The sequence below is a fragment of the Sorex fumeus genome, unplaced genomic scaffold (genome assembly GCF_029834395.1).
Source record: "Sorex fumeus unplaced genomic scaffold, SorFum_2.1 ptg000007l, whole genome shotgun sequence".
Taxonomy (NCBI): Eukaryota; Metazoa; Chordata; class Mammalia; order Eulipotyphla; family Soricidae; genus Sorex; species Sorex fumeus.
In genome coordinates this window covers 56,812,526-56,953,296 of record NW_026606064.1, presented here as the reverse complement: position 1 = coordinate 56,953,296, position 140,771 = coordinate 56,812,526, and the positions used below count along the sequence as shown (strand labels likewise).

The window sequence follows — 140,771 nt, the reverse complement described above, 5'->3', positions numbered from 1 at the left end:
ACATGAGGAATGACTTAGCACCAGAACTGTGCAGGAGTAAGAGAGCAGCATGGAGCGACTTGAAGAGCATTGAAGAAGTTGTAAAGAGGATGAAGAACCTCCCACTCCGGGCACATCTTTCTGACTCCACTATTCTTCCTGCACTAACATACACTTCAGAGATCTGGGCCGTACGAAAATAGGTTGAGAATGCTATTTGGGTCTCCCAAAGAAGAATAAAAAAAACTATGCTTGGAATATCTAGTCAGAGAAGGAATCCGGAGTTCCAACTTCCATCAAGAATCAAGAATCAGGGATGCTATCTTGTTTGCCAAGGTGTAAAAAATCAGATGGACCGGACACGTAATGCAATTTATTTTTTATTTTTTTTATATTGGAGTACTGCTATTTATTCAGCCACTGATTTGGCTGATTGAATTTTGCATGAACTCCACCTTACCTCCCCCCCCATTTTTTTATAATTTTATTTATTGAATCATCGTGAGGGCAGTTACAAAGCTTTTGGGTTTAAGTCTTGGTCATACAGTGAAACACCCATGCCTTCACCAGTGTCCATTCTCCACCTCCCAAAACCCCAGTATACCCCCATCCCATACCCTTCCCCTACATGTGGGGCAGATGATTTCCAAATCACTCTCTCTATATTTTGATCACATTCAACATTTCAACATCACATCTACCATTACTATTTGGGATTTTACCCCAACACTCAGATCTGCCGAAAAAGCTACAGTAGACAATTTGTTTTTTATTGCTGGTCATGAAAAATATATGATGTTGCGTGGTTTCAGTAGTAGCTAGGCAATTTTGAAATTTCAAAATTTTAACAATTAAATCTGGAGAGATTTCCTGCCAAAACCTGCTAGGTTCCGAGATCTGTTCCTGAGCCTCTGGGATCATGGCCATTAAGCAGCTTGATCAGGAACCAGAGAAGCTGTTCGTGGGTGGCAACTCGCAGTCTCACTGGGATGGGGAGGAAAGGGCCGGCTCCACCCCCATCCTGTGAGGCCCCGCGTGTCTCGTCACTGTGGGCCCAAACCTCACTGTTCAATGGCCTCTGAAAGATAGCAGCCACCGAGCCACCCAGGGGGCGCCTTCCAGCAGGCGGAAGGACAACACCCTTTCCCCACTGGGGTGGCCCAGCAACAGTAAACTACTGTGTGGCCCACATGCATTTCTGCCAAAAGCCGCTGGGTTTCGAGATTTGTTTCTCAGTCTCTGGGATCATGGCCATTAAGCAGCTTGATCAGGAGCCAGAGAGGTCGTTCGTGGGCGGCTACTCAGGGGTCTCGTTGGGACGTGGAGGAAAGGGTCAGCTCCACCCCCATCCTGTGAGGCCCTACATGTCTCATCACTGCAGGCCCGAACCTGACTGTCCAGTGGCCTCTGGAGGATGACAGCCACTGGGCCACCAAATGGAACAAGCCAAGGCACAAAACCTATTCCCACCTGGAGTGGCCCAGTACCGGTAGCCTACTGCAGGGACTGGGCACATTTCTGCCAAATGCTGTTGGGTTTCGAGATTTGTTTCTGAGACTCTGTGATCATGGCTGTTAAGTAGCTTGATCAGGAGCCAGAGAGGCTGTTTGTGGGCCGTGACTCAGGGTCTCGTTGGGACGTGGTGGAAAGGTCCGGTTCCACCCCCATCCTGTGAGGCCCCGCGTGTCTCGTCACTGCGGGCCCAAACCAAACCTCACTGTCCAATTGCCTCTGGAAGATGGCGGCCACCGAGCCACCCAGGGGGAGCAGGCGGAGGGACAACACCCTTTCCCTTCTGGGGTGGCCCAGCAACAGTAACCTACTGCGTGGCCTACATGCATTTCTGCCAAAAGCCGCTGGGTTTTGAGATTTGTTTCTCAGTCTCTGGGATCATGGCCATTAAGCAGCTTGATCAGGAGCCAGAGAGGATGTTTGTGGGCAGCTACTCAGGGTCTCGTTGGGACGGGGAGGAAAGGGCCGGCTCCACCCCCATCCTGTGAGGCCCCACGTGTCTCATCACTGCGGGCCCAAACCTGACAGTCCAGTGGCCTCTGGAGGATGACGACAACCGGGCCGCCAGGGGGAGCAGGCCAAGGCACAAAACCTATTCCCACCTGGGGTAGCCCAGTACCAGTAGCCTACTGCAGGCACCAGACGTATTTCTGCCAAAAGCCGTTGGGTTTTGATATTTGTTTCTGAGTCTCTGGGATCACAGCCATTAAGCAGTTCAATCAGGAACCAGAGAGGCCATGTCTCCAATTATATAGCTGAGCCAGAGGTGGTTTGTGGGTATGTCTCCCACATACCTAACTTTTGGCCGTTTACTTTCTTGGAAAACTTTGCCCCAAGTTTTTGGGGTCTGGCCAAAGGCACAGCAGTAATTTTGGGGTATCTAGAAGTCTGAAGACGCCATGAGGCTGCTGATGCGCTCACCTCACAGGTACAGATTGACCTGCTGGGGGCACCATACCCCGCGTAATGCAATTTAGAGCTGACCGCAGGACTAGAGCTGTTACTGACTGGATTCCACAGGATGTCAAAAGGGTGCGTGGCTGCCCACCTACAGGATGGTCAGACTTCTTTGTCAAAACCCTGAACAAACGGTTTGCGGCTCTTCATGTTCTTGTAGCGAGCAGATGTCATTGGGCTACACTAGCACGCGACAGGGAAAATGGGACATTAATGGCGCCCACTCGAGCAAATAGATGAATAATAAATAGGATGACAAGTGATACAAGTAGAAGACACTATTGCCAGGCTCCGAGCTGCCACAGAATGTGGCTCATTGTTTTTCTTGCTGTTCTATAGCTGTTTTCTTGTTGCTTCTTCATCTTCTATTAATAGTTTGCTTGCCATTTTAAGGTGCATTAAGAGTTTCGTTGATATATTTTTAGCTTCTGCTCACTGCCTTGCCCTAATGCCAATGCCACATGTTTTTGTTAGAAAATCAGATACCTCCGGTACCAGTTTCTCTATCAGTCATTCACGCTCCATAGAAAACACTCTCAGACCTAGAGTCTTTAAATATCAACCATTTTATTCAGCTCACAATTCTGCAGGACAACAATTGGAGCTGAGTGGTCTTTCTAGTCTGGGCCGGACCCTAAGCTGGTCTTACTCGTTTGTCTGGGTCGTCACTGTGATGCCTGAAATGACTTGGTTATCTGGACTGTCTAAAGCTTTTGTTCATACAATCTTTCATCTTCCAACAGGCTAGTCAACACTTGCAGTGGAAATATAACCACAAGCAGGAGCACAAGAGAGCAAATGCCAAATACACAAACTTGCCCCTACTTCAATGACATGCTGTAACCATGAAGCAGAAGCAAATCACAAGGTCATAGGAATTGAATACAAAAAAGGGGGGGGGGAGTTATAGCAGTCTTGTCTAGGAAACTAGAAGAAATGTTTTTCTTTTCTATTTAGGCATTATCTTCCTGTGAAGATAATGAATCCTGTTTTTTAACTTTTGAAAGCCTGTGAATCCTGTTTTTCAACCTTTTTGCCTGCTGGTAATCCTGCACTATGCTGAGAAATAAAGTGATGATTTTTAAATTTAATTTAAAATTTTTTAAATTAATGGGGCTGGAGAAATAGCACAGGGGTAGGGCGTTTGCCTTACATGCAGCCGACCCGGGTTCGATTCCCAGCATCCCATATGGTCCCCCAAGCACGGCCAGGAGTGATTTCTGAGTGCATGAACCAGAAGTAACCCTTGTGTATCACTGGGTGTGACCCAATAAAGCAAAAATAAATAAATAAATAAATAAATAAAATTTATAAAAATTTTTAAATTAAAAAAAATTTTTTTTTACATTTGTTATCTGGCATACAGTAAAGAGGGACTTATCCTTTTTCTTCTTTTCTATTAAACTTTTTTGTGTATGTGACTATAGATTCATAGATTTTTAAAGTTCAATGAACTATCACTTTAACATTTTATGTCATCTTAAATGATCTCTTTTTGGATATCTTTCAAACTGAGGTTTATATCCTTTGCTTTTTACTTCCTTCATTCTGGGCTCTTTGTGAAACAGATATGGTCTGTTTCATGCTTACCTTGGACTTTCTCTGCCAGAACTAAAAAAACACCACAAAACACACACACACACACACACACACATTAACTCTGAGAGATAGATTTCTCCTTCACTTTCCTCTATTTGTTTAGGGAAGAATTTAGTTTTGAATTTAAAGCATACTTTTAATCAGTCAAGGAAAATATAGTTGATTCAATACATTGTTTTTGGTCAGACGAGATCGGGTGCATTTAGGGTGGTATGGCTGTAGACAATACATTGTTTTTGGAGGAATATTTAGTTATCAATTTGAAAACAAATCCCTGTTTTATAATTCACACAAATTCCAGAAGAGTTTGAAAAGTTAGTTTGAAAGTGTTTTAAAAAATTATAAGATCAGGCTGGAGTCATAGCACAGTGGGTAGGGTGTTTGCCTTGCACATGGCCGAGCCCGGTTCGATTCCCTGCATCCCATATGGTCCCCTAGGCACTGCCAGGGGTAATTCCTGAGTGTGGAGCCAGGAGTAACCCCTGTGCATTTCCTGGTGTGATCCAAAAAGCAATATATATATATATATATATATATATATATATATTAGATTTAAAATGCATTTTGTGGGGAGGGATAGACTGTTTTTTATTTATTTTTTAATTTATTTATTTATTTTGCTTTTTTGGTCACACCTGGCAATGCACAGTGGTTACTTCTAGCTCTATACTCAGAAATTAATCCTGGTGGTGATCAGGGGCCTATATGGGATGCTGGGAATCGAACCCTGGTCGGCCACATGCAAGGCAAACACCCTACCCGCTGTGCTATCACTCCAGCCCCTAGCTTTGTCTTTTTTTTTTTTTAATAAAGCCCAGAGATCATATAGGACAGTTTGACTGGCTTGAGGATAAATAAATAACCCTGCATAGTATTCTCATAAGTACAAGAAGAGATTTTTCTGGGCCACACACTGCTTTTGAGTTTCCAATTTTGAGAGACATTGGAAGTTCATCTAAGTAGAAGGTGCTTAATGGAAAATAACCCCAGATCAATAGTTGCTCTGTGGGGGCCATACAGAAATGTCAACCACCAGAGGCTGGAGTCCAAATAACTTTGAATGGCAGCAGAGGTAGATTCCCAGACCCACAGGAGGACAATGTCCCACAGAAACCAGTGACTGTACTGTGACATGTCTGGAACCACACAGCTCTTTCATCCCCTACTCTGGCCTCAGCAATAGGATGTTTCCTCACTGAACCTGCATCAGGAGGACATTTAGGGAGATTAGGAGCTACTTAGTGGACAAACCAGGAAGGACTGAGATGCAGAAAACATTGCCAAGATTCCTCTGCATGATTCTACCAGATCAGCCTCAGCTGGAAGTGACACAATGGAGCTGTGGAACGTGTCCAAATGTGTCCCTAGCTCCGCAGTCTGAGAAATATGTGGTGATTCCTTGGAAGACGAAACACAAAATTGCCACTGGAATCAGCAATTCCATGTCTGGGTAGGGACAAAGAAGAACTATAGGCAGAGACTCAGATCAACATCCGAACACCAGCACTCACGATGGCTTACTTGTGACAGCCAAAAGGTGGAGAAAGTGGGGGTGTGGTCCAGCAATTAAACACCTGCCTTGCATCTGTGAGGTCCTGGGTTAGTTCCCCAACACCATCTGCAAAAGAAGAAGAGAAGAAAACAGAAAAATACCAGCTTTCCTCAATGGATGAATATATAAGCAAAATATGGTCTATATCTACAATGAAATGTTATTTGGTGTGAAATGGAATGAAATTCTGAAAATATAAATAAAACTTGAAGATAGTATAGAGTGTGAAATAAGCCAGAAACAAAGTTTCTATAGTGTCTGGTTCATTTTCCTTTCTTTCTTTCTTTCTTTCTTTCTTTCTTTCTTTCTTTCTTTCTTTTAAATAATGTAAGAGTACTGCTATTTGTTCAGCCATTGATTTAGTTGATTGAATTGGGCATGAACTCCACAATTTTTTAAAAAAGTAATGTGGAATTTATGCCCAATTCAATGAACTCTTTAAAAAAAAATTGTGTCACCACGAGATAGAGTTACAAAGCTTTCATGTTTGAGATTCAGCCATACAATGATGGAACACCCATCCCTCCACCTGTGCACATTTTCCACCACCCACATCCCAGTCGCCATCCTGCCTCTATGGCAGACAATTTCCCCAATACTCTCTAATTTTGGGCATTATGTTTTGCTAGAAATTTCTCACCACCATTTTAGCCTGCCTGTCAGGGGCAGACGCTAGATGATTTATTTTCCATTGCTCATTTTGAATATCTTGAGAGCTCACATGGCCGAGATTATAAATGTAAGTTTCTAGATTGTAAATGGTTGGGTTCCAGAGGCATCTCTGTTTGACACTAATCCATTTTGGGATTCAATTGGGAGTCTCTGGGCCAGGGCTGTTGGTGCGCTAAGATGGCACCCAGAGGCAAATTGTGGGCATGACAGCCAGTCTGCAGGGTGGGCGGGGACCCGGGGAGGGGCAGCCTGGGTTCTCTGCTGCCAAGCAGACTGGAGACTCAGTCCTGGAACCTGTATATGGTGTGGGGAGGGAGAGAGTTGCTTGTGGAAGTTCTTGGTTGTCGGGATTTCATCTGGAGTAGGCGGGGAGACCTCATCTGTTTCATCTGGGGTGCCTTGGTGAAATTGGTCTAGTATGGGGTTCAGAGAGATCTCTGGCACTGTGGTATCTTCCAGGACTTGCTGCTGTGTCTCTGGGCCAGGGCTATTGGTGTGCTAAGATGTGGTGCGGGCATGACAGCCAGTCTGCTGGGTGGGTCGGGACCCAGGGAGAGACAGCCTGGGTCCTCTGCCACCATGTAGCCTGTAGATTCAGTCCTGGAACCCACATACCTGGGCGTTGCTGGTGGAAGCTCTTCGTCACCGGGATTCCATCTGGAGTAGACAGGGAGACTGCCCCTGCTCCATCTGGTGTGCCCTGGTGAAATTGGCTTGGTATGGGACCCGGAGAGGTCTCTGACACTGTGGTGTCTTCCAGGACTTGCTGCTGTGTCTCTGGGTCAGGCTGTTGGTGTGCTAAGATCCACTTTACAAAATTTTCAGCAGTTTATATCTTGGTGAGGTCTATCCTGGGACAGTGGAGTGAAGCTGGGGGTATGGTGGCAATTTTGGATTGTGGAAGCAAGTGACTTCTGGTGGCTCTGCTTGGGCAGGCACAGGTCAAACCACCCCCTCTAATTTACCCTGGTCTGTTCAGCCATGCACGGGTCCCAGCTTTTCTGCGGCTTTTGATCTTTTTTGAGATTTATTTAGGGGTTTCTGAAGCAAGACCAGTAGTAGAGCTTACAGGGTGGTGATGGAGTTAGTTCATGGGGGTGATTGCCAGTGCTTCCATGTGTATTGGGGAAGTAGCCCACCCCAACTCTGAGAAAGCCTGGAGATTTCAGTCACAGAACCTGCATACCAGAATTTTCAGCAGATTATATCTTGGTGAGGTCCGTCCTGAGACGGTGGAGTCAGTCTGGGGATATGGTGGCAATTTTGGATTGTGGAAGCAAGCGGCTGCTGGGGTCTCTGCTTGGGCGAGTCACCAGGTCAACCCACCCCCCCCTCGGATTTACCCCAGTCTGTTCAGCCATGTGCGGGTCTGAGATTAAATGTGACTTTTGATCTCTTTCGATATTTATCTATGGCTCTCTGAAATAAAGCCAATAAATAAGCTTGTATAGCTGAGGTGTGGAGGTGGTTGTGGGTCTGGCTCCCACATACCTAACTTTTGGCCGTTTAATTTCTTGGTAAACTTGGTAAACAGGGACCAAAATGGTGCTGACCATGTGCAAGATGAGCACCTTAACCCCTGGACTATCTTTCTGGGTCCTGTTCCTCTTTTAATGATGCTGTGGGCTGAATTTGAAGTCACAATTTGAAGCTCCCCTCCAACTCCCAATGTGGTCGTAAGTGAAGACAGAACTGCTGGAATGTAATTAAACGGCCATCAGGGTGGGGCACTAATCCAATAAAGATGATTATCCTTATAAAATAAGACACAGTGAGAAGGTGAATCTGTCTGTACCCCCGTCCCCAGATGGGGCGTTCTTGGTGAATCTGGACCTCCCCTGTACAATGCTCAGCCTTCAGTCTTCCCTGGCCTAGGAAACAAAATTTTTGAAGTCTGAATCAGGGTCTGAGAAATAGTACCGCAGGGAAGGCGTTTGCCTTGTACTCAGCTGTCACAAATTTGATCCTCAGCACCATGTATGTTCCCCTGAGCACTGCCAGAAGTGATCCCTGAGCACAGAGCCAGGAGTTGCCCCTAAGCATGCCCACAAACAAACAAACAAAAAGTTTGAATCAGATGGAAATGCTGGCTTCCTCTGCAAGCCCGTGTTCTCCCTTGAATATGTCTGATTGCTTGCCTCTATGTTTCTTTGCTTGTATACTTCTACTCTGGAGAAGCCTGTGATCTCTCTTGAACACACGCTTCTCCCTACTTCTCCCCTCACATCTTTCTAAATAGGTTTTAGTAAAAAGTCTCTTGCTTTACCAGAAAAAGAAAAAGAGAGAAAGAGGTTCTCACATGCTGGCATCCTTACCTCTGATTTCCAGGCTCCAGGCTGTGAGAAAGCAACTATCTGTCGAAAACCACCAAGCCTTTGGGGTTCAGTGATGCAGCCAGAGTGAATAAAGATGTGGAGGTAGCTGGAGGCATGGGATTTAGAAAACTGGAGAGTAGAGCTGTGATTCCCAGGTCTGGGGCATGAAGAAGCTCTTGTTGGCTTGGTGCAGTTTCATTTTAGGAGGATGAAAAAGTTCTGGAGATGGAGAGTGGTGATGGTGCAGAACAAAGTGTATTGTCCCTGGCACCGCGTGTTCCCCTGAACATGGCTGGGAATGGACTCCCCAAGGAGCTAGGAGGAACCCCCCCACCCACACCCCATCCGAAGCAACCCAAACGCAAAACAATCTAAATATGCTGGTGCCACTGATCTGTACACTTGGAAATGACCAAAATGGAGGCTAAAGAGCTAGTAGAGAAGGTGTCACTTTCCCTGCTTAGAGATGCTCCAGCACCCCCTCATGCTGGTCCGAGCACTGCCAGGGGTCGGTCCTGAGGACAGAGCCAGGGGTAGTCCCAGAGCACCACTAGGTGTGATCAGAAAACAAAACAAAGCAAAAAAAAAAAAAAAAAAGAACTAAAATGGTATATTTTAAGGTTTTATATTTATTTGGCTCAATCTTTACAGTAACTCAATAGAATGCCTCCCTCCCGCAAATAGGAAGCCACCAGGAGATAATGCAGCCTTCCTGAAGCTCTGGCTCCAAAAGGCTATCAGAGGCCATCCCTTCCCTATGACAAGGCCCCCCCCCCCCCCCCCCCCCCCCGCCAGCACACTGACATATCGGCTCTCAGTGACATCTCGCCACAACAGGCCTAGGGAACACTCCCAGCTCAGCAGCCACAATGGGAGAATACAGACACTCTCCAAACACGCTCTCTGGCAGTGCTTATCAGTGCCTTTAAATGTCTTTCTCTTCCCCCCTCAAGAAGGAAAGAAAAATTAAGAAGAAAATATGTTTGCAGCTGGAGCCTGAATTAGCAGTTTTGTCTCCAAAGACCGGAAAACACCTGGTCCCCACAGCCTTCCCTTTGAATTTGATGTGGCTTTCAAAAATAGACGAATTCTTAGCTGACTGGCAAGACTTAGTTCTGTTTGGTTGTCTCACATGATTTTATCTAAGCCGAAGCAATCGCGCAGCATTTTATTTATTTTTACTCCTCCCACAGGGAAAAGAATATACAAAATGACTGTCACATCTTTCCTACATAGGAGCACTGGTCTGGCCCACTTGGAAGCTTCTAATGAAGCCAAGCACGTGTACGAGAGACCAGAATGCATGAATGAGGGGGGACTTGGGTCTGGGAAGACTGATGGCCTTTGGCATATTCTCAGGAATCTTTAGAAATGGAGGGTCTTCAGCCCCACGCCAACCCCAAAAAACAGAACCTGTATTTTACCAAAATCTCTAGGAATGTACACTCAAGTTTAATAAGCACTGCTAATCCAGCACTGTGTCCCAAAAGAGGACTTACACTTCCTATGCAGAATTTCCTGGGAATGCTTTAAGATATATATAATCCTGAGAGGCCAAAGAGTTAGTCCAGTAGGTCAGGTGCTTGCCTTGCATGCAACCGCCCTGTTTCTAACCCTGGCACTGCAGAGGGTCTCCTAAGTCCTGCCAGGAGGGATCCCCCGAGCCAGGCATAAGTCCTGAGCACTGTCATGTGTGGCTCCAAAATCAAACAAAATGAAAAAGAAAATAAATGCAGATTCCAGTGCCTGTTCAAGACCTTGTAAGATTTTCATGTGACTTCAAATCACTTCATGTGACTCAGATTAACTAGACTGAGAATTATTTCTGTCATATGTAAAGAAAGAAAGGAAAATGAAAGAAAAGGAAAGAATAGAAAAGAAAAGCGTTGGAAAAGCTACCACTCGGGCCTGGAGGAATAGTATAGTAGGTAGGGCCTTGTAGGCAGTCGACTCAGGTTTGATCCCAAGCATCCCATGGTATCCCAAGCCCACCAGGCATGATTCCTGAGTGCAGAGCCAGGAGTAAGCCCTGAGCATCATTGGGTTTGGTCCCCCAAACACAAACAAACAAACGCCTACTACTGGAGACCAGGGAGCTGCAGCATCTGCTTTGCACACAGCTGGTTCTCCACACACTGTGGCAGGGGGGTGACCCTTAAACCAACAAAACAAAAATCAAAAACCAACATAAGGAGCTTCTCTGGGAGCTGGAGAGTTAGTGTAGCAAGTAGGGCCCTGGCTTGGCCATGACTGACCTAGGTTGATTCCCAGCATCCCAAAAGGTCTCAGAAACCCTCCAGGTGTGATCCCTGAGGCAGAGTCCAGAGAAAGCCCTGAGTGAGGCCAGATATGTCCCTAACAAACAAACCAGCTGCTCTGGTGATCATTACTCTCCCATACACTGCAGGCTTTTCCTGGGGACAGTGCTGGGATGGAGACGGAGAGAGGCGGAAGCAGAGCTCTGGAGGTGAGTGCCTCCAAAAAATTAGAACTCTGGCGGGGAGGACCAGGAAGTGAGCACCGTGTTCTCCAGCCCAGTTTGAATGGATTTTTAATGACATTCCAATCATTCCCGTTTCTCTCTCTCTCTCTCTCTCTCTCTCTCTCTCTCTCTCACACACACACACACACACACACACAGGTAGAGATGAGAGATAAGAAAGAGTGTTCAGGGGAAGGTAGCCTTTGCACAACAGTGTTCTGCCTCTCAGAGATATCAGTTTATCTCTGATCTCTCAGCCACCTAATGTGTCAAGGGTTCGAGGCATGGCTGTAACTGCTTTACTGCTTGTCCTTATGCAATAGCGCCAGAACTCCGGTGACTACTGCCCTGAGGGCTGCCTTTGGGTGAAGAGATGTACCTGTTAGGTGACCCGGTAGGTTGTCTCAGCCTCCAGCTGTCACCTGGAGCCTCTGGGGTCCCTGTCCATCACTGGGCCCTTCTCCCGCCTTAGGTTGGGTCTTCCCAGATCTTCCTGCCCCAGGCCCCTTGTGGAGAGAATTATCTTCCTGTGAGCATGCTGGGAGATAAAGACCACTGGCCTGCGGGTGTCCTTCTCCCCACTTTGGGAAGGACACAGATGAGCGAGGACACTTGCTTCATGAGTTTGAAGACGACCAATTGTGGCTGGTTTGGTGGAAGTACAGACAGAAGAACTGCTTCTCACCCCTTCCTCCCCTGCCCACTGGGAGGGCATAGATGGCATTTTGCTGAATGCTTGGTGGGCAGGAGCAGATGACAGAGGGCCGCCTGCTCTTTCAGTCTGCAAATGAGACTCCTGGCACCCAAAGAAGCACAAGGAACCCCAATGGACAGCTGAATGCTGCGATCAGGGGAAGCTTGTGAGCAGGTGTGACATAAAGTGCTTCCTTGAACACATCTTTCTGCACATCACTTAATCACTTCCCGCTAGTCGTCGATTTGCTCGAGCGGGCACCAGTAACGTCTCCATTTGTCCCTGTTGCGTGCTAGTGTAGCTCAATGGCATCTGTTCGCTCTGGGAACATGAAGAGCCTCAAACCGATCGTTCATGATCTTCACGAAGAAGTCTGACCATCTGGTAGGTGGGCGGCCATGCGGTCTTTTGACATCCCGTGGAATCCAGTCAGTAACAGCTCTAGTCCAGCGGTCATCTTTAAATCTCATTACGTGACCAGCCCATCTGATTTTTGACACCTTGGCAAACGAGACAGCATCCCTGATTCTTGATCGTCGACGGAGGTCGGAACTCCGGATTCTTTCTGCACATGAGAAGACAGAAAACAGTCTTTAACAAGCAGGGCCCTGGCCTTGTGTGCAATCGTAGGTTCCAGATATACAGCCAGATGGTGGTCAGCTCAAGAACCAAGAATGGGCTTAGTTTTTGAGCCCATGTCACTTGGACTTGGCTCTTCTAACTTCTTTGGTCATACAGGGAAAGCTAGTCTGTGGATTTCAGCCCCTACGTAAGTAGCACTGTCCTCCTGTTGTTCTTAGATTTGCTCAAGTGGGTACCAGTGATGGATCTCACAATGAAGAAATGGAGATTGTGAGACTTGTTACTGTTTTTGACATATTGAATATGCCACCAGGAGCTTGCCAGTCTCTGCCATGCGGGCGGGATACTCTCGGTGGCTTGCCGGGCTCTTTGACAGGGATAGAGGAATCGAACCCAGGTCGGCTGCGTGCAAGGCAAACACCCTACCCACTGTGCTCTCACTACCCACACAAGTAAAATGGCCGTAATACCCTCTGGATTGAATGATGCCATGAGCAAAGTTTGGTGTTTCTCAATGTTGAATGAGCTGGTGTGAGTTACCTAGAAATCTATGCAACTGCATTTTCTGGCTCAAAAGCTTCTTGGGAGTTGCTGAGACTCTTCATGTTTAAGATCCTCAGGTGCTAACAATGTCCTTGATTCACAGACCACACTTCTGAGAGCAAGAAAGAAATGTTGTCACCTAATCAGAGATTTAAAGTTCTTTTTTAACTTGTAACTTAAACGTTTGCAGTATTGAACCCATCTCCTGCCTGCAAAAGAATATTCTTCGCCACTTAACCACATCTCAACTTCAAATTTGGAAATTATATCGTGTACACACACACACACACACACACATGGGGACACTGGTGAAGGGAAGGTCACATTGGTGATGGAACTGGGGTTTGAATATTTTATGACTGAAATACAACTATGAACAACTTATAAATTGTGGAAATTAATTTCTTTTTAAAAAACATTGCATTCACATGCCAACATTTCTAGAAATGGTGCAAACCTGCTTCCCTCTCCCTGCTGGCTTTCATAACATAAGGGGTCACACGCTATGTCCCATTTTGCATCCTGCCATATTATTCCACATGCCCTTAAATTTCTCACATTTTTTTTTCCCCCTTTATTTTATTTTATTTTTTTTAAAGTTGTAGATTTACAATTTTTTGTGCTTTGGTTTCAATTATACAATGATCAGATACCCATCCCTCCACCAGTGCCCATTTTCCACCACCATGGATAATATCCCTCCCACCCCCATCCCCCCATCCCCCCGTCTCTGTGGCAGGGCAATCCCCTGTGTCCTCTCTCTCCTTTTGGGTGTTGTGGTCTGCAAAAGAGGCATTGAGTGGCAAACATGTTCAGTCCATAGTCTACTTTCGACATGCATCTCCCCTCCTGGGAGGATCCTCCAAACATCCTTTATTTGGTGCTCCCTTCTCTATCTGAATAGCCCTTTCCTCTAGGATACCCGGCTGGCCTCTAAGTTATGGAGTAATCCTCCTGGTGCTGATCTCAGCTATTCTTGGGTATTAATCTCATACTTTGTTACTTTATATCCCCCAGATGAATGCAATCTTTCTATGTCTATCCCTCTCTTTCTGACTCATTTCGCTTAGCATGATACTTTCCATATTGTACCACTTGTATGTAAATTTCATGACTTCATCTTTTCTAAGAGCTACATAGTACTCCATTGTGTAGATGTACCAAAGTTTCTTTAACCAGTCATCTGTTCTTGGGCATTCAGGTTTCTTCCAGTTTCTGGCTATTGTAAAGAGTGCTGCAATGAACAAACAAGTGCAGATGTCACTTCGACTATACATTTTTGCCTCTCTGGGATATATTCCCAGGAGTGGTATTGCTGGGTCAAACGGGAGCTCAATTTCTAATTTTTTGAGAATCGTCCATACTGTTTTCCAGAAGGGCTGAACCAGTGGACATTCCCACCAACAGTGAAGGAGTGTCCCTTTCTCGCCACATCCACGCCAGCATCGGTTGCTTTTGTTCTTTTGAATTTGGGCCAGTCTCTGAGGTGTGAGATGGTATCTCATTGTGGTTTTGATCTGCATCTCCCTGATGATTAATGATGTAGAGCATTTTCTCATGTGCTTTTTTGCCATTCGGATTTCTTCTTTGAGAAAGTTTCTGTTCATTTCATTGCCCCATTTTTGGATGGGGTTGGATGTTTTCTTCTTGTGGAGTTTAACCAGTATTTTGTATATCCTGGATATCAACCCCTTGTCAGATGTGTATTCGGTGAATATCCTTTCCCATTCTGTAGACTGTCTTTGTATTTTGGTCACTGTTTCTTTGGAGGTGCAGAAGCTTCTTAGTTTAAGATAGTCCCATTTATCTATCTCTGTTTTCACTTGCTCGGCCAGTGGCGTGGCATCTTTGAAGATACCATTAGCTTCAATGTCATGGAGGGTTTTGCCAACTTTATCTTCAATGTACCTTATGGTTTCTGGTCTGATGTTGAGGTCTTACTCCCAATACTCTTTAAGCTTTTCCACGAAATTGAAATATCAAAAACACTTCCAAACAGTTTCTACGAAGCAAATATCACACTGATACCAAAAGCAGACAGAGATACCACAAAGAAAGAGAATTACAGGCCGATATCCCTGATGAACACAGATGCAAAGATCCTCAACAAACTACTAGCAAATAGAATCCAACTACTCATCAAAAAGATCATACACCATGACCAAGTAGGATTCATCCCAGGGATGCAAGGATGGTTCAACATTTGGAAATCAATCAACATAATCCACCATATCAACAAAAGAAAAGATAAAAAGCATATGATCATATCAATAGATGCAGAGAAAGCATTTGATAAGATCCAGCACCACTTTATGATGAAAACCCTAGCCAAAATGGGTATAGAGGGGACCTTCCTCAACATAATTAAAGCCATCTACCACAAGCCTACAGCAAGCATCATCCTCAATGGGGAAAAACTGAGAGCCTTCCCTCTAAGATCAGGGACGAGACAGGGATGCCCACTCTCTCCACTGCTGTTCAATATAGTACTGGAAGTACTTGCAATAGCGATTAGGCAGGAAAAAGATATTAAGGGCATTCAGGTAGGAAAGGAAGAAATCAAGCTCTCACTATTCGCAGATGATATGATACTCTACTTAGAGAACCCAATAACTTCCACCAAAAAACTCTTAGAAACAATAGACTCGTATAGTAAAGTTGCAGGTTATAAAATCAATACCCAAAAGTCCATGGCTTTCCTATACGCAAACAGTGAGAGAGAAGAAAGCAACATGAAAAAAACAATCCCATTCACAATTGTGCCCCAGAAAATCAAGTACCTAGGAATCAGCTTAACTAAGGAAGTAAAGGACCTGTACAAAGAAAACTACAAAACGCTACTTCAGGAAATAAAAGAGGACATGAGGAAATGGAAAGATATCCCCTGCTCATGGGTCGGGAGACTTAACATTGTCAAAATGGCAATACTACCGAAAGCATTGTATAAATTCAATGCAATCCCTATAAGGATATCCATGACATTCTTCAAAGAAATGGAGCAAACACTCTTGAAATTTATATGGAACAATAAGCCCCCACGAATAGCTAAAGCAATTCTTGGGAAAAAGAAAATGGGAGGAATCAACCTCCCGAACTTCAAACTGTACTACAAAGCAGTAATAATTAAAACAGCATGGTACTGGAACAAAGGCAGAACTGCAGACCAATGGAACAGGGTTGAATACACTGACATCTCTCCTCAATCATATGCTCATCTAATCTTTGATAAAGGTGCAAGTAATGTGAAGTGGAGTAAGGAAAGCCTCTTTAATAAATTGTGTTGGCATCATTGGACGACTACATGCAAAAAAATGGCCTCAGAACTCTGCCTAACACCATGTACAAAAGTAAGATCAAAATTTCTCACATTTTTCATGGTTTTGGATTCACTCCTCAAAGTCTGCCACAAGGGGGCATCCGTGACTTCCTATATTAGTGCCAAAAACCGGCCTGAAGAGCAAATTCTAAGCAAGAGTTTGAGGGGTGGTAGGACCATTATCAGGCAGACTCAACCACTGATGGCCTCAAAGATCTTCCCACCATTTCGCCCTCTGGTCAAATTTTGATGACTCAGAGAACTGCTGATGTCGGACCGTGTCGTCATTGCCTGACCAAGAGATTTATGTGCCCAGAGATGCAGGGTACACAGGTTTTAATCGGGCCTAGGCACTTGTGCCTGTAAGGACAGAAGTTGTCCAAGGAAGAAAGAACAGCTTACGTACCACAGAGGCTGTGCTGAGGTTCAAACAAGATGCATTCCCCACATCAGGCCCAGGGTTCTACATCCCTTTCCTCTGGAGCCAATGAAGAGAAATGACACTTCATGTGACCTCAATTCCCAGCCTCCTTATCCTTCCTCACCCTCAGAGGAGCTTAGAGAGGGTTCCCCTCTGTCTCTGACAGTTTCTTGGTCAGTGGCCCTGCCAAACTTTACATTTGTGCTAGGCCTAGTGGTGTACCAATGAATACCCAAGAACAGCCAGCTCTCCGAAGAGCAACCAGTTAATTTTGGGTATTTGTTAATTTCCACGGACTGGAGCGATAGCACAGCGGGCATTTGCCTTGCACACAGCCGACTTGGCTGGCCCGGGTTCGATTCCTCCACCCCTCTTAGAGAGCCTGGCAAGCTACCAAGAGTGTCTCGCCCGCACGGCAAAGCCTGGCAAGCTCCCCGTGACATATTTGATATGCCAAACACAGTAACAAGAAGTCTCACAATGGAGACATTACTGGGCCTGCTCAAGCAAATCCATGAACAACGGGAGGACAGTGCAGTGCTACAGTGCTAATTTCCACAGACATCATCATGGTTAATTTCAAGCTATAGACATGGTGTCATTGAGTGTGAATCTGGGAAAAGATATTCAGAAGGCCAGTTGGTCTGTGACAGAAATACAGCAGATGTGATCTTGAGATGCTCATTATTCTAGTAAAATAATCAAGGAGAGCCATTTTGCCTCTGAACTTCTGGGTGTGTGGTGCTGTGGGTTGACCCCAAGGTTGACCTCTTCACTCAAGGTGTGGCCTGATATCACTGATCCACACCCTCAGAGTAAGTGATGAGTTGAGCATCAATTATCTTATTATCTTTGTTGTTTTAAAGCATGGTTAAAATAAAAGTAGCATAAACTTTTTACCATTTTAGCCTACTATAAATGTATATGCCAATAGTGTTAAGTATATTCACATTGTTGTGCAAGTTCCAAAACTTTTTTTTTTTTTTGGAGAGGGGGTGTTGGAGGGTCTTGGAGCACACCAGGCTATGCTCAGGGTTGCTTAGGCTCTGCACTCAGGATCATCACTCCACAAGGGACTTGAGAGTCCAAATGGGGGCCAGGGATTGAATCCAGGTCAGTCACATGCAAGGCAAGTGCCCTATCCATTGTATTATCTCTCTGGCCCCCAGAACTCTTTATCGTATACCACTCATTTCTGTATTCATTAAACAATTCCCCACCCCAACCCCGACCCTGGGAACCTTCATTCTACTTTCCTTTTCTATGATTTTGACTACTTGAAGTACTTTATCTGAGGGGTATTGCATATACTTTATCTTTATGTGAAGAGTTTATTTCATTCATCATAATGTCCTCATGCATGTGACAGAATTTCATTTTTTTAAGACTATGACTGTACCATCTCTTTTTTTTTAACTTGACATGTTGATGGAGTCTGATTGCCTTTAAAGACAGAAGCTAGTCTGTTTTCGTTTTTGATTCTTGGTTTTGGGGGCACACCTGGCTGTGCTCAGGGATCACTCCTGGTGGGACCTGGATGACCATATGTAGTGCCAGGGATTGATTGAACTGTTGTTATCCACATGCAAGGCAAAGACCTAAACCCCTGTACTATCTCTCTGCTCCACCCTCACTATTCTGAATAATGCTGATATGAGACTTTGCTTTCAGTTTTGCTTTTAACATATATGTCCCCAGCTATAGAATTGCAGGGTTATAAGGAAATTCTATTTTGAATTTTTGAGAAATTGCTGTAGTTTGCTCTAGTGGCTACACCATCAACAGCTGCAAAGGGCTCTAGTTTTCTGAGCTGTTGACAATCCTGTCAGTATGTGTTTCTTTCTCTGTGCATGGGTTTTATTTTATTTATTTATTTTATTGAATCATCATGAGATAGTTACAAAGTTCTCATATTTGAGTTTCAGTCATACAATGACCGAACACCCATCCCTCCACCAGTGTACATTTTTCCACCACCAATGTCCCCAGTATCCTCCCATCCCCATCCCAACCCTCCCCCTGCCTCTATGGCAGACGATTTCTCCTGTACTCTCTACTTTGGGGCATTATCATTTGCAATATAGATACTGAGAGGCTATCATGTTTGGTTCTTTACTTTCAGCATACATCTCCCATCCCAAACGATCCCTCCAACCATCATTGACTTAGTGATCCCTTCTCTATTCCAGCTGCCTTCTCTCCCAGCTCATGATGCAGGCTTCAAACTATGGAGCAATATTCCTGGCCCTTGTGTCTACTGTCCTTGGGTGTCAGTCTCATATTATATATTTTATATTACACAAATGAGTGCAGTCATTCTGTCTGTCCCTCTCTGACTCATTTCACTTAGCATGGTACTTTCCATGACCATCCACTTAGAAGCAAAGTTCATGACCTCATTTTTCCTTAAGTATTCCATTGTGCAGATGTACCAAAGTTTCTTTAACCAGTCATCTGTTCTCGGGCACTCGGGTTGTTTCCAGATTCTGCCTATTGTCAACAGTGCTGGTGTGTGTGTTTTAAATTGTAAAGGGTATGAGGTGGAACAGACCCTTCACTCCACTATTTTGCTGTGATCACAGTCTTTCAGAGGCAACTGGCCCTTCATTTCCCAGATCCTTGGGATCTCTAGAGAAGTAGAGATCAGCCCTGACCATCCCTGGGTGTGCATGAGAATGCCTCAGCTCTGCAGGACTTCCGGGCAGGCACCCCCTACCTGAGACCCTGTTGCTGTAGGGGAGGGTGCTGTTCCTCCCTGTGGCAGTGTCTGTCAGCAGGTCCATAGGCAGGTTAACCTAAGTGGGTTCTGTGAAAGGCTGGTGGTCAGCCTTGTGGTCACTACCACCGAGTCTTAACTCTCAGGATGTCTGGATCTGGTTAAGTGAAGGTCCCAGGAGGCAAGTGACCAGCCATAGAAGTGGCTCTTATGGTCGCCTCAGACCTCATGGATGCCAGCTGGATTTTCAGGCGCAACAGTGAGGGAAGATATTGGCAGAAGCGTCTAGTGAGTTTTCAAACCTCATGTGAAAAAGATCCCCTGCAGATAGAGATGGGACAAGGCTTTGGACACTTGCCTTGCACCTGGCAGATGCCAGCTCTATCTCCAGCACCACATAGGGGCCCGTACATCTTATCAGGAGTGATCCCTGAGCACGAAGCCAGGAGCAAGTCATGAGCACAGTCCAACGTGGTCCAAACAAACAAAAGACAGCAACAACAAAACCTCAAAAACCCCAAATTGGTGATGTACACACATGGCATCATCTTCCCTTGTCTGGTACTGCTCCAACCTGGAAGTCAAGGTCGGTGCCTCCTAAGTGGGCCCCTGGTGCAGGGATCTGAGGATGACCTTGTCCTTCATTGGCAGGACGTTTCCCTTCCAGCTAGTAACACTGGCTAGAACAGAGAAGGGCCTCCTATGTTTTCACACAATTAACTTTTGGCAACTGATCTTTTAACAGGCTAGTAGCCGGTTCATATCATTTCCTGGTGCTCATGTGTCAGTGGGAGCTGATTCCAGCTTATCGCTGGGTAGATTTCTTCTTTTCCCTTTTTCAGTTTGGGCCACAGTGAATTGAGTCACCGAGTCTTGATAATAAGAGCAGGAAATGCAGGGGCACCTGAGTGTCACATTATTTGGCAAACACAACCCTGGCACAGATAGTTAGCTATGAATTGCTTCCAAGTCCCCACCTGACTGTGTCTTTTTACCATGAAAGTTCTTCCTTGTAAGCAATGACCTGCGGATGAACTTGCTTGTTCTCACTAAATTCTCCTCAAAATAGGTACTATTATTTCCCTTGCTTTAGAAATAGAAATTTTTATCTTTGTGTGGGCTACACCTGGCTCAGGGTAAATTCCTATTTCTGTCCCCAGGGGTCTCTCCTGGAGGTGCTCAGGGGACCACATACATAGTGCGGGCGATTGAACTGGGGTTGACTTTGCAAGCAAGGCAAGTGCCATATTCTCTGACTTTCTCTCTGCCCCCCCCCCCCCATCCACACACACACCGCCCCGGGCTGCCTCTTTATTATTTCAGAAATACATTTTACTCGAGCAGGGGTATAGTGAATAGGTGTCTGGCTTGCATGTGGCCAAACTGGATTCGATCCTCAGCGTCCCATATGGTCCCCTGAGCACCGCCAGGAGTAATTCCTGAGTACAGAGCCACGAGTAACCCCTGAGCATTGCCAGGTGTGACCCAAAAAGAAAAAAATATAAACATTTTACTCACTCATTTAGGTTTTGGGCCACACCTAGCAGTACCCCGGGGCTATTCCTGGTACTGTGCTCAGAGCGACCACTGGCTGAGCTCATATTCCATGCCGGGATTGAACTAGGGTCAGCTACATGCAAGGCCTTAACACTCTGTGTGGTCTCCCCACCTGGAGACAATGGAGTTGAATCTCTAGTAGCATTCTTTGCTCAGTGATCTGTTTTTATATTAACATGATCACTCTAGATTTGTTTGGGATTTGAAATTTTGGGCTACATCCTGTATACTTGAGTTACTCAGCGCTTGGGGGTCCAGGCTCAGGAAGTGTGTGGGGACCACTGAACTCACGCCTCTTGCATGCAAATCATGCAACCAGTTGAACTCTTTCCAGACACTCTAGATTTTTTTTTTTAAATAGTGCTTTCTCCATCCTTTTATTTTTAACCTATCTAGAACCCATTCCTAGTTCACCTATTTTAACCTCCTAGCTTTAGACTTACAGGGGTTTCTTGTAGGCAGGGTATAGATGGGTTTTTTTCTTTTTTTTCCAATGACAATTTGTGCACTGTAATTGGGCTGTTGAGACCACCAGCTTTTTAATTACTACTTTTTAAAGATAATATTTTGGTTTACAAGAGCATGAATGTTTAAGGACACAAAGCTACCACAGCTGCCACCAAAGTGCTGTTATTCTCCAGAGTCTCAGTTCATTTCCTCCTCCCTCCACCCTGTCACCCCCTGGTCACCTCAGCTCTGTGGGCAGAGTCCCAGGATTTGTTTTTATTGGACATGGTCTATTTCCTTGTTTTGTTTCTTTATATAACACAACTGCATGAGATCATCTGGTATTTGAAACAACTAGCAGTTAATAGTGTGTGGGTTTAACTCTGCCGTCTTCATATTTCCTATTGACTCTAAGGTTTTATTTTTCTTGTTTTGGGATAAGAGAATATTGGTATAATTTTGCTTTATCTTCTTAACAGCTGTACTCGTTACTGAAATCATTATTTTAGGACCTGCAGTACATATCTTTGACTTATCGGAGCCTACCCTCAAGGGACATTATACCAGTTTTTTGTCTTGAGGCCACAACTGATTGTCAGGGATTACTCCTAACAGGGGTCAAAGGATCATGTGGTGCTGGGGATTGAAGCTGTGTCAGTCACTTGTAAGGCAAGAATCCTACCCACTGTACTACTGTACCCTCTTGTACCATTTTTATATTTTTGGGCCACATCCAGTGAAGCTCAGGGGTCACTCCTGGCTCTGCACTCAAGAATCATTCTTGGCAGGTTCAGGGGACCACACGGAGTGCCTGGGATCAAACTCAAGGTCAAACTCAAGGCTAGCGCCCTAACCACTATACTATTGCTTCGGCCCCATCTATTGTACCATTTTAAAGATAAATTAAAAAGCTTACAAAAGCATTCTTTCCTTTCTCAACACACTGGAGTGAATGCTATGCATACAGAAGGCCTAGGTTTGATGCCCAGCATCATACAGAACTCTGAGCACTGTGAGCACCTGAGCACAGGGATTTGCCCCAGAGCACCACTGGTGCAGCCTCCAAACAAAACAAGGTTCAAGTGCTAATTCCTTGAACCTGCATTACCATAGGAAAAGCACATCATTGAAGACTTATAAAAAAAAGATCAATCCTGGACTATTTATGTGGACCTAAGATACAATCATGTGTCTTTATATGAGAAAGGCAGAAGGAAATTTCAGACACTCAGAAAAGGTCATGTCCAGGCCAAGAGTTTGGAGTGATTTGTCTTATGTCATGCATAAAATGAGGCTCAAGAGGCAAGATTCTCCCCTCAAGTCAAGTCTCTTTAAAGCACAACCTTGATTTCTGCTTAGTAAAGCTAATTTGGGGCTTCTGACCTTCAAATAATTAAAATTCTGTTGTTCAAAGCCACCATTTATGGGAATTTATTATTGCACTCACAGAAAATGAGTACTTGTGGCCAGGAAGGTGTCTGTAAAGACAAACTACACTTCTACTCACACCTACAAACTCACCTTTTCTTATTTCATATACTACAGTAGCACAGTAGTTTCTAAGACTGGATTCTCTTTCAAAATGTACCTTTTACATTTGGCTTTCACCTGACTTGCTCAGCATGAGTTCCTGAGAAAATATTGGAATTATCTGGTTCTTTCAATAATGTAGTCCCATTGAAAGTTTCCAAAGCATGTTGTATTTTAAAAAAACAAACAAAAAAAAATCCTCTTCAGTTGGGCTGGAGTTGAATGTGGCCAACCACGATTCAATCCCCGGCAGTCTAGAGGCTCCTGAGCACTGCTGGAGCGGCCTGGGTAATCCCCAGCACCACAGGGTCCCAGAAGCACTGAATCTTGGGCACGTGAAGGGGTGGGGTAGGGTGTCCTGAGTACTTGGGAGACATATCCCCTAACACCCCCCCCCCCTAAATCTCCAGAGTTGACTTCATTGGGCATGTTAGTTTTAATATAAATGTTTAATTTTGCCTAACCTATCATTCAATGTATATTCAACTAGAGTAAGAGCTACATGAAGGAAAACACTTGAATGTGGCCCCAACTTCTACACCAAAGCATGGCATAGCTTAAATGTTTGAATTATTACTATTAAGGTTAAAAAAAAAAAGAACCTACCTATAGCTCAATATACAAATGTGTGAAATGCTATTATATTACACAATAAGATTATAGCATATTATAGCTAGGAAAATTGTTTAAATATTTTCATGTTTCTATTCGTAAAAATGCTTGGAGCTCAAAAATTTGAAAAATTTGTATCTAGTATAAAAAGTCATTTGGTTATGCTTCTAAGAAGGCAAAATGCATAGTAACTAGAGTAAGCGAATCAATGGTAGCAATTTCTTTAGAAACAACAGGAATAAAGCTTACTAAGAAAACTGATAAAATCAAAACTTGTTTCCAGGCTAATTTTCAGCAATGGGGGCAAAAAGAAACTGTTTTGAGTGGAGCAGATGAATTCAAATCCCGGTTTGTCATTCACTGCCTAACCGTAAGCAATCTACTATCTACCTGAAAGATTTTATTGTAAGGATTGAATGATAATTACTAGCCATAAGATGCAAATACTCAGTAAGTTATTAACTAAATGTCAAGGTTCTTTTGGTGGTTTCTCTTTCCCCAAGATCCTTGTGATTCAGCTGCTTTTTTTTTTTTCTTTTTGGGTCACACCTGGCGATGCTCAGGGGTTACTCCTGGCGCTGCGCTCAGGAATTACTCCTGGCAGTGCTCAAGGAACCACATGGGATGCTGGGAATCGAACCCGGGTTGACCGCGTGCAAGGCAAACGCCCTACCCACTGTGCTATCGCTCCAGCCCCGACAGCTACTTTTATGTTAAATATTTACAAGCATGGGAGCAGTGGCATCTGGAGAGACTGCAAGAAATCCAGAAGTTGACTCATTAGTAGCACTGCCCTCCCGTTGAGCGGGCACCAATAACGTCTCCACTGTGAGACTTGATGTTACGTTTTTTGGCATATCGAATACACCATGGAGAGCCTGCCAGTGCGGGCGGGATACGCTCGGTAGTAAATGTCCTTATTTGAAAATGTGAACACTTGATTTGAATTTTTGTTCTCTGCATCTTAGATTGGGCTGGAGCAATAGCACAGCGGGTGGGGCGTTTGCCTTGCATGTGTTCAATTCCTCCGTCCCTCTTGGAGCCTGGGAAGCTACTGAGAGCTACATGACTATGGACCACTGCCTACCAGTCACTTATCAACTCCAGTACAAGCTTCCATTTGAAATTCTGACTGGGAATGGGGAATGCTTGATGAGCACTTATGTTCATGTTTCTCAACCTACTTCTAGATTTGCTTGTGAGCGGCAGACATAATAGATGCTGCAAATTGAAGGCCTCATTTTGACTTTTTCTAGGTCTGCTGTGTGCATGCTACCCGATGTACTATCTCTTCAACTCAAATTTGTGGCTTTTGTCTAGAAAAATTTGCTGAGAGAGAGAGAGAGAGAGAGAGAGAGAGAGAGAGAGAGAGAGAGAGAGAGAGAGAGAGAGAGAGCGCCTGTAGGGGCAGGCAGTGGGGGGTGGGGGTGATGGGAGGGAACCTGGACACTGGTGCTGGGAAATGAACACTGACAGAGGGATGGGTGTTGGAACACTGTATGACTGAAATCCAATCATGAACAGTTCTGTAATGGTCTCTCACAGTGATTCAATAAAAGTTCTACAAAAATTTGCTCTCCACTGTTTTCTTTCCCTTTTTGAGGGGGGGGGAGGGGCTAGGGGGCAGGGCACCCACACCCAGCAGTGCTCGGGGTTTAAACAGGGATCATTTCTGGGGTTCAGGGGACCAGGGATGTGGTGGCAGGGATATAACTGGGTCAGCTGTGTGCAAGACAACACCTTACCCTCTTACGGCTCTCTGGCCCTAGAAATTTTGTTTTGAATACATTTCAACTAATAGCTTAAATGATCGGTCACCACTGAAACGAAAAGGAAGTAACTTTTATCATTTCTCCTTAAAGAAACTTAAAAGAGTCAACAAAAATAGCTATCCAATGGTTTTTGAAATTCTCCCCCAAAAAAGGAAAAAAAATTGCATGAAATACTAAATCCAATGTTATTTGTTACACCAAGACTTAATCTCATGCTTGGTGATTGATTTCACATGAAACTTCCTAGCTTTGTTTGGTTCAGTTGTGGTTTTTGGGCCACATCTGGCAGTGTTCATGGATTACTCCTGGGGGGCTGGGGGACAATGTAAAGTGCTTGGGGTCGAACCCAGGTCAGCTGTGTGCAAGGAAAGCATGCTACCCGATGTACTATCTCTTCAACCCCAAATTCATGATTTCTGTCTAGAAAAATGACTCAAAATTTTGCTCTCCAAATTCCTTTTATATACAAGCAACTACTTGACATCTGTATTTGGATGAAGAACAGATTCCTCAACAGCCTCAAATCCAACTTCCTCCTAAATCCCTCCTCTCACACTAATCAACTATTAATATTACTGTGAGGTCAGGCCACCAAACAACTTGGGAATTCTTAATTTCTCCTTTCTTATTACTGATCTAACATCTGGTGAGCAAAGTTGACTAGGCTGAACTTCAATCAAGCAGAGAGTTCAACTTCTCACTACCCTCCTGGTTACTGTTATCTTCCCTGAGTTACCAAGGTTTGCTTCCTATTGTTACTTTTGGGGTGGAGGTAGGAGCTCCTAGACAGTGCTCAAGGGACGGTGGGGTGCATGGCAGCAAAATCTGGCCCAAGTCAGCCAGTTGGTTCAATACCCTCCAATGTGGTACTGCTGCTCAGGCCGGGCAGTGCTGGGGGCCTCCGGGAAACCCTGAGTGGGGCATGGAGCTGCGGATCCACCTCAGATCTAGGCCCACGCCACGTCATTACTACGCCTCATTACTTGGGATGCTCTCCACTCCTCTTTGCCTCAGCCATAATGCAGTTCCGTAAGCAACCCCCCACTCCCCCCCCCCCCCCCACACCTCTGGATCTTCGAACTCACTCTACCTGGCACACTCTATTTCCAAGTAGGGTCAGACTAAAATGTAGCCACCCTGACAAGCCTACGAGAACCTACAACAAGCTGCACCTATGCAGGCAATGTTTCTTGTGTCTTCTCCCCCACTCCCCAAATACTTATCATTTCCCCCTCAATACCTACCACAATACAAATAAATTTGACTACTCTTTTTAATCACTCACTCACGAGGTGATTATAAACTCCGTGAGGACAGCTAATTTTTCCAAGGATGTAGTAATACAGTTTCGGAGTTATCCCTTTACCACATAACTGTCGGACAGAAGCACCTCTATCACCCCCATGTTCCCCCTGTACTGGAAGATTCTGATTAAAGTCACACAAAAGTTCTTGGGTTGAAAATAAAAGCAAAAGACCACTACACATTAGTTTGTCAACATGTAATGCCCTGGGTTTATTTTGTGAGAATTCTATCACAATTTTTCCAGGTGGGATTAAAAACCTTAAGGATAATGTATGCCATTGGACTGGGCATTCAGACTTCGGTACTGACAAAGCACTAGTAGTAGTCTGTTAAGTACCATTCTCTTCACAGAAGAGAAGTCAAATATTTCCAAAGGAAGGCACCCGATATTTGTGGTTCTGGCCTTGCAGCCTTCTGGAGAATCTTAAAAGGAAAAAAGCTGGCTGGCTGTTTTTAGAAACTGGAATGATGATACACGTACAGCAATTACTGCATTCTTCTCCCTTATATCCTTTTTGTAAGAACAAGTAAAGAATGAAGTCTTTTAAACAATTCGACAATAAAAAAGTACATTTTTTTTTGTGCTAAAAAAAGGGCAAGACAACATAAACTCCAGTTGTAAGGACTCCATTTGCATACTTGATTTAACACTTTTTGGTGTGGAAGGGAATGGGACTACCGGGCTGTTTGTAGAGCAGCAACATAACATTAGTGCTTTAAGTACCAGAAATGACCCACAGTTTTGTGGGCAAGTGGGGATGGGAAGATTCAAGAGACTTCATTTTTAGCTTGTTACTTGTCCTAATGATAGTAGACCAGGAAGATCCCCATTTAACAGTACATTCCCCATTTAAAAAAAACTGATGCCTTTTTTTTTTTTTGTAAAATTCTGTATGTATGTCACCATTTTTTTTTTTCACATGATACACAGAAAACTCAGGGACCCAGAGGGGAACCAAGTTATGTTATACCATTTACAAAATACCAAGGAGTCCACAGCTACCTAACACATTTACTACAGCACAGGAACCAATGAAGGTACAGTGTACAAAAAACTGTAAACACGGCACAATAAATAGATAAAACAGCAGGTTCCGCACCATGCACATGATGTGATGACACTTCATCTCTATACAATCTCACATCTCACACTCTTTGTTGCAATTTATTTCCCTCCCACCCCCCGCCCCCAAGTGCAAAGCATCACAAATGAACATTTCTGTATTCAAGTAACATATATACAAGGGTATTACAAATATGCAGTACTGTACAGATAATTGCTGTATTCTTAATTTACAGATGTTGATTTTTTTTCTATTAACAGTAAGAAAAGAAAAATTGAAGCATGAGAGATGAGCATTGCTGTCAAGTCCCCACAGCTGCCACAGAAACGCATGTGTTGCATTCCATCATCCCTTGCATTCAAAATGCTACTGATGCATAGCACCTAATCAAAGTCCCCAGGCTGCAGATCCACTCCCGAGGAAGCTACGTCACCTCCATCGCTACTGTATTGTCTGCTATGTTGTTTAGTGCTGGCTTTTCTGACTCATGATTTTCCCTGTGGGGGAGAAAAAAGTTTAATATATTACTCACATAAAATATACAAATTTAAAAAACATTTTTGGGTTATACCTAGCAATGCACAGGGGTTACTCCTGGCTCTGCACTCAGGAATTACTCTGGCGGTGCTTGGGGGACCATATGGGGATGCTGGGAATTGAATCCGGGTTGGCCGCATGCAAGGCAAATGCCCTACCCTCTGTGCTCCAGTCCCAAGTTTTGTTTTTTAATACTAGAAAAAAACAAAAAAAGGACTCTCTGGGGAGAAAACAGCAAGTAGAGGAACACAAACCTTTATGGCCACTCTGAATTCCATAGTCACTCTATTACCAACAAAATCGGAGCAGCACTGAAGCAGCCAGAGTCTTGAGGTCTGGTTTATAGTTTGCATTTCATAACAGTTTTTAAAAAGAAGCACAAGTGACTGAATTTCACTTAGCACTTCAATCCAGGGTTCTATCAACAAAAGTGAATAGGAGGGGCTCTGAACTAATAATCAGAAGACAAAGAGCTCTCGCTTTAAACCGGTGATAAGTACCAAACCAAGGGACTACACTAGAAATCTATAGGTGTGATTTTTGGGTGTTTTAAGTCCTTTTGAAGGGTGGTGGTGGGGAGGGGGAACTTACCTGGGATCATATGGTGCCAGGATTGAACCTGTGTGGGTCTTTTTACAGAAAGCATGGGCCTGGCCCATTGAATTATCTCTCTGGCCCCCCCAAAGAAAAAAACGTTTCAATTGTTCTGGCATCTACACTGCTGTGTTTGGAAACCACCTGGTAGCTCTGATCTTAGTTTCCATACCTCTATAAAAACTGAATAAAGGGATATAAAACGTTTCACATAGGGGCTGAAGAGATAGTACAGTGGGTAAGGTGCTTGCCTTGCACTTGGGCAGCCAGGTTAGATTCCCGGCATTACCTATAGTACGCAGAACACTATCAGGAGTAATTAATCAGTACAGAACCAGAAGGAACCCCTGATCATGGTGGGTGTGACCCCAAAACCAAAGCCAAAAAAAGTTCCATATATTGTTAGTGTTTTGGGTTTAATATAATTCCAGTTATGAAAATCACGCTCCATATATTTAAATATATATTATTGGTTTTGAGTCACACCCAGTGGTCCAAAGGGTCACTGTGCTCAGGGAATCACTCCCGGCGAGACTTGGGGGGACCATTTGGGGTATTGGGGATCAAACCCTGGTGCATGCAAAGAAAGCACCCTATTCAGTGTATTATCTCTCTCGACAAAAGTTACATTTAAGTTGAGGAATTTTCTAATCAGCCAGCAGCCATCAAAGGTGTTCCAAAGCCTGCTTTCTTCCTACCATTCTAACTAACTGCAACTACTTATCTTCCCAAACCTCGAGACAACTAGTTTACTTGATAGGATTTTCTTCTGTAAATCTATCTCCCTCTTCTCTGCAAAACCAAATAAAAGCCTGGATCAAATATGATTTCATTTTTTAGAAGATTACAGACTACAACGTATGTGAAGGATTTTTCTTATATTGAAATTACAGCTATAGTATATACAATTTTACAAAGCTATAAATCTTTGTGATCTCCTTTAGAATGATTTTCAATGAACCTTATACAATGAAACATAAATAAACTTTTCTTAATTTTATGTTTGTCCTCCAACTAATCTGAACTTTGTTTCCCCCTTAGTACTCTGTAAACAGGAGGATTTGAATTACTACTGATATTTAAAAAGAACAGAGCCTAAGCAAACATTCCAAACTATCTACTGATATCCAATAAGACAAGTTAGAATATAATGGATAGATTAGAAGTTGACCAGGCATATAAACCTTAGCATAACTAAAAGCAGATTTAGCATACTATCCACGGTTCTATCAATTCCGTCAACACAGGAGTTGTCAAAGAATTCAATATGAAATCAACAACTCAAGGCATCCAAAAGTGGAGGAAAAGTGACAGCCATTGTTAGCCTAAGAAAGTGATAACCAAATTATGTACCCAATATTCACCACAACATTTAGTCTAAATTTTCGATAGTGCTAAATTACATTCATCTGTTTACTGCTTAGTAGGAAATCAATCTTAATGTCCAAGAATTCAAGATAGATCTCATATCTCCAAACACTTTCGGCTTAAACATTTTACTAGTCATATACTACTAACCTTGGAACTGAATCTACTGAGGATGAAGATGGAACCTTGGAAACTTGACAGTTTGCTGCGGCAGCCAGCTTTAAGGCAGACGATGGAACAGCACTTAAAGTCCTAGGTATATGTCGTGCATTTATGGGGGTTATAGAGTTTACAGTGGCAACTGATGAAGGTACAGTTAATCGAATGTTGTTCCCAATCAGAACCTGAGTTGTTGCAGAATTGGCAGCAGTTACTTGATGACTCAGAGCACTGTGGGAAGTTGAAGTCTGCGTCATGTTAGAAGGTTGTAACAAAGTTGAACCTGCCGTTGATGGACTTGTATGTACAAGTGCTGTTGGTGTAGTACTACTGAGGTGTAAGCCCTTGTATACTCCTAGAGGAAGAGAAAGAAGCATTTAAATAATGTGTAAATTTTCAGTTTGTATTACAGATACAGTTACAAATATTACCAAATTTCTTTTTTCTTGGGGAGGAGTGGAGGGGGTGTCGCCACACCTGAGGGGACCATATGAGACCATATGGGTTGCCAGAGATCAAATTTGGGTCAGCTATGTGCTAGGCAAGTGCCGTACTTACTATATTATCACTCCACCTCCCCCCCCGCCCCCAAGAAATTTCTTTATCCTTACCTGAGGCCGGAAGGACACCATTCACCCCAATTCCAAGCACCACATCATCCTTCATCTTGAATCCCATCAGTTGTTCTGATGTCACCAAAGCAGAAGCAGCAAATTGAGCACTAGCAGAATCCAAAGTCTTGGAAACAAAACCCTAAAACGCAAATACAAAACAAATCTAATCAGTGTCACTGAGTCTTAGATTAATATTAAAGCTAAATAGCTTTAATATCAAAATCTTGAGAATACAAGTGGCAAAGCACTGAAATATCTCTTTTGATAATTACGAACTTGAGAAATTTATACCCAAGGATAATGAACCAAGGAGCCTCAGACCTCAGTTTGTGTGAAAATATTTTTTTCTTTTTGGTCATACCCGGCGATGCACAGGAGTTACTTCTGGCTCATGCACTCAGGAATTACTCCTGGCGGTGCTCGGGGGACCATATGGGATGCTGGGAATCGAACCCGGGTCAGCTGCGTGCAAGGCAAATGCCCTACCCACTGTGCTATAGCTCCAGACCCTTCATGTGAAAATATTTAATAAGCCAATTAACAAATCTTCTATAATGCTCTAACAGGAAACCTCCAATACAAAGTATTGGACAATAAATATGCTAGTAAACTATTTCAGTGATTTGCAAATATATATCTTATTTTTCCCTAACTCACAAATATATATGTATATACAAAACCAAAGGTACCTTCAGGACAGAAGATAAATATTCCATTTGGGATTAGCAAAATATCACATAATGTAGCCTAGAAATTAGGAGGCCCCCTTGAATTTTTTCCTTGAAGCTGCTTAGGCTCAAATTTCATTCTTCAAGCACAAAATAGGTTTAAATGGCAAACTTTTATCATGCTTTTGTTTTAAAAGCAAGTTCTGTTTAATGGTAAAAGAGGTCACTATACTTTAAATTTTAATAGTTTTTCAAACACTTTAAATTTAAAAATATTTTAATAGCAATTAAAACCCAAGAGCTAGCAGGGTTGTTATTTTAAAGAGACATATTTATAGCCTCTAGTCAGAACTGAAAATAGGGTCTCCATGCTATTTGGTTTTTAGTTTTTTACTTTTTAAAAAAGGGTGCAGAGTCAACAGCTTCCATACTCACCTGTAAAGTTCTTTCTAAACCCTGTATAGAATGGCTATGATGGAGATTCAGGCGAAAGCCACTTTTCTGCTGGTTAGATGCAAGGTTCTATGACAACAGTTGGTAATTAGAGATGAACTCTGGTGGGAAACAATGAGGGATAATCATAAGACAGACAAATCCCTCACCTGTGCAGTGTTGGTGGAGGAATTACTATTTGCTTGCTGTTGCTGAATTTGTGCAAGCTGCTGTTTCTGCATTAGTGCCAGTTGCTGTTGATGTTGCTGGTATTGTTCGGCTGTAAATGCTGAACATAAAATAAAGAGACACTTTACAAAAATGCACAGATATCACATGCATCTTATAACAAATTTCAGCATGAGAAATTGTACAAAGGTGTGTGATCCTGCTAAAGATCACCTCCAAATGAAAATTTCACATTTTTCAGAACCACATTTTCACAAGAGTGGTTTGAGTTTCAAGTAAGACAAAATTAAAGATCCTGAAGTAAAGAAACAAAAGAGAACGGCTCAGTTCCCAATTTTCAAACCACAATTTTTACAATTTTTGTAAAGCTGTGACAATTTGTGTTGAACCGTGTAAAAAGGTAAGACCAGCTTTTAAAATTCACATTATTTGGAATACAGCTTTGCACTGAGTTTGAGAAGAAATCTAACAGTACCCACTTGGTTTCTAATTTACTTATATTATTTTCACAATGCATTTGATGATCCCTAATAGTTCTGTACAAAAATAGGAGCTGTTTTACAATAGAGCTTCTAATTTTAGTCAATTCAAATACTTCCTCTGTATGAAATACAAGGTTGTTGATTTTTTACCTTTTATAATTTATAATTTTTATTTTTTTAAAAACCCATCCTTTAAAAGTTTAACAGGAAGAAAAGAGGTGCCAAATATTAAGGTTAATTAATTTTCCCCACCCAATTAACCCACCTGGAAAAAATCCAGTCAATAAGAACGGAGATGTTTATGCTGATTTACTGTACAGAATGATGTCTGAGGTAAGACACTGTGTTATGCTACTTATGTTTGTCTATGGAGAGCTCAGTTCTAAAAAAAACAAACAAAAAAATGTTCATTTATTACTCCCAAAGTGTGTGCAGTTTTAAAAAAGGAAAACTTTTTTCTTTTTTAGCCAATTAAAAAAAGGGGGCAAAAAGTACATACATTTATATTATCTGACTTTAAAGGCATCTTTAAGAAGCCAGTGATTTTTGGTAATAATTATTTCACAGGGTTATCATGCATCCCTGGGTGACAAGAAATCTGTAAATCATGCAAATTTCCTCAAACCGAATATTAAAAATTTTAATATTGAAAAAATACTGTCACCTAATTTCCAACTTGCTGTCTTTAACTGCATTCTTGATAATTTAGTTAGAATATCACTTCAGAATATAATTTCACTTATAATTCATTAAGAACTTTTATCTCCAAGGATACAGTATCTGCTTAGTACGGCTACTAAGGGATTAAGGGGAACTTCTATACAGTCTTGAAAGGATCAAAAAATCATGAAATCATATGTGAGAAAATCTCCTAAGTTATCAGTGTCTTTACTGGCTTCTTATACTTGAGTTAGGCTCTTGGGCTACAAGGGCTAAAAAATAAGGAATCTGTTGGAAAAATTCTGCTGTTGATTTTCTTATTTTGTGTTGCTATAAATCTGTTTAGTTGACACCTGGCTTTTAATAAATTCTCTTCCCCCTGCTATATTTATCATCCTCAGATTTGAATTTTAAAGGAAAGTCTTTTAGAAACAGGATAATCCCTAAGAATCAAAGCAAAAGTAACTGTCAACATAATCATTTCCATGTAAGTATCATTTCAGAACTTGAAGAAAACCTACAAAAATTAATGTTTAATGTTATATTCATCTTTGGTTATGAGAAAATCATTAAGCAGTTGTTTGAAACAGAAAAATTCTTAATTTAACAAGATATTTTGCTAAAATATGTTTTTTAAGATTTAACTTTCTAAATTTGAGTAACCTAAGTCAAATTTTCTGGTAGGAGCTCTTAGTAAAAATTTTAAGTAAGGATCATTTCTAGGTCAGGTCACTATACATCAATAAAAGCAATATTTTAACATACACTCAAGGTAACTCCACTTATCTAAATGAAAAAATTCTTTTGCATTATTTTTCAGCAGTTTGTGTTTTAATTAGAAATCTAGCAATGGGGCTGGAGCGATCGCACAGTAGGTAGGATATTTGCCTTGCATGCGGCTTACCAGGTTTGATTCCCAGCATCCCCAGGAGTAATTCCTGAGCTCAGAGTCAGGAGTAACCCCTGTGCATTACTAGGTGTGATTCAAAAAGCAAAAAAGCCAAAAAAAAAAAAAAACCCAAAAAAACCTAGCAACAAAGTTATATATTCTTGCCCTATTAAAATAAACATTTTATTCCTTGCTCTCTCAGGATCTTATAACTTTTGTTTTTAACTACTAACTTCTTTCTAATATAGATTTAGAAATAAAAATGCAATATAAAACTTTATATGACCAGTTTTCATTTGGAGGATTTTATTAGTCCACATCTTAAGACATCTCTTATATTCAAGAGCCTTGTTATAAAATTATCCCTGAATAATTTTGGCAAGCAACTTGAAATGCATAAACCACATGTAAATCAAAAGTCTAGGAGCCAAGAGAGCTGGGTTTCTCTTTTCATTTTTACCTGTTATATTCAGCTGAGTCTACCTTGAACAAGTTATTTAACCTTTTGAGATCATTATGCTCACATAAAATATGAATGTGATTAATTTAGGTCCTTTTCAGCTATGAGGTACTAAAATTTTATATAAAGTCCCAATACAAAAGGTTATATGATTGAGTAGGAAGCTCTGAATAAAGGTACGGTAGTAAAAAGGAGAAATAGTTTGATCTGGGTTTTATACTATATAGAACATGGAGAGAACCTCAGAAGCCATTATTATTTGAACCAGATATTAAATAGAAACAAAGAAAAATGACTGCAATTCTCTAAATCTCTGCCAAGGTAGAAAGTTTTTCATATTATATGTCTGCCTCCAAATAGCGTAGGGTGAGAAAGCTTGCAATCCAAAGAAAGATGAAAGGTTTTGTGACGAAATCTAGAATCCGAATAATTTCACAGAAAAAAAAAAAGCTTTTAGATCAGAAAGTATCCTTGGAAACTTCTTCCTATAACCTCATAACTCAGAAGTCACTTTCACCCGGGGTCATAAAGGTATGTAGCAGTAGGAAGTGTGGAAAATAATACAATTTTGCATATACTAACAATGTGAGCCATGTTTTTAAAGTATCTTGAGAGTCACTGTCACTGTCCTCCCGTTGTTCATCAATTTTGCTCGAGCGGGCCCAGGAACATTGTGAGACTTGTTACCATGTTTGGCATATCAAATACGTCACGGGGAGCTTGCCAGGCTTGCCGTGCAGGTGAGATACTCTCGGTAGCTTGCCGGGCTCTCTGAGAGGGGTGGAGGAATCGAACTCGGGTCGGCCATGTTGGCTGCTTGCAAGGCAAACGCCCTGCCCGCTGTGCTATTGCTCCAGCCAATCTTGAGAGTATTTGACAAAAAAGGGGGCTAAGCAAGGGAAAGAGTTATATGAGGGCATGCTCCTGGGAAAGGAGCACGGGCAGCACTTTAAATATATGAATGAGGCTGATGATATTGGAAAGCATTAAGTTCGATACGCTCCCAAAGGCAAAAAAGGACTAGGGAGATTAAAATGGAAGGGGGTAACATTTGGCTCAATACATGGGCATATCTTCTAGACAAGTCTCAAATGTTGAATGCCCTGATCTAGAAAGTTGCTGAATTTGCCCTCGCAGCAAGTACTAAGGCAGAGCTAGAAATTCCTATTCTGGTAGCAGCTGCTGTGGGGTAAGAATGTAAATTAGATAATTTAAGATTTCATAAATCTACTTTTACGTCTGAGCTTATAACAGCCATTTTGCTCCTAATAGCTCAAACCGGAAGTCCAAATATCCATGAACAGATGAATTTATACCTACTACGTGGTGTACCACTTGGCACAGAGCTAAGGAAACATGTGACTGTGAGGCTGGATCTAAAGCTAGCTAGATAAGGGAATCAAACACAGTTCATTCCATTTGAATCCACTTACATAAAAGTTCTAGAACCTGCAACACTTACATTGACAAAATGGTTACCTGGGGCTGGGACAGAATTAAACAGGCAGGGGTCTAAAGGGAGTATTTTGAATGATAGACGGTCCTTTTTTGGATTGTCATGGTGGCTGCACAGATTTGTACATACATGTTAGCACTAAGGTACTATGTGCTACAAGGGAAATGGTCCACAAATGGTCTGATATTATCTTCTATGGAATTTCAAACATCTATACAGTGGTGGTATTTTTTGGGGGGCGGGGGGCTGAAGGGTGATGGGGAGGGGGGGTCCTCATCCAGTGGTATGCAGGGCCTACTCCTGAATCTTATGCACTATCAGGTTCACTCCTGGCAGTGCTTGGGGAACCATATGGGATGCCTTGATTGAACCTGGGTAGCCCCCATTAAAGGCAAGCACCCTGCTCTCTGTGCGGTCTCTCTGGCCCCCAGTGGCGAGTTTCAGAACATGAAATACTCCTGTAGGTATTTATGTACGAGCCCACTCTTAACATAAGGAAACTATCCTTTGGCACTCCAGTATCTGGAATAGTCTATAGCTCAAGATGCTGTCAAGTCATATTTCTGTAATTGAAAATGATCAACTGAAAAGATAAAAGGTGTAGGTGTGGGGAGGGTGACAAGAACACAGAAAAAAACAATTAAAAAATTTCAGGTTAAGAAAATGGATTCTAAGATGACCAAAATGCTGATTGTTCATTTGTTACAAAATCAACTAACTCAAACAGCAATTTTAAAAGAAGGCTCTGAATTAGAAATTTCCTTAAATAGTACATAGGCAGAAAATTATTTTAATATGAGAGAAAAAAACACTAAAGAAATGTAACATAAAATTATTATTCCCAGATAGTTATTTAAAAGCACAATTCCCTAAACAGTAAGGTTGAATTAATCTGAGGTTTATAAGTACAAGCCATCTAGAAATCCAGTATGAGAACAGGTTTGCTGCCATTAATATGGTGGCACATATTTAAATACACATGTGTTGGTTAGCTTTGACTGACTTGAAGGTGAGACCATATGCAGTCCAATATTCTACTCAGTATGATTTTGGGAATGGAGGGCAATGCAGGGGCCTGAACCAAGGGCCCCATCCATGCCAAGCAGGGGATCTATAGCTGAGCTTTTTACTAGAACATTGTTTTAACAACGCAATTCACAATGGGTGTCACTTCAGACTGCTAAAAACCTATTTGAATTCTGAAACACATTTGGATAAGGCTTAAAATCTTGAAAATTTACAAAATCAGTATTTACAAAAAGAGAAGTATCCAGTGTTCAAATTCCTTTATAGTTCCAGTTACTTTATAGTAAACTTAAAATCTGAAGTTACAAATTGAATTGTACACTTAGGGATATCCAGAGACTAAGAACCTATCATCCTAGCTACAGATTATTACTTGCTTATAGGCATCAGATCTTTAGTACAGATACATGAGCATTAAAAAGACTTAAGATGATGAAATTTCACCAAGAATTAGAAATTCAAATCTTGAATGTGTAACTGTTTGCACCTTGTTTTCAGTTTTTTAAATTAGAGTTCTAATTATGGGGGGAAGTATTAATTCCGCCATCTGCTATCCCCAAACACATGTAAATGCAGTTACAAAAAATTAGAAAACTGTATTTAGAAAACAATCAAACCACGTAATACTTATAATTATTAAAAATACACAATGTGTCTTTGAAGGGAACTGGAGTAATGGTATAGTGGGTAAGGCTCTTGCCCAGCATACATTCAATGGGTTCAGTCCCTGATACCCCATAAGCCCAGCCAGCCAGGAGTGATCCCTGAGCACAGATGTAGAAGCCCTGAACACCACTGGTTGTGTCCCCAAAGCAAACAAAAACATTTATCCCCGAATGCTAAAAAAATGCTAATTCTAGTTCTCAACACAATATATAGCAAGTCTTTTTAAATTCTTCAACATTTTATTATTTTCATATAAAATCCAGAAAACAAAGCACTCCAGTCCCTACCTGTCTAACCAGCTTCCCCACTTGGCCACAAAACTATGTATAATGGCCAAGACTGGTAGGTAAACAGAAAACAAAACAAAACAAAAGTTCTGAGTAGAACACAGGGTAATGTATCAAACTGTATTCCCTTTTCTAAAAAATTGTGGGCTTCTGAGAACCATTTAGAATTTCCTACTTAAAAAAAAAATAGGGATTTCCAAAAGGGAATATAAGAGGGCATGTATAAATAGCAACTTTTAAGCAATAGTGATTAAATCAAAGCTCACATACTGATCTTAAGCTGTCACTCTCACTGTCCTCCCGTTGTTCATCGATTTGCTCAAGCGGGCCCAGTAACGTCTCCATTGGAGACGTTGTTGTTACTGTGTGTTTGGTATATCGAGTACATCACGGGTAGCTTGCCAGGCTCTGCCGTGCGGGCGAGATACTCTCGGTAGCTTGCCGGGCTCTTCGAGAGGGGTGGAGGAATCGAACTCGGGTCGGCCATGTTGGCTGTGTGCAAGGAAAACACCTTACCGCTGTGCTATCGTTTCTTGTTAAAAGTTTGAAAATCAGTATCATGGACTTTTTCTACTTGAAAAGTCAGTGAAAATTAAGCCTCAGAAACTTTTTAAAAACAAAATCACCTAACAAAACCTTTGTTAGCATGTGCTGCAGCAATGACTTCTCTTTCAGAAGCCCTAACAGCAGGTTTTAACTCTGGCATTAGCCTAGAGCAGTGTTCCTGTGGTAGAGAGCAGTTTGGTTTGCGTTTGGGGTTCCTGCTATATTGAAAACAAACAAAAAAACAAAATCCTGAAAACTATCTTTAAAATAAATATTATACCGATGAAGGTCAGATTCTTTTTGTTTAGTTTTGGTTTCGGGACCATATCAGGCAATACTCAGGAGTTACTCCTGGCTCTGCACTCAGGGATCACTCCTGGCCATGCTCAGGGAACACAGGGGGAGCTGGAGATTGAGCCCAGGTCATCTGTGTGCAAGGCAAACACCTTACTCACTGTACTATCCCTCCAGCCCTGAAAATAAGATACCTAACACATGGATTAAGGAGCAACCACAGATACTGATAATGTTAGAGGAACCGTATTAATTTCTCCCTCTCCTTCAGAAGATATTTTTTTTGAGCTGCATTTAGAATCTGAGATTTCTGAGTCACAAAGATTATAAAGCATTTTCCTAATCTGTAGGAATCTATTCTCTAAGTATACAGAAAGAGCGAGTAAAATTTAAAGGGAAATTAAAAGCAGAAAAAAAAACAGGTTGAACTCATTCTTTCAAAGATATGCCATATACAGGGGAAGAAAATAATTTTTAAAAGAAAATTACACATTTTACACAATTACTAAGCACTCTGTTTTCAGATAAACTTATTTCGGGGGGTGGGGGTGGAATGGCAATGCTTAGGACTTACTCCTGACTGCATGCTCAGTGATCACTCCTGGAGATGCTCAGGCATGGTGGGGATTGAGCTTGGGTACTTAAACCACTGTACTATTGCTCTGGTCCCATCTGTATGAACTTTTGATAATTTTTATGTTTACCTTTTAATGGTCATGGCAAACAAAGTTTTACTGCATCAATGCTAACTTCAGTAGTATAGTACAATCATTTACACAAACTGTGGCAGGGCTAGGAAATAACTCAAAAGGGCGGGAACATCATCCTGGCACCACCATATCACCCCAGAGTACTAGTGGGTGTAGGCCTTGTGACCCTCAGCAATGCTCTGCAGTCAAAGGTCCAGTAGCCGGCTGAGTATGGCTTACTGGTCCCCACCCCCTAAATCATGAAGAGTGTTTATCTACTCTATTTTTTAAAGGATAGCTTTGAAGATTAGGGATCAATATGAGGTCTGAGGGGCTGAGGAGACAGTACAGCAGCTAAGGCACTTCCCTAGCAAGCAGCTGACCCACAGTTTTATGCCCAGCACCACACGGTCAGTGCCCTGGGCACCCCCAGGGCTCACTTCTGAGCACAGAGTCAGGAATAGTCCCTAAGCACCAATGAGTGTGCCCCATCTAACCCCACCCCCACACCAACACAAAGGAATGACATAACATCAACTGACTATAGTTTCAAAGAAATCTGTTTAATCATAACAATAAAAAAAAATACCAGGAAAGACATTATAAATTCATATCTTTAAATTTTCTGTACTAGTTTAAATTATCCTTCATAGTAATAGATTCTTAGTTTTGATTTTAGAGAAAGATTATTGTATTTCACCACATAACTGTCACAGATTTTATGCCAAAAATTTTTGAAAGTGGAATGCATTCATTATGTGGGAAAAAAAAAATTTGTGCCAGTATTAAATGGGCTGCAATGAATATAAGGTTGCAATGATTATGTAATAAAATGCAGTATTCATATTTTAGATTCAAATTAATAGGATTATAGATAACCCATTAAGCTACAGAATAATTTAGACCACATTTCTGAAATGTGGTTACTTTTCTTATTAAAGATTTCTATTTCGTAAAAGCAAATTTCTTCTAGTTGTGAATTAAATTGGTTATGGAATGTTTTAAGAAGCAGAGGCACATTTTCATAATTATATTACATGGTTTAATTGTAATTTCACTAAGTAAGTAGGGAGATACAATGACTCTCTTTATAGAATGTTCAAAAACCTATATTTAAATTATCTCTACAAAAATCTTAGTAAAATAGTTTTCTGAAGGTTGAAGTGATAGTACAGTGGACAGGGCAGTTCCTTGACGAGTCAGCCTGGAGTGATGGCTGAGCACTGCTCAATGTGGCCAAAAAAAAAAAAAAAGGGTCTGTTTTCCCTTTCTTTTCAAGTTGGGGCCACATCCAGCAGTGTCTTTGCCCAAGTAGTGCTGGGGGCCACTGGGGTTACATCTGGTGCTGAGAGGGACCATGCAACGCTTGGAGATTCAACTCAAGGAATTCAAACTAGGGACATACTCTACCTCTTCAGCCATGCCTTGGGTCCCAGTAACGATTTTTTGGAGGGCCCTCTCCAGTGGTGCCCAGAGGACATGGGAGTTACTCCTGGTGATGCCCAAACAGGGCCTGAGGACGTGAGGCTGCTTGGGCCAACAGTGCTCAGGGTGGTGCGCGAGTTTGAATTCTACGCCAGGTACACATAAAGCATGCCCCTGACTACTAAGCTAGCCCCTCGTGCCTAGAGAGTGCCCAAGTGATTATGACAATCTATACACCTCAAATAGCAGATTTTAAAATGAAAATTCAGTTTGAGATTTTTAAAATCAAGCACACTACTATAGACACACTTATATGACACATAATACAGTCATAGAACAGACACTACCTGAGAATACTGCTAAAATTATTACTGTTTTAGGTTAAGTGTCATTCTCTGAAAAATTAGTTCCTTTCATAAAATACTCTGAATTACTCTCCACAAATTAGGCTTTGTACACTGTCGGTTCTGCTTTCAAGCAGTCGAAGTAACAGAGTAGAGACGCGTCCAAGCATAGAACAGTTAACAATTCATGGTCCATTTATGGTTCATGAAGTGCATTCAGAAAACAAATGTCATACATTAATTGCTTACAAAACACCTCTGCAAATGGGTATTATTATGATAAAGATGTTATACAAAAATACTACAGCAACAGGATTCAAATAAAATTCCAAATTTAAGTCTTCACAAAATGATTTGGAGAAAAGCCTTCTAGCCATAAACGCAACAGACCACATGTTCGGAGAACAGATGACCCTAGCATTTTTGGAGAAACGTGTATCGTAACAAACAAACATACCAAAGTGTGCTGAGCCACTGCTGCTTTTACTTTGTGTAGAGGTACTGCATGTCGGGGTCCCAGGTTGTGCTGTTCCTGTTCGAGTTATACTTCTATACACTTTCCTACAGGAGAGTTCATCATTGTCACTGTCATGTAGGGGTGGTGTCCGAGGCCTAAAATGCCGCCATCGACATGATTTGATATTGACTAGTATCTGACTGAGGTCTTTAGAGAAAGATTTGTCCGAGGTATTTGTTTCTGAGGTATTGGCAAACTGATTGACTGGAGAATGTTGTGGTAAGGAAAGCGTTTCCAAGTCCAGATGGCGAAACATACTGTCATAGTCTGAGTGAGCTCTGTCCAGTAAGACCCTATTAAAAATAAGGTAGAAAACCGATTTGTAAAATTAGCTATTTATACAGTACATAAAAAAAGTTTTTCTTCCTCTCCCCCAAATTCTAGCAGTTGAATACTGAATATCTAAGAGGTATAGTTTTATGGTATTTGGCTCTGAAAGTTAAAAATCTTAATTTCTGATAAGTCTTTTACTTTATAATGGTCCTACTGGAGAATAATATACCTTAAAGCAAGATCTATGATGCACTATTCATTTATCAATGCCAAGTCTTCTAACATCTCTATAGGTTGGTCTAACCTGACAACATATATTACTTTTCAACAAAAAAAATTTTTTTTTTCTTTCATTTCAAAGCACCAAAACACTCCACTCAACCCTGCTTACATCTTTCTAAGTTACATTTTTTTTTGGGGGGGGGGGGATGAGACAAAGGTGAAAAGAGGTCAAAGATGTATGATCCTTAGAATTCCTTTCTCTTTCTGTGTGTGTGTGTGTGTGTGTGTGTGTGTGTGTGAAGCAAGACAGTTTTTTTTTAACTGGGAAAAATTTACTTAGAAAGACAGAAGCGAGAAAGAGACGAATATATGTTCAAGAGAGAATATGGGTTTCTCCAGGATGGAAAAAGCAAGCAAGCAAATTGATGTAGTCAGAGGGGAACACAGGCTAGAGATGGCAAGCCCCTTATATTTTGAGATCTGCTACTAGTGTAGACCCTGTAATACTGTAAACATGGTCCTCCCATTGTTCATCAGTTTGCTTGAGCATGCACAACATCTCTGTTGTGAGACTTGTTGTTACTGTTTTTGGCATATCGAATAAGCCATGGGGAGGTTGGCAGGCTCTGCCGTGTGGGCGGGATACCCGCTGTGCTACTGCTCCAATATTACTTACTTAAATTTTATAGATAACTAACTTAAAATACTAACAATTTAATAAAAATATGGAATATATTAGCCAATATAACCAGTAAAATAGAATTTTCACAATTTATGTCTATGTGATGAGGAAAAGGCCCTAAATAATATTTCAATGCTTAGATAATTCTAATATTTAAGTGACAAGAAGCAACATTTGGACTCAAAAAAATGGAAAGAAATACATGCATAAGCCTTTACTTTATCAAAAATTAGGGCTTCCCCAAAAGCTTGGTATTGTAACTTATTTTAAATTTATGCTCACGTTATATATGGACATCTTTTTCTGTAATTCCTTCCCTAACCCCAAACAACTTCTCATATAAAGACATCTGAAGTATGTTAAGACTTCTATAAATTCCATACAAAGAAGGGCAATTAGGTCCTGAGAAATCAGAATGCAAAGGTCAGGTCATCCATGGACCATTCTGCCCTTTCAAACTGAGAGGTCAAACAAATCACTATTAGTTGTTAGGTGACACTTTTTAGTCTACTTAAACACTTTCTTCCAATACACTCCAGAACTCATGAAATCTCTATAGCTTAATTTATTTCTGCAATCATAATTTATAGTTTTCATATAAGCTGTCTTTTCTCAGAACTAAATCTCTGAGATTAGCTCTGAGGTTTTTAATCTTAGGAAGAAAGGAGGATCCATTAAGAACGCCAAAGTCATACACGAAAAGTAACGGTTCATAGAAGAACCAGGTTCACAAGGTGACAAAAGATATTTCAGTTTGTTTTTTTAAAAAGTAAACATCAAATGGAAACAAAGGAGTTATTCAGAAAGACGACTTTAAACTTCAGATTAGTTATCCAGTCTAAAACATTCCACGCCAAGCATACGGAAACACTTTACCTTCCACCACGCCCAACCCGTCTTCGTGCAAATCCAATACAGCTTTGGGGTACGGTGAGGGTAGTTAAGCAGTATCTGTATCGAACATCTCCTAATCCTCCATCTTTAGGACTAGTCCAAGGCCAATTGCCAGTTTGGTCTAAGTGAGGCTTAAAAAAAAAAAAAAAGATTATTTTGTTAGTTAAAAGTAACCAAGTAACCAAGCTGGGGCTGAAGGGATAGTACAGCGATAGCCTGCCTTGTACACAGAAGGCCCAAGTCCAATTCCCAGTAATACAGACCCCAGTCAGGTGTGGCTCAATCCACTCCCTGCCCCCTCCCCTCCACTCCCATCCCCTGGTCCCAGCCATGGGGAGTGGGGGGGGAAGGGAGCCTCGGCGGAAAAAGACAACCAGGCTGTTGTTCACAAAGAGAGCTCAGGGAACCAGAAATTCACAGGGCTAAATAAAGTATATGCACTGAGCCGCTGGGCCCAAGGACTGAACTTTCAAGGCAGCATCGCTGGGTGGGACCAAGTATCACCAACAGGTCCCCAGGACCAGTGGAGAGGGGGCACCCAGAAGTTCCAACAAAAAAAGCTAAGAGAAGACCTAAAACTTACAGCATAGTACTGACAGCCTGCTTTCCTACGAAAAGCGAAGGGACCATCGGGATCATTCTCTTCCTCAGCTTCCGAAGAGCCAGATAAAACCTTTAAGTAAAATAAGTGAGTTAGAACAAATAGCTTTCCCCCCACTCTTCCTCTAATTTCCTAAAACCCTTCCCACTCACCTGGGAGAGAGGCTCTTCGTCGGAGCTGGGAAAGTCATACTGATTCAGGTCTTTAGCGTTAAAGACGGGCAGTGCGGCAGGACTCGTCTGTTGAGGAGCAGCAGCAGCAGACGACGGTAAGACTTTGGGCTTCTTTTCATATTTACGTTTAGGTCGGATAAGATCAGCTTTATCTTGCTGCAACAAAACCATGAATTAATTAAACAAGAGAAACCATCTTTAGTAAACTTGGTGGAGTGGGGAGGCCTACTTCTATAAATGAAGGTATATGTATTCATGAAGCACTGTAGCACTGTCCTCCCGTTGTTCATCGATTTGCTTGAGCGGGCCCAGTAACGTCTCCATTTTGAGACTTGTTGTTACTGTGTTTGGCGTACTGAATACGTCACGGGTAGCTTGCCAGGCTTTGCCATGCAGGTGAGATACTCTCAGTAGCTTGCCGGGCTCTCCGAGAGGGGCAGAGGAATCAAACCCGGCTATGCTAGGCTGGCTGTGCGCAAGGCAAAGCCCTATCGCTGTGCTATCGCTCCAAGCCCATGTATTCATGAAAGATATATTAATTACATTTTATCATTTTATATTACTTATATCTTAGGCAATTTTCTGTGAAATCATAAATATGTTCATACAACCTACATATAGTCTAATTTATGTTTCAACCAAGACTGTAATTATTGTGTACTGCTAGCCCCCATATCTTTTGAAACTTTCGAGACTTCTGGGAGAGAATAAGATACAGGAAGTCTTTATGCTAAAGATTTAGCAAAGCATCATATGGGAAAGTCAAAATGTAACCAGTTTTACAGAAACAGAAAACAAATGACAGAAACTGTCAACATAGTGGAAAATAGAGTTATAATATCAAAGAGTTATGAAAACAACAAAATTAAAGGTTTACTAACAGAACTATGAAAGGCTTACTAACAGAACTATGAAACATTTCTGGGAGTAGTGAGTTTTGTGCAGTTTTAGAGGGTAAAATATAAAATCATTGGAATAAAGACAAAATAAAACAGAAAAAGTGAATTAATGGAATATAGCACAAAGGAGAAATATATACAAGTTATGGCAAAGGCTAGAGGACATACAGGCTTGATGTGTACGAATAGGCAAGAATCTGTTAGCTGTGAATAAACCCATTATGGCAAGTATCAAGATTATGTAAAATACCAGGGCCACATTAAATAAAAGTACACTGATCATACAAAAATGCAATGGACTGAGTATATGATTTACAAGCAGGAGGCCTGGGCTGATCCCTGGTACCACATGATACGTAAGCATTGCAGGGCATGACCGCAATCCCACCCCCAACCCTGCCCCATAACAAACACCACTCCTATATATTTTTGTGAAACTATATACAGTATATGGCATGATGCTTTTTTGGGAAACTTCATTAAAACAGTTCATTTACAAAGTATGAAGGCCTCTCGCCACAATTTCTAGTGACAGACTAGTGCCAAACCACACGTTGACTTTGGTAGTGCAATACTCTATTTTAGTTAGTATCGACTATCAGCTAGGACAAATAATGGTGTGCTAGTCTTCACTTTTATAATTCAAAAAATCATATTCAATGAAGTTTGAAAATGTCAATACTTAACTACAAGCAAATCTGTCAAAATAGTAATTCCTCTAATGACTTAATTTGGAGCAATTTAAATTCATGCATTGAATATGAAAATATGCCCAAATTTTGGATGTAGGGAAGCACTGCAGCACTGTCCTCCCCTTGTTCATCGATTTGCTCAAGCGGCCCAGTAATGTCTCCATTGTGAGACTTGTTACTGTATTTGGCATATCGAATATGTCACGGGCAGCTTGCCAGGCTTTACCATGAGGGCGAGATACTCTCGGTAGCTTGCTGGGCTCTCCGAGAGGGGTGGAGAAATCGAACTCAGGTTGGCCAAGTTGGCCTCGTGCAAGGCAAACACCCTACCACTGTGCTATCACTCCAGCCCTGGAGTAATTTAAAATAAAGCACTTTCAGAGGTGCTGACTTCCATTTCCGGAATATAGAGAAGAAAATACAAAACAGGAGAGGGGCTGCGAGATAGTCCAGATAGTCAGGCATTACCTGATATGTGTCTGCCGTAGCCATGCCCTGATTCAAATTCCTAGCACCACATAATCCCTAAGCACAGAGCCACGAATACCCCTAGATATTACTTCCAGGTGTGAGTCTAAGATCCAAACCCTAAACAACTAAAACCCTAAACCCTAAAAAACTAAGAAAAATAAAGATTTCACTGAAAATTTGTTTTTCTCTGTAAAATGCCACAACCATCATTTTAAAATGGTTTTTCTTTTTTTCAGTAACCCTAAAATACCATTATCAGCTACAATTAAAGAAGTTTTCATCACCTTATTAACTTTGAATTCCTTCACATCCATTGCTTCCTGATGTTTAAACTGGCTGCTGTTAGTAACAGGGATGATGGGGATGGCGTACGTAGGTTTCATCGGCTGTCTCTGTGCCATGACCTCAGATAGAACCTCTCCACTGTAGTCACCCAAATTATACCTGAAAACATCAACAAGGAGGTTTATGACTCAATAAGAGATAAATAGTCAAACTGAATATTATAGTACAAGTTTGTTTACTTGCTGAATGCTTATAAATAAAAAGACTGTAAAACCTTTTGTTTATCCCCTATAACTCTTGATTTGCAGTTTTACCTGGGCACTGTAAACATAATTATGGAGAGAAACACAGACTTGAATTTTGATCGTGTTTCTGGTGACAGACTTGGGAGAGATACTGAAACTCATGTCTGACATAGTGCTGAGGAAATTTCTGCTAATTTGAATTACCTAAGGTGTAAAAATGATTTTCTGAAACAAATCTCAATGAACTTAATAATTATCAGTTTTCTTGAGATAGGGACAAGAAATCAAGAGCATGAGGCTTTAAGTTTTGACTACTTTGAAGAATGGTTGAGTGTTAAGATTATAAGTCTACCCCCTCCCCCCCTTCGTGCAGTTCTATTAAAAATTGCAGTATGTGCTTAAGAAAATCAGTACCATCAAGGGAATAAAACGAAAGCTCTTTAAACTCGTAAGTATTCTCTCCCTCCTAGTCTTATATACAATTTAAATAAGGACAAAAGAAAAAAGATTTCAAGTACAGAAATACCTCAAATTTTAATTTTACTCATCCCAGCCACTTTAAAAAACTGAGGAAACAAATGTGAAATTATATGAAGTCCATCAAATTATGTATTTCATTTCTATTATTAAAATAATATTTCTGGAATTACATAATGGTATGTGAAAAAAATTAACATGATAACAAAATGCTAACAGTACATTTAGTTCTTAATGTTATTAAAACAACTTTACCTCTTTTCCATAATTTCCAGTGTTAAGTGCAATAGCTCTCTTTTACTCTTTTCTCTTCTTTTTATCATCTCTAGGATAGTAACAGCCCTGCTTAGATCTCGACGCAGCTTAAGCATTTTTTCGTAAGAAGCTTCATCATTTTTGCGATTCTGCAAATACAAAGTTGTTTAATGTCAAGAAGCATTTCTAACTAGTGACATTCTAATGTATAAAATATGCATTTGAAGGGCTAGATCAGAAATTAACGTGTTGATGCCAGCACTACAATTTGTGTTTCTCACCATCTGGTGGCTTCAAAGTGCTCTGCTTTGTCAGATGGTGCCAAACTAAAGTTTAATATGAAATTTTGGCAACAGTAACCATTTCTGTTGGTACAATCTGACTGATGTGGAATCCAAGTGTAAGCCACTGGTGGTACGTACCAGCACAAATGACACTAACAGGGCACATTCATCACCAGTAAGTCAGTTTTGTAGATGATATTTAAATATTAAAATATATCTAGAACAGCTCCAAAATGAATGTTAGGTTCCACCCATCACAAATAAATAGTTCCCTTTTATATTGTACAGGAAAGTCTAGCTATACAAATCAAACCAGCCACTCATAATACTATCTATATTTTTTTCTTACAAAAAATACTGAAAAACTCTCCAGATCTCACTTACTTTTCGAGTTTGCATCTTTTCAGTCCGCCTTCTAAAAGCCACATAAGGATCATTTGTGCTGGAGCCATCTCGCTTCTCTTGTTTTACTGATGGAATAAGAGATGGCCCTCGACAGTTTTTTCTCTTTTTAATCCAGTATTCATAAACTTCTCTAATTAACTCATCATCTTCTTTTAGCAGTAGTTTGGCTTCCTGCAGACTGACTGGCTAAATGTAAAATCATTATGTCATTTTTCACATAATACATAAGGGTCAAAGCACTTCTAATTTTAAGTGACAACAAATCAAAATTATGTGACTGAGCTAAAAGCCTTATGTACATTGTTTTACAGGTTAGGAAATTTATGCAGAGAAAAATTTAAACATATTACAGTGAGAGGCAAGTGGCTTTATTTTCTTCATAATCAAGCCACTCCCATTGCAGTTTATTTACATTTTATTCCTCATCAAGCAAAATGCTTTTTACGTAACAAAAGCTTACTTAGAAAGACTTGAGCGGGGGTAGAAGAAAAGGAATATAGTGTCCGAGAGAGAATATTTGAAAGAGTTTGAAAGAGCAAGCAAGAAGAACAGACAGGAGCAAAAGTCTGTTCACGTTTTCTTAAGTGACTAATGCCAATGTGAAATGCCAAAGTAGCAGTTTTGTCAAAGATTGTTATCTGCAGGTTGCAAAAGAATTAACTTTCCTTCTGAGTTAATTTTCAATTCGTTGTTATTAAGCCTGTTCATTTGACTTCATTCGTTTCTTAAGGGCTCTCCTTAACGCTGTGAGAGATGAGTACTATGTGGTTTTTAGAAGTTCTGTGCAGATCTACCATTTATTGAGGGGAAAAAAAAGGGGGAAAGTGGTACCCTGACATCTTGTTTTTATGTCCCAAGTACCAGGTTCAACACTTGATAGAGGATGTGTGCTAATTTTGTGTCCTCATTAAAGTCTTTCCTAAGAAAGACTTCTGGGATGCTAATACTGTTCTACTTAATCTGGTCAGAATTCATATGTGGAACTTAAAAGGAACGTGACAAGGTAGCAATAAAGGTTGAAAGGAAGAACACATGAAGAGAACTGACCCACAAACTGAGCTGGGCTGGGGGGAGAGCGGAGAGGGAGGGGCCTTGGGATCTTTGGGGCTGGGGTGCGGGTACACTGGTTATGGACATATTAGAATCCTAAGCATGACAAACCACTATTAACAGTATTGTAAACTACAGAATCTCAATCGAAGTTTTTAAAAGTAATTATCTGGTACTGATTGTGTGGGCATGATACTGAACTCATAAAAATCCTCCGAGCTACTAAATGTTGGTGTATCCAATAAAAAGCTCAAGAATTCATACTGTTTAAGATTATACAGGTTACTAATGGGCAGAAAGAGTTAAGAATTAATACTCACCTTTCAATCAACATATACTCTCTCTCTCTCTTTCTCTCTCTCTCTCTTCCCCTCCCTCCCTCCCCCCCTAGATCCCCCAAAATATATACATGGTGAAGCTGTACCTGCTGACCACTGCCTTTTTCTAGACGGTCAATCATCTCTTCAAACTGTAATGGGCAGATGTCCATTTTCTTTTTCAGTTTATTCACAAATACTTCATCTTCAGAATCCAAATCATAATCAGGCTGTTCAGCATCCAAACTAAAAGCTGACAGAAGAAACCATAAGCAATCATTTACTGTGTGAATACACTGATAAAATCTCTCACAGATGTTTAGATAAAAACAAGACTTAGATTTTCTTAAAGATCTGGGGAAGACTTTTTTGGGCTTTGTTTTCCAACTCACAGTCTAAGCTTATGGTTATTTTACCCATGCTTTTAAGTTTAAGATCACATATACTGTTATAAAGTGAAAAAAGACAGAAAATGTGACCCATTTCCCCCATAATCAAAAGCCAAGTGAGTCTATTAAAAATGAAGTACATAGTAGTTTTGTGGTTCAAAAATGCTAACAGGAAAATAGTATAGCAGGTAGAATACTGTCTGATACCTGGCACCTCTGATGGCCTGAGCACCACCAGCGGTGATCCCTGAGCACAAAGTCAGAAGTAAACACTGAGAACTGTTGAGCATGACACACCCCCAACCAACCAACCAACCAACCAACCAAAAAAAAAAAAAAAAAGCAATTTCACTTTTTTGACATAAAAAGATGAGGTCTTTAAATAAGATTGGTTCTAGACTAATTCCTGTTCTAGATTAACTTACTTAACCAAAAGCATAGGTAATACTTAAAGCTTAAATGTTGTAAGTCATTGTGCCCCCACAGCGGTAACTATCAGTTGGTGAAGACATTCCTTTAAAGGAGCTTCCTGTCCCCTTCTTCTCCAGCCCTCACTGACTAGTGATAAAACTGGGAGATAGACCTTAGTTGTCAACTGTCAAAGATTTGGAGAAAAAAAAAAGTAAACACCAATGTTTTATACTACATTATTAACTACATTATTAAAAGTCATTCAATTACCCACATTACACTAGGCTGACAATACAAGCAAAGTATTAAATAGCTTGATATCAAATTGTCTTCTTCATTTTCTCCTACTAAGCACCATCTTAAAATCATTAGAATGGCGTGTGGCCCTTTTTAAAGTGGTCCCCTCCTGCCTCATATATTTTACAGCTTATTAATATCAAATTTCATATAGAACATTGCTTTCCTGTCTTCATACTTTTTGCTTGCCCACCTAGCAAATTATTTAATCTTTTCAAAACTCAACTCCTATGGAATTCTTTCTTGACTGTTTCTATACACAGTGGTTTCTAATCACTCTTGGTGCTGTCTTTTGCACATACTTTCTAATTTACTTTCACCAATCTAATTTGTTCCACATTGTGAATATATGATCAAGCTCCTTGAAGGAAGTGTCATGTTTTATTTCTGTCTGCAGAGATAGCAACATGTTCCATCTTGTATGCAAACCCTGCTTGCTTTATTGAAGTGTTACAATACTGTCTATACTCAAGGTGGGGAAAACCTGGAAAAAATCCTGTTGAAATATATCTGACTGGAAAAAGGTCACTGATACACCTATTAGTCATATCTGCGACAAATTTAAGAGGCGACCATCTGGCTGCCAGAAATCTACCCCCCTGCTTCAAGTTTAACAAGTTTCAGGCCTAGAGGAATCCAAGAAATATTTATTCCATGTATTATTCCATTTTACCTATACCATACGCTTTTATAACATTCCTAAACAAATATTCATACCTTCACAAAAACGTCTGTATGCTGATATCTCTGCACTATGTTTCCTCCAATAGGCAACCAACCAATCAAAAACACACCAATGCCCGCACGGCAGAGCCTGACAAGCTACCCGTGATGCATTCGATATGACAAAACCCAGTAACAATGATGGGTCTCATTCCCCTGACCCTGAAAGAGCCTCCAATGTGGCAGTTGCTAAAATCTCAGGGCTAGGACGAATGGAGACATTACTGGTGCCTGCTCGAGGAAATTGATAAACATCGGTATGACAGTGATTTGATTTATTTGGTTTATTTAAGATCACAGAAATCGGTGCAGGTCAGAAAGATAGGCACCTTCTTGTGACCTGTGTTTGATCGCCAGCACCACATATGGTTGTCAAGAGTGATCCCTGAGCAGAGAGTGGGGAATGATCCCTGAGCACTGCTCGGTATGGCCAGGAAAGAGGAAAAGGAATAGGTTCATTTTCTGGCCTGTGTTCTGCATGCATTCAGAGTAGAAAAACATCTATTTGTTTTGGGCAACACTCAACATTGCTCTGGGTTTACTTCTGACTCGGAGCTCAGGGATCACTCCTGGTGGGAGTTGGGGGACCAGATGGTATACCTAGAATGAAACCCAAGTTGACTGCATGAAAGACAAGAGCCCTGCCCACTGTACTATCTCTCTGTACTATCTCACTGTACTAAACAACCCAAATGTTCAAGAATAGATGAGTAAGTAGAAATTAACCTAAAGAAAAATGGCTCACCTCTTCTAAACAAAATCTAGCCAGCAGCCCACAGTTTATAGTGGGAGCTATGCTGGAAATCATCAGGAGTAGTTCCTGAGCATCCCTGGGTACGTACCATCATCAAATAATTTGTAAATTCATGGGAGTGAATTATTACCCCCTGAGATCAGGAAAAAGCTAAAAATACTGTTTCACTCTAGTTAGTATAGTACTCTAGTCATTAGAGTAAGAAAGAAATGTACTTCTTTTCTCGTAGAGTATGAGATAATTTTATATAAGTAAAATATCAAAAGACTCAGGGGCCAGAGAGATAGCATAGCCCTAGGCTAGAAAACAGGGGAGCTGTTGCCAGATGCGAGGGATGGATTTGGCCTTTAACAAAACAGTGTTTGTGGTGACAGTATAACTGAATATCTCGACTGAGGTGATAATAAGTTTACACATATCCTTCTGTGTATTCAAAAGTGAAAAAAAATTCATGAAAATTAACACTCAGATGACTCTTTACTAATATTCCATTTGTCTTTCCAAAGAGAGCGTACCTCAAATTTATAACAAAATTTTCAACCCAATTAAGCTAGAAATAATTTTGTTGCCACATTTTTACTATCATATATTGAGTAAATTTTGATTATCAGTAAACAGACTATTTATAGAAAAGCAATTTTTTATCCTTCATAATAATGACAATGTAAGTGGACTGATGAAATTCTCATTAACCCTGCTTTAGTATAAAAAAAAATTTTTTTCCCAATGACTGTACTTTACAGCCATAGGCTACAATGTGGTTCCAGTGAGCCTCTGGAAGCGCCAGGTCTGTAATTTCCACGGACATGCTTTTCTAGAGAACTACTTTTAGATTCTAATAGCTATCAACCTTGTTTAAAATTATGGTTGAGTTTTTATGTAATTAAACATTTTAACGGGCAGAAATGCAAACAATATTTTCTTAAAAAGTTCACACTTCAAAGCAACCTTTAGAATCTGGCATAATAAAATCTTTCTTCACTCCTAAAGAAAAATCAATAGAGTAAATTGAAAGTTCAGAGTAAAGAATTTAAAATCAAATAAAACTCAAAGTAACAAATGCTGGGGCCAGGAAGATAGCTCCAAGGCTTGGCGAACATAACTTGAATAGAGGAGGCCCAGATTTGATCCCCAGTACTACATGGACCTATGAACACCATCAGGAGTGGCCCCAAACCAAACAACAGAAAACAAATGCTAGTACAGGCAGTATATTGACCTGTGGCTTTTATATTCAAGAAAGAGTAAAATATTTAGGATCAACAACAGGCAAAACTGGGTCAAATTTTAAAACAAAACATAATACAGGTTAAACGAGTTAGAAAGTACTCAATGATAAGAGACACAAAGTACTTTTTCTATGTTCTTACAAAGAACAAAACAGATCTGTATTGTCTTGAAAATCATTTAGACAGACCCTTGGAGATACACTATAAAACATTTTTGGCCAGTGTTTTTGGGGGGCTTCTCCCAGCTCTGTACTCAGTGTTTGCTCCAGGCAGTGCCCTGGAAGACAATGTGCCACCAGAGATTGAGCCTGGGACTCCTGTATGCAAAGCATGTATGCACTCAGCCTTTCACTAGGAGAAGCCTCTTAAAGTTCAAAACAACAAAAGCTGCAATAATTTTATCTTAGTAACCTTTCATCCACTCCTTGGGAACTTGGGTGAATGAAACATTCTCTTATATATTTAAGTTCTCAGATGCTAATCATCCAGTGTAATGCTATCATTCTAATGAAGATCTTTTCCAAAATGTACCACCATTACCAAATGCACTAAGTGACCACCACCAAAACTGCACTTTAAAAAATGGTCTTTCTCAAACATATCTGAGTTGCTGAACTCCAGTTCAATCTCTTGCATCTGCTTCTGCCAGTGAAGTTTTACTGAAACACAGCTATGCCCATTTGTTGCAGAACAGAGCTGAACAGTTATGACAAAAACTAAATGAATCACAAAGTAGTAAAATATTTACTACCTATTTTCAATAGTGTCACTATTTCTGATGGTAAGAAAATGACATCTACATTTGAGTCATACTCTTTATTCCATGTTTAGAGTGGCAAAAGATCATACACCGAGGTGGAAAGGTCATCTTTATTTTGCCAGGCAAAAATATAAAGCAATATTGGGGGGGGTAGGAAAGGGGAGCAGGGATTAGTAGGTGCACTGAAAACCCTGGGACAGTGCTGGGAATCACCAGGGCCATGCTGTGGTGCTACATACCTACCAGGGCTAAACCCAGCAATGCCTGGGTGGCATCTGATACTGGGGATTAAATTTATGAGCCTTAAAGCCCTATATCATATTCCTGGCTCTTCAAGCGTTGTATTATTTCTTAAATTTTTAAATATTTTTATTTGGTGGCCAACCCAGTGATGCTCAGGATTTACTCCTGGCTTCGCACTCAGGAATTACTCCAAGGTACTCTATGGGAAGCTGGGGATCAAAACCAGTCAGTTGCATGCAAGGTAAATGCCCTATCTGCTGTAACTACTGCTCTGGCTCCATAAGCACTAAGCTGAAAACAGGATATAACAACGTTCAAATCAATGCTGGTCAATGGAATGGGTATACTAAAGTAGCATGAAAAGTTAAAAATCTGTTGAGTTACATAAGAGAATAAAACACAGAAAATGTAATTATAAAAAGAATACTTACGCTGTATGTGAATGAGCTGCTTTGGCATCTTAAATTCCCCCGGATATATAGACTCATAGTAAGCAATGTTACTTTCTGCCTCTGGGACTGGTATAACCATATTATCCCTCTTCTCGCCATACACCTGCTGTGCTGAAATAGCCCGCTGAAGATGGTGTTCCTAAAAAGAGAGAAAAATAGGTTAAACTTATGTAGCACAAATAATAGTAATAGTCTTATGAAGAGACTTATTCAAAGGACGCGACCAACAATAATTAGAACGTTTTAGGTAGAAATGAGATTTGGTTGGGGCTGGAGTGACAGCACAGCAGGTAGGGCGCTTGCCTGGCATGTGGCCGATGTTCAATTGTACCGTCCCCAATTTCTCCGTCCCTCTCAGAGAGCCAGGCAAGCTACCACAGTATCCCTCCCGCACGGCAGAGCCTGGCAAGTCCCTGTGGCATATTCGCAATGCCAAAAACAGTAACAGGTCTCACAATGGAGATTTTACTGGTGCCCGCTGGAACAAATAGATGAACAGGAGGACAGTGCTACAGTGCTACTCTGCATATAACCTCAAAAAATAGTCCTGCACTGAAACTGAGTTAAAATTACACACAATTCCCCAGATTTGACTAAAATGTAAATTATGTGCTTTATAGATGATATTGAGCCACAACATCCTAACTTACTGTACAAAGCATATTTAGTTATTATTATATAGTATAATATAAAGTTATTATTTCTTAGCTCCTATTCATTTATAAATGACTCGCAGGCGAATCAAATAGTGTGATCTTTTCTAAGACTAGAAATTCTTTAATCCCTATTTTAGTTGACAAAATAAACAGCATCATATCTGGTTTTTCATTTCTTCTAAAGTTCCAGAACCCTTTTTGAATAGTGTCTTTGTATGCTTAGTTACTATTTATATTCACTCTTGTATGATGAACATACTATAGCTTTTCTCTAACATTTATATCATCTTTTGTAACTGTGAAATCAAATTTTTATTTTGGGGGAGTGTGGACCAGAGCCAGTGGTGTTCAGGGCACCATACGCAATGCCAGGGGTTTGCATGTACCCATAACCCCTGTACTATCTCTGGTCCAAAAAAAAAAAATAGGGTTGATTTAAAAAATAGTGCAGATTTTTAAAAAATAAAGTATTTCCTCAATTTTAACAAATGATTTTTTAAAACCAATTACAAAGCATCATCAAATCTCCTCATATCAAGAGTCAAGAAAACTTGATGCCAGCCCCCAACACTGCCAAGTGCGACTTCTGAACACGGAGTCAGGAGTAAACCCTGAGCACACCTTTGGGAATGCTCACACTCCAAACCTCACCCCCATAAAGCTAACAAGATTTTGCTTCAGGTAGAAACATAAAATGATGCCAAGTAACAAAGTCAATAAATAATTCTAGAATGTCTTGACTAAATACTTTTTTGGGGGAGACGAAGAGGGAGGTCATCATACAGTGATGCTCAGGGGTTACTCCTGGTTCTGCACCCAAGAATCACTCCTGGCAGTGCTCGGGGGACCATATGGGATGCCGGGGATCAAACCTGTGTTGATCACATACAAGGCAAATGCCCTCCCCACTGTATCACTGCTGTGGCCCCTTGACTAAATACTTCAGACGGACCAATTCTAAATTTTAACGGCATAGAAAGTCTGAGGTTCTATGAAAATAATACCAGTGAAAATTTAAAATAAATCCACTCACAGTATTGAGAACTGTACTCCTAAGCTACATCCACTAAAACATTAATTTTAAGTTATCAACAGATGGCTTGGTTCAAAGTTTTAAAAAGTGTGGAAAACATTGATTTCAAAACTTCAGTTTTTCTACATTAGCATTTGAGGATTTTTTAATATGTAAATTTTGGAGGTGGCTTATGTGCGTGACCCCAGCCGTATGTTCTGGAGGGTGGTCACACCCATAAGACACCTCCTGCCAATAATCTCCTCATCTGCCACCATCCAGAACTCAAGGCTGCTTCTCCCAGAAGGGAGCATAAAATGAGGCCCCCATAACCATGTGCCTGACTCCATGCCAGGCTGTTTTCACTTGGGGCGCCCCCAGAAGGCGGGTGGGTGAGAGCTCTCCCGGCCCCAAGGGACCCTGCCCTAGCAGCTGATCTCCACTACCCAAACGCTGCCACGCTCCAGGCTGCTTTCCACATGCTCGGGCCAAGCCTCACATATGAGTGAACATATTCTTGGACACATTATAAGACACTCCCTACCCATTTTCCATAATTACCACACCATATTTGATGGGTTTCAGACAGTAGGCAACAAATTATAGAGAGAAATAAATATATATGCCTCTTGGAGAGCCCAGGAAGCTACGGAGAGTATCCTGTTTGCACAGCAGAGCCTGGCACGCTACCCGTGGCGTACTGGATATGCCAAAAACAGCAACAATAACGTGTCTCTTTTCCCTGACCCTGGAAGAGCCTCCAATACAGCAGTGTTAGGAAAGACAAGTAAGGAGAGGCTGCTAAAATCTCAGGGCTGGGATGTTATTGGCGCCTGCTCGAGTAAATCAATGAGCAACAGGATGACAGTGATACAGTGACAGTGAAATTTAAATTATGGGGAGAACACTATCATTTTAAACCAGTAACTGCATTATCATAAAGAACTTTTGTTTAATACAGTTTGGGGAATGCTGGAATAAAACAAAAATCAGAGAAGCGAGAGCAAAACATTTGGGTTTAAACCTGCTCATTAATTTAGTCTCCATTTACTGAGTGCCAACTAAATCACTGGAACTTTACAACAGTGAATACTAGATACTAATAAAATTTTCCTAAAATAAATGCAAAGTGTGAACCATGCAATGAAATAAATAATATGCTATGGAAAATATAAATAGAAAAGGGATTTCAAAAACAAGTATCACTTTTGTCAGTGCAAAATTACGTGAAATTGAAGATCTGCCAAAATGAGAGTTGGTTAAAAGACTATTTCAAAGGCAATAGTTATGTTTGTAGAAAGCTTCAAATATAGTTCACAACACCTTATATGGGTAAAGTTCCTTTAAAAGATAGAATGCTTTATTTTTTAATTTTTTCTCTCTTTTTTTGGGCAACACCTGGTGGTGCTCAGGGGATACTCCTGGCTGTGCACTCAGGAACTCCTTCCGGCAGTACACGGGTGACCAGATGGGATATAGAACTGGGGTTGATCTCAATCAAGGCAAAGGCCCTCCCCACTGTCCTATCTCCCCAGGCCCCTATAACATATTAGAATGTCTTAAAGTAGGTTCAATTTAAATTTAATCACCAAACACCTAATTTCAATTCTTTGTTTTAAAAAAAAAAAACCTCTAAAAAATAAAAGCGATCTATAGGGAACAAAGTAAATGAGACAGAAAAAAAATTCTTTAGCACTGAATTTTACAAAAATGAAATTAGATTAACTACAATGGAAAAGGACAAGCTTTAGACACAAAGACTCAAGCATGAACCCAGACTTCGGTAGGTCTCAAACCCAGTTTTAGTCACTCTGCTACCTATTTTCACCACACCCATGTTTAGTTTCTGTTTTTGATAAACATTCTGTTTAGGGCTCTGTACTTTTGCTCACATGAATGTACATCAATGTTGACATTACCATTCGCAATGTCATACACCACTGTGGAAAATTCCCATTTGTTCTTCAGATTTCAAATGGCCTTTGCCCTAAGCAGAAAAGATTCTCTCATTTGTGGTCCTAGAGTGTAACATTCTATGCTTAGAAACTGTGCTCTAATATTTACTTGTTTACATACTTAACTTCAAAATGAGGATTCCTTCAGATTAAACACTATGTCTAATTAGTCTCTTTGTATACTTTCCTTTAATAGTGTGTTCTCTTGAAATCTATAGGAACTCTATATTAAGGAGAACTAAAGATTATCTTTGTAATATAGTTGGTACCTTTTTTCTAGAAAATCCAAGGATATATAAAGAAAATTATAAATATGATAAAATGCATGAAAAACCAGAAAGATACTTATTTCTTGTATGCATTCTAATATTACCTAACGAGCCAAAAAGATTACAGTATAGAGATTTCTTAATAAAGATTATATTTCTTATTGCTGTAATAGCCACTTTCAGATATCTTTGGTTACTGAATTAAATATGTTATTAAAATCAACAATAATGTATAAAATTCATCACAGGGAAGCAAACGACAACTCTTAAAACACTGATGTTTAAATTGCTTATTTATGTAGAGCTAGACCCCACTGCCACTTGAACAAAGGGCTGAAGTGAATTACTTGTCTCCTATTTTTGAAAGGCATTTTAAGAACCGTAATACTCATGCCTATTCAGAAGCACTACTCCAGCAAATACTCAAGATTTTCTACACCCAAACATACAACAGTTGCCCATCTCATTATAATAGTCTTCTAGTTTGTTTATCCCTGCTTCTATTTTAGTCTTTTAGTTTTTCACAGAAGAGTCAAAAGTAATGCTGTGAATATACAAGCCAGACCACGCATTTTAGTTTTTTCCCTGTCTCACCTCCATCTGCCCCCCCCCCGCCCTTTCTCCGTTCCTCCCAGAATAGCATGATCTGACATGTACGTGTATATTTAAATATATGTATGTATTTTTTTTTTTACTTTTTTACCCCAGGTCTAGAATTGTGCCCAACACAGCCACATAGATCTAATAAATATCCGCTGAATAAATAAGCCATAAACTTATAGCAGTTAAGATCTGCCCATAATTCTGATATAGAAGCTTCATTAAAAAATTAAATCTCATTATGACTAAGAAAAAAATTAAGACTACCAGATTCTGCTTATGTAATTAAAAAATCTCAAGGTGAATTGCTGAAATAGTACAAGAATGGAATACATGATTAAGAAAAACAACAAAACTTATCTTTCCACAAGGAAGTAAACGGCAAAAAATCCTAAGATTATTATCTCTCCCCACTCAAAGTATTTTATTTGTACAGTATAAAACAGAAAACAAAGGCCTTTGCTTAATAAACATTTAATTATTAATAAATATTAATTAAAATTTAAAAAATATTGAATCACCGTGAGATAGTTACAAGCTTTCATGTTTGGGTTACAATCACACAGTGATTAAATACCCATCCCTCCACCAGTGCACATTCTCCACCACCAATATCCCTGGTATAATCCCTTCCCTACCCTCCCCCTGCCTCCATGTCCAACAATATTCCCATACTCTGTCTCTACTTTTGGGCATTATGGTTTGCAACAGATATTGAGAAAATGTTTCTTTTTAGTGTAAAATATTTACCAATTTACAACCTATTCAGGATTTAAAGTAACATGGTCAAAGGCAGGACTAGGAAAAGTAAACTGACTTTTGATCCTTGCCTTCTCATGTCTCATTTGTAGACAGAGGTTGTCTATACTTTTTCCAACACGAGGAAGAAGGAACTAAAATACTCCTAAACTGTGTATCAAAATAGTCCATCTAAAAGTTTTCCTCAAAACTTTCCTCAAATTTAAAAATCAAATTAAAAAGGCTCAAAGAACTTTTGGTTATATCTTTTTGTAGGGCTGGGTGGGTAGGAGCTCCCAAGTAGTACTCAGGGGTCATGGGTCCTTCCCAGCAATACTTGACTAGAGAGGTAAGATGGGCCAGTGGTGGGTCCCAGCACTGTGACAGTGCTAGGGATTAAATCAGTGGTGGGGATTAAACCAGCAGTGCCCTCTGACTCCTGAGTTATCTCCCTGCTCCTGGTTATAATCCTTCTGTACTTCGAATGTACCCCTGAATTAGTTAAATACCTTTCAACTCATGGAGTCACATAAATTAGAAATGGTGTTTCTCATTTTCAAGGGTCAACCCCCAAAGCTAAGCAGCATCACATGAACTGGTCATCTGATTTAAAGCTGTCTGCAACAAAACAGGTTTATATGACCTCGTATAGAAACAATGCTATACAGAAACTATTAACTATTAATGCAGCCCTGGGACACAATCTTCTTTTTCAAATAACACCTATCATGGCTTTAGCTATCATTTTTACACTGATAACAAAATTTGAAATCTTAATTTCTTATCTAGACTTCTGAATTCTAGACACATAAAGACATATTTCTAGGTGCTCCATACAAATCTAAGCCAGTACTGACGCCCCCATCCAATAACTCTTCAAACTTTTCCACCTGTATTAACCTATTTCAATGAACTATATACACTATCACAAATCTAGTCACCTGATTTCTGCAGCTCTGAGCTTCACTTCCAAATCAGACACCAGGTCCTTTAAGTCTCATACACTGTATGTCTAGAAATTGTGTCCTTTCATCCCACTGCTACAGAACTGCAAAAGCAATAAGCACTCTTACCTCTAGCATCCCATTATTCTCTAATTTCCTCCAGTAACAAGTGGTAGTGTTTCATCACACTTAATCTTTGGCTCTTTTGCCTTTTAAAAATTAATTTTCTGGTGAGGAGAAAATCTCAGGAGGCCTAGGGGCCTCTGCTGATGATTCTGAGCCAAGTCAGTCTGACATGTCAGGGGTTCAATGTATGCATGGGTTGAAGGATGTGGTGTTGCTTGAGATTATCTGGGCTGCCCTGGAAGTACTTGGGCTCGTGAGGGTCGTAACCTATGATGATTCCAAGGCTAAAAACCTGGGCCTGCTGCCTGCAAGGCATGTGCTTTAATCCCTGTACTCTCTCTATTGTTGCAATATTGCATTCTTGATTAAACTCCGACTTTGAGGTCCGGAAAAAAAAGACCTTTCATAGTTTTGTTTTGGGGCAACACTTGGCAGTACCCAGGGCTTACTCTAGTCAGGCTTATGAAACCATCTGGAATGTAGGGATCAAATCCAGATTGACCACTTGCAAGGCAAGCACCCACTGTACTATCTCTCTGTGCCTGGATCCTTCATAATTTACATATAGCTCACCCTTGCAGTTCAATGCCTTAACTATTTTCTATCCTGAATTTCATATTTTTTCTAAATATACATGTGTGCCTATGTATAATCTGAAAGAACTTTTCAGTTCTATAGTATCATTAAAGTAACCCTTACATTATTCTCTGGTTTTAAATCCATCTAGACCTTTCTATTTTTATAATTCTACTATGATGTCTATCTTGAACCTCTATCACCAAGTCTTCAAAAGCTAAGTAACATCCTACCAGTGATATCATAGACTTATTAGAATTGTACATTTATGGGGGGGCTGGGCAAGTAGGGTGTTTGCCCTTCACATGGTCAACTTGGGTTCAAACCCTGGCATCCCATACGCTCCTCCAAAACTGAAAGGAGTGATTCCCAAGTGCAGAGCCAGAAGTAATCCCTGAATACCACTGGGCATGGCTCAAACACTTCCCTTCCCAAAAGGCACACTTAATGAAGATTTGGCATCTTTATTAACAGAAAACTGAACAAGTCTTAAATCCAAATCCCTGTGTGGGATTTCACATCCCTAAATAGGCTGCAACAACAATACACAAGCAGTAAGAGAAGAACACCAAAAGAAAAAAACATTTTATTTATTTATTTATTTATTTATTTTTTGGGGGGGGTCACACCGGCGATGCACTGGGGTTATTCCTGGCTCTTCACTCAGGAATTACTCCTGGCAGTACTCTGGGGACCATATGGGATGCTGGGAATTGAACCTGGGTCAGCCACATGCAAGGCAAAAGCCCTACCTGCTGTGCTATTGCTCCAGGCCCCAAGAAAAAAACATTTTAAAAAGAACTTATCATGCGGCCAACCTGGGTTCGATCCCCAGCATCCCATATGGTCCCCTGAGCACTGCCAGGAGTAATTTCTGAGTGCAAAGCCAGTATAACCCCTGAGCATTGCTGGGTATGACCCAAAAAGGAAGATAAATAATAATCTGGGTGTGACTCAGAAACAAAAATAAATATATATATAAAATAAATAAATAAGAACTTATCTTGGAATATCTATAAATTAACTTATGTATGACCTGTGAAATCCTTGTACACTTTGGGCTATAGGGGCCAGAGAGATAATAGAATGGGTAGGGCATCTGTGCTGTACACAGTCAACTCAGGTTCAATCCCCAGCACCTATCCCACTGATTCCCCCAGGAGTGTTCCCTGAACAGAGTCAGGAGTCAGTCCTAAGCACAGCCGATTGTGCTACCCCCTCCCCTCCAAAAGTTTTGGGTTATTCGCATGCTATTAATCCATTTTCACAGAATAGAAAAAATCTTAGCTATATATGTTGACATTTTTTACATACAGGCGTGAGATTCTTTGCATCTTATTTCTTCAAAAGTTCATGACAAAATACAAATATAGCAAAGAGATGGCAATCATCATCCCCCTTTCACAGGTCGGTAAACCTGCCAACGTACACACAGTAAACATATAAACCAAGCCAGCTGTGACATAGTGTGAGTTCTAACATCTTCACTACATTAACCATCAAAGGAATGCAGATATCCACACGCTGCTCATTGATGCAAGGAAAGAACTAGTAACTAGAATATGGAGGAACTTAACTGCCCAGATAACGAAAATTAACATTACCAAAAAAGGAAAATGGATGGTATGTGGTCCCTGATATGCTGACATGAGAAACAATATTTATTTGATATTCTAGCTGGGAATGCAAAACCTAAATTTAACTGAGAAAACACCAAATCCCAAGTTAGATCAATTTGGTTTTCTTTCAAAGGAAAGGGATTTTAATCTTTAACAGTCTACATGATAAAAGGGCTGAACTATATGGAGAGAATAAAGAGCCAATGGAGCAACACAGGTAACTTTCTCAAACCGTCTGGGGGTGGGGGGAATAGGTCTTCCAAGTCTGAGTGCATGGAACAAAATGTTAAAACAACACATACATGGCCATTCTATTTTTCTTGAAATTATTCCCAAATTATAGTTGTTTCTGAAACAGCCTAAAGTAAATGGGATTATAGAAATTTTAAGCAAACTCTTGAGGCAGAGAAAATTAAGCAGCCAATATACATTCTTTGTAGACAAGCACTGCTGGAAGTGAGCCCAGAGTACTGAGCCAGAAGTAACCCCTGAGCACCACTGAGCAGAGCCCCTAAATCAAAGTAAACCTAACCAAACCCACCACCACTACCAACACCCCCAAAATAAATACTCAGAGCTTGGCGTGGGAAGAGAGAATCTGAATTCAAAGTCAGGGACCACATATCAACCCCCGCCTGGCCTCTAGCACGGCTCCCTGCACCCCGTGTGGTCTTTAGCACTGGGTCTCTGATCAAGCCAAATACTACCAGGAGGGGGTCCCCTGAGCACTGCTTGGGAAGCGCCCCTTTCCCCCACTCACAAAAGATAAACACTGTAAGCAAAAGTAAGATTCAAGAAATACTTTAAAGACCGTTCGTTGCCCAAGTTTTTCTTGATTCTTATCTTCACAGTAAGTGTGAAAACCCACCTGATCAGGACATACTTAAAAATTTCTTAAGTTTATTTTTAAGAAGATAGTTGGGTTTTAATTTTATTATCTCCAAAATTAGAAGAAAAAAATCAACAGAACTGCCTTTCGTGGACTGTAATACAAATTAGGGGCTGCACAACCTGGGGGCAAATCTGGCTCACCACATTTTGGTGAACACTTTTATCAGAACACTGCCAAACTCATTTGTTGACAATGTCCAAGGCTGCTCCTGTCTTACAACAGTAGAGCTGAATAGTCTTACAGAGACTACAGATCTGAAAAAGATGGAAAGACTCACTACATGATTCTACAGAACGTTAGCAAATTCCTACTATTCGTTGTTTCGCTTTCGAGATATAACAAGAATAGTTGTAGTAAGATGACTGGCTGGCAGACACTGAGGCAGGCTCTACGATTCACATAGTGAAAATCATGAGAGAGAAGTGGAGCTTTTATTCTTAGAGGAAAAGGGATAAGCCATGATATCAGCAGTACTCAGGGGTCACTCCTGGAGGCACTGGGGGACCATATGCAGGGAATTATACCAGGGTCATCTGCACAAGCACCTTAATTCCTGTACTATTTCTCTGGAGTCAGGAAGTGAAACTTTAATGTGTATTATATATACATATGGGGGAGCACATCCAGCAATGTTAGGGGACCATGTGGTACAGAGGATTATTTGAACCAGCGATTATTTGGACATATGCAAGGCAAATATCATAACTTCTGTACTATCTCTCTAGCTTCTAAAGTAGAGCTATTTAAATTTAAAAAATTATCATTATCTTCAGACCCTAATTAAAACACTTAACCCTTCATTCTGAAGATGTATTATATCCATTGTATAGGGAAAGTGAAGCTCAGTAAGATTAAGTCACTTGCCCAAAGTGATGAAAGTGGGATCTGGATTGAGGTCTGACTCCAGAACCCCATAGTCTCTCTACTGTAGCTTAATTCCTCCTTCTTGTCTTCTTTTTCCTTCCCCATCTATGGCTGAGTCCAGGATGGTACTCAGGGGAGGACTCAGAATACTAAGAGAAAAGTAATCCCTGAGCACAGCCAGTGTGGTCCAAAAACCAAAATTTAAAAGTTATTTATTTAGGTACCATAAAAATAAGTCAGAGGACACTAACTTGCCATCTAGAGGGATATAGACAGATGTGATGAATAATGAATGCCAAAACAAAGTCTTTAGTTAGACTAAATTTTAGTCTATCAAAAATACAGATTTCAGCTATTATAATTTCCTGTCAATATAACAACCAAAAGTTAGCCGTTTCACTGCTTTTAATACTGTCTTATCCACCTAAGCACTGTTTCTTCACCTTTTTCTGAACAAGGCTCCCTTGCAACATTGTTTCCTTTCTGCCGATCCCCCTATTCTACAAGCTGGTCCCCTAGTTTTGTATAGAATTAAATGAAGCAATGCACACTTAATCCTTGGGCATTACTGTATGAGGCAAAAGCCCTAATTACCAGAAATGGCTATATTAGAGTTACAGATAAATCAATAATAATATTTTTAAATTATTAAATCATAATAAGACCAATTCCAAAATGAACTTGTGTTTCCTTAACAGATAATTCTTTCTGCTTCTACTCCTACAAAAGACATTTTAAAATCTCCAATTAATTACGGTAGACTATCACTATAAATAAAATAATCCTAATATTGGAAGACAATCAAACTTCAATGTAGAATTAAAAAACATTACATGATAAATTCTACCACCAAACCACAGTGACAATTGTTGGTCACCTTTCCACTTTTATGAGAATAAGATCTCTGTGTACTTAATGTATATAAAAGAAAATATGTGTATATCACATTTGTTAAGGAAGCTATGATCTCTCAGCTTTCTTTATAATTAATGGCAGCTAATTCATCTTAAAGTTTATTTATATCAAATCATTCAAAATGGACCTAAAATGACTTGGAACTCAGAGTAAAATGTAAAATTTGAGCAACTTAGCTATCTACAAACATTTCAGGTCTCAATCTTACATATTAAAATTGTTACCTCTTTAAATTACAGCATTTACAGCTTTAAAAGAAAAAAATCCCAGCAAGAAAAAAAACCAAAAACATTGTATGGTTATCTTTATCTCATAGCAGAAAGAGATGAAATAACTCAAGTAAATAAAGCTTTCAGGAGAGAAAAGTTTCCTATAAAAATGTTAAAAGTTTTTGTCACCTCAGGAGTTACATTAAATTTGGTAAAAGTTAAAGGCTGATTCGTCTATTCCTAAATAAGAGTAATCAATATACTTTCACCATCTTAATTCAAGTTAACTGTGGCAACACAATCATTAAAAAACAAAAACACACCCTATAAACAAACTAACTCTCCAGTAATAAATGTAATAGTGGATTCTGTTAAAAACACCTGTAATTAGGGCTGGAACAATAGCAGGTAGGGCAATTTGCCTTGCATTTGGCCAACCCGGATTTGATTCCCAGCATCCCATATGGTCCCCCACAGCACCGCCAGGAGTAATTCCTGAGTGCAGAGTCAGGAGTAACCCTTGTGCACTGCCGGGTGTAGCCCAAAAAGCAAAACACAAAGCAAAACAAAACAAAACACTTGTAATTAAGAAGAAATTTATAATTATTTCAAACCAGTAACATATGCCTTATCATAAGTACTTTAACTTATAACACGTGATATATATGATAGTTGTATGCTAAGAGTATAATATGACAAAACTTATTAGAATACAAAATTTGTTGCTTGAATCAGATTTTAGTGATTAGGCATTGGTTTATGTAATATAAAATTTCAAATACAGCTGCTTCTACTGCACCTACCACCAAATAAGTGATGAAATTTCAAAATGAACCTTCTATGCCTTCCTATTCCCCTGTATCCAAGAGTTATTTCACAACCTAAGGTACTTTTGTTATGACAAAAAGTATCTTTATGGTGTCCTGAAGTTATCTTTGTTTTGTTTGGGGTCACACCCGGTGATGCTCAGGAATCATTCCTGTCTCTGTGTTCAGGGATCACTCCTAGAAGTTCGCAGGAGATGCCTGTGATGGAACAAGGCCGCATGCAAGGCAAGAACCTTACCCAATACACTGTTTCACCACCCCCTCCAGAAGGTATCTTAAAAGTATTCACAACTAACCTTAAGAAGAACAGTAAGCACACAGTTAAAGTAAAAAAAATTTTAAAAAGCAAGGAGTTGTAAGATTTAATGTAACAGACCTTTTTTTCATTTTATCCTCCCCTATTACACAAATGAATAAATTCCAACAGTCTTAACTCCCGTTGATCACATAAGTTCTGGCTCCTTTCCAGGCACAAAGCCCTGTTGTTGGTGGAGCCAGATTACTAATTTTGGCCAATAAATTGTGAGTTAAAAGTGACTTTATTACTTATGGACCGGAGTATTTACTGCCAAAATATTTCCAAGTACTCCTTCCATCTGTTTGTTGACTGCTCCCCATCAGCTTGATTCCCCAGCAGATCAATGATACAATGCGACACAAGCAAAAAAGAAATGCTTGAGGTTTATTCTCAGATCATAATCTAGTCTGTCCCTACTAACAACTGCTGCTGGAGGCAGAAAATTATTACAATAAAAAGAATAAAACTATAAGCTATTAGTTTGGTAGCGGCACGAAAAGTTCTCAGAGACTGCTATAAATTTAACAATCAAGAATGCCTTTGAGGGGCCGAAGCAATAATATAGCTGGTAGGTTGCTTGCCTGAGTCCAATCCTGGACACCCCATATGGTCCTCCAAACCAAGTGCCATGTTAAAACACTATAATGGATTAGCAAAATTTCAAAGGCATTTTACAATATCACATACCAAAAAATTCAACATGCTTAAAAATCATGTATAGAAAAAGAACTCAGAACAAAGGGAAAAAAAAAAAGGATTCTCCCCCTCCCCCCCTTTTTGGCATACATGACAAGCATTTTACCTGCTATTCTATCTTTCCAGCCCCAAAGAATGTATTTTTATGAAGCTGATTCTATTTCCTGATATCAGGAAAGAGTGCTTTCATTTTAAAGCAAAAATTCACTGAGAAAAAATTTCAAACAGAATTCTCGGTGTTAACTGGGAATAAACAAAAACTTATAGACAAAAATAAACTTTAAGGTAATAATTATTAATACTTTTAGAGCAGAGAAGAAATTTTAGTGAAAGAACTTGAATGAAAATTGTAATTCCGATTTTACATTATACTTCTATTTACTTCAAAAGTGGAGGGAATATCTGAAACTGGCTGAGTTTTATTAACTTGAGTGGCAACAATTAAGTGACCAAAATACAAACATTTCATCTCATAGAAGGGACTTAAAAAAGTTGTCTTGGGGCCAGAGCACTAGTACAGCGGGTAAGACATTTGTCTTGCATGCGGGTGGCCTAGGTTTCATCCCCAGCACCCTAGTAACACAAGCACCGCTGGGTGTGATCCCAAAACAAAAGTTGTCTCAGGGGTCAGGAGATCCAATAGGGCCAAGGTGCCATGCTTTGTATGAGCAGAAGTTCCATGTGATTCTTGACACTGCAGGCTATCCCCTCCAAACTGCACTGCCAGATGCAACTCTAGAGGTCCCTGGCCCTGCAAGGACCAAGTGGCATCGAATCCTTGGGCCCCTTAAACACCTTTAAACACCCGGCCTGGTAGACCAAATATGACCGGTATGACCTCTGGACTTGCTGAGCACTACTGGGGAGGCCCCACCCTCCAAAAAAAGGGTCTGTTTATATTTACAATACAAATTACAAGTCCCTTGAAGGGACTATGCTTGCAGTTCCTATAATATTTAGTATTATACTTTTAAACCTTTTTTGGTAGTGGAAGGGTCCCTCAGGTCACAAGCAGCAGTACCCAGGGCTTACTCCTGGCTTGACACTCAGAGATCACTTCTGGCAATGCTCAGAGGACCACATCTGGTGCTGGGGATGAAACCTGGGTCAGGCACGTGTAAGGCAAGGGCCTATCAGCTGTACTATCTCTCAGGTCCCTGTGCTTTTAAACTTTTGGGGTCTTTCTTTGGGGGGGGAGGGGTTCTTTTTTTTTTTTTTAAGGCCACACCCGGCAAGCTACCGAGAGTATTCGATATGCCAGACACAGTAACAACAAAGTCTCCAATGGAGACGTTACTGGGCCCGCTCGAGCAAATCGACGATCAACGGGAGGGCCTTTACCTTTACCTTTAAGGCCACACCTGGAGGTGCCGAAGGCTTACTTCCAGCTTTGTGGTCAGGGATCATTCCTGGCAGGTAGAATGCTGCCGTACTATCCCACCAGCACTTAGGCATTACACTTTCATATTTGACAGACCAATGGTATAAACTACATACTTTTAGCACAGTGTTTCACAAAATATTCTTTGGAAAAGGCCATGGTTTTCTCTGAGTCGTATGTCCTACCCAGTATTACAAACACATATAAAAACAATACCTTAAGTCCTTTATTAGTGTCAATCTGCAAGTTCAAAGGCTGTTGTAACGGGTCTCTGATTACCATTTTTTGAATATCAATATCAAGTCTCTAACTTTTCTAGAACTATTTAACTCAAGAAAGTAAAACCAAGAAATGTTTACATCACTTTCTCCTTACAAATGTAATTAACCATACAGATAAATATATATTCATCTAATTTCTAAAAAATAATGTGATCTGATAGGACTTCGAAAGTCAACAAGGACTTCACAGAAGCCAAAACAAGGAGTTTGTTGAGTGAATATGAGGAAAGACATTTGTCACGGTAAGCTAAGACAAAGGGATGAAAAGATTAAGCACCAACAGTAGCAAAGACTTGTGGGAGCCAGAATCCCAAATCCCCTGAATTCCCTTCCTTGGGTAAAGCTATGTACCAGTGTTGATCTCTGTGGCCAGCTGCAAATGGCATAAGTGATGCCATGTCCTTTCCAAGATGACATTTATCTCAAAGACCAAAACTTTTTTCTTAGGAACCCTCTTACTCACTTGCATATGCTTCTTTAGGATCATTAACTCTGGGAAACCCAAATTAGGTTGTAAGAACTCAGAGTATGCGAAGAGGCCAATGGAAAGAGAAGCATCTTGCTAGCAATATCAGCAAGCCCAGAAGCAGACCTTACAGTCAAGGTGACTAACCCTAAGTAATGTCTCCATGCGCTGGAGTCAGAACTGCTTAGTGAAGTCACTCCCTGATTCCTTATACCCAGAAATAGTGAATTCAAGTTTGCTGCTTTAAGTGAGAGATTTTGAATAAGGAGTTACACAGCAATATAAACGTGTTAGCACCCAGTACACCCTACTGTGTAACAAGTCTAAGTACTGGAATGGGTTTGAAACTTAGGCCCAGGCCTCTGAAGACAGTAATTATCAAAGAAGCTGTGAATAAAATCCTCCCAGTATTTTACAGGCTGCAGGTGAGAGCAGAAAAGTTTAAGTTTAAATACTGTATGTCAGGTGGAAAGTAGAAAGTTTAGCCAATGAACTGTGCGATTTGGGCTAAGGAGATTTTTCAAGCAGAGCTGAAAGTGCTGCCTTGTTTTTCTGCTATATATGGTAAAAAAATGAGAACAAACAAATGAAATGAAGAACTGTCAAAGAGGAGCCAGTGTTTGACGGTTCTGAAAATTAGTACTTTCTTCAGATTGCAAATAACACTAAAACTTAGAACTGGCTCCTGGGCCAAGATCAAATCCAGGGTGTTGCCAAGAAAACACAGTTTAAAAACGAAAAGAGAGAGAACAAGTATAAACTTTTTAAGACAGTAGAAACAGATCAAAGATGGTGCTTCAGAGATGGTGCTTCAATTTTACAAACAGCTTGCTAATGAAAGAAATGCTTCAAAAATTCTCTCCAACAAGAAGATTGTTCTCTCTCAGCAGAACCCGAGTAGGTTCATCTCAAAGAAATTTGAGAATGTGGTTGTCGGTTAAGGCAATGGATCCCAATGAAATTCATAGAAGACTCGCAAAGCTTCTGGAGTAATTACACATTCAGAAATGCTGCCAGTTTCAGCTAAGAGACAATAAAAAATGAAAGGGAGTCGAAAATTTTAGAAAGAAGGGAAGAAAATGGAGAAAATACTAAACATGTGCTACTTTTTATGAAAAAGAAATGTCAACAGTTTTGGGTGGATTTTATTTAGGAAATGACACTCACGGAGCAACACTGCCATGAACGAGAGAAGCCCTTACATCTACCTTTCCTCACTTTCCATTTCCCTTAATAAAAACATCTTAAAGCAGATACCCTGAATCTGACCCAATACTGTATGCTGGAAATGGGTGAAGTGGAGATGAGAAGGACATTGAACAGATATCTCTTTACCTTCATAGGTTGAGAGGATTCTGCATTTCAGGGGCTGTACTTAATATCTGGGAAATATCAACTGCACCTGTGACAAATTTTGTTGAGATTCTGGATCTATACTATGCTAGAGACAGTATAGTCTATACACTCTGTGGGGTAGTCTGTGGGAAACTACAAAAGGAGATGAAACATGGGGGGTGGGAAGGGTTTACCTGAATAGGGGTAAGAATACGTCGGATGTGGAGAATGTGGTAGATAGTCCCCAGGGGTGACCATCACCTAGCATTCAGAACTTACACTTGTGTGGGTCCCCTACATTTCACCAGGGTTGGTTAATACAACCAACAGCATGACAGAAATGATGGCCCGCAACTTCTAATCATTTATGGCCAGGAAAGATCCATTTCTATTTCTAATTTGTAAGCTCTCTTCTTTGTGCTCTCTTATATGGGATCAAGGGAAGGAAGCCTACTGTTATTGTAAGGGCACTGAGCAATACAGATCATGAAAAAAAGGCCACAAGCTTGGTCAGCAGTGCTACTCTGGAGACTCAGTCAAGCCTACAGAACATCGCAGCCCTTCTTAATTGTGCTGTCTCCAAAGTGCGTGAGTTAGTATTATCTAGACAAGCTGTTCTGAGACTGTGAAATTACAAGTTATAATAGTCGTTTTAAGATACTGTTTAGGAGTAATTATGTAGTAAAACATAACTTAAGAGGATAGGGAAAAGATTGGAAATGGGGTTAGAGGTCAGATCATGCAAGGAAGGGTCCTATATGCCCTACTAAGAAGCTGATGCAGTGTATTCTAACAGAAAAGGAACAACTTAAGAACTTTAAATCAATGTTTTTTCTACCAGGGGCCTTATGGTCCTTTGTAGGACCCTAGTGTATTCCAAAGAGGACACAGGTGAAAATCAGGTCAATGAACAAACATGGTGGTAGGAAGGAGGACAACAGTAGGAAAATTGTTGAGAATCACCAAGATGTGAAAGAAGCAAACAAATCTACATTTTCAGAAGATTATCCAGAAGTACAGAGATGAGTTAAGAAATAGCTCAAATCAATCCAAACAGAAAAAACTTCCTAATCTTTTTTAACAGGAGCTCATATACACCAAATACACTGATTCAAGTGAAGCAGCTTTGTGAACTAAGATTCTCACACCAGATTATATTCCCCAGCACCACCAGGAGTGATCCCTGAGCACCAACTGGGTATGACATCAAAACAAAAACAAACAAAAGGGAACTAAGACTCACCAAAATGTATACAACCAATCAGAATATTAAAAAAGATTTTTCTTCTCACAAATTCTACAAAACAAGTTTTATACAAATTAATATTAGGCATCCCAGAGAAATAACCTATAGAAGAGTGTTTGAAGATGAAAAATAACCCACTTGAGTTGCGTTCCTTGTCTAAGGTCTTAATACCTCACATTCTATCATATGAATATGAATCAGCAACCACTATCAAAAACATTTGACTTATCTGTTTATTTATTTAAGTCTAAAACACATTCCTGTCATAGAAAGGCAAAAAGAAAAACTACAAGTTAAAATCATAGCTATCAATATACACTATCTTGTAATTTTTACAATCTATGTAAGACTGGATTTAACTAGAACTTTAACTGAAACCCAAGCCCAAAGAACTCAGAACTCAGTTCTTTTACAACGCTATCAGATCCAAAGTGCTTTCTTTCCACTTCATTATTTCACTTATATGTTTTTGAAATAAGCCAAGAACTAAATTGTACTACAAAAAGTAAATAAAGTAAAGGCCCTCCCGGTGATCATAGATTTGCTCGAGCGGGCCCAGTAACGTCTCCATTGGAGACTTTGTTGTTACTGTGTCTGGCATATGGAATACGTCATGGGAGCTATAATTTATGATAAGCATTTCAGTATGCAAATACTGGGTAAATCCTGGAAAAATAAATAACCATAGATGCCTCTAGATCTACAGAAAATCACTGTGCATAGAAGAGGTAAGAAACTAGACTTTCATGCAGCAATGTCTACTCTTGACTCAAATACCAAAAGTGCTGTTCAAGGAATCATTTCCAAAATGATAATATCTCTAATATCTCCTGCAAAAGTTCTAAACAAAATTAAGCACAATATCTCCTTATTTTATATACTAGGTGCAATTCCCCCAAATATAGTATGCATTAAATTACAAAAACATAAAGTGGAACTGGGCACTGGACTCGGCTAATTTATAAGTAGAAATTTTACCTACTGGGATGGTCTGTAGAATAATCAAAAGTTGTAAGCATTCTTTGGTTTCCAAGATAATAGTTTTAACGGTAGAACTTACATAATTTCTGCATGACCTCTTATTAGCACCTCCTAGTACAAATGCCATTAGCATCTTGGTGAAAATCAAAAAGCCCCCCCATAACTTTTTATAATGTCCTGAAAGTTAAGAAAATGGAACAACCCCTGTTGAGAAGCACTGTAGAGAAAGGAGAGTTCTCTAGCCGTCAATAACCCTCATGGTCCAGTTACTGGATCCTGAAGCAGTTTTTTATACAAATATGTTTTGGTAAAGAACTTTATACAACTGTACAGGACGTCTCTGAACAAGATCTGAGGGTCAAAAGTAGGTAAGGAATATTCTTGATGGGGGGAGGGGGGAAAGAGAGACAGACAGACAGAAGAAAAGTGCTTGCTGTAGAGGCTGGCAGGGGGAGGGGAGTGATGGGAGGGAATCTGGAGATACTGGTGTTGGGAAATGTACACTGGTGGAGGGATGAGTATTGGAATACTATATGACTGAAATCCAATCATGAACAGCTCTGTAATGGTCTATCTCACAGTGTAGCACTGTAGCACTGTCCTCCCGTTCATTGATTTGCTCGAGTGGGCATCAGTGACTCCATTGTAAGACATCGTTACTGTTTTGGCATATCGAGTACACCCTGGGGAGCTTGCCGGGCTCTCAGAGAGGGACGGAGGAATCAAACCTGGGTCAGCCTCATGCAAGGCAAATCACTACCCGCTGTGCTAGTGATTCAATAAAAAAGTTAAAAAGAGATTTAAAAAAAAAAAAAGACATGAGTCACCAAGCTACCTGTTTCTGACTAGTAGGACTACCCTTCCTTCAGGCTATCAAGCCATCTCTAGTGGAAATGATCCCATCCCAGTGAAGAATACCAAGGTTATCTTGAAATGTTCATTCATTTGCTGTTAGCTGAGTAAATCTCAGTTTTTCTATTATTGGGTTCAAGACTTTTAACAACATCACCTTAATTCTAAACACAAGTCATCTAATGACTTCAATTACTCCTAAACTAGCATAATTTTTTTTTTTTTTTTTTTTTTTTTTTTTTTTTTTTTTTTTGGTTTTTGGGTCACACCCGGCGATGCTCAGGGGTTACTCCTGGCTCATGCACTCAGGAATTGCTCCTGGCGGTGCTCGGGGGACCATATGGGGTGCTGGGAATCGAACCTGTGTCGGTCATGTTGGCTGCGTGCAAGGCAAACGCCCTACCCGCTATGCTATCGGTCCAGCCCCAGCATAATTTTTAATCCTCACTAATCCAAACTCTTCTAACTCCATTCCCTCAAGACCAGTAAAATTCTATTAGTTTTAACTTCTTGCAGTGTTTTCTCAGTTTTATTCTTTGGGGGGGGGGGGGGGATTTGGGTAGGATGGGGGCAGGTCTGGAGTGATAGCACAGTGGTAGGGCGTTTGCCTTGCGCGCAGTCAGCCCGGCTGAGCCGGGTTCGATTCCTTCACCCCTCTCGGAGAGCCTGGCAAGCTACCAAGAGTATTCAATATGCCAAACACAGTAACAAGAAGTCTCACAATGGAGACGTTACTGGGCCCGCTTGAGCAAATCGATGAACAATGGGAGGACAGACAGACAGGGGGCAGGTCTTGGGCCATACCCAGCAATGCTCAAGGGACAAAATGGGGTGCCAAGGCATCAAACCCAGGTTTATTGAGTGACATGCAAGTGGCTCTGGCCTCTCTCAACTTCTTGCCATTAACCAAGCTGACAGCATCTTCCAAAACAGTATTCCCTCTTTCCCACCTTCCACATTAAAGCTGCTCATTTTCCTATGTTCACGTACTTAAGAGATGGAGCAGTCAATCTTTCTGTTCCACTGCTAGTCCTATATGCCACACATCAGGAAATATACAATTTCCTCTTTATTTTTTCAAAAGTCAAAATTCATCGAAAGTTCCTACTGTTTACCAAAGCTGTTAGGTCCCTAGTCAAAGTAAAATGTTCAGTTTTCTTCTCAACTATTACACTTCTGGTATCTTAGTGATGATATCAACTATTACACTTCTGGTATCCTTGTGATAGTATCTACATAGAAGAGAACTTTAACTCCATGACTTCTCACCCACATATAGTTCTTTCTCTACTCCATTTCAGCCACCATTCCTGTAGTTAAAAAACGTTTGCTTTCACTGATAATTGTGCCACTTGTAAAATTATTAACCACCACCACCAACCTGACTTGACTTCACCAATTCCAATCACTCCCACTCCAAAACAATTTATTCCACACGGCCTTCAGTTAGGCTGAGTCCTACCACTTTCCCTTTACTCATCAACTCTTGATATCTTCTTTCCCACTTACACTTTAGATTCCATGTCTATCTGGATAATCTACTTCACAAACACTTTTAATCCCTTCATCCCTTTATGATTTGAACTTGCTGGACAAACCTCAACCCTAGAAAAACCCAACTGTACATCTAGCCTTGCGCACTCAAAATGAATGCTGACTGGTCTTACTGAATGAACCCTTGAGTTAGTACATCACCCCAAATACATTCATCTGCTAAAACAGCATTCTCACACATACCTTCGTCTCTCCTAAGGATCCCTTTCACCAGGGGTGATGATGACCTCACCTTACTTCATAAAGAAAATAGAATCTTAAAATCAACTGCCTCACAATCCTATTGCCAGTGCTACCAACTGACTGCACCTTTCCTGACTACCAGCCTTCCTTTCAAAAAGACAAAAAAGTACCTCTGCTTGAATTAGTGAGCAACCCTTCTCTGAACTGATCTAGAAAAGAGAGAGGAAGTAGTATTTAGAAGCAAAGCCCCTGAATAGAAGAGAGAATACAACTGAGTTTATTCGAGTACCACCGGTCCAGCTACTGTATTAGTTCTAGGAACTTATCTTTATTTCCAGTTGCTGTTTAAACATACCCACTATTTGTGCCTGTTATTTTCCTTATATTTTTATACCTTCTTTGAATGCCTTTTAAATTTTTATAGGATGCATAAATAGCTATCAACTGTAAGATCTTTCAATATCCCTTTAAACATTTGGGGATTTTGTTTTGGGTATAGTTACTTAAAATTGTACTGTGGACTATAAATTATGGGTCATAAATGTAATTCACTGCATTCTCTTAATATAAATTTTCTGCTGTTAGTGAGAGCTCAGAAGAGCATTTCAAGAACTGGACTCCATACTGTGAAAATAACACTTCTTCAAACTCTTATCTGAAATCCCGTGTCTCCATTTCAGGCTGGAGAGGGAGGACACAATATACCATTCTGAGAGTGTAAGCTCTCAGAGTTGTTCCTCCTACCCCTTCTGCTTGCTTCGGGGCCACACCTGGTGGGAAAGCGTATGTGCTGGAGCCCCTACAAGCAATGTATGTTGTCCAGTGAGCTGAGCTCTCTAGCCCATCCTCCCTCTTCTTTCCAGGGCAGCTTTCCTCCCTGTCTCAGATTCCTCAGACAAGTTCAGATTAGTTTTCAGACTCCAGGTCCTTGGTAAATCTGTCCTGAAACCACTTCAAGCAGCCCCAAATATGAATTGTCTCTTCAAGGAGGCCATTTGAGTCTCCATCTGGGTTGTCCTCTATAACATAGACAGGAAATTCTCTAAGGCAGTGACTGAGATAATCTAGGGCTCAGCTGCGATTCTTTTGTTAACATCTGCTGAAAATTTGTAGTTCACTTTAAAAAGAAATCATTTGTTGATACCCAGCCCCCACTAACACTAACTACTGCCTCCTTTATTCTTTTGCAAGAGAACTACTTAAAATACTGTATAAATGTTGATAATAACCCTTCTATCACAGTCTTTTATTTCAATGGGCTTTCCTTCCCTCCACTCTCCCCTAAGTAGGCCAAGAGCCACATCAAATCAAATTAGTCATTTTTATCTCTTGCTCAATGGACACAACCAAGAGCTGGAGGTACTTTTATCCTCACTTTTAAAACTGTATCAAATAGTATCTCCTTCACCTGAGTCCCAGGGCAGTTTAAAATACTAAATGCCAAATACTTTTTATTTTTAGCACCAATCCATAAATTCTGAAGTTTACACCTCTAGTGCAAATTGCTCCAATTCACTACATTCTCTTATACTCATTTAAAATTAGGTGAGTAAGAGAAACTTCCAACTTAATGAGTACATTCTTTCTATCTCTTCCCCATTTTCCCAGTCTCAGAGAATCGTCCTTTTATCTGTCAAGCTATACAGGTAAAACACATTTTTGTTGAGTATCAATAAAAAGCAAGACCATGCCAAATATTCATTAGTTGATAATAATGAAATTCATCTGTATAGCACTTTCTATGTACTGTTATAGTCACTCCTCAGAGCTACCTTCTTCTAAGACAATACATGAAAAATGTAACTCATTAGGTTTAGTGACTTCTGTAGATCACAAAATACCAAAGTACATTTTCTCAGGGGATATAAAACTGCCACATGATTATAAAATTATTAAAAAAAAAGGCATGATAATGATTAGAAGCCACATTAAGTTACTCTTAAGGGCTGGATTCACAGGGGGCAAGACACACGTTCAACCCCAGTTCAATCCTACACCACAAATGGTCTCCTAAAGCACCACCAGGCAGGGGGGGAAAAAAAAGAGAGAGAAAGAAAAAACACCACCAAAAATAGGACATTTAAAGCTCAGGTTATCTTTGCCCACAATTCATTCTAAGGTCATATTCTATTTCTTTACCTTGTGCTTGCTATATTCAGAAAACCTCAGCTGAAATGATTAGTTTTAATAATCTCCCGCAAAATTCAGCCAACTATGTTAGCGTATCCAGACCAGAACCAAACTTTAAAGATAACTTCCAAGATAAAGATAACTTCCACAAGAAATTATTGAGGTCTTAGAGTTTATACAAATGAATAAATTCCCATTGACCAAAGATACAATGCAAACAATGTACCATCAGTTTTTAACTACAATTTTTTTTTCATTTCTACTATCAGTGGAGCTGGTGATGAAATTTACATATTTAACAGTGCAGAGCACTGTAGTAATTAAGATGAAAAATACTGTCTCAATTTCTACTTCAATCAGGGCTTCAACTTAACACACTTGATCAAGATTTGCACAATCTATATACTCGGAGGACAACAGTTAATGGCTTTAAGTAATCGACTTAGAGCAGTTCAAAAGCCCTACCTGAGAGCTGAAGAGATAGTACACAAAGGTTATCACACTTGCCACGCATCCAGCAAGCCATGACACTCTCCACAGAGCATATGATCACTAAGAACTTACTCTATTTAGGTGTATCTGCTTCTTATTTTCATACTCTTCCTGCACTTAGAGGCTTACAATTCATTTTATATCCAAATTACAATGTAAAACTCATTTCTGCAGGTTAACTTCTTTTAACAATTAGTCAAACTAGTTATTATTGCTCCTTTTAAAATGTCACCCTTCGCTTTAAAATTACGTTTCAACCAACCACTGATAACTAGCACAACTTTGCAGAAAAATTTAAATTCAACTCTATGTACACAAATAGAACTTTTGCTTCGATGAATGGACAAATACACATTCCACCCTATTCTTACCACTAAACACTATGATGCAGTAGAAAGCAAAATTCAAAGTTGAAACTCAGTCCATCTTAAATATTAGGAGAGGCTGATTTCGCATTTAATCTTAATTACAAATTTATAAACCTGTAGGGGATTTTTACAGTTCTAAATGACTACTCTTATAAAACCTTTCTTGAAACTTGAAAGACATTCTTGGTTCATTTAAAATATGAAAAATCACTTTTAAAGTTATTTAAAATTAAACTTTTTAAAACTGAAAAATTCTAATTTTATTAAGTTTTGTAAATATAGTGCTTATCTTTTTTCACTACAGAAACATGCACATTTTCTTTATAATAAAACCTACCCTACTTATAACTTTTAATTTAATAACCATATACTGACCAGTAATACAGCATGCAGTTTGTTTTATTTTTAATAATTCTTTTTTTTTTTTTAGATTGGCATTTTTTGTTGTTGTTGTTTTTTGGGTCACACCCGGTGATGCACAGGGGTTGCTCCTGGCTCTGCACTCAGGAATTACTGCTGGCGGGGCTTGAGGGACCATATGGGATGCGGGGGATCGAACCCGGGTCGGCCGCGTGCAAGGCAAATGCCTCATCCACAGAGCTATTGCTCCAGCCCCCAAGCATGCAGTTTTAAGAGAAAAAAATGTAGGTAAATAGAAGCAGATTTTGCCTAGAATCCCATTAAAACAAGGTGTTACATCATGATGACTAGACCATACTTCAAGTCTCAAAATCAGTATATTAACATCTTACTTACATAAAATATCCTACTCAAACCAGGCTAGGTAACAAATAGTGAAGTTACTATACTGTAATAAATGGAGCCACAGCCTTATCACAATGAAAAGTTAAGGAAGAAAAAAATTATCACTGAACTGAGTATCACTTAAAATCCAACTTTGGGGAATGCCATTCCTAATAGTGAGAATTTACCACAAGTAAGAATCATTTTAAAGATTCATGCTAATAAAGCTTCAATTTAAGTCAAAGCTTGCCAATTTTAACAAAACCCTTTGTTAAAACTGCTATCTTGAAAAAGCTATGCTTTAAATCACATAGAGGTGAGAGGTAGTACGAATTTTAACAACCACTATTTTAAGATCACAACAAAGATTATGATCTTAAAATTTTTTTAAATGTTTACTGAAGAAACTTGTTTCTAGTTTAGATTCCTTTTTCTAAATTGTCCCTTCCCGGCCCCACAAAATGCCCTCACTTATCTCATATTTAAAGCTAACAGTCTATCCATTTCTTTTAATTTGGAGGGTGGGACCCTCCCACAATTTGTATTGCCACACCTGGCTGTGCTTAGAGTCAGCAGGATTATTCTCCAGTGTGCTCAGGAGACCAGCAAACAAATCCAGGGTCTAGCATAAACCTGGTACCCGCCTAACCACTTTGAGGCACCTCCCTCGCCCAGAAAAATACTTCTGTAGTTCTTTAACCTTGGAGCAACAGCTACTTCTCCATTTAGCAAGTTACAATGTAATACATTCTATCAAGTAGTATGTTTATTAGGCTCCCTAACATCTAGGAATCAAATTCTTCACTACAATCTGGAGTTTTCAATGAGGGTGAGGGGTGTGTGTGTGGATGAGGGGGAGTAATTGTAGTAAAAACCTCGCAGATCTCCCCCCAGGGGCTTCTACTTAAAACTTGGACACAGTCCTTTAACTTAAAACTTGTTACTTAAAAATTAACAGACATAATTAGTTCAGTATTCAACCAAATAGAAACAAAATTGATTAAATGGGACTACATTAATAAAAAGTTATTTTCCTAGTGTTAAGATCTAGAATGTGTTTTTTAAAATTCTTCTTAGAAAAAGCCCCAATATACAGAAACCAATCATCAGGTATGGGTCAAAAAACAAAACAAAACAAACAAAAACCCAACCCACCAAGTACGGCTCATAGTAATTTTGCAGATACATTTGAGCTATGAAATGCTATCCTTTTTCAGGGGTGCACAGGGGATTACTCCAGGCTCTGCACTCAGAAATTACTCATGGTGATGCTTGGGGACCATATGGGATGCAGAAGATTGAACCCGGGTTGGCTGTATGCAAGGCAAGCACCCTGCTATACTATCACTCTAGCCCACAAAATGCCTTCTTAGAGTGATATACACAGCAACACTCATCTTAATTTGCTTCACCTTCACGATGAACATAGGATCCTACTTTTTATAATCTAGAAATCAATTCAGGCTCCTTATTTCAACCTGAGACAAAGTAACATGGCAAATCAAAGTTTACTGCCATCAACTTTGGAAAATCAAAATCAGAAAAGTTTAACTCTTCTAAGTTACTGTGATCAGCAAATCACCAAGTTGCTTTTTCTATTGTTAACTCAAAATTCGATCAGTCATTTACACTCCTTTTTCAATACTGTGGTTTCTATGATTGATTACTACTACCAGCTCAGACATAGGCCCATGGAGCAGCAGTTTACCGGCAGGACTTACACTCTTATTAGGTTCAGATTCTGTAATATCTTAAGTCTATGCCTTCTATATCATACATTCGGTTGAATATAAAGAGAAAAAATCCTAAACAAATGATGGGGAAAGACAGTATGAAGAGAAAGGAAAAAAAAATCTCTTATTTCTGCTCCAAAATATTACCTCCACGTTACAAATTATATCACATTGTAGAATGTAAAAAAAATGATTCCTATAAACAAAACTACCTGTCAAATGTAGCACTGATACAAGTATACTAATATATTTAGTATATCCTGTTTTAAGTAAGTAAATTCCATAAACTTTATAAAACATAACACTGATACTTTTAAGTTGAGCTCAACTCTAAATGTTAGGTTGCAGCTCTTGGGACTGTCCAAAGTATTCAAAGAAGCCTGAGTTAAATTCAAAATTGTACTGAAGCGCTATCTTGGTGTAAAAAATGCATGCCTTCCTTGGCTGCAAAACAACTACAAATTAACTTCCAGGGGAGTGTAACACCAACTTCTCACCTGACAGTGTCATCTGTAAAACTTATAAACAGAAACAAAAATAAAACCAATAGACAAGGTTCTGCAGTAACAAGTACTTTAATTTTTAAAGACAAATCACTTAAATAAACAAACGGCACCATTCTATTCTAAAGTGAGGGGATACAGTTAGGATAAAGAAGTTCCGTCCCATCAAGTGCTGAGAACCAGCATCTACACTAGACAATCTCAACTACTACATACGCTGATGGCTTAGTAGATCTGTGACGTTCAGGTGGCAGACTACTCTCAAAAGTTAACAGGGAACTGTCAGCTACTTAACTGTAAAAGGTTACACGCCCCCCACCCCACCCACAAACAGCGTAAACAGCTTTATTTTTCAAAATCAACATTACAGAGCACAATTTCTACATTTGAAATTCTTACAATACTAAATAGGTATTACAGTACAATTTTCCACAACAAAACGGTAGCACACAAATCCAGCGACTCCTCGACTTCCTTGAACTGTCTGTCATTACACTGCACCCTGCTTAAATGGCTGTACCTGGAAACCAAGGCAATGCAAATCCTTAGGATTAGAAATCAAGAAATCGTACCGGGAAGGATGGGGGTGCGGGGTACGGGGGGGCAAGTGAGAGAAAGATTCTGTTATCTTCCCGTCTAAACCCAACTTCCACAACCACTACGGCAATGAAAAACAATGCATTTTTAAGTGCAGACCTGGAAAATTCTGAAGCCCACCCCAAATTGTGATACCCCGAGATCTTTCTTGAGGCCGCGGGCCGCCAAGGACTTCCTAGTTGCCCTTCGAATGGGAGCATCACCATACATTGGGTCTTAGGAGGGGAAACGGGGGGGGGGGGTCCTCGCCCTATTTGAATAACTACAAGGCTGACCAACTTAATGAGGGGGGGGGGGAAGCCACCGGGCAAAAATCAAGTCAAAGGCTTTTTACAAGAGCTAAGAACTGCAAAAGCAAAATAAACAAAACCAAAAATTTAAAAATCAGACACCGCCCCCCTTGCAAAATCTTTAACAGATTCACCAGGATCAGAAGGGGGGGGGGGGGGGGAAGTCAGGGCTAGAGGGCAAGTAGCTGATCCTCCTCCAACTAGGGAGTATAGGGGGAGGTAGGGTAGGGGCGAGGAATGCACGCAGAAGTCCGAGAAGCACAGAGCGATGAAGTCTTGCAACCAAGTCAGTCTCCCCGGCCGACACACACCGAGCAGCCCAGGACCCGTTCGCGGCGGGGAGGAGTTGGAAAAGCAGCCCCCGCGCGCGCGGCCGGCAGCGGCTCCGCCGGGGCGCTGCAAAGAGCCGCGCCGGCCGGCCGGCTACGGCCCGGCCGCCGGGAAGCGCGACGGTCCCCGAGTGCACGGACGCGGCCGGCGCTCCCCGGCGGCGCCCGGCGCGCGCCGCGGCCCAGGCGGCCCCAGAGCGCCACCCAGCGGCCCGCGGGGCGGCCTGCAGGCGGCTCCTCCGCGGCGCCCCGCTCGCCGCACCCCCCACCGCCACCCAGCCCGTTCCCCTCTCCGGATGCACCAGGCCCAGCCCAAGCACTAAGACCACAAAATGGCTGCCGGCAGCGCCGTCACGTGACCCCTTTGTGCCTTTCGGGCTCCCGAACTCCGGGGGAGCCGGGGACCAGTGGCAGGGGGCCGGCGGGGGGCTTCGAGGGGGCCCCGCTGGGCCGCGGCGGCCGCGGCTCGGGCCCGGGGAGGCGGCGGGGAGGCCCGGCCCGGCGGCCGCGGGTCGGCGGCGAGGAGAAGATGGCGGCCATTTTGTGTGGGTCGGCTGCTCCGCCGCCGCCGCGGGCAGCAGAGGGGCCTGGCGCCGGGTCGGACAGGGGAGTTAACACGTACCGACTCCTCTTCCTTCTCCATTCCGGTGGGCATCTGCGGCACGGCCCGGTTTATCGAGGCGTATTCGTGCAGGTCGGGCAGATCCTCACAGCGGAACACCGGCAGCGGCTTCGAGGCGTCTAGCGCCCGCGCCCGAAACGACAGTTTACTCATCTCAGGCGCAGCAGATACCTCTCCGCTCTGGGGAAACGGCCCCGGCCAGCGGGATCATGGAGAACCGGGGGTTCGGTCCCCCACGCGCCCGCCGCTGCCGGGGACCTGAGGGGCGGAGCGCAGAGCCCGCCGTCCGGGCACGACCAGCGGCCGCGAGGGTGGGAGGCTGCGCCGCTCCGCTCCGCTCTCGCTCGCTCTCTTCAATACGCCATGGCCAACATGGCGGACATTAAAACTCCACTGTGCGCTCTTCAGCCAACCCCAGCCATTCCCCACACTGCATCGCGCAGCGGCGCGGGCACGCGGCGGCGGGGGGGGGGGGGTGGGGGGAGGAGAGCGCGGGCTCGAGGCCGGGCGCCGGCACGGAGCGCGCGTCCCGCCAACCCCCGGCGCCCGGCGGCCTCGCTCCCCGCGCCCGGCGGCTGGCGGCCCCCGCCCTCGGCCGGCCCGCGGGGGCGCCCCGACCGCCCGAGCCCGCGCCGGGGGGCCTGGGCGCGCCGCCCCGCGCACCCGCTCACTTTCTCACGCTCGCTCGCTCGCTCGCTCCCGGCGCCGTTTTCTGACAGCACAAGGTGCCGCGGGGGGGAAAAGGGGGAAAAAAAAAAAAAAAAGTCTGTCCGCGCCCCGCGCGCGCGCTGGCGCTCCGACAGGCAACGGCGGGAGAATTGTGCGTGGCGGGGCCGCTGCCCGGGAGCGGGTCCACGCCACTGGGGGAGGGGGCGAGCAACCCCGGGCGGGGGGTCCCCAGCAGCGCGGCGCACCGACGGGGAATGCATTCAGGGGGTGGATGATGCCTAGCGCGGCGGCGTTTTTTTGTTTTGTTTTGTTTTGTTTTTGCTCTTTTTGGATTTTTTTTTAAGATCTTTAAAAACAAATCAAGACACTGGAGGCAAATGCTCCTCCAGGATGAACTTTTATCGGGCCCCTTTTGGCGTCTCCTGAAATTCCGGCTTCTCGTGGGAGAGGCTGCACGTCAAACAGGCGATCGCTTTCCCACCCCTTGGGAAATTGACAGCAAGCGCTGCACCCTGCTCCAGAGCCCGGCGTTGGGGTTTGCTGTCCGGGCTGGAGGGTTTTGTTTTGCGGCTCCAGGGATCTAACCCGGGGCCTTGCTCATCCTGCAAGGCAAGTGCATGCTATGCTTGAAGCTGCATACATTCCTTGAAGCGGGGCTTGTTTTAATCTGAAATTTACCTACCTGTAATTCACTTTTGTTGTAATTAAGGGAAGGGAATAATTAACACCGGATACCAACCCGGGGTTGGGGGCAAAGCGAGAAACCTGGTTTTGGAACTGTAATGCCAAAAAATAAAATAAAATTGTAAAGTCAGTTCTTGAGATGTAGCTCATTTTAGTTTTGCAACCCAGAGAAAATGCTGCTTGAACAGATATGGGTTCGCACTTATTTTGTTCATAATTATAAAACTGAGTCATATAAAGATCTTTAGTACCCCTGCCAAATACAAAAGGAAAAAAAAAAGAGGGAGTTGTGGAAGGAAAATTATCAGAAGACATTTAGAAGGACGTGATAGATTAACATTCGAAATCTGTTACCCAAAGGAAATGAGTATTCAGCAGGCTTTCTGCAGAGGAGTATTTTAAACATCAGAAACTGGGTAAGTTTCATAAGTTTGACAGCAAAATATCAAACGATCAGTGAGATACAAAAATGTTTTTTAAGTCTGTTTTTCTCCCTGGGAGCTATATAATAGGAATAACCACCAGACTTAAATGCTGGCTTGGAAAGGAACTGTTATTAGCTTCAGGCACGCAGGCAGACTGTTCTCTTCCAGGTTGGTTCAGCTCCCCTCCACCGGTGGGAAGAAGACAAGGCGAGCACAGATTGCACTTTTCCAAAATTACCCTAAAACTCTAATATTGGCAACTCACCTCGCATCTAAATTTTCTATACTGAGGCACATTTATTTGCTCAGTGCACAAACATCGATTGAGCCCTCCCTGGCTTCCATGCATGCTGCTGACTACTTGGCACCCAAGGGGCTGCTGGAGGAGCTTACACAAGCCAGAGAAGGACCTTGGCGGCAATGGCCACACCTGAGCTAAGTGTTATGATGAAAGCTCAGGTTAGTGTGGGAACAGGCAGGAGTGGCACCCAGTCCACAGGGGAGTGGCCCTAATGAAAGCGTTCAGGGAAGGCTTTTCAGAGATGTTATCTGAGCAAACATGATAGAGAATAAGCCTCCGTTTATGGGATAATCTTGCAAAAAATGCAGAAAAGGGGAGCTAGAGAGACAGTACAGCAGGTAGGGCCCTTACACCCAACCGATCTGAGTTTGTTCCCCTGCACCACATATGATCCCCCAAGTCCTGCCAGGAAGGAACCCTAAGCACAGAAGCAATAGTAAGCCCTGAAAAGAGCCAGATGCAACCCCAATAACACAGGCACCACAAATGAAGAGAAGAAAGGTATCTCAGGTAAGGGAAGCAGGTAGGTCTTTACCAACCTGTAATACTAGGTTTATGCAAATCCTGTAAGTAGAATTTGGTTGAAGAATATTTAGAACAGAGCAAGGTCTAGGTCATGAGTGAACCACTAAGGAAATATATATATATATGAATATTCATACTTATATGTTCGTTCATATTCATATATGTGTTTTTTAATATATATTCTTATTGAATCACTAGTCTGCGGATAATTTCCCCCGCTTCCCTGTAATAATGGGCTCTGTACAAATAAGGACCTTGTTCTTTAGAAATTCTGGAATCACTTTCCACAGCAATTTTAGAGTTAGGCAGACAAATTAAACTTACCCCCTCACAGATAGAGTGCTGCTAAGAAACCCTGCTTTTACATAAGCTCTCTATTCTACTCAATACCCTGGATTTCTCCCAGACCCTACTGACTTTCCAAGAATCCCAAGGCTGGAGTTCCAAATGCCATACTCAGTGCAGTTCTCTAGCCTAAGATAGGCATGCAGCAATAAAGGTTTAGGTTTTAAGTTTTCCTTAACTCCCTTTAGCCAATCAGGATTCCTTGCAAAAAAAATGGCTAATCCTGCACTTTTGCTTTGGTTTCTGTTATTAAATTAAAGTTCTCTTCTTTCCCTAACAATCGTAATACACATTTCTCAGTGTGTAAAAGGTATATACTAGTGTGCATATATAATAACCAGAGGGAAATTGTTGGTTGGGAAGAGATCTTAAGTACTTGAAATAGTTTTTTAATTCATGCCTCAGTATTTAGGCAACACACCAAGTACCATCATGGTGAGGAATATAACCAGATACTAATAAAGGGACGTCCAGTGAACTAAATGACCACGTTTGAATTTCCACCATTTAAGTTTGGAAGAAAGCAGTCATAGGGATACTGACCAGACATCAAGACAGCAGATGATTTGGTTCTTCTGAAAGATAACTAACATTCCAATTGGTAATGGGAATGAAATAATGAAATGTCTTCCTGAGCGAGAGTAACTGCATGAACAAAAGTATGGGAGGAAGCAACCGCCAATTGTATAGGAAGATGACAAGGTTTACTTGGCCAGAGTTCAACAGAAGATTTAACAACGAACAGGCTTAAGGTAAAACCAGTAAGGACTTAGAGGAAGTAGGAGTAGAAAAGTAAAGAGACATTAAGTTTTATGGTAATAAGAATGATAATATCCTCACCTTGAAACAGTGGCTCATTTCAATTTGTTTCAAATGCAGAATTTGTGCTTCAAGCAGCAACAAAAATGGATCAAATAAAACTGCTCTGCCACTGCAATTTTCTGAATGTAATAAATTGGGAATAAGGCTTTGAATATTTCTTGATATCAACTATATGCTTAAATCCTATAGCTTCCTTGAAATTGTTTCTAAAATTTGCCTCCTTATTTCTACCCCATTCTCTTAACCATAGTTCCAAATAGCATCACTTCATATCTATAAAAAAAACTCCCAATCTAATTCATCTTTTATTCATTGATTTATTCAATAAACCTTTACTAGGTCCCTATGTTAGAACAGGAAACTCTCCTTAGAGTGCTAGCGGTAACAAAGTGATGGGTAGAGGCTGTGGGTGCCTAAGGACATAAGCACCACAGGATTAAGTGCCTTCAGGGAATCACCATGCATGACATCAAATCATTGGACCACACATTTACTCAGTTTCCTCCCTAACCCGAGTCATTTATTTATAATTGCTTTTTATTTTGCTCATTAGACACAGCCAAAACTTTCTGGCATAACTGTCAAGTCCTCCTAATTTTGCCTCACTCTATCCAGCAACCTCTTATTATTGCCTCAGACAAGCTGTTCACTCTGCTGAGTTTAAGTCTTGTCACCAGCATCAGAAATTGGCAAATCTTTTCAGCTTCAGATTTTTATTCATTTCCTTGTGAATTCTCCCTATCCAGCTTCAGACTAACCATCTAACTACTAGCTATTGAAATGCTAATTCATAGGGATGTTGCTTAAGTTAAACAATTCATATAAAGCACCAAGAGTGGCCTGTGGCCCATAATAAACATTCAATAGATGCAAATTGATATACAAAAGCCAACTCACAAAACTTGGACGGCTTAACATCTGTTCTGGGGTCTGCTTACCTCCAGTGAAGAATAAATGAAGACTGGGTGAATTCAAAACGATTCTTAATCTTACATCTCTAAAATCCATACTTTCACTCAGAATAATAACTCCATTTATTGAATTTGTTATGTGTTAAGCAATCCAGAAGTACATTTCAAATATATTATTTTCATGACAGTCCAATGAGGTATGTCCTGTAGAGAGGTTGCGAACCTGCTCCGTGTCACATAACTAGGGAAAGGAAATGGTGATTGGAATCTCTGTGTCTGACTCCAGAGTAGAGCCTCAAAAACTTGATTATGAGGTGAAGTGAGGAATGAACTAGAGGAAAGAGAGTTGTCACCTATTCTCCAGAGACCTGGCAACGAAAGGAGGATAAAGAGAAAGTTGGAGCAATTCAGATGATGATAAGTTTTGCTGTTTTGAATGTGAGAAATGTAGTCATGTTTGTATACTCATAAAAAACAATCACATCTATGGTTTAATATGGACCCTCTACCTCTGAGCTAGGCAGACAGAATGACAAGAAAGAATAACAATCTAAAGAGGACAGTAAGGTTGTTAAAAACAGTACTAGTTCTGGTAGCAAGAATCCAAATTCTCCCCTCAAGTATTCAACAAATAGTCACTGGATGTTTACTGGGCATAGAGCAGTTTGTGCTGAAGAGCAGTGATAAACAAGATATGATCTACAACAAATTCACAGAGCTGAGAATGAAGATTCTGCATTTGTACTTAATTGAGAAAATAAGAACTTTAACGTGTGTGACTACATCATGATCTCAGCATTAAAAAGTGATACAGTACTATCATTGAAAGCATTGTGCAAAAGTACTAGTTTTTGCTTGAGGCAATCTTTTTTCAGGCTGCTGTTTATTTTCATAATATTGATGTACATAAAGAAATGGTAGTAGCAAATAATTTTTCCAACATAATTTTTTAGGATGCTGAAGATTGGATGGAAGTTGTTATGATGTGCCTCTACCTCCGAGGAAATGTTGGAAAGTAAATATTGCAATTGCATTATAATATATTTTAACAGGGTACTACACACACTATATGGATGTCTATCTTCTCTACTAGAACAATATTTATGTAAGAAACTCTGTAGATATTTTAGAATGGTCTGAGATAACTAAATAACTTTTTAGTTCTAACTAAAAAAAATCAAGAGAAAAAAATTTAACTCTAGTAAATTTTAGCAGGGTGGAAAATTATTAATCCAAGTAAACCGTGGCAGGATGAGGAGTCAATTGTTTACAACATAATTTTATCTACAATATGAACTTTTACCAAAAAAAAAAAAAAAGATCGACAGATGGTATGTGTTACAGAATGATTTGGAACTTAAAAACAAACCCACAAAACAGAGTATTTGGATTAAAAATAATAATGACATAAAACCTTTCTTGTGGTGTAAAATAAAATCTTAAATGTATAAATATGTACTCCAAGCACAGCCAGGATTTTGCTATTATTTGTGTCCCTCTGTCCAAAAAAGGTTATTAGGTCAGTTTGACTTTATGTATTGCTTTCCTTAACCACTGGGTTCCATCTGATCTTTTCCTTGCTATCATAGTAGGCAGTTGAGGAGACCCTGTGACAATATTTTAAGGAGGATCATACTAGGGGCAGCTGGAAGAGCAGTGAGAGGCATATGTAGAAAAATCATTTGAGTTTGAAAAATTATTTAACACTTTATAAGGAATAACATGCAGTCCAACAACTAAATTGTCAGAAGATTAAATTTGTCTTAGAAATAAGATACATTTAAACTAAATCACATATATGAGATCTTGTGTTCATCTTAACTGGATTTTGCTAATTACCACTAAGTCATTTAACCCAACGATTGGCACTTGCTGACAGACTATTGTGTAGCCCAGGTTTCCGTGCAAAGAAAGATGGGCAAAAGAATTTTAAAAAGATGCCTGAAGAGGTGAAGAGGGTAGAGAAGGAAAGGAAAAGAAACAATTTTGAGGTTCTTTACTATCTTCAACAGGTATTGCGTGCTACTTGAGCATGAGTTTTACTAAGGTCACAAGCAAATTTTGTGGAATAAATGAAGTATAATAGACATAAGAGGTAAAGGGATGAAACTTACAGGAACAAATAAAAATAAAGTTAGTGGAGTCAAAGTTTATGTTGGATGCATAAAGGACCAGAGAGAACTCAACAGGCTAAGTGCATGCTTTGCATGCAGGAAGTTCAGGTTAAGTCCCTGGCACTGCATCGTCCCTTGAGCACCCCTGGGAGCAACTCCTAGAAGTGGCCCCTGACCACCACTAACTGCAATCCCAAAACCAAGACCAAAATAATTATTAGTGTGTAGGGACAAGATAGACAGGGAAGACATCCTTCAAGAGAGAGGAAATATTAAGTATTAGTTAATGCCTTTTTTTTTTTTGGCTCAGGTGCGGCTACTCCTGGCTCTGTGCTTGGAAACTGCTCAAAGAAGTATGTGATGCCAGAGGCTCAACTGGGGTCAGCAATATCTAAGGCAAGTACCTTAACCCTTGGGCTATCTCTGGACCCAAGAGAGGAAGTGTTACAAACTATTACTTTTGATTCAAGGGAGGGCATTATTTCCTTCTGAAACTTGAGACCCAGAATTCTTTTTATCATTATCTAATTAGTTAACAATAGCGAAATAAAAGTAAAGTAAAGGCCCTCCCGTTGATCATCGATTTGCTCGAGCGGGCCCAGTAACGTCTCCATTGGAGACTTTGTTGTTACTGTGTTTGGCATATCGAATACGTCACGGGGAGCTTGCCAGGCTCTGCCGTGCGGGCGAGATACTCTCGGTACCTTGCCGGGCTCTCCGAGAGGGGCGGAGGAATCGAACTCGGGTCGACCATGTTAGCTACGTGCAAGGCAAACGCTCTACTGCTGTGCTATCGCTCCAGCCCCAGCGAAATAAAAGCTTCACTTTTACTATATTCTCCTTAATGATGCCTTGAGTAACGGTGTACCAATTGCTCAGACACTTCATGCAGTTCCTCCTCTCTTTTAGAGGGAGGGAAAGTGAGTGATTAGATGCCTTGGAGTGAGATTAGCGGTGTTAAGAATGACTCAGAATCTAGGGGAGAAAGGCAGGAAGTACAGAGCCCAGAGGAATAAGTTCTAGGGCCCAGCAGTGGGAGAAGAATCAAGAAAGGAACAAAGAAGGAAAGGGTAAGAGAAGGTCAGAGAAAAACCAGGTGTGATCAAAATATCAAGGAGGTGATCCAAGAAGGACCAAAGAGAATGAAGTCACTGGAGATCATTACAAACCCAATTTCCACGGGATGCCAGGAGGTGGAAAATACATGCTTTGGGGGTTCAGGCATGAAATGGAGGACTCATAGATGGAGTGATGCCTGAAGCATGTTTATTAATCATTTAGTAGGCAGGCCAAAGCCAAAGGTTTTGAAGTGATTTTCCAGTGTACCTATGACGCTTTTCTGGTATTCGCTCACCACACTGAGCAAAGTGAAACGAAAAAATGAACTTAACTTTAGGATGCAGCTAGGAACACAGAGAGGCACCTCCCTCATCAGACATCAGAAGAGGGTACTTTCCATTATTTCACGAGACTTCACAAAATCCCAGGTGAAAGTTAAGTTGCAGAAACTAGTAAACATACAAACAAACAAATAAAAAATCTTCCTGACTTAGCAGCATGAATTACTGACAAGAGGAACAGTCACATTCATATCTTAAGATTTCTTCTGAATGAAGTTTCACAAATACTAAACTCAGGCCAAAAAATAACACACAAGTTCATTGTGGTAGCACACGTATTTTGGGTTTAATTATATATTCCCCAAAGTTTGATACTGTAGTATCTTCATTTCTCCCAGTCATCTGTTTGTTGAAACAACTGAATATGACTATATCTATTTTTGAAGTCCTCCTCACTTAATTTCAAAATGTTCTGCCTCATGATGGCAAGATTAGTTTTGACAGTGATGTTATTCCACTTCCATTTACATATTAAAATGTAATTATATAGAAAACAATATGCTTAAACAATTTTCTTACCCTCTTTAGGGACATTTAGAATATATTTTAGAATATATTCATTTTTGTTCTAAAGAACACATATAATCTTAAATAGGATATTTAAAATCCTTCTCCCTTTTCCTGGCCTAAAACAAAGACTAAAGGTATGTTACTCTTTGAGTAACCACAGTGCCAAAAATATATACGAAAAAAAGTTGGAGTTTATGGGTTGGAGAGATAGCTCAATGGGTCAAGCATCTTCTTGATGTGGGAAGCTGGAGTTCAATATCCAGTACTGCATGGTCCCCCAGCACTGCTGGTAGTGAACCCCAGTACAGAGCTGTGAGTGGATCCTAAGAACTACCAAGTGTGACCAAAACAATAGCACTGTAGCACTGTCCTCCTGCTAGTCATCAGTCTGCTCAAGCGGGCACCAGTAACGTCTTCATTGTGAGACTTGTTGTTACTGTTTTTGGCATATGGACTACGCCCCGGGTGCCTTGCCAGACTCTGCCGAGGGGGCGGGATACTCTCGGTAGCTTGCCGGGCTCTCCGAGAGGGACAAAGGAATCAAACCCGGATCGGCTGCATGCAAGGCAAACGCCCTACTTGCTGTGCTATGGCACTGGCGAAAGTGTATTTTGGAAAATTCTATTCTAGGCAATTCAAGAGCAAAAAGGTTGCCTTTTTTCCCCTCATTATCTGCTTACTTAAGTCTCTGACGTGTAAATCTTGAAAAAGCATAAGTATGAATGTAAAGTACCATATTGCCAATTCTTAGGACTTTTTATCTTGCTAAGAATAGTGTAAAGTAAGCTGTTAAAATATAAAATTGAACAGAATTCTAAAAGATACTAGAAATATGCAGACTGCTATACTTTGGCAATATGTTTGATTTTTAATATCAAATTAACTAAATACATTTAGCTACAGCTTTCCAAAAATTTTCTGCTAAAAAGAACATGTTGAACTTTTTCTTTGATGCAGAAATTTTCTTACTCAAACTTTTGAAAAAAAATTGTTTAATTGAATCACCATGAGCTAGTTACAAAACTATCATATTTTGAGTTTCAGTTATATAACAATCGAACACCCATCACTCCACCAGTGTACATTTTCTACCACCAATGTCCTTAGTATCCCTCCCCCGACACTTTTCCTCGTATCCCCTACCCTCCCCACTGCCTCTATGACAGACAATTTCCCTCTTACTCTCTCTATACTTATGGGTTTTATGTTTGCAATACAGGTGATGAAAGGCCATCATGCTTGGTCCTTTATCTATTTTATCCACACATCTCCCATTCTGAGTGATCCTTCCAACCATCATTGACTTAGTGATCCCTTCTCTATCCCAGCTGCCTTCTCCTCCAGCTCATAAGGCAGGCTTCAACCACAGAGTAATCTTCCAGGCCCTTGTCTCTACTGTCCTTGGGTGTTAGTCTCATATTATGATATTTTATATTCCACAAATGAGTGCAGTCATTCTATGTCTGTCCCTCTTTCTGACTCATTTCACTTAGCATGATATTCTTCATGACCATCCACTTAGAAGCAAATTTCATGACTTCATGTTTTTCGTAACAGCTGTGTAGTATTTCATTGTGTAGATGTACCACAATTTCTTTAGCCAGTCATCTGTTCTTAGGCACTAGGGTTGTTTCCAGATTCTGGCTATTGTGAAGAGTGCTACAAGGAATGTACAGGTGCAGGTGCCATTTCTACTGTCTTTTTTGCACCTTCAGGATATATTTCCATAAGTGGTATTGCTGGGTCAAATGGGAGCTAATTTCTAGTTTTTTGACAAATGTACATATTGTTTTCCAAAAAGGCCAGACCTGTTGGCATTCCCACCAACAACGAAGGAGAATCCCTTTCTCCACATATCCATGCCAACACTGGTTGCTTTGTTCTTTTGGATGTATGCCAGTCTCTGTGGTGTGAGATGATATCTCATTGTTGTTTTGATCTGTATCTCCCTGATGATTAGTGATGAAGAGCATTTTTTTCATGTGCCTTTTGGCCATTTGGATTTCTTCTTTGTGAAAATTTCTGTTCATCACCCCATTTTCTGATAGAATTGGATGGTTTCTTGTTGTGGAGTTCAACCAGAATCTTGTATGACTTTGACATCAACCCCTTATCAGAAGGATCTTGCAAGTGCACTGTAGCACTGTAGCACTGTCCTGTTGTTCACTGGTTTGCTCGAGCGGGCCCAGTAACGTCTCCATTGTGAGACTTGTTGTTACTGTGTTTGTCATATCGAATACATCACAGGTAGCTTGCCAGGCTTTGCTGGTTGGGCAAAATACTCTTGGTAGCTTGCCGGGCTCTCCGAGAGGGGTTCAGAAGGGTAATGGGTGAATATCCTTTTCTATCCTGTAGGCTATTTTTGTGTCCTGGTCACTGTTTCTTTAAAGCTACAGTTTTCCCATCATGAAATAGGATCTAGGATAATCTATAACAGAATCTAACACTTAAATTATTTCCTTGATTTAATGAATCATTAATGCAATGAACTCAATGGGCCTGACTACTGAAACAAAATCACTTAATAAATCTGAACTACTCAAAAAAGATATTTTTATTCTATTCCTTTGAATAGATAGCTTTATTATGAGCTTTATTTTTTGATATGTAAAACAACATGGACTGTAAAGGTTTCAAAGCTATTATTAGCTAAGGAAGCAAAAGCATGAAAATACTATGAAATCTCCAACTGACAGAAAAGAGCAACAAGACAACTATGCAACTAACTTCAATAAAACATAAACCTGATCTTCTAAAATAGTTTGTTTTGGGGCTGGAGAGATAGCACAGCGGGTAGGGTGTTTGCCTTGCATGTGGCCGACCCGGATTCGATTCCCAGCATCCCATATGGTTCCCTGAGCGCCTCCAGGAGTAACTCCTGAGTACAGAACCAGGAGTAACTCCTGTGCATCGCCAGGTGTGACCCAAAAAGAAAAAAAATTGTTTCCTTAAAAAAAGAAATACATGATGGTTGGAGAGATAGTACAGGGGGGAGAGTTGCCACCTTCCACACATCTGACTCTGGTTTAATCCCCAGCATCCATATGGTTCCTGAGCACCACTAGGAGTGATTTCTGAGTGCAGAGCCAGAAGTAAGCCCTAAGCAACACCCAGTGTGGTGGCATGAAAAAAAAATAAAAGAAAAAAGAAACAAAGAAAGGAAGAAAAGAAAAGAAAAAGAAAAAATACATGAGCATTATATTTTTTACTAATATAGTGTTCCCCTGAAGTGTCTCTTGGATATAACCCTCCTTAGAACAGAAAACCAATAAAATAATGTTTCTCCCTAAATTTTTCCTGTTCACTGATTTCCTTAAATCTTCCCCTATTTTTGTGTAGCGTTAAGGGTCAAACTCAGGACCTCACATACAAAAAGGTTCTACCAAGAGGCTATGTTCACAATCCTCTCCCCATTTTGGAAGTAACATTTAAGGTGCTAACAGGAGCTTAAAAAAATCTAATCACTAAAACATAGTAAAATAGTATTTAAAGGCACTGGATGTGAAATATGTAAAAACAAACTGATAATGGGATAAAGACACAGTTTATAAATACAAAGAAATACTATGCAGCCATAAGAAATAATGAAATTGTGTCATTTCTGACATCATAGATCCTGAGGATATTATGGTAAGTGAAATGTCGAGAAAGACAAATACTGAATGATCTCACTTAGTTGTGGAATCTAAGATGCAAAACTAGTAAGACAAAATTCATACAGAGGTGATGGAGCTGCAGGTCAGAGATTGGGTGAAGGAATCAAAAGTACAAAGTGCCAATTTATTTATAAAATAGACAAGTCTTGGAGAGGTAGCATACAACGAAGAGTCCATAGGCTATCAAGACTGTATTGCAAACTTGAATAATTGCTTAGAATGAATGGGCAGCAGTACTCTTCTGATCATTTCCTAATGAACACAAATGTTGAATCAATATTTGCATACATAAAACTAACTGAATCTTGTGTATTAGTTAGACTTCAACGACATCAAAAGTGTTGACTCCAGACTAAGACCTGACATGGGTGTGCACTTTAGTTCTTGTCTTCTCTGATTTATAAAAATGAATTAAAAATTGTTTGGTTTGGTTTTGGTTTTGGTCCACAATTGGTGTGGTGCTCAGAGGTTGCTCCTGATTGTAACTTAGAGTAGAACACTGAGGCCAGACCTTGAGCCCAGGCTTCCCACATGCAAATCATTTTAGCTACTTCCCCAAGCCCTTGAATAAAGTTTTTGACTTCCATGAGCCTTATCTCTCTCTCCTGTAGCATGGTAGTGTAATACTCCTAGCTAATATCTGGTTAGAGACAAACTAATATGAACATTTAAACTCAACTCATTTTTTTTGCTTTTATTTAGTCACCATGAAGTAAAGTCCACAAGGGGTGTGGGTTTTTTTTTTTGGAGGGGGGATACTCTTTTTGCACTATGCTTTTTCTGTATAGGTTGTTGCAGTTGGCTGATGCTGATAGGGTTTCCTACATAACACTTTAACCACCTTTCAGCACCACAAACTCTCCAGTGTGAATTCTTGTTTTGGACTGTGCACTTTCCCCTGCTTTAACTCCTTAAATGCCTATACAACCTTACAAGATAGCACTGTGTCTGTTATCACAGTTAAGATTTCAACAGGTATTAGATATTCTACTAAATAATTAAGCATTTTTTTCTTAAAGATTAAGGAAAAGTTTCTGAAGTAGACTGACTGCAGGAGATAGTTTGCCTTCATTTAAACTTGCATATTAAAGTGGATTGATAGTAACTGTTCAGTACTTCTTTCCTTCTGTGGGCAAGACCACTCAAACACCAAATTTTCCAAAGAAAGAAATGCTGATTAAAAACTGTTTCTTCTTGAATAATTGTTCAAACCCTATTCTTTCTCCCTCCATTTGCAAAAATGCCAGTTTGTACTCTCTCTTTCTCTCTCTCTCTCTCTCTCTCTCTCTCTCTCTCTCTCTCTCTCTCTCTCTCTCTCTCTCCCCCCTTTATAGCATGCTTGTAAGGGACACTGTTGTCTATTTAGTATCTAACTTTCCTTCTTTCATCATAACAAGTCTTTGCCTTTAATTTCTAGGATTGTTCTCTAACACACATTTACTAGATTTTTCTCTGGGGGAGATGGGGGGTCTGGATCACACCTGGAGACACTTAGGAGATACTCCTGGTTCTGTGCTCCAAGAGTGTTCTCACTGATGCTCAAAGGACCATGGAAAGCGAGGTATCAAACCAGGGATTAGCCACAAGCAAGATATGCACCTTTTGGGGACAGAGCATACCCAACAACGCTCATGGGTTACACTCTGCTCTGCATACCGTAATTACTCCTGGAAGTGCTCAGGGGACCATATGGGGGATTGAATATGGGTTGGTCACATGTAAGGTAAGTGCCGTACCTGCTGTACTATCTTTCAAGCCCCAAGACATGCACCTTAACCTCCGTACTATCTCTCAGGTCCCATTAATTTTTTCAGGTAACTATATTTACATGTCTGCTAGAAAAACAATGGTATTTCAGCATTCAGTTTGTATTATATTCTGTATAATAGTCTTTCTTACAGTTCTCTTAATTTTCAGTTAAAACTAAAAAAAAACAATTTCTAAGTCTAGAAAGAATCTCATTTTATAATAGTATAGCTCCTGTCATGTGACTTTTTTTTTTCTTTTTGGGTCACACCCGGCAGTGCACAGGGGTTACTCCTGGCTCTGCACTCAGGAATTACAATCGCTCCAGCCCATGTGACTTTTTTAGACTACTTTTTGCGAGTGAAAAGGTTAAGCCCCATTACGTTTTCACTAATAAGCCATCAACTAAAAATAATCCTATTTTCTTAAAATTGGAGAATGTAACTCAGTGGCAGAACACATCATTCTCTATATGCATGAAAGCCCTGGGCTCTCGATCCTGTAGGCCAAAGAAAAACCCAAAATTTTCTATGTCCTCCTCTCAAATGTTCAGAGGCTTTCTTTAAGACACCCAGAGCTGGGTTTTTTTTCCAGTATGTGGCATCTTGGTACATGGAACTGTCTTCGATCAAGGTCCAATGGGCCACAAGAAAAAGTGGTTACTATAACCTTAAAAGAATGAAGATTGGATAAATTTATGTACATATCCATAATTAACCTTTTCTACTAGAAGAAACCTATCTAAAGGCAGGGCAAACATCGAGAGGCCTTGTCACATGAAGTCATTCCATCCTTGTCATATAACACTCCCCTCCACCCCCCTCAATATGCCAGGTCCAATCCCATTCCTTAGCACAAGACATACTTCCCCACCCAATCCTATTTACTTTGGAATTCACAGCAATAAATTCTCTATATGTATGTTATTAAATTTGGAAGATGGGGAGTCTTGGGCCACATCCAGTGCTACTCAGTGGCTATTCCTGGCTTTGTGCCTAAGGGTTACTCCTGGAGGTGCTCTGGGATCCAAAGTAATGCCAAAGATTGAACTCTGATCAGACACATGCAAGGCTGTTAATGAATTTTGTCTTTTTTCTTACTTATCCATCCGATATCAATGTTTTACTCATCTACCTTGAAAAGAGTCCAAAGAGGTGGGAGAATTTCCCCCTATACCCCAACATAGCACTGTAGCACTATCTTCCTGTTGTTCATCAATTTTGCCCAGTAATGAACGTCTCCATTGTGAAACTTGTTGTAACTGTGTTTGGCATATCGAATATGTCACGGGGGAGCTTGCCAGGCTTTTCCATGTGGGCGTGATACTCTCAGTAGCTTGCCAGGCTCTCCGAGAGGGGCGGAGGAATCGAACTTGGGCTGACCGTGTCAGCTGCATGCAAGGCAAATGCCCTACCTGCTGTGCTATCACTCCAGCCCCCAACATATGTAAACATATTTTTGAGACATTAACGAAACATTTAGTAAGTAAAGGGTGCTACCTTGGGAACAGGGAGATGGCTCAAAGAGCTGTGTGCCTGACATGCAGAGGCCCCGAGTTCAAACCTTGGCAAAGCATGATCCTACCCTCTGGCTCCCCACCCCCCAAAGCATGCTTGGAGACCATCCTCTCAAAAAAAAAATGGGGGCTGTGGGGCAGAGCAACAGTACAATGGGTAGGGCATATAACTGGAACACAGCCGGCCTGGGTTTGATCCCTGGTACCTCATATGGTCTCCCAAAAGCTGCCAGCAGTGATCCCTGAGCTCAGAGTCGGGAATAAGTCCTGAGCACCACAGGGTATAGCCCAAAATCAAAACAAAAGATACTTGTGTTTTCTTAGAATTACACCAATTCTTTGTAAGTGAAAACAAAAATGATAGAAAATCCGTCGTGATTCTCTCCATCCTCTTCTCAGTTCTTGATTTCAATCTTAGAGAAAAAAAAAAAAAACTTTCTAGGGCTGGAGCGATAGCACAGCAGGTAGGGCGTTTGCCTTGCACGCGGCCGACCCAGGTTCGATTCCCAGCATTCCATATGGTCCCCTGAGCACCGCCAGGAGTAACTCCTGAGTGCAGAGCCAGGAGTAACCCCTGTGCATCGCCGGGTGTGACCCAAAAAAAGAAAATAAAAACTTTCTAAAATGTATGCATATAAATGTGTAAGAATAAGAAAAAAATCCATGCTTAATAATCTCATCGTATTAGCTAAGTTTATATGTACTTTATTTTAAAAGCTATAGGTTCCAATTCTGATTCTGCCACCAACTAGTTACACGATTTTATCTTAATCTGGGTGTCATTCTTTGTCCCTCCAAAAACAAGAGCTTGATCACTACCAGCATTCTAAACTCCAATTTCCTATTTTATGATAACCTCCATTTGGTAGGGAAATGGGAATATATGGAAAACATTCAAAGTAAAGAGCTAAGAAAACATAATTTGAGATAAATTTGAGACATGTGGTTTCTAAATAAGCAATGCCTATAGTATCTCATAAATATATGCTTTATAGCAGAGACTATAAGAGCAAATCGAGTCCCAGGAGAGTAATTTCAGTAAATGGGCTCAAGATGTGAAATTCTGTTAGATGATAATTAGTAACCTTTCATGCTTAAGCAAAATTCTTACATTGCTTACAAGAGTTGCTATCAGTGTGAGAAAATATGATCTGAGGAATTCATGCAGCAAACAAAACTATCATGAAAATCAGTAAACAAAAATTTTAAATTCTCATGAAAAGATAGCAACTTCAAAATAAAGAGGCAAAAATAATAGAAATAGCTGCGGCATTGGTGGTTCAGTGGTAGAATTCTCACCTGACAAAAATAATAAAAATAATTCAATCTAGTAATAAAAGATATGCAAGTAGTCTGATATTGTCACTGGAAAGACTGAAAGAATTTCTATGTAGTAAATTAAGAAGATAATTAACACAATAATATTGATATTGAGAACAATGACCCAAGAGCCACAACAGTAATAGCAGTAATTTACCAGTAAAATTTTTTGAAAAGTCTGATAGTATGAAGAGCATAGTATAATCTTATTTTTAAAAACTAGATTATGTTTCCTACACATTAGTTAAGTTTTCCCAATTTTATTAGGCCTTCCCCTGTGCAAACTGTTACGAAGCATGGGAGTTGGAAAAAAGAGAAGTGAATGTTCTCAGTGAATTTAGGCTTTGCAGAAAACAAAGAGTGGTTGTTGTCGGTTTGAAAAAATAGCATTTAAAGTCAATTGATATTTTTTTATCTTCTCAAGTCTACAAATGATTAAAATAAATATTCAGAGGTCAGAGATAATTGGACAATCAGGGCAATGTGCTCCTAATGCACTGGGACCAAGCTGGAGCCTCATACCACATGGACACTTAACCCCTGGTGTGGCCTGTGCTAATCAGCTTCACATACTTTGTCCTGGCATAAAAACGGCTGGGATTTTTGCACCTTCAAGTATTTAGGATAACTTCAATAAAAGCAAGGAATAAACTATAATGCAACTTTTAGTAACAATAATAAAACTGGACTGAGGAATGGGATTAGGTCACAATTCCCCCTGTGAACTTCCTGGGGGCTTCACTACCTGCCCCTCATCCCCAACAAATTAAATTAAAATTAAAGAAATATTTGATAACTGGACTTTCATGTCATTTGATTTATGTTTAAGAACTAATTTCCAGTTCTTAATCTTATTCTAAAACTCAATTATCTTAGCATTTCCCTTAATCAAGCCGGAAACAGTTAATCATCATTGACACGTTCCCATCAATGGACAGGTCATGTCAAGTGACAAGGAGAATGTGTTGTGTTGATGCATGGAAAGACACATGAACACTAAGATGACACAGAAAATACAAAGGAGCAGACAGGGGACCCTACCCAGGGATCCCAACCCCGGCATGTGATAAACACTGGGCGAATCCTGGCAGAACAGAAAGAGGGAATGAAGTCTGGAATGGCAGCGTCCCGCCCCTCTCCTTACATGCTGGAGATTTTCCAGTGGATATAGTGTAATGTTCTCACTTTCCACTAGAAACCATGCAGAGACTTAGGGAAAAAAAAGGCAAATTTCACCAGAAAATTCTCATGAAAGTTAGGGTGGTCTTGAATGCTATTTATTTTCTGGTTTGGAACCATAAGTTGCAGTGTCCAGGGGCTACTCCTGGCTCAGTGCTCAGGGGGCATGTCTAGAGATGCCCAGGGGATCCTGAGAAACTGGGGATCAAACCTAGTCCTCCTACAGGCAAAAGCATACACTCAGCAAATGGAGCGGACTCTGGTTCCAGTGCTAAATTTTAAATATTTTATTTCTTCACTAAAAAGTCCAACCTTTTCATAATTGAAAGCTTTTCAAATCAAAAATGAAAACATCACATACTCGATATGGAATGTAGAATGCGTGTTAAATTTCTGATCCGCTCTTAGACTAACATTATTTCTCCTTTCAGCTAGTTCCATTAATGTAAGTTTACCTAAAGCAGCATACTTCAAAAAGTAAAATTTTGATCGGTCCTCTAGAGGTGGATTTTCCAGCAGAAACTGATGGATTTTAGAATGCATAAGAAATCTAGAGTTTCTACTCATGTAAAGGAAATAATATACAACTATAACCAGGTTCATAAAAAGGCAGTTATTTTGTCAGCAGCCAACTTGCTTTTTCTCCTCTGATTTCTGCTCATTATGGAGAAAACACCGTTTGTACAAGTAGGCTAATTTGTAGAACCTCATCACTGACTAGAAATAACAAGCAAATCCCTGATGCACGCGCTCGGCTTTCCCGTGCCCTCATGCTGCCCCCTGCTGCCTACAGTCCACATTTACTGAGAAAAGTCCCAAAGTAGCCTAGCTTCTGGCTTACCTGCTCCTCTGTGCTATCCCAGCCCACACCACTGACATTGCCCTCTACATGTTAATGGACAAACAGGTTAACTGATAAAAGAGACAGTGCTTTCTTTCCTATGGGTCCCATCACCATGTTCTTGCCAATTACAAGCATCTGAACAGGAGGTATTTTGTGGACAACGACCAACCACCAGATCCCCTGGTTTAAGTGAGCAGGTTTCAAGCTACCATCACGAATTTCTCTGTCTCTCCATCTCTGTCTCTGTCTCTCCTCCCTCACCGTCCCCTCCTCCCCTCATTTCTGCACATTATAGCTAACTGCAGACCAACGGGCATTTTGACTGGCATTTCCAAATGCCATGGTTCCTCGCTCCTTCATAAACTCAGGTTTTGATTTGGGATGTCTTCTTTTGATTTTTATGTTGAAGGCTTACCCATCTTTCAAGGCTCCCACCAAAAGTCACTCCCTCATGAACTTTACCTTAATACTGAAAAGCTTCTCTAAACCTCTAGCTTGGCACAGTCTTTTTTTTTTTTTAATGTAGTAGGCAATAAAGATTTACTTAGTGAGTAAAGAGCAGATAACAAAGAAACCTTTTTTTTTTATTAGTGAAACTCCATGTGGTACAATTGTTGACCTTACAAATTTTTGTGCTTGGGTTTCAGTAATATAATGATTGAGTACCCATCCCTCCAAAGGTACCCATTCCCCACCTCCAGTGCTCCCAGCATCCCTCCCACCGCCCCCCCATCCCACCCCACTTCTGTGGCAGGGCATTCCCTTTTGAAGAAACCTTCTATTAAAGGTCATCTGATTAATTTTTTTTTTACTAACTTTGGGTCTGGGATCATACCTGTTGGTGCAAAGGGGCTCTCTGCTCAGTGCTTGGGAGTCACTCCTGGCAGTGCTCAGTAGACCATGCAGTTCTGGGACTGAAGCTGGATCTCTCACATGCAAAGCAAGTGCTCCAGCCCTTTGAGCTATGTCTCTGCCCAATGAACAGGTTTTTATAGGGTACCTAGAGAGGATCATAGGAACTTCTCTTAAGCAATATCCAAACCTTTGAGTGGGGTGACCTCTTTAATACTCAACACAGTGTAAGGCCTAATTTGACCCGTGAAATCAAGATGTCTGTCCAAAAAAATGAGGTTAACAGCATATATTGAGTGCTATGACATATTGCACACTAGTCTAAGAGCTTTAAAGACATAGCTCATTTTATTCTCATATTAGTCAGGTGAGGTAAGTAATATTACCTTGTTTTATAGAAGAGGATACTGAGAGTCTGGCCCGTTTAAGTAATTGGTCCCAGTTTATAGACATAGTAAACAGCAAATTTAGGAACTTAAGTAGATAAATCAAACACATGAGACTAAAAAATGTGTCAATAGAAATGTACAGAGAGTCTTCTAGGTACCTATTCTGAAAGTTAAAAAACTAGGTTCGTAGAATTACTTTGGAGGGCTGGAGAGATAGCTAAGCGGGTAGGGCGTTTGCCTTGCATGTGAACAACCCGGGCTCGATTCCCAGCATCCCATACGGTCACCCGAGCACCGCCAGGAGTGATTCCTGAGTGCCGAGCCAGGAGTAACCCCTGAGCATCTCCGAGTGTGACCCAAAAAGAGGAAAAAAAAAAGAATTACTTTGGAAATTGTGACCACATTGTCACTGATTACAAAGTGTCATAATTAGGGACTGGAGCAATAGCACAGAATGTAGGGCGTTTGCCTTGCACGCAGCAGACCTGGGTTCAATTCCCAGCATCCCATATGGCCCCCCGAGCACCACCAGGAGTGATTCCTGAGTGCATGAGCCAGGAGTAACCCTTGTGCATCTCTGGGTGTGACCCAAAAAGAAAAAAAAGTGTCATAATTATATGTTAATTTCTCTAAACTCTTTTGTCTTGTAAGACAAAGTATGAAGGAAGGTAAGATTCTGCCAAGTCCAAAGGTTTCTAGATATAAAGGACAGTATTATATTTTAGAAGAATAAGAAACACAACATGTAAACAAGTCAGTGTACCTGCTCGTATCTCTTTTTGGGGGGAGGTTTAGGATGCATAGCATTGACTTTTTATAGCCCACAGGCTTGCAGAACCACTTCCTGGGAGGCAATGATCACATAAACTCCAAGATAGGTGACAAATGAAATACTATAAAACCAAGACACAATGTAATTTTTGTACTCCATAGTTTGGTATAAAGCAAGTGTGACTTGGCTCTGAAGTAGACAATCATGGTAATGTGAGTTTGCTTTTCAAGTTTTCCAGTGTGGGGGAAGTTGTCCAACTGGCCACCTAGTGGGGAATATATTGGTACACACTTAGCTCACATCTGTGATCAATCTACAAGTAGCAGTATTGCTGAATACCAATTTTCCACAGATGAAACAAAATGAAACAGACAAAAGATATTGCCAGCTACAGGTGTCCAAGTGACCTGGGTCCATTTCAGTTTTCTTTTCCAGCTCAAGTTGGTGTTTACTAGGCAATTAAGTTAATGTATCACACAACCAAACTGGTTTGATGTCATTATTCTATTCGTGTGAACCTTCTTCATTCAGTAGGAGATAGATTATAGCTTTTCACGATTGAGAAGTAGCAGCTCTTATCTACTGACCTCTCAAATTTTGGCTTAGAATTTTAGTTTCACAATGTACCTTAAAAATTCTCAACCACAGCTGCATATTAGCATCCCACTGGTTACTTAAAAACAAAAACGGGGTGGGAGTGATAGTACAGTGAGTAGGGCACTTGCCCTGCATGAGCGAACCTGGGCTCCATTCTCAGCATCTCATAAGGTCCCTGGAGCACTGCCAGGAGTGATCCCTGAGGATAGAGTCAGGAATAAGTCCTGAACATCACTGGGTATGACCCAGAAACTAAAAAATTAAAAACAAAATTAAAAACAAAAAGAAACTCACTTCTCACTTCTCTATTCCACCTCAATGAATTAGAACTTCTGTGGGTAAGGTTCAGGCTTTGCTTAGGGGTGATTCTAAATGTCTGAAGTTCTCAGGGACATTCTAGAACAATGCTGACTGAAAGAACTTTCCAGAATTATGGACTTTGCCACAGATTCAATGTGAATACTCCCAGCCCCCACCCCAACCCCCAATCCACTAAAATCCTCACTCCCTAACGTGATGGTTATCTATCTAGGAGGTCTTTGGGAGATGATTTGGTGAGTAGCATGAACCCTTCTGAGAAGCATTAGCGGTGCCCTTTCTCACTAAAGAGACTCCAGAGAGTTCTCCGACCCCTATTACCACATAAGGCCACATGAAAATAACTGTAAACCAAGAAACAAGCCTGTGCCCAGCACAAAATCTTATGAAGGTGCCCTTGGCCTCCCAAACTGAGAGAAATACGGGGGTTGGGAGATTGGTTTGTCTTTTACAGTTTTTGTTTTTGAGTCATGCAAGGTTATGCCCAGGGCTTACTCCTGGCTCTGTGCTCAGGAATCACTCGTGGTTTGGCTCAGGGACCATATGCGGTGCCAGGGATTGAACCTGGGCATACGTGAGTATGGTCAGCACCCTACCTGCTCTCTCTCCAGGCCCAAGAAATTGGTTTGGTTTTAGCAGCAAAAATAGACAAAGATGGAATATTTTATATTCTATCAATCTGTAGTTTATATCACTTCTATAAATCTGTAGTCTAATATCACTTCTAGTCAGTTGTGCTATTTTTTAATTTAATTTACATTTGAATCTACACAGCCACATGTGGGTATTGTATTGGAGAACATACTTCAGATGTTTGGCGCCATCCTAAGTGATGTGAGTCTGTTATTATATAGGTAAAGGATTTTTTTGACAGAAAAGCTCAGTTAAATTTACTTTTTATTGGAGTAATATTAGTTTGATGAGTGTAAATACTCATGTTTTTGGGGTAGATTATTGTACCACATTTACTACCAGAATCCCACTATCCCTTGCTCACAGTCCATAGTAACTTTTTAGCCCACTCCCCACTCCACCCTTGGTAAAAATGACTCTTCTTGATCCTGGATCACACCAACCAAAAGGTCTCTTTGTCCTTCCTACAAGGCCTCTAGTGATGGACAGAAAGCTCAAAGTTTATGTTGGCTTCTAGGAATGTTATGACATTTACCTACTGTCCTATCATTCTGGTCCCTGAATTTATTTCTTATTCACTAATACTGGCAGTTTGTTTTTTGGATTTTGAACTTTAACGAAATATAAGTAATGGCCTTCAAATGAAAATTTCTTAAGTATCAAAGCAGTGAAGCAATTAAAGCTCTTGGAAAAGGTCTTCTTCGCTCCTTGGCACATCGTGGTGTTTTCCAACTGTGACCTTTGTCTTAGAGCATGGAGAGTTTCCAGTAGACTGGGGCAGCGGCCTGAGCTTCAGACCTAAATATAGGTCATTAACACACCAGCTTCTCTTTTTCAGTCTCATTGAAACCATGTCCTACTAATGAATGTGGGACATTAGTGGTTGTTGGGATAAAGTCTTGAGAAAACCCAGCAAGTGCCACAGACAGAGAAGTCCTTTCAAATGTCACTTGCTGCTGAGCAAAACTGTTGTTGTTGTTGTTGTTGTTTTGATGGCTTTAAAAAGTAATTTGTAAATTTTGAATCTCTATTTTAAAATTCTTAAAAATGCACAGAGATATGAATTTTTGGCAAATAAATCTTAAAGGTGACATCAGAGCTGAGGCATAAATCAAATCCTCCCTCAAGACCTTGTTCAACCTTGGAACCATTTCTAAAAGGGTACCTTGACCACCCTACATAACATTACAAGATGTATTTATTCACACTTATGGCAAATAATAATAAAAGTCACCATTTAAAATTTGACAGTTTAAAGGTAAAATATTTCTCATGGCGGCTACCATCTGATTCTAGGAGTAATTTCTCATTAGAGGTTCTGCAGGGGTCGCAGCTCTTACTAGAAATAAACTTCCCCAGACCAACTTAACCAGGAAATTTTAGGGATGGAGTCTCGCCATCAGTATTTCAGATAATTCTAACTTCACACTATGTTTGAGCTCCACTGATAGAGTACATCCAATCTCTGGGAGGTTCCAGGGTTGGAGAGATAGTACAAGGAGGGTTTAAGGAACCTGCTTTGCATGTAGTAGCCCAAGGCTCAATCCCCAGCACCTCAGCTCCGATCCCTTTGGGGTCACCAGCACCACCCTAGAGCACAGAGCTAGAAGCAGCCCCAACACCACAGGGTGTGGCCCAACCCCTGACCCTCCTTGAACTGCCCCCCCCAATGTCCCAGAGAGGGAAACTTTCATATACTCTGAAGTTGATAGATGGAAGTTTTATAAAATTGTTCTTATAAGTTGTGAAATGAAAGTTAATAACCCATTTGGGTCTAGTTATGAATCATGAATTTGCTTCAACAAAGCCTCACAGCCTAACCTTTAGCTTTCTTTTCTTAAAAAATTTAATTACTGAAAGTATTTCATGACCTGTTTCAGAGGAGATGAGAAGTAGTACAGATGAGCCATCGCAAATTCAACACACGAGAAGTCTGATCTTACAACTGATGAATGAACATGTCCTCCTACAGACTTGGCCCTGACCTGTGAGATGTGAACTGTGCACAACTGAGAATAGAGTTTCTTCCTACTAAAAAGGATGCATAAGAGAAATTCTCCCCCTTCGGAAACTATCATAGATATGTGCAGCTTTTTGAAAGTCTAAAACTTGGGTTTTTTTTTTTTTTACCAAAGATCTACATCAGTATTTACATCAGTATCAGAAGGAGATTGAAGAGGTTTTTCTGCTTTCATGACAAAATATGAAAAATGACATTCAACATTTGCTTTGCAGCAACCATTCCAGAGGAAGCATGTACTGCAAGTAGTGAGATGATACCACCAAACTCTTTCCTCTAGAATTAATGCAGCTTCAAGCCACCATATGAAGTTCAATCACATTCAACTTCAAGCTATGAATCGTACCTGTGAGTACCTATGCGTTATCTTGATTTATTTTGTTCATCCATCAGCAAGATGTGCCTTGAGATACAGAAAAGCCAAAGAGAGCTTGCAAAGGTATTCTACTTTGTGGAAATACTGTAAGTAACTAAGCATTTCGGCACTGGGGAGCAATTGCCATACCAAGCCCCCTAGACTCATTTTAACACACCGTCATCACTACCACCCAGCCTCCAGCCCTCCCAGTCTTCTGACTCTGGGGAACAAAATTACTTGGTCCATATATTATGTCTTTATATGGGTGTTTTATTAATCCTACCATTCCTGCTTTTACTGCATATTAGTGTTATTTCAATTTATGTGTCATTTGCTATGATGGCAGGTTATTACTTTGTTTGTTCTTTTTTGCTCTGGGGTCACATCTCGTGGTGCTCAGGGGCAATTCCTGGCTCTGCTGGGGCAGGGAGAGGTTGCTCCCAGCAGTGCTCAAGGGTCCATGTGGTGGCGGGGATCAGAATCAGGCTTCCTGCATATAAAGCACAGGCTTAGCCCATTGAGCAGTCTCTCCCAGCCTCAGGTAGGTGATTTTTAAAACCTGAAAACAGTCAACAGTTTCCCATGTAAATTAATGGCAATTGCTTCTTTGCTTTATGCCGTTTGACTTAAGAAATGTTTCCTACTAATACTTGCCTTTCAGACAGCAGGGGAAAGTGGGATCATTTAAGCTGTAGCAGCCACCTTGTAATGAATAGGAAGGATATCACTGACATCATGGCAGTATAAAAGAATAGAATCTACCAAGGAACTTGATGATATTGTAGAGCTGAAACTAGAACAGCTTGTCTCACGAGTCCTAATTTAGTTGAAATCATACATGTCCTTATTTTTTTCCCTTAATTTTATTTTTCAAATACCAGCATCAGTAATTACAAACTGAGATCACTCAACTACTGCTATGAGGCTCAACTGGCTCTATGACAAAGTAATCTGGTGACTTTATTCTTGAGCTTCCCTTACACCACACATTGGGAATCTTTAATAAATAGTTCCTACTTTTCCAATTTATCTACCTATAACAACAGCCTTACTTTCCTGTTCCGTATCTGATACACTTAACTAACCAAGCACTAATATATAATTCTATTATCTTCATAAAGTATTTTAAAAGGTCTATGAAATGTCATTAAATAATACCACGTTTTGGATAATAATATTTTAATTCTAATATAAATCCTTAACATTTTAACTATATTTCCTCACATCATTCACATCATGACAATGTGGGATAACTGCTCAAAATCAACCATTTTATTTATTAATTTTAAAATAAACAAGAAATAAGTGCGCTTCATTTATTTATCTGCTATACCAAGGATCAAACCCAGGGTCTCACACAAGCAAGCCAAATGCTCAATCACTGAGCTATATCCTTGGTGCCTTAAACACAATTATAAAAAAATTTTCAACAAATGAATCTTACAAGGTCACACCCAAAATTCTTATTACCAGAATGATCCTTTCTTTTTTTTTCAAGCCAACTGTGTTAATGTTTTATTTCTTTGAAATAGAAATCTGTATTATGTAGTCAGTTATTTATGAAGCATCTATTTGGGTTATATCTACAAGATTGGTTCCATTTTTGCCTTAAAGTGTGAATATTTGGTGTTGAAACAATGGCCCTTTGATAAAAGGACACTTGTTAAATCCTACATAATCGTATTTAAATAGCAGAACAAATACAAAAATCTTACTAGCTTCCTTCCCAAATGGGAACCTCCCACATCTAAGATCTTAGATTTTAAATATCTTTAGAAGTTTGAGCTTCACTATACTTTAAACTCCTTGATTCCTTTTCTTAATGATGTATCCAGTATCTATTAGCACTTAGAAGGAAAATCTAGACCAAACCAACCTCAAATTTTGTTGAAGTAAAAAAATCAAGTAAAAATGTACTTTTTCCCCATAAAGAAATAATTATTTTTGCTTTACTTTCATTTTAGATACCCCCATTTCAGGATCCTTCTAAAAAGACATAGCCAAAGTCATAACTCAAACACCCATTTTATATATCACTTTTTTGTTCCTTTGCAAAATCATACTGAGGATTAAAAAAGCCTTTGAAGAATTTAATAATACATGATATGTCCAAGAAAGAGTAGAAGTAAATAACTATGTCTAAAAAAAAATCTTATTTAAGATCTGTACTTATCTTGATTTTCAGAGGGTAAAATATCAGCTATTTTTCCCCCTAAAAAAGTTCAAGTCAAGGTATATTAGATTAATCCTGGCCAATATTTCCAGCATTGTTTGCTGTCATCTTACTCTCTCTGTAAATATTTTACCTTTGTCATCTCATCTTTTCTAATAGGGTTGACTAACCTGAAATTTTCTTAACATTAGCAATACTATTGAACCATAAGTGGACAAATAATGGTTTACTACATCAAAAAATAAAATTTTCAGTTTGTCATTGACCAGGTTCCATAATTTCAAGTTTATTTTTCTGAGGTTTATTGCATAGATCTTGACACACAGATCTTCCATGTACTGACATCACTTATTTCTTCATTCTGCAACCTGTTTTTTTATTTTTTTTTGAACACCATTTCACTACTCATTGACCCCTCCCCTCCTTCCATCAGAGGGATGGGCAGAATAAAAAAATATATTTTAATATAGAACAATTTTGCTCTCTGATGCTGTCTCTGACAAAATGATATGAAAGAAAGAAATAAGTAATTGTTGATTAAAATGACATTTCAGGGTTAAACACATGGATCTTTTTTATTGTTCTTGATCTGCAACTATTTCAATAAAAAACTGAGTTATCTATAAAAATGATGCTATCTAGTTCATATTTCATATGAAAGTCATTATAATTGAAACCCAAACCACCCCAAAGTTATTGAACTAAATGCTCACAAAAATGCTGTCAGTTAAAAGAACGAATGTCCACAGACTCAAGAGCTAAAATGAAGCAGTAGGAGGGTTTAAAAATGGAGAATAATATAAAATAAGAAAATTCTTGCCTGTAGATTTAAACCTTCTCACTTACAAAGTGATGTAAGAGCCACATCTAGAGAAAAAATTTTAATGTAAATATCAATGGAGGATTTTAGAAAGTAAAGATTCAACTATTATGGTTACTTCATAATCAATGATGTAATAGTCAATGATGCTGGAGAACAAAGAGCATTGCATAGCTACATATAGACTTCATAGCAGCAGTTTGTTTTTTAAACGGGGGTTACGTTATATAAACATTTGTTTAGTTTTCACAAATTAAAATACAAAATACCACCAACTGAATGCTAGAATATCTTAGCATTCAACATTTTGGGAGATATATTTTATTTGATTGATCAACTTTAGAGAACTAAGCTCTCCAAGGCAACCAGAGGTTTGGAGAATGTATTTACAACTGCAGCATTGATTTTTAGAAATAATATCTATTGTTAGAAGTTGTCCCGAGGAGGGCATTTAACTTTTACATAAAATGATAGTGGATATTTTCAAAATTTTTATCGGCTAGTATAAAATAGAGGCAAAATACCCAATTCTTGAAGTTCTAAGAAAGGTTCTTCTAGAGTTTGTAGGAACACAAATATCAAAAATATGATCCCTAGTCAAGTTCAAATACTCTTTTGTTTCAAACATTTGAATGATTCAACAGTAAAATAAAAAATAACCATGTACATATTTCAAAGTGAATAAAAACACTAATAATAACTCCTAAAATGCTCACTTGAGACACAGAGAGAGATAATCTATTCAATTATGTGAAAAGGTGGTCTGTGTAGGATACTATTTCCAAATTTTGAAATTTTATTTGGCAAATAATTTTTTTAAAGTGCAACTCATTCCTTCCACTTCCTTTTTGAATGGATAACATACTATCTTCACAAGCAACTGAAACATTCAGAGAACAGTAAAACCTATGTCACATTGTAATACATTTTTGTTCTTGAGAGGCTTTGGGCCTAAATCCCATATTCTCTAATCAGACAGCTCCCAATCATAACAGAGATGGAAAATATATATCCTACAATTAGATACATGAATACCAATACTTTAAAAGTTAAAGGCAGCTTGCATTCATTTCTTCAAAAATTATTTTATTCTAAAATATTTGTTCATTTTAACACAAGGGTAAGACATAAACTCACTGTAAATATCATTTCAAAATAAAACCATCATGTATAGTCATGATGATACATAAGCCTACTAGAAATTTCCCAGGGGAAACTTATAAATAGTTGTTTAAGAAATTCTTAGATACAAAATGAAATTCAACTTTTACAGTGTTCAGTGAACTCAAACATTTTGTTAAATTGAAGCCACTAGTATGATACCGCAGTATATTAGGAAAATGCAAAATGCTACTGAGGAAAGAGAGGGTAAACCAACAGCATATTATTGAAGAATTCTGAAGTAGAGATAATCAGATCAGATAAAACACAACTGCAAACTGCATACTTGTCCCTGATGTTCCCTGTACAGCTTGTGACGGCACGTCTGCTCCCCCACCCCCATAGTTCATGGTTCACCAAAAACATTTAAATAATACAACTGAATCATTTCTTGAACAAAATCGAACTTTCTTGAAGGAAATAAATAAGATAATAGATCATGTCTTGCCCCACCTCTTTTTTTCCTCCTTTTTTCTTTTAGTGAAACTGACATAAATTGTTGAGGAGCACTACAGCGCCACCAACACAGATCAATGCAAAACAAAAAAGATTTCCCACCGTGTGCAAAAAAGAAAAAAAAAATTAGAAAAATGCCCAAAATTACAAAATGTCTCCCAAATGTACCTTTTTGGAGAAAACCATGATAGATTTGCAAAGATTATCTAACGAACAACTCCATAGAATTAATATTGGGGGATACAAGTTTAGATCCAATCAACAAATAAAGATCCACTATTTAGCAACAGCCATAACTTAATATAAACCCGGTTATGTCAATCTCCACCTTCATTATACCAAGGGCAGCTTTTCTGTAGTTCGTATTTAAGTAATCCATCAAGAAAAACCACAATAGGCCTTATGCAGAAAACACACACACACACATATACAAAAACAAACTACATCTATAGTTTGCCTACTGATCATTTAGCCTTGAACAAATTAGGTAATACATAATTTTTATAAAGAGGATATGCACATATTTGGCATTACCCACATTGCAGGCACAAAACAAGTCCATCTTGAAATAGCTGAGTTCCCCTGTAGTTCACAGCAATTAAAGTATAATTTATATTACCAATATTTAGCTTAAATAATAGGGAAAGAACTATATTTTGTTTGTTTGTTTCTCTGGGTAAAAATTACCCAAACAAGATTAAGAGGAATGTGTAGAGATCAAAGCTAAAGAAAAAAAGAAGAAGAAGAAGAAGAAGAAGAAGAAGAAGAAGAAGAAGAAGAAGAAGAAGAAGAAGAAGAAGAAGAAGAAGAAGAAGAAGAAGAGGAAGAAGAGGAAGAAGAAGAAGCAATCCCACAAAGATTGGTATGGTTAGAAGAAACACAATGAAAATCCTTTTTATCCGGTGGCTCATTCAGAGATTCAATGACAGAAATGTTTAAAATGACCAACTTACCATTAGTGTAGGCAAAGCAGGAGCCAGTTCTTGAAAAATGATTGTAACAATATAGGCTGGTGACTTGTGTCCCTAGAAACAACAGCCTCCAGGCAGCATATGGATCTTCAAACATCTTTGAAATATTTGGTAAATAAAAAGTAATACTTTCTTCCATGATCGGTGGCTGAATGGGGTGGCTTCCCACAGGATCTGTGGGCGTTGGGGGAAAATCGGAGAAATATCCACGGAAGATTAAAAGCAGAGGAGGCAAGCAGCAGCCACAAGACTCTGGGGTTAACAACTTTGCGATGGCAAGCAGGCGTCCTCTGATTGGTTAGGAGGGCAGTGTCCCTACGGTCTGCACTATCCCCCGCTCCCCCCGCCTCCTGCAGCTTGGAAAAAAATGCAGTGTGTGTGCCATTTTACACTGGGCTTTTAAAAGCACAGCCACCCGAATGACAAAAGTCTAGGCTCGCTATTAAGTGACACTGCAAAACAATAGCACCCACGACGGCCTGTTAGCGCAGGAAAATGCCCTCTGCATGTCTTCGGGAACACTCTGGTTTCTTGCATGATTTGTTTTTTCTCTTTCTTTCTTTCTGTTCTTTTTTTTTCTTTCTTTCTTTCTTTCTTTCTTTTTTTTTTAGGACTCCCAAGCAAACTGTGCATTGCTTCTCAAACGTCGATGTATAATTTGGATATAAATCCGGCCATCTGAGAACGATTTCCGCCAAAGCGTTTTTTAATCTGACATCAGTTCAGGTACCCAAAGAAGCCTGTAGTCCTTGCACAAAATTCGCGACTCCTGTAGCTCCGAGAGCTTGAATTACTTACGAAGGAGAGGGAGGGAAAAAAAAAAAAAGAGAGAAAAATCCCGAATTTTTTTAGCCTCAGTAACTACCCTCTCTGTAAAAATAAAATAATAAAATAATTGTTTGAGTGGATGATTATAAGCAATAGACGTACTTTTTTTTGGAGGGGGGAAGATTTTGTTTCAAAAATCTTTACTGGCAGCCAGAATTCTACCACACTGCCTTACAAACAAAATGGCTGGTTCGGAGTTTTTTGGATCCTCCCACTGTGCCTCCTCCTGGCCTCCAGGAAGTGATAAAAATCCAAATGAAATACAGTACGAAAAGTGCAATGTCCAGAATGAAGTCGCCCGAAACCTTAGGAAAAGGGTGATTTAAAAAAACGCTGCTTTTATGAGTTTTTTTTTCTTTTTAATTGTTTTGAAAAGAACATCAATCACTCGAGATTTACTTGACTGTAATTTGAACTTCCTGCTTTACATATTTATAAGGTCTTTCACCTAACTTGGCAGATTTTCAAATTAAGTGGGCTGGGAAATTTGATGCTCTGTTTCTAGTTGTGAGCTGAGTCAGGTATTTGGTGTTTGTAACTGGGCTTCTAAATAAAAAAAAGAAGCCTAAAATGTAAAAAGAGAGGAGAGAGAGAGAGAGAGAGAGAGAGAGAATGTTAAATACATGATACACTATGATTGATTGCAAATATAAAGTCATACAACTCAGCAAATTTCAAAAATTGTCAAATACTGCATTCATGTTCATATATATACACATACACATATATGTATTACCAGTTAAATTTTTAACGAGCTAAAGATAAGTTTGAAGGAGTTGGATGAAGGCAAGACTGGAGATTTGCCTATATATTTTTTAAAAGTTTTTTATACATTTATTTTGGTTGAGCGCCACATCCAGCAATACTCAGGGATCAGTGCTCACTTCTGGCAGTCTCAAGGAACATATGGGATACTGGGAATTGAACCTGGCTCAGCTTCATGCAAAGAAAGCACCCTACTCACTGTACTATTTCTCTGGCCCCAAGTGCCTGTACTCTTTCGGACCTCTCCCACAGCCTCCCTTCCAAAAAAGAGAAAGTAAAGGAATAAGAAAACCCCTTATACACTTGTTGGTCTAATAGTCTATCCTTTTCCCTGCATTTTCTATACCTATTCTGGCACATAGTAGGTATAACATTATCTTAGAAAGCTATAGCTAAACTGACTTATAATTTATTGTCTAAACCAGAACTTTTTTTTGAGTGAAAGGGGCCGTAAAGGGGAACTGTTTTTTGGTAAGCTAGGAAGTAGAGTTCAGCAGCTATTTAAATATTTCCTTGAACCATTGCTGAACGGTTAGATCACCTACAGCCCAGGGTCTTAGGCCAACTGAGAGAATCTGCGCTAGACCCGCTTCTGGGCTGTATCTACTGCCCTGGTTCTAAAAAAGACTTGTTTTTAATATACTTAAAGTTAACACTCATGGTAAGGGATATTCATAATGCCATCAAAATTGATCTGGTGAGAATAAATTGCAATGATGTTTATATTATAAATCAGAAAAAGTTACTTTATATGTCATCTGATTAAGAAAGTTAACTGAGATGGGGGGGATACTGGAGACAATGGTGGTGGAAAATGTACACAGGTGAAGGGATAGGTGTTCAATCATTGTATGACTGAAACTCAACCATGAAAGTTTTGTAACTGTAAAAAATATATATATTTTTTTCTTTAACAGAAAGAAAGTTAACTGAAGTTTATTTGTTTGGGGCCACACCCAGCAGTGTTCAGAGATCACTCCTGATGTGGCTCCAGGGATGCTGGTGCTGAGGATCATACCTAGGTCAACGTGTGGAAGGCAAGCTCCTTACCCGCTGTCCTATATCTCTGGCCCAATAACTGAGAACTTTTCTAGCAGTTTTTCTTCCAGTAGACAAAATTCTCTGGAGACCATTTTTACTGTATGCTTTTGTTTTTCAGGAATCTTAGTCTTTTTCTTTTCCATCTCATAAACATGCACACCCACATATGTACGTAACACATTCATAAAATTATATGAACATATTTGGATATGCACATATGTATGTGCACAGGTATATACTTTGACTACCTATAGATTTTTCGGTGTGTCTTTCACATATGTGATATGCTGTACTATGGAAGAATTTTCTTAAGTGATTTTGAGAAAATATTCATATTTTACACAATTTGATTATCTCTTATGGTAAAGCATTGTGATGGATGATGAGATGCTTTGAAAAAGTTATTATTGAAAGATATAGGATAAATTATTTTCATGTTTTTTATTCATATAGGTCTTGAGACCTCAGAAAATATCAAGCATGATGCTTGGTATACATATATAGATGAACAGACATTGTAACCTCTTGTTTATGAAGTCGGTAGTCTAGTGGAAACTCAGATAAACATGCAAACATAATAGCAAATTACAATAGACATCAGTAGAAAAACAGAGGGAAATCTAAGAGAATAAAAAGCACTGAAACATATATTAGGAGGCAAGGAGAATTTGTTTCTGAGTAGGTGAGACTTGAAGCTTCTCAAGAACAAGAAAGAGTCAAACTTGAAAAACACACGAGAAATAACATCAGAGATACGTGGGTGCAGCACGTACTAAGGCTCAGGGGTAGGATGCAGCATGGAATGTTCAAAAATGAAGACAATATTTGTATGGCATGTTGAAAGAGAGGGAAAATGACGTCAAATAATATCACAGATGCAGTGTTATCTGCAGAGGGTTTTGAGTCATTGAAAATTTCATATCTAGGCAAGGTGAATTGTATTCTGAGTAAAATGCTGGAGTTTAAAATTTTAGAATTTTTTAGGTAAAGGTAAGGTAAAGGCCCTCCCGTTGATCGTCGATTTGCTCGAGCGGGCCCAGTAACGTCTCCATTGGAGACTTAGTTGTTACTGTGGGCTGGAGCGATAGCACAGCGGTAGGGCGTTTGCCTTACAAGCGGCCAACATGGCCGACCCGAGTTCGATTCCTCCGCCTCTCTCGGAGAGCCCGGCAAGCTACCGAGAGTATTCGATATGCCAAACACAGTAACAACAAAAGTCTCCAATGGAGACGTTACTGGGCCCGCTCGAGCAAATCGACGATAGAATTTTTTAGTGATGATAAAATTAAGAGAAGCTGTGGAGAAGGGAGGAGAAAACCCATAGACTAATTTTCATTTTTTATTTTTGTTTCTTTGGGTCACACCTGGCAGTGTTCTAGGCTTATTCCTGACTCTGTGCTCAGGGATCACTCTGGGTCATGCTTGGGAGACCATATAGGGTGCAGGAAATGGAACCCAGCAAGCGCCTTTACCTGCTCTGCTCTCTCTCTCTCTCTGCTCCCTTCATACTAATTTTCAATATGCATAGCTTCATTAAAGTGTTTGATATTATATTCTGAAAAATCCACATTACACCTATGTGCTTAAAATATTGATCATGTCATCTCCATTTGTAAATAAATATGAGTGAGAAACAAATTCTTCAAGATCACAGATATTACTAGTAAGATGGAAAAAAGAAGAATTAAGGCAATTATGGCCTCAGATTTGTTTCTAGTGTTGATTTAGGTATTTATTATTCTGTGTACCTTATATTTAATAATAGTTGAATAAAATTTAAATAACACTTTAAAACAAAACAATTTAGGTGAAAGCTAGAAGCTGATAAAATTAGAATAAAATGTTATTTTTTTAAACTTTTCCACAAATTGACTTTAAATCCAAATTTTATGTACACATATGAGTAGAAACTATTCATTCAATTTCCTAGTGTCTAAGACTTAGAAGAATTTTTATAAGTAGGTCAAATCAATGTTGTATAATCCCTTGAATGAACTTTGATAGTATTAAAATAATCTCTAAACAAATTGCAAAAACTATTAAGTTGTATAGTTGTAAAGATGTTAACCTCTTGGAACTATGAGGTAAAGGAAGATTTATTTTGCAATTTAAATGAAAACAAACTCACTTTTAAAAAGTTATTATGGCAAAGCACCCTATAAATAAATGGAACAACATTTTGCAGTAAAATTGATTCTAAATACTGGAGGTCAGAAAACCATATCAGTTAAATTCAGCTTTGCTCGTTTCACATACAACTTATGAAAAAACTTTCTATTTTTGAAGATTTGGAGAAGTCATATAATTATGAATAAGAGGTTGTGGACTGTGGGCTTCAGTGTCCTTTAGTTAAAAAATTATTCTTAGTCCAAATTCAAGTGCATAATCATAATCCTAATGATTATGAGCAGTTACAATTTGTAATTGGCCAGATTTCCATCTGTGGGCCCTGGTAAATGAATGAACAGTGTATTATTAAAATTTCTTTAGCTACGTGTGTGGGCTTAGACAAATATTTAAATTTGATTCTTTGAATGTTTTTCTCTATATTCTACCTCTTAAGGATAAAAGATGGGGCAGTAGCGATAGTACAGTGGGTAGGGCATTTGCGTTGCGTCCAGCCTACCTGAGTTTGATTCCTGGCATTCCATATCTCCCGAGACTGCCAGGAGTGATTCCCGAGGGCAGAGTCAGGAGTAATCCCTGAACACCACCAAGTATCGCCCAAAAATGAAAAGAGAAAAAAAGAAGAATAGAATGAGTGATCAGTTAAGCTGTATAGAGTATCTGCCTGGCATCCATAAGGTCCGGAATTTCATCCTTGGCACCACTGTCCCACAGCTACTTTGGGTCCACTGTCCCACAACTACTTTGGGTCCTCTGTCACTCCCATCTGATGTGTATCACTGGGCAAAACAAAAAACCCTCAGGTTTGCACCTTTAGCCAAGCCTGATCAGAAGCAACCCAGGGTCCCCTTTTCTGGGGACTGCACACTGTTTTAAAAAACACAGAAGAGGGGGAAAGAACTTGGGCGATAGTACAGCAGGTAGGGTGCTTGCCTTGCATGCAACTGACTCTGTCCTTGGCATCCTATATGATCCCCTGAGCCTGGCCAGGAGTGATCCCTAGAGCCCTGAGCGCTACTGGGTTTGGCGCCCTAACAAAAGAAAAGAAACAAGAACCAAAAAAAAAAAAGGAAATTTATGCCTCTTTTCTCTTTTGCAAGTGTATTTTTGTTGTTGTTGCGAGTGTATTTTAAAGTAAGACCATTCCAGATTTATTTTCCAAAGAGAAGTATGATGTTTTTAAAATTTTCAGGAAAATGTTAGTTCAATTCACTGTGGTAGTTTGTGACTTTGGTAGATGAACAAATGAGGATGTAGTATACTTTTATTATTCCATTACACAATGAAATAATTGACATAAGGAAAGAGAAAATCTGCTCACTTATGACAACATAGATAGAACCCGAGGCAAACATATTAAGAAAAATAAGTCAGAAAGAGAAACTTAAGTATGGGATGGCTTCATTTACTTGTGGTAGATAAACAAAGCAAGACAACAGAACAAAACCAAATACAAAAAAAACCTGGAAATCTAACTGGAAAACATAGGTTACACAAGTGGGAAGCCAGAATGGGGTGCAGAGGTGAAAGTGGCTCAAAGTCCCAGAGGTATGTTAGTACTCTTGTAGTGGGCATGGTATGGTAACAGTTATCCTGAAGTGTTCTAGAGCTGTGCCCCTAATTCTTCTGCTGTCTGGAGAACTAAAGTTTCCTCAGTTAAGAGAGGCACTGTGACAGAGAGAAAAGAATTTGACGTTATTTTCTATTTTAAGTACCCTTCAACTTATGGTTTGCAAATGGAGGTTGGGTAATAATTCACAAACATGTATAATGGATACAGCAAACTGATTTGAAAATGCAGCTTTAAGAAGTTTACCAAATATTTACTATGGATACAGTAGATTTGGTTGGGAAATGCTGTGGAAATGGAAATAATATTTTAAGACTTCTAGAATGAGAATGAATAGAATCCAGTCTTTAAAGAGAGGGATCAAGATAGAGTCTAAAACCTTCATCTATTAAGGACCTAGTAGCAGAGATTCTGAGCAGCAGTTCCGAGGGAGAAGTCTGGAACCTAAAATAGAGTAAGTCTGATTCTCATGATGACAGAAACTTGATCTTTGCCTCATCAACATTTTACACTAACTCCTGGATAAGCAACCTTTTAAAAGAAGTCTGAGTGAGGATAAATAGAACTACCTGGCATTTTCTTTTGCTAGTGAAAATCAATGAGAGGTAATGAAAGGCAAGTAAAAAGTTAAGGATGTTAATACCAAGAACTATTCACATATATGGTAGGGAAGGTACCAGTTAGTTACTCCTGAGTGGTAGGTATGTATGATTGTTTTATAAAAAAAATATTATCTGTATTGATTATATTTTCTGGTTTTCCCTGTGGAATCCAGTGTGTTGATCCAGTACAATTATGCCATTTTCATTTTATTTTAAAATGTTCTGGATTTTTCTGTAAAAGATCAGACAACTTCTCTACAGAACCAAACATATTATTTTATCTTCCTCTCCCCCTTTCTGAAACCTCTACCTCTTTGTTCATTGGCTATCATTTCTTTGTTTTTACACTTCAAAATCAATTTAAGATACACTATCATGCAATCCTATTCATCTAGTTCAAATGATCTAGGTAAACGATTAAGAAGTAAGCAATCTGATTGATTTCATTTAAAGTAGTTCAAACTTGTACTGTCTATGATTTTGCAAACAATTTAGAACTATAGAGAGGGAGACAGTTTCCTAATGCCTGTTGCAAAAACTGCCATTTATCAAAGTAGGGTGCAATTGTGTTAATTATATAATCACTTCTGTCTGAGTTATTTTTGTGGCTGCTATTATATATACACTTGTTCAGTTATGTAATAGGGATCGCTGACTTGGCACCCTTTATTCTGAAAGTTTGCCAACACAAAGAGAAGTACAAAGGAAGACATTGGAAAGAGATCCAGAGGAACCAGACTACAAAGGTTAATATACTTTATTAAAACATTTATATATACATAAATATATATTATACATATATGTATAATTTTTTTGTGGTGCTTGATGATTAAATCCAGGGCCTCACACATTCAAGGCTATATGCCTGGCCTCCACATTTCTATATATTTTAAATTTTTTGGCTTTTTGAGTCACACCTGATGATGATCAGGAGTTATTCCGGGCTCTGCACTCGGGAATTACTCCTGGTGGTGCTTGGGGGACAATATGGGATGGCGAGGATTGAACGTGGGTCAGCCACATACAAGGCAAACGCCTTACTTGTTGTACTATCGCTTCAGTCCCTCTGTGTTTTTCAAATGACAGATAACTTTATTACTTTCACTATCTGGGAAAAATATGAATAAAAGAGAGGAGAATAATAAGTGAGAAAAGAGTAAAGTTTCCTTCCAATAAACTTATTTTTATTAGTGGTAAATCTGAGAGCCAGGTTTAACATTCTGTAATATTCTGGTTATCTATTTATATAAATATAAATTTATATAAAATTACAATTACATTTGTCAATGGCAAAAGCAGTAATCATCGCACTGGTAAACTGGCTTTGTAAGTACCCACCTCTCTCTGACCCATTACCCTTACCAGAAAAATAAAGGCTCTAGGCTTCCCAGTGTGTGATTTTGTAGGGTGTCACTCCAGTCAGACAGGAATAAATATTGTAAAAGCACATTTATGTAAGGGGTACTGATTCTCTGTACCAATTACTCTAAGCACCATAATTTTTATTATAACCTGCAGTTAAGGCTATTCAATGTAGATCCAATTTATGGCAAGACTTAAATTATGCTTGTAATGAAATATGGTATAAAGACAGTAGAGTGTACTTTGGGAATAAATATTAAAATATAACAAACTATTCATGTACTATCTGAAATCCTTCTACCCAACTCTAAGGTATTTTAAGAATCCTTTGCCTGATAGAGCTGGTGAAATTATTTATGATTTGATTCTATTAGCTACCTCTTCCTCTGTGATTCAAAGTTAGTCATTTGCTTATTTTTTTTGTTCTGTTCCAATGATCATTTCTGGTCTAAAAAGTACAGTCTTTCTTCTATAAAAATCTGAATAACATTTTAGAAAAAAAAATTTGTTCTGTTTTCTTTTTAGGTGGTTTTGTTTTGTTTTTAGGCCACACCCAGCAGTGCTCAGGGCTCTGCACACAGGGATCACTCCTGGCAGGGCTCAGGGGACCATATGGGGTGCCAGTGATTAAAGCCAAATCAGCTGCATGCAAGATAAGTCCCTTAACCTCTGTACTATCTCTCTGGCCCTACTTTCAGGGTTTTTGTTTGTTGGTTGGTTTTAATGATTTTTTTGGTATACTTTCTTCTATTGATCTTTGTATTTCAGTGAATATCATTAGAAGTGTTGCTCTGAAGGCTTCTTTGGGTATTTGACATGGCCCTCATCTATTCTTCTCGGAATTTTGTCTGGATTAATCAGTTTAGATGAACTCCTCTGGGTGGGGAGACAAGCATGCCCTGCGTAGAGAGAAGACGAGGCATTCAGAATTGCCAGTGCCTCTTAGCCACTGAACAAAGCCTCGAAACCCCTATCAGGTGGTGCTAAGACGACCCTGAATCTACTGGTGAGTTAGAACACTGGTGCTGGCAGGAAACAGAGTCTGGCTGACTGGACTTACAAGGACATGCCATGGGCAGTGACACTCCTTGGTAGCTAGATATGCTTAGAGAGTTCCTTAGGGTGCTTGATGGCTGTAGGGATGTGGGTTAGTTGCTGGCTGGCATGTAGGAACTAGCTGATCTATTTGCCTGTGTCAACACTAGATATTTGTCTTCTAGCTGCCGGCTACGTTAGCTATTTTCTAAAGGAAGGGCGGAACTCCATCAGGGATTTGCCCTCAGGTCCTTTAATAGGTAGCCCAAGTTGGAATCCATAAACATTGCTCTCAGCGAGGTCTGAGAGTACTCATCAAGAAGTTGGAGGCCTTTAATACAGGGATTAGGGACTAGCTTCATTCCCTATTGTTCTTGCCTCCTGTTCCTCTGCCATAAACACACAATCTGAGATTATCCTTTTTTTTTTTTATTAGTGAAACACCATGAGGTACAGTTGTAGATTTACAATTTTTTGTGCTTGGGTTTCGATTATACAATGATCAGATACCCATCCCTCTACCAGTGCCCATTTTCCACCACCATGAATAATATCCCCCCCAACCCCATCCCCCATCTCCCCCTGCCTCTGTGGCAGGGCAATCCCGTGTTCTCTCTCTCCTTTTGGGTGTTGTGGTCTGCAAAAGAGGCATTGAGTGGCAAACATGTTCAGTCCATAGTCTACTTTCGACATGCATCTCCCCTCCTGGGAGGATCCTCCAAACACCCTTTATTTGGTGCTCCCTTCTCTATCTGAGCTGCCCTTTCCTCTAGAATGCCCGGCTGGCCACTACGCTATGGAGTAATCCTCCTGGTGCTGATCGCAGCTATTCTTGGGTATTAATCTCATATTTTGTTACTATATATCCCCCAGAATCTGAGATTATTCTTGAAAGCTGTTCAACTGTTTCAACTCAGTTGAGTTGAAAGCTATTCAAAGTTACTGCTGATGGCTTCTTGTAGGCTGTATCTTAGTTTTTACTCTTTCGTGCTTTTCTGAACTCACCTCCTTCTGGTTCTCAATGCTCCCGGGCACTTATCTCTACGATGCAGGATCATAGGATTGGGGTGCCACATGTCAGGCACAATTCCCTCCCTATTCCCCGTGGTAAAGTTCAATATCTCTTCCAGATCACAGATAGCGAGCTGTTCCACGATATTGTGTCTTCCTTGGTCTCCTCTTCACCTCTGCCTTCTACCTATTTATTTAAAATTTTTTATTTAAAAAATTTTTGGTTTTGCTTTAGGGATTTTGACAGTGCTCAGGAGGCCACTCCTAGTGCTTGGGCTCACTCCTGAGAGTAGGAGTGCTTGGAAGATCATGCAGTGCTGGGCATTGAACCTAATCTCTTGAATGCAGAGCACTGTACCCCAGCTTGTTAAGCAATCTCTCTGTCCCTGCATGCCATTTTTGACTCTTGCTGTGGAAGCTGTTTGTATGGATTTTAGGTGAATTTCTGTTCATGGAAACCAATTTTTGTGTAGAGTTTCCCTGAACCCATAACGAAGTAAGCACAGGTTCTGTCTGACCTTTGACCCTGCCCACTCTTCTACTTTGAAATAATCCTCAGGCACCATTCCTGGCCCAGCTTTCTCCCAGGGAAGTTGGGGTTGAAGGGGGCTGATCTAATGATATATATTAAGATGTGAAACATTTTAGGCTTGGGATTCTGAGCTGAGTATAGTGCTGGGAATTTGTGTGACTGAAAGGATATGACTGAGAGGATATGAGGGCCAGAGCAATAGCATAGTGGGTAAGGGCGTTTGCCTAGCACGCGGCCGACCCGGGTTCAATTCCTGCACCCCTCTGGGAGAGCTACCGAAAGTATTCTGCCCGCACGGCAAAGACTGGCAAGCTTCCCGTGATGTATTCAATATGCCAAAAAAACAGTAACAAGTCTCACAATGGAGATGTTACTGGTGCCTGCTTGAGCAAATCGATGAACAATGGGAGGACAGTGCTACAGTGCTACAGAGAAGATATGGCATGAATCCTTAGTCGGGCAAGTGACACTTGCTACTATCAGAACAAATTGATTACTGTCGATTTTCCCTCTTTGTTCCTCTCTCTCCAGTGGTCTGTATCAAAACAGAACTCAGATTAACAGGGTTCCTCAATTTCAGATACCCTAACGAGGCCTGAATACATGATAGGAAGGGAGAGAATGATAAAGTATGTGGAGACTTCCTGCATGTGGAGGAACGCCGTCAGTACATGGAGATTTTCTGCTGTTATTCACAGGAGGAGGCACTCCAGTGCTTACTCTCTGGAAATATACCGGGATACCATAAGGCTGCTCATCATATTACAGAGAGGCATTTTGTTACCTTCTGGCTCTGTGCTCATGGATCATTCCTTACAGGCTAAGGGGAACCATATGGGGTGCGAGGGATCAAACCTGGCTCAGATGCATGTAAGGCAAATGCCCCTACCTGCTGTACACTCACGCCTCAAATTCTTATATTTGTGTTTGTTTGTAATTGAATTACCACTGAGCAATTCTATTTAATGAGGGAGTTAATGAGAAAAGAACCAAAACTGACTTAATTTGTAAGTGGTTTGTTTATATAAAATGAAGGCCACACGATATAACTAACTTTATGAACAAATGGTTTACTGTGATTTGGATTAAAAAAAAATGATGGGGAATTGTCACCTTGCTGTACCTGATAGTAACCTGATAGTGATTCATGCTATAAATGTTGATGAAAAAAATATTATCACTTGTCACTTAAAATGAATACTTTGTTAAAACTCATGATTCTCTTTAATTTGTAGATTGGTGTTTTTTATAGTTACATTAGGTATATACTCATAAGTAACTTATGCCTGGTTGCAATAATGCACAAGGACAGTCAGAGCCATCAGGGACCAAATTTCCTGGTCATAGTCTTAGCACTGGCATCTACCAGCTGAATGAATTTGGGAATGTAATTTAATTTCTCCAAGCACTTATTTCTTCATCTGAATGAGGATAACTATAGTAGCTACTATTATTGTGAGAATTTAATACATATTAATTATTAGAATAGTTTTTGAGGATATCAAACATCTCTATGGCAAAAGTAATTTAACTCATTAATTTAATTAAAGATCCAAAAATGTGAGAAGACTTATAAGATAAATAACATTTCCATAGCATCAAAACTTTGAGAATACGTCATTACATTATTCCATTAGTTTTCAAAATCTATTCTGAAGACTAGATAATGCATATTTTATTTTTGTTAACAATCATTGCTTTATAATTAGATAATATTTTTTGTTGTTTTAAAGATGAGGCCATTTGAAGAGGTATGTGCTGTGATACTAGCCAGAGGTATTTAATTTTTCTCCCCATATCAAGAATGAAGAAATAGACTGGAGCGATAGCACAGCGGTAGGGCGTTTGCCTTGCATGCAGCCAACATGGCCGACCCGAGTTCGATTCCTCCACCCCCCTCAGAGAGCCCGGCAAGCTACCAAGAGTATCTCGCCCGCACGGCAGAGCCTGGCAAGCTCCCCGTGATGTATTCGATATGCCCGACACAGTAACAACAAAGTCTCCAATGGAGACGTTACTGGGCCCGCTCGAGCAAATCGACGATCAACGGGAGGGCCTTTACCTTTACCTTTACTTCTGGGTGACTAGGACAGTTAAAGCTAATTTTGTATTTTAATACTTATTGTTGGGCCAAAGCAATAGTACATCAGATAGGACATTTGCCTTGTATGCAGCCAACCTGAGTTCAATCCCTGGTATCCCATGTAATCCCCTGAGCACTGCTAGGAGTGATCCCTGAGTGAAGAGCCAGGAGTATCCCCTGTGCATCTCTGGATGTGGCCCCCAAACTAGAAAAAATACTCATTATTATTTGTGTAGGAGTTATTGAACTGGACCTCTAAGCTATATTTTCTCTCCTACCTTGATTTTCTATTCTAAAGGTGCATTTTTCCTGATTCTGAATTTTTATATATGCTGATTTATTATTTGAAATTCTTAAAACTTGTCTCATACATTTGGGAAAAATTTGAACCATAAACAAACTTACCCAAGATTATATAGCTAGTAAGATTTGGGTATTGATCTGAGTTCTCTTGGCTTCTTGGGAAAGTCACATTTATGTACAAATCTAGTATAACCCAGTATACTATATATGATTATCTCATGAAATCTACACATTAATTGGTATGAGGAAGGTCAGTTGTTACTGCTGCTATTTTCAGTTGAAGAAGCAACTGAGATCTAAAAAACTTATAGAACTTGCTGATGTTAATTTTGTTATAATTTCTGGCTATATAAATTTTCTTTAAAGACTTGAGTTTCCCCTTAAATTCTTCTGTGTTGATAGAGTTTAGGTCCAGATCTTTACATCCATCTTCCTCCTTTTCCTTTCTCTGCTTCCCTATCACATCCCAGCCATGTGACTTTTTCCTCTTAGGACTTTGCAAAGAACAAAGTCACCATTCCAACTACCTGCCACTTAAAATAACCTATTTTTTAGCTAAAAACTACTTGTTATAACACAAATACCTTAAATATCATAGAAAATATCGTTCTCAACTTACAGGGCTCTTGGTAGATTTTCAGGATTTCCAGTGCACAGGGCTCTGTCACTGTTGTGCACCTTCCTAGCAATCCACTCCTGTCTTCTAAGAGGAAAGGAAGAGAGAGAGAGAGAGAGAGAGAGAGAGAGAGAGAGAGAGAGAGAGAGAGAGAGAGAGAGAGAAAGAAAGAGGAAAGGAAGGAAGGAAGGAAGGAAGGAAGGAAGGAAGGAAGGAAGGAAGGAAGGAAGGAAGATGAAAAAGAAAGATGTACATAGAGAGACTGGTGCTCTAGGGTGAGACAGCACAGAAATCTATACACTCTGATCTTGGCCCACTTGGCTTCTACTGCGTCACATTTGTGTTTTGTTACAGGTCTTGAAAACTGTTGATCATATTGGCCATTAGTCAGCGTATTCCCTGGCTGTTCCACACCTGTGACAAGATTACTTTCCTAACTGCCTGTTAGTGAGAAGGGTGGTGACATAAGCTGCTGGCTGAATTAAAGCAACAAAGAGAATCTGACGTTGGCTGTTTCCATTATGATCTAGGTTGATGTCATAAGCAGACACAGGAAGTATCCAGAAGCTGAAGTATATAACATGAGTCTCAATGACCTTGCTATCAGATTACAACCAGTTTATTTTTTAATTCTCATTTTTTCCTCTTTTTTGGGTCACACCTGGCAGGTTTTGGGGATCATATGGTGCCAGGGATCAAACATGGGTCTTCTACATGTAAAGAATTTGATCAGTCCTTTGGCCTATCTTTCCAGCCCAACAAGTTTTATAGTGTTTCCCAAAGAGTGATACATTCTAGGCATCAGGCATTTGATTATCACAATTTTTCCATATCCCTTATATTACTATTACTATTACTATCCCTTATATTAATTAATTTTCTTTAAAGACATTATTACCTAAAGATATTATTTAAATACATGTTTTAATATATGTGCTTGATATTTAAGGGAGACTTTACATTGCTACATCAATAGAAGAGCAGTTTCATTTATACTAATAGACTATATAACACAAAAACTAAATATAAATGGCTATGATGATACTTAAAAATTTTTTCCAGATACAAAGATTGGGAATCAGCAGGGCTGTATTTCATTTCTAACAATTACATAAATTGTTATATAAACTACAGAACAGTATGCATGCGCAATATCATTTTCTGTGCCATCATTCTCTCCATTTGAAAAAGCTTTCAAACCCATTTATCATAACAGGCTATTATCTGTGAGGAGTAGAGAAGAGATTTCCTGTGCCAATTGCAGAAAATAACTGGAGAACTTCTAACATTAAGTTATGGAGAGAAGTTACCTGTGAAAGCAAGAAAGTACAAGTGAAGAGAAGCAGCAGAATGCAGCAGAGCTCAAATTAGAGGGTACCACATTTAACAAAATTTTTCTACTGTGAAGTTTGGTAGCTTTCCTTGCAGATTTCAGGAAGACAGACAGGTAATGATCAGCAAAAAGTATGCTAAGATCTAATAATAAAAGGCTTAGAAACTGTTCGACTGAGGGGAAAAATCACAACGGTGGAGATGTTAAGAATGGGAACAAAAAGAATTATATAAATATGCTCAGTGCAACTTCTGATTTCTAAGTAAGACTCATTTCCTGACGATACGGTGGAGTAGGAGAAACACCAGGTGAACTAGTTAGCTGGTCATTTAAAATCTTACCGGCAGGAATGGTCTCAAGTCCAAATAGATAATGGGATGTCTGCGGTGGGAGATAGCAGAAGATAAGGAGAAGCCCCTTGTGAGGCAACTCTCTCTCTCTCTCTCTCTCTCTCTCTCTCTCTCTCTCTCTCTCTCTCTCCCCACCCTCACCTATGCCAAAGAGATGACAGGACAACAGAGATCTCACCCATGTACTTGTAGCCATAGATGGGACTAAGGAAAGCCAAGGGGACAGGGAGCTGGTGGGGTATAGTCATAGAGAGGGTCAGTGACAAGGTTACAGAGCAGCAGGCCCCAGAAAGGGGACACAGGTGACAGGGTTCCAGCAGCAAATTTCAGAGTAGGAACATGACACTGGTTAGAACACAGCATAGAGACAAGACCAGGCCATCATATACTGGAGGAGGGTAAAGGGCTTAGGCTAATTATATTGGAGTGGGCATCAAGGGATAAGATGAACAACGTCATATATGGGTAAAAGGAGAGGCCTGGACATTGTGGTGGGGACCAGAGCCATCTACTTGAACTGTGCAATAAACTAACCTCTTTATTGTCTGAGTATACTATGCTAATCTTTCACAGTTCTCAAGAACAGCCAAGCACAGGAGCAAATTCACTTTCTTGCTAACAACATCATTTCACATGATCCCTACGAACTTTGGAAATATACATGCCATGCATTCTGAAGGGTTCTTTGACTTTTTTTTAATGGGCTTACAACATGCAATATATGGTCTCACCAGCTCTCCTAGACCTTGTATGTCTGATGCACTGTGTTCAATTCCTAATACCACAAAAAAAAAAATGCATGGATTGCTTAGGTGATAGCTCTATGTTTGGATATTAGTTGCATTGTGGTTACTAGATGAGAAAAGTTCAGAAGATGTCCCTTAGCCAAAGTGGACAGATCATGAAATCATTCTAAAGATAATCTGCTAGATAATAATACATTTCAAAAAACTTCCCTGAAGACCAGAGCGATAGTACAGCGGGTAGGGTGTTTGCTTCGCACGCAGCCAACCCAGGGTTTGATAATCGACATCCCACATAGTGCCTGAAGCACAGCCAGGACTAATTCCTGAGTGTAGAGTCAGGAGTAACCCCTGAGCATCGACAGGTGTGACCTACCAGCCCTCCCAATAAAGAAAGAAATTCCTTTAAATATTAAGAGTATTTTTAAATTATATTTCTAAGATGCCACTGAGAGTGACTACCAGAAATATTTTCTTCTGCCAAGAATGAAAGTATAATTTGGCTTAGTGGTGAGGCAAGTATGATTTATGTTGGAAGATATATATGGAGAAAAATTAGAATAATTAGATACTATGACAATTCTATGAATTGGCTTGAGAATAAGGACATTGCAGATAATTATAAAAGGAAAAATTGCAAAACAAGTATCTATAAAAACTTAGAAATTTTCTTTACATCAGTTGGGTAAGAATGGGGTATGAATATGAATAATAATGGGAACAGTATGAGCAAGTGGAATAAGACATCAATCTTGAATTCTTTATTACACAGGAAAACTTTTGAGTATACTCAGCAGTTACATCCATCAAGTTTGGATCTAAGGAATAGTTAAGTATCACAGTCACGGTCCTCCCGTTGTTCATCGATTTGCTCAAGCGGGCCCAGTAACGTCTCCATTTTGAGACTTGTTGTTACTGTGTTTGGCATATCGAATACATCACGGGGAGCTTGCCAGGCTCTGCCGTGCGGGCGAGATACTCTCGGTAGCTTGCCGGGCTCTCCGAGAGGGGCGGAGGAATCGAATTCGGGTCGGCCATGTTGGCTGCGTGCAAGGCAAACGCCCTACCGCTGTGCTATCGCTCTAGCCCAGTTAAGTATATGTCCCTTAATATTAAATTGCTTCATAAAAGCTCAACGAGCATTCAAAAACTGAGATGTAATTAATATTAAAAAAATTCTGGAGGTGACAGAAAGGATAAAGAAAAATATTTCAGTTTCTTCAAACAACAAAAAACATATATATATATATATATATATATACACTCTAAATGGAACTAGCACCTAGCACTTGTTGGAAATAGTTGATTCCTGGGTTGAGGCAGAGAAAAAAAATAAGATTATTTTGAATGAATTATTTCTCAAGAATATAAGAAAATACTCAGAATTATGGATACTTGCCAACAAACATCCAAAACCAGTTTGAAGAATATCCACTAGCCAAATCTGGATCATTTTTTATCCAGAATTTATTTTATTGTATTTTTTTTATCTTAAGCATTATGGTTTACAAACCATTAATGATGGGATTTTATGCACAACACATCTAAGTAAATTGAAGATAGTAGCAGATTACAATGGAGTAAATGAAACAGTAATCCTTATGTTCATGCAGAGTCAGGGAGAAAAAAAAGTCTTCATTATACCAGGGGTCTAAATTTTCCTTAACATTGAAATTATTATTTTTTTTAAACGTGGCCTGGTTTAAATGGCGGGGATGGAGGGGTGGTACCTTTTTCTCTTTGGACTAGAATTTCTAAGAGTAATTCTTTTCGTGAGATGAGAAATTCTTTCCACTAAGATGAGAATCCAACTTTAGTAAAAAACATTCAAGCAATAAAAGTTATGAGATATATGAGATATACTATTTCTTTTAGAATATGAGGGGAAGGTAATATTATATAAGCATTGAGCCACTTGTGTATCCTGAGGTACAAAATGCATGTAGAACTAGTTTACACCCTTCTAGGTAAGGGTTTGCAACACATTGATTAATTGGTAGAATATTCTCTCAGTAGCCTGGTTCATTTCATTGCATTAAGTATGTGGGTACGTCAAAAAAAGAGCTGATTCTAGTGCCCTTCTCTTCCCTCCCTCCTTCCCTCCCTCCCTCCCTCTTTCTTTTTCTGTTTGTTTCTATTTTGGGGCCACACCCCATGGTGCTCAGGGCTCACTTCTGACAGGGTGTGGTGGGCTTGGTGCTTGGGGAATCACAGATCTGCTCTAGGCAATGCAAGTGCCCTACCCACTTACAATTTCTCACAACCACAATCTTTCAAGTCTTAATGTGACAGGAATGTGTTCAGAGACCTGCAAGGATGTGACTGGAAAGCTCTGATCACACCATTCAGATGAGAGAAGTCCACACAGGGAAGCGTGATGATAGGCAGCCCCAGAGTTTAATACTGAGATCCTTTCCATACCTGAGGTTCAGCCAAAGCTGCACTAACAAGCATCAAATGAATCTGGAATCTGAATTCTGAGTGATGCATGGACATAGATGCTAGTACTCCTCTTCTAGTAGGCTTATGTGATCTGGTAAATTTCCACCTCTTGGTGTGTTTTGAAAACGTCCAAATTCTGGTCCTTGAGTGCTGCCTCTGTACTCTGTACCCTGTTTTTCTGTAACCCATTCAAGGCTCTAGTTGAATCACATGCTGTGTTAGAATATGGATCGTCCTTGCCACCTCCTTTAAGATGTGGCATTTGGCCTTACCCTTTTAGTACCTAAAATTCTTTTGACCCAAATTAGTGGCAGCAATTTTCTGAATAAATAGTCTGTGAATGACTGTACTTTTTAACCAATACTTTCTCTGTGTTCCTGCTGCCACCCGTCTCCCAAGCTTATGCCATGTGCTGTTGATTCTGACAATGCAATTGCTATGAATCTTCTAATTTTATCATCAGAGTATGATCTCCCAGGGAACCCTGGAACTCTTGGTTTATTATCCCATTGTGATTAACTTAACATCTGTCTTTGTCTTTAAAGCTCTGTGAAAGCATTATGTCTTTCTTTTTTATTTCTGTTTTCAATCTGAGCACAATACCTAAAAAAGTGACAGACATTCAATACATGATTTAATGAATCTCTGAACACCTAAGGAAGTGTCTTTTCTTCCATTGTTTGTCCCAAATAGTTGGTAGTTTAGTTCCATATCCCAACCCTCTGTGGTCCATTCTGCCACCCAGAGAAATTGAGACTTTCTTGGCTGTATTCTGTGGTTGAATAGTTATAAAGATGGCACTGTAAATTAGATTTTGATTACCTAAACCATTATGATCATTTCTAAACAATGGACTCCTTGAAATCAACCTTGTCATACCAATTGATATTGAAGAGTGTCTGGCAAGAGATTCAATCGGATGAAGAATTTTCTTTTTTATTAATTAATTTTAATTTTTAATTTTAATTTTTGCCTTACCCAGCAGTGCTCGGGGATCACTAAGGGATCACGCAAGGAACCATATGTGATATCAGAGACCAAACCCAAATCAACTGCAAAGCAAGGCAAGTAGAGTAACCTCTGTACTATCTTTCCGGCCCCTGTTATGCCCATTTTAAAGAGGAATAAGTTTAGTCATTTGAGTAACTTGTCCAAGGTCAAGTAATATGCTGAGTTGTACTTCAAACTGGGACATTCAAACTGTGGAGTCTTTATTTATAGCCTCTGTGCTAATCTACCTTTCAAAACTGCAGAGCTTAATGCTCTAGAAAAGAATATTGTGTAACACAGACAAAAAAATTATTTCTCTGTTTACAATTGCTCAACAACAACAAAAAAATCTGGTCAATGAGAATTAACCTTAGATGTTTAAGCACCAAATAGTGTAGGGATAAGATAGTGTAGGTATAGAATGGAACTTAAATTCTATTATGTGTGTGGTAGACCAAATGACACTCAATTCTGGGTTTCCTTCATGTCCATGTCATATGCTTAATCAAAGTTATACTAATCAGATTTTGAATTCTGACTTTCTCATTCAACTTTGTCATGTATATTTTACTATATTTCTGTATACTGTCAAGGCAATGACGCTATATTATTTTCATTTGCATCTTATTAACCCATTGAATATGTATAGATAATACAAATTGTGCATCTATTATGCAAATTTTCTGTTATCACCTATCCATTTGTTTAACAAAATCTTACTTTTTTTGATAAATTTGTTTAATCCCTTTTTTGTAATGTTGACATTGTTGCTATTCTAGCCACAAGATAGAAATCTGTTTTTTACTTTACACTATTAAAAATATATCTAATACTTGGATTCATTTTGGGGTAAAGCAGAAACATGTATATTTTTCAAATAATATAACCATAATTTCTTCAACAATTGACTAAAAATATTTGCCTATAGTACCTACCTATTGTTTTTATTTCTAGAAATCATAGAAATGGTGTGACACAGTGTAGGCTCAAAAGTGTGGTAATTGAAAGACATACCTTATGAATTCTATCTTATCAGATCTGAATATTGGAAATAATTATAGTAATATATTTATTCACCTGCTCTACATATTGCTCTAGCTACTATTTCAGATATTTAGGCATATCAGTGAACAAGAGGAAATCCCTGTCCTAAGATGCTTATATTCTTATGGTTGGAGTAAAACAAAATAAGAAAATAAATATAAAACTTATTAGATGATTATGAGTGTGGTGGAAAAAATAAAACAGGATATAAGGTTAAGAAGATTCAGATGGTCCACAGTGACTGCAATTATTATTGGGATGGGGGAGGACTTGGACTACATCTAACAAGAGAAAATGCTCAGGAGTCAGTCTGTCAGTCTTTGTAGGGCCGGGATCCAACTGGGGTCAGCATCATGCAAGGCAAAGTGCCTGAATTCTGCAGAACTCTGGTCCCAAAGTGAATAAATTTTAAGTAAGAGGTTTTAGAAAGGATTCACTGAGTCAGAGAAAAAGACTAGAGGATATCTGAAAGAAAAATATTCCAAAGAGGAGAGAGAGAGAGAGAGAGAGAGAGAGAGAGAGAGAGAGAGAGAGAGAGATTGAGAGAGAATACCAATTACATACATCCTAGGGCAGGGACATCTTATTTGATTTATAGGAGGAGGCAGGAATGACAGGAATGAAGAAGGGTCAGAAAGATGGAAGTGTATGTGATTTATGTGAGTTCATAGAGCTTGAAAAAATTTAATTAATAATCTGTAAATCAGAGCAGGGAGACCAAAAACGATTTTGAATAATGCAACAGAATAAAGAAACGAGGTGAGACTGCTATGGGATATAACACAGACTTTCAGAGAAATGCAGAATATAGATGTCACATTTCCAGGTGGATTCTGAATCCAATCATTCAATAGGGAGAAGTACATAGACACATATTTTAACAGAGTAATCTCAGGAATACTGCAGAAACTTTTCAAGGCTCAGTTTCATCATCTGTAGAATGATTATACTAAAACCCATAATGAAGCTTTAAGCCAAAACTGAGAGGATCTTTTATAGACTGCATTATTCCACAATCTGGAATCCAAGATGCTTTGGTTAGTATTTCTTTTCTTTGTTTTTGAGGAGGAGAGTCTGCTTGAGCAACAGCTCAGAATGTACTTTTAAAATGTACAGAAATTCTTTAGTCAATTTACACTTTATTTGTCATAGAGGGCTTAATAATCACCTTTCTTCTAATTTATATAGAATTTTAACAAATTTGAATGCATGTTACAGCACAAATATCCATACCTCATAGGTTTCTATCAAAGAGGATCTCATTCCTTGTATGCTTTATTTTCTTTTTTTTAAATTTTATTTTCATAAAGTTGTTCACAATCATTTATTACATTCACTATTTCAACACCAATCCTATCACCACTATACCTTCCCACCACTATTATTTCGAATTTTCCCACCACCACCCAAGTCTGCCACAAAGGCAGATGCTAAATAATGTATTTTGTATTGCTTGTTATGAATATTTTTATCAAGATCAGTTGTCTTCTATCTGACACCCCAGCAAATGTACTACTCTCTCAGTGTATCAGTGACATAAAGTATGAGATGTTGAGTGGCTGCTTTTGAGGCCATGTGCTCCAGAAATTCTTAATTTTTAATTAGGGTGCTAGAGCTGGAGTTAAATTTTTAACTGAATGGTGATTTTGGGGTCCAGAGGCATCTCTGCATCGTGTTGCTCTCTTCTAAGATTTGTGAATCTCCGGATTATGGCCGTTAATGTGCTTATATGACACCCAGAGGCAGTTCATGGGCATAACTGCCAGGAATCTGAAAGCATAGGGAGATGGGCCCCTTCCCGACTCCATGTGAGCCCGGAGATTTCAGTCACAAGTCTCACATACCTGGGTTTTTCATCACATTTATTCTCATGCATAGGGTGCTTGGAATGAGCATGTGAAGGACAGCTGTGAGAGAAGTGGAGATTGGGTTTTGGAGGTTTGTGCCTGCCGGAGTTCTTTTGTGGTAGGTGGAGGGACACACCTGCCCCCTTCCAAGGTTCCCTGATGAAGTCAGCCTGACGTGGGGTAAGGATGCAGTCATCTCTGAAGTGTGTTGCTCCCTTTTGAGATTTGTTTGTGAGTGTGTCTCTTTGTACATTTTAAATATAACAACTTTGTGTCCCTGACAGGTTTATCAAAATCCAGTATCACAAGAATAGTATTATTACTAATAGTATTAGTCTTTAGTATTTTTTTTTAAATATCTTTTCCATATTTTCCTTCCTTTTAACTTTATTTTTGCTTTCTCTTTTTTCATTTCTTTCAGGTGACACCTGGCAATGCTCAGAGGTTACTCCTGGTGGTAGTTGGGAGGCCACTGGGGTGCCAAGGATCGACCTGAGTCAGTTGTGTGCAAAGGAAGCACTCTATCATCTATACTATTGCTGTGCCTCCTGCTTTAAAATATACCACAAGACTATACCATAATCAGAATCTGTTATAGTTGAAGGTATTTTTCTTTGTTTAGACAGTCTTTAGAAAGATACTTATACATGTTTATAGATTTATACATATTTTTCTTTCATTTCTTTTACATAAATGAAACTCTATTGTACAAAACATCTGTTCATTTTATTTTTCTCATTAAATAATACTGCATGGAAATCTCTTAACATTGATTAACTTCACTCATTCTGCCCTTGTAAGAAGCACAAACAAAACAAGGCAAAGCTCTTGTTCCAGGCTGCCACAGAACAATCACAGAACAATTGGGGGAAATATAGCTAAAGGGCTTCTTCATGTAATTTTCCAAAACAAAGGAAATCTGTTTCAAGGGGTAATTGATTTTGCTACTGGTTGTGGCAAAAAATGTCTAGCAACTTTTAAATTGAAATTCTTCCGATGCAAAGCAAAACAAAACAATACCAAAATTTAAAATAGTACATTGCTTTTACTAGACACACTGTAACCACCTTATTTTGACTGCTTGGCGGAACAGTGCTAGGGGCCTATAGGGCCACATGTGGAGATGCTCTGAGGGCTATGCAGAAATAGGGATTCAACTTGGGGCCTAGAATATGCAAGGCATGTACTCAAGTCCTTTGAGCCAGCTCTCTGGCCTCTGTTTCCATGTATTTTAACTTTTATTTATTATTTCTTTATTTTGGATTTTTTTTTTCCGGGGTTGGGGAGAGAAACACTTAGTGGTACTCAGAGCTGATTCCTGGCTCTGTGCTCAGGAATCACTCCTGGCTGGTTTGGGGGGACCATATTCAGTACTGGGGATTGAACCCAGGTCAGTTGCCTGCAAGGCAAGTGCCCTTCCCACTGTACAATATCTCCAGTCCCAAGTTCTTGGTTTTATGTGTGCACGTATGTATGTATGTATGTATGTATGTATGTATGTATGTATGTATGTATTCTTTGTTTTTTGGGCCACCTTATGCAATACTCAGAACTTACTCCTGATGCATTGGCTGACCCTATGGTGCCAGGGCTGAAACCCAGTTATCTGTATGCAAGGCAAATGTGATACTAACTGTCCTATATTTCCACCCTTTGTTTTTATTTTAAAATCCATTCCATCATTTGGTCTTTCAATTGAAGATTTCAATCCATTACATTTAGAATAATTAGTGATATGTGAAGATTTACCAAGACAATTGTTCTTAACTGTTTCATGGCTTTTTGGATATTTTCTTATTCCTTTCTTCCTCTCTTCCTGCTTTACTTCGTGAATTGTGCTTTTCTGCAGTATTCTGCTCATTTGTATATGAAATCTTAAGGGGTAAAGGTAGAGATTGGTAGAAACAGTGTAGAACGTGGTTATTAGGGGGATGAGAGAAATGGGAAGTTGTAGGAAGAGTACAAACTTCAAATCAAAAGATGAATAAATTCTATAAAAATTCACAATGTTGTGATCATAGTTTAATAAATAATATTAGATAGTTGGACATTTCAATGTTTCTAAGAATACAAATCTTAGAAAACTGTTTCTACCATGAAAAAATAAATGCTAATTATATGTTTGATGGAGGTGTTAGCTAAGGAAACAATTGTAATCATATTGTAATAAGTGTCTCAATTAAAGAGGTTGTACAATTTGAACTTGCACAATGTTCTATGTTAATTATATCCTAACAGAACTGATGTGGGAAACATGGTAACTACATTTTTGCAGCAAAAAAAATAGTGAACATAGAAAAATTTAGAATCATCTATCAATATAAATAACATTATAATATATAAAATTATATTATAAACGTATAATTTTATAATATATAAACATATTAACAAGTCTCACAATGGAGACGTTACTGCGCCCACTCAATCAAATCAGTGGACAACGGGAGGACAGTGCTACAATGCAGTGCTATATAAATATATTAATTTTCATATATATGATATATTTATAAAATATATAAGTATATAAAAATTTAATATATAAATATATAAATTTTATAATATGTAAATATAGCACTGCACTGCACTGTCTTCCCGTTGTTCATCGATTTGCTCGAGTGGGCCCAGTAACATCTCCATTGTGAGACTTGTTACTGTGTTTGGCATATCTAATACATCATTTTATATTATATAAGTATATAATAAAATATAAAAATAACATTATAATATAAAAGTAAGTAACATTAATCTGTTTTACCGATGATCCTAGGAAAGCTAAGCTAAAGCCGGAAGTTCTTTGTATAATATGCATCTCTTGGTCACAAGAGTTAGCTGACCTACAGTGACCCACCATGCCTCCACCTGGAAGCAAACCACTCTCTCCCTTTTTCCAAGCTGATCCTGGGGTGGTTGAACCCTGAAGTCACTAGTCAGGCACTACACTGTCCCCTGTGGTTCTTGCCTGTCT

At 39.8% G+C, this 140,771-nt stretch overlaps 1 protein-coding gene across 3 annotated transcripts; it reads right to left on the bottom strand.

Moving 5' to 3' along the window:
- Positions 1 to 26,748: 26,748 nt before the first annotated feature.
- EPC1 (enhancer of polycomb homolog 1) lies at positions 26,749 to 115,709 on the bottom strand. 3 transcript variants are annotated; one of them, XM_056132567.1, is made up of 15 exons: positions 115,165 to 115,709; positions 55,392 to 55,551; positions 50,262 to 50,407; positions 48,767 to 48,973; positions 48,099 to 48,247; positions 47,121 to 47,280; positions 44,754 to 44,930; positions 44,584 to 44,673; positions 43,983 to 44,131; positions 41,870 to 42,222; positions 32,170 to 32,288; positions 32,003 to 32,089; positions 30,897 to 31,038; positions 30,277 to 30,640; positions 26,749 to 28,124 (listed from the first exon to the last, which is right to left on the bottom strand). In XM_056132567.1, the coding sequence occupies exons 1-15, from the start codon at positions 115,165 to 115,167 to the stop codon at positions 28,052 to 28,054; spliced, it is 2,379 nt and encodes a 792-aa protein (XP_055988542.1). In that variant the 5' UTR covers positions 115,168 to 115,709; the 3' UTR covers positions 26,749 to 28,051. The 3 variants fall into 3 exon arrangements, with proteins under 3 accessions (XP_055988542.1, XP_055988523.1, XP_055988532.1); XM_056132548.1 differs by lacking the exon at positions 115,165 to 115,709 and adding an exon at positions 84,696 to 85,262; XM_056132557.1 differs by lacking the exons at positions 32,003 to 32,089; positions 115,165 to 115,709 and adding an exon at positions 84,696 to 85,262.
- Between the last annotated feature and the right edge of the window lie 25,062 nt (positions 115,710 to 140,771).

What these genes read in the sequence shown, in the direction of transcription:
- EPC1 (XM_056132548.1), bottom strand. Translation starts at nt 84,848, where the DNA reads ATGAGTAAACTGTCGTTTCGGGCGCGGGCGCTAGACGCCTCGAAGCCG. An exon ending in AGGAATTCAAAGTTAATAAG is followed by an intron (nt 44,931 to 47,120) that starts GTGATGAAAACT and finishes GTTTTGTTGCAG; the next exon opens with CAAGATAAAGCTGATCTTAT. An exon ending in GTTTAGAAAGAACTTTACAG is followed by an intron (nt 31,039 to 32,002) that starts GTGAGTATGGAA and finishes TTTGCGTTTTAG; the next exon opens with GGTTTTGTTTCCAAGACTTT.